General features: G+C 43.3%; 3 protein-coding genes across 6 annotated transcripts; 2 read left to right on the forward strand and 1 right to left on the reverse strand.

The window, feature by feature from the left end:
* Nucleotides 1-1792: 1792 nt before the first annotated feature.
* FKBP6 (FKBP prolyl isomerase family member 6 (inactive)) lies at nt 1793-36611 on the reverse strand. 2 transcript variants are annotated; one of them, XM_073670752.1, is made up of 8 exons: nt 36393-36611; nt 30263-30380; nt 19321-19410; nt 16010-16212; nt 12847-12966; nt 4961-5155; nt 2392-2501; nt 1793-2072 (listed from the first exon to the last, which is right to left on the reverse strand). In XM_073670752.1, the coding sequence occupies exons 1-8, from the start codon at nt 36468-36470 to the stop codon at nt 1988-1990; spliced, it is 999 nt and encodes a 332-aa protein (XP_073526853.1). In that variant the 5' UTR covers nt 36471-36611; the 3' UTR covers nt 1793-1987. The 2 variants fall into 2 exon arrangements, with proteins under 2 accessions (XP_073526853.1, XP_073526854.1); XM_073670753.1 differs by lacking the exons at nt 30263-30380; nt 36393-36611 and adding an exon at nt 20844-21034 and having other exon boundaries at nt 1801-2072.
* Nucleotides 36612-44114: 7503 nt separating this feature from the next.
* TRIM50 (tripartite motif containing 50) lies at nt 44115-82430 on the forward strand. 3 transcript variants are annotated; one of them, XM_073667629.1, is made up of 7 exons: nt 44115-44225; nt 52032-52455; nt 58605-58700; nt 76203-76433; nt 77943-77965; nt 78045-78169; nt 79147-82430. In XM_073667629.1, the coding sequence occupies exons 2-7, from the start codon at nt 52051-52053 to the stop codon at nt 79710-79712; spliced, it is 1446 nt and encodes a 481-aa protein (XP_073523730.1). In that variant the 5' UTR covers nt 44115-44225; nt 52032-52050; the 3' UTR covers nt 79713-82430. The 3 variants fall into 3 exon arrangements, with proteins under 3 accessions (XP_073523730.1, XP_073523731.1, XP_073523732.1); XM_073667630.1 differs by having other exon boundaries at nt 44129-44225; nt 52035-52455; XM_073667631.1 differs by lacking the exon at nt 44115-44225 and adding an exon at nt 44238-44257.
* Nucleotides 82431-83896: 1466 nt separating this feature from the next.
* NSUN5 (NOP2/Sun RNA methyltransferase 5) lies at nt 83897-111765 on the forward strand. The gene is made up of 10 exons (XM_073670754.1): nt 83897-84215; nt 90510-90632; nt 93718-93889; nt 96006-96114; nt 96373-96520; nt 96603-96718; nt 96854-97032; nt 109538-109748; nt 109839-109985; nt 110947-111765. The coding sequence occupies exons 1-10, from the start codon at nt 84123-84125 to the stop codon at nt 111134-111136; spliced, it is 1488 nt and encodes a 495-aa protein (XP_073526855.1). The 5' UTR covers nt 83897-84122; the 3' UTR covers nt 111137-111765.
* The last annotated feature ends 10131 nt before the right edge of the window (nt 111766-121896 follow it).

Below are 121896 nucleotides of genomic sequence, written 5' to 3' on the forward strand. Positions count from 1 at the left end.
CTGACCATGGAGGTTGGCACTCTAAATTGTTGACATTGCGCTCCCTGGGCAGTCGGCAGTCCCTGGAAAGCCCGAATGTCACATGTGCTAGACAATAGATATATATAGGGTACAGATATATACCATCCTACTGGGGGTCTCACATAAAGATATTGGACGTACAAAAATATCAAATGTGTAATGTCATTCAATAACCTGCTCCTACCGCATGTACATGACATATATATTAACTCTAAGGTGCCTAAAAACATTCTCAAGGGTGCACCCTTCCCTGAAAGTCACCCAACATATGTAAAGAAAACCCCCCAGATATTATTTATCTCAAAAAAGATTCTTCATAGTTCGATGTCTAATCCCTTTGTCCCGACACGTTTCTCCCTATCATTCCAGGGGATGCTTGGTAGAGAAGGATCTTAATGGGTCAGAGGGTCAGTAATTCCATGTTTCGTCTTCCCCTAGACACATGGGAACAATATCCGAGCAGAATACCAAGGCGGCTGCCATATTTAACGTGAAGTATAAGTATGTCACCTCCATGTATACCAGAAGTGACGTAAATGGAACGCAATGCCAAATGTTGCTAAACTCGGTCGCGCCCAAGAACACGCCCGCCAGGTATGAGGAGTCCATCCTGATCGCACAATGCATTCCACAGCCTCAGATGGGCAGAGCGCGGCTCCTATCTTAAAGCTGCAGCCACATATTAATAGAAAAGGGGGAATCACCTCATACACTGGGCATTGACAGAAAGCTGCCAATCAGTGGTCAGATGGGGTTATACAGAGAAGTAGACTATGCAGCACCAGACACCTAGTCCTGTAGTGATAATCTCAATAAAAAACTGATTTTATTAAAACGACAACACACAGCCTAGTCATAGACACATCACTGGAATTAGCATCTCTGCCCCTACATCATGCTGCTCTCAGATTGCATAGCAAAAACCTGCTGGCCAATTCCCTCTAATATAATACATGTATCTCCCTTATGGTTCAGCTTGCATCCTATATGTAACTGTCTCTGCAGTATGGGATCAGCAATGGAGAAGTTGGTCATATAGAATCATTGATTGACAGGATAGCACAGGGAATATAGAGGCAAGAGACTGCAATGAGTAGTCACATAAGAAGCAAGATGGCCACGAAGTGACCAATGAAGATTGTATAGTAGGCCACAATAATGATGCATTGTGTAATATGATCCCTGGATAATATAGTAGCATCACAGGAGATGAGATCTGAAGAAAAGTCATGAACAAGATGTGAAAACTTTCTACGCAGAAATTAACCAGCAGTGTTGTTTTGTTTTTTAAATCCACAGCATGTCAATTCCAGTAGTGGATTCATTGAAGATTTGTGGTAGATTTTCTCATTTTTATTGTCAAACACTAGACTCACCTGCCCAGGCCCTGCCACGGAAATACTCTTCTGGTCCTCTGCACACTAACATCACATGGGTGCAGAGATCTGAAGGTGACCAGAGAAGCCAGGAGATGCACGTATATTTCTATTCATTTTGTCTTAGCATTTCCGTGGAAATTTTCTGCAGCAATTTCCCTATGTGTAAATGCATTTGTATGTCTGGATTCCTGCTATGTCTCACTTCTTGAAAAGCTGGAGGTCTCTAGAACATGCAACTCTGGTATATTGTTCGTTGGACATAATAGCACAGTCTACTACCTCAGAAAAGAAATAAATCAAAAAATTTGATTAATCAACCTCTAATATTTAGTTGGTTCTTCCAAAAAAGGACCAGAACTACAATCCTAGAAACCAAACACTGTTCAACAAGAACAGCAGGCTTTATTATTCTCATAAAGCATAAAACTATATTGCATACAGTTTTTCAGTATTAATGCAATAAATAAGACAAACAATCAGTAATACTTTGTTATACAAGAGCAAATAAAAATTCACAAAACATGTTGTCATTCTGGCCACCAACGAGCGGCAAAAGAGAGGGGCAGAAAAATCAACGGCTGTCTCCATTAATGATGCATGGCTGGGGAGGACTGAGGAGCAAACATACGGACACACATCTGCCTCTGATCATCCATGTACTCCTTGTAACAACTGTAAAACAGAACGATAGGTAATATTTATCAGGATTGTCCTCTGCACACCACGCTCCACCACAGATTACTATGTACATAGGTGGTGATGGGCCACAGAGGCCCTGTACACATTCGGTATGTCCGCCACTTAGGGTCTTAGTCTGCAGATCTACTGTATTTAATATTCTTCCTTGAAGTTTCCTGGTCACTTATTGGATCTGCTGTTATTCCAAATCAACTCAAATTTTGCTCTATTTGCACTTCAAAGCCACGTTGAGCCTTGATAAAATTCAATCTCTGCATACAAATTCCTTATATTCTAAAATGATAAGTAATACCTTGACAACCTCTTCAGCTCACTGTTAATTTCCAGATTAAATGGTTCCAACTTTTGAGCCCTCAGAAGGAAGGTCCGTGCCTCCTCATACTCTCTCAACTCAAGACAAGCCTAAGACAGGACGAGATCTAAACATTAGTCCTCAGGTCATCTAAACGTACAGAGCAGAGTTTCTAACTGCAGTAAGAAAAATCGATTTTGTTGTTGGAACTTCCCATTTTAAAGAGCAGCTAAACTTTTGGAGAACTTTTTATATGTTATAGGCCCTTTAAAGGCCCTGTTCTCACGTTCAGTATTTCGTCAGTATTTTACCTCAGTATGTGTAAGCCAAAACCAGGAGTGGAGCAATCAGAGGAAAAGTATAATAGAAAGACGTCACCACTTCTGTATTTATCACCCACTGCTGGTTTTGGCTTACAAATACTGATGTAACATACTGACCGAACACTGAACGTGTGAATGTGGCCAAAGAACAACAAAATTTTCTTTTTTTTTTAATTTTTTTTTTTTTGTATAATATTGTTCAGAATACAAAGCTGTGACACCTTGCAAATCATGCAATTTGCTTTCATTCCTGTAAAAAAAAGAAAAAATAAATAATATTTGTATGCCAAGTTTCTTCCGCACCCTGCTTTTTCCCAAGCTATTTGCCTGCTATGAGCTGCATTGATATCAGAGTATACTCATTTGGAGTACAGATGATGGCAGTGTAAGGTTCAGCACCCGTGTATCACTAACTTTGGGGATACGGTGCTGCAGGAGAGGTGGCCGTGCATGGCTCTTTCACTTGCTCTCTACATCTTCGTTTTTGAGGAGATCGATGCGGGTCCTAGCATTTGTGCCTGCATATATCAGACATTTATAGCATAAACATCCCAGACAGTACAACCCCATTAAAGGGAAACTGTAAACCTGTTGACACCATGGTAGACAGTGGGTGCAGTTAAGGATAACCTGTCACCAGGTCAAATGTTTTTGCCCTTTAATGATTCCCACTGCTCCTGAGTATTCGTTTTGTATTTTTCTTTTTAAAATCCACCATGCGGGTCCAGAGATAAGAACCTTTATATTTAGCGGTAATTTTTATGGTCTTTACAATGAGCCGGTGCTCACGGGATTCTTTTGGGCCGTATCTTTAGGCTGCTCTGTATTATTACCCTGTGAGCCACATCCACTCGCAAAGAACATAAAAATTAGCACTAGGTAAAAAGGCCCATATCTGTGAATAAGTAGTGCAGATGTAAATGTATGGATACTCCAAATCATTCTTTGCCCCTGTCGCAAAGGGTTAATATCCAGAACACCTGCCTGTTCAGAAGCAACTTTCTCCTATCACCATCTGTTAGTTTGTTTTTTAACACTTTCAAAGCAACTGATTTTAATCCCAGCAGATCTCCATAATGATTATGGAAGGGGGCAAAAAAAACAAGAAAGTGCTCCTTTAATATGACAGGTCCCATTTTGAAACACCACAAAAACTATAGCAAAAACACAAAACTAATGGCATCCTGTCATATTATCACTTTCGACATTTCTAACAAATATTTACACGTGTCCATTATTAGCAATTATGAAAATAGCGCCATATAGCTGCTTTCAGACGTCATAATGTAGAAATATTTTAGCCCCCCATAATATTCTCAATATCACTGTGCTGGCTTAAAGCAGCCTTAGTCAGACATCAGGGTTTGGTTTTTTTTGCGAAGAAGAAAAATAATATTGGATCAACTTTAGAGATGAAAAATAATTTTCATCCATTTGTGGTATGTGTGTTAATTTTTACACATTAGTATGGTATCTGTTTTTCTAGTATGCAAAAAAAGATTTCTGTACTTCTTCAACCTAATAAAATAGTAAAAAAAAAAACAGCACTGGAAGACTCTGAGGATACAGTCTGTAACCCTCACATCTGTAAAGACGCAAAGCAGTTAAAAGAAATGACCTGACCATACTTCTGGCGACTTCTGCTTGGAAGTCGCTCACTATTTTACTATTTTATTTTATACATACAAGTTAAAAAATATAAAAATGCAGCAAAAACAGAAAAGATGCATCTGGAAAGAGTCTTCTGCTTCAGAAACTCGACTGGTTCGCCTGAGGTTAAAAGACGCCGTGCGGACATACCCTTTCATGGCATCTGAGCACATGTTTTCTATCTAGCACAGGCTATCTCTGCATGTGTCATAGATGTCTAACAGGCATGACACTTGCAGGCGCGACAACAATGAATGAAACGCCGAGCACGCCAAAATACTTGGCGAGCACCCGAGCGTGCTCGCCAAAAGGGTTAATGAGGCGTACTCGCTCATCACTAGTGGTGACGTGTTTTTAATATTATACTTTTCCTCTGACTGTTCCACTCCTGGTTTTGGCTTACAAATACTGATGTAAAATACTGACCAAATACTGAATGTGTGACCGTGGCCTAAGGCCTTAGGGAGAGCAAGTTCAGCATTTTGTACAGTAGGGGTTAATGATCATTATTCAGGACCTATTTGTAGTATCTTTAATCTACTGTCCAGATAGTGGCGCTGCACACAGGCACCAATGTTTTCTTCACAAATACATACCTGTCCACAGCGAAACAAAGCTTTTACATTTTTATTGTCTATTGCTAAAGCCTTCTCTCCCCATGTCAGAGTCTTAGAAGGATGCTCCAGCTTCAGATATGCAAGTGCCAGGTTCAGGTACACAAGCAGACGAGCGGCATTAAGCTGTGGATTCTGGTCCTCTGAAGTGGCTTCACAAAAAAGACATGAGGAAGCCTGTTGTATGGGAAAATGCAATAGTTTTACATAACAACAGATAATAAAAAGGTTGTCTAGCAAATACAACTCATCAGCGATCTTCAGAAAATTATCAATAAAAAGAGATTTTTGGTAGTCACCATAAAATCTCTTTCTCGTAGCCTTCACTTGAGGACACAGGAGACCATGGGTGTATGCTGCTACCGCTATGAGGTTGACACACAAAAAAAAGAGCTTCTCCTCGAAGGTTACAACTGCTTACTGGAACCAAGACAATCAGTAAGTGAGGAAACAGTAGAAGTAACATAGTAAAGGAAATACAACAGTGGCCCAACAGACGCACAAAGGGAAGGGGGAAGGGTGCTGTCCCCCAATGAAGGCTAGGAGAAAGATTTTCCGCGAGTACCAAAAATCTTCTTTTCTCTCTTGCTTCATTGGGGGACACAGGAGACCATGAGCCGTCCAAAACAAAAGTCCCAAGGGTGGGAAAACAGAGAGAACCAGTAAATGCAAGAAAACAAAAGCAATTGCCTTAGGTCGAAACCCAAGCGACTGCCGCTTGTCGCCCCTTTCTACTCAGACTTGCATGAACTCTGTAAAACTTGGACAAAGGACAAGGTTGCAGCCTTGCAAAACTGCAACACAGAGGCTTGATAACAAATGTCCCAGAAAGCCCCCAATTGCTCGTATGGATCAAGATGGAACTCTGGGGGAGGGCGCTCTGTCCTTTGTCCGATAAATGTCTGTCCTATTCCTGATCTAAGGGTCCTGACTTTTAGCTGAGATGAATCTGTGCTACAGTAAATTTATCACTTAAACATGAACCATGTATGAGGGAGTCAGAGTCGTGGAGTCGGTGGCAAGGAAATTGAGGAGTTGGAGGTTTGGCTTACTGACTCCACAGCCCTGGCTGCCAGTTCTGAAACTCATCTAATGAAAGAGCTTGCCACCAGAAAAGCAACCTTTCAGGAGAGAAGAAGCAGAGAAATATCTGAAATAAGTTGGAAGGGAGAGCCTTGTAAGGTATTCCATACCAGACTGAAGTCCCACGGATCCATGGGGGGGCAATAGGGAGAAACCGAATGGGCCACATCACCTATCACTTGAGAGAACCAAGAGTCTAACCAGATTCAAGGCCTAACTGTAAAAAGGCCAGAAGGGATGGGAGAGAAAATGGAATGGGAGCAGTATGGTTGGACTCACAATACCGGAAAAAAACCTTCCAGGTATGATGGTAGATACTAGTAGATGAGGGCCTTAAAATTGAGAACTGAGAATTCTGGTGGAAGAGGGGACCCTGGGAATGCAGGTCTAGACGATCTGGGAGTTTCCAAGGGGTATCTTCTGAGGAAGTCCGGAGCTATGAATAAAGAAGGGATCGCCTTCCACTTTGATCTCAATCAACCTTGGTAAAAGAGGCAAAGGAAGGGGGGATGGGAGGTGACAGATATGGGAAAACAAATTGGGTCCAGGAGATAGCCAGCGCATCGGAGTTGATCGGTAGTGGATCGCGAGATCTGGATACAAACATAGGTACTTTGTTGTTCAGTCTGGAAGCCATCAGATCGATGTCTGAAGTGCCCCACCATAGACAGATATGGTCAATGGCAGCTGGGTGCAGGGACCACTTTCCCAGTTAGACCTTTGCGGCTTAGGAAATTGGCAGCCTAGTTGTTGACTCTGGGTATACGTACTGCCAGTATTGCTCGGGCCTTGTGTTCCGGAAAAGAAGATGGCTGCCCACTCTGAAAAGATTCCCTGGAGGGAGCGCTCAGTGATGCTGAAGAAAATCTGTTGGATATGGATAATCTGTTGACAGCGTGGTCGACAAGATGGGGCTGGCTTGAAGAAAGGCCTTTTCTTTTCTTGTGGTACAGATAGTTTTTCCTGTTAGGCAGGGCTGTGGAGTTGGTAAGCCAAACTTCCGACTCCCTCATACATGGCTCATGTTTAAGTGATAAATTTACTGTAGCACAAATTCATCTCAGCTAAAAGTCTAGACCCTTAGGTCAGGAATAGGACATTTCATTACTTTCCAAAATTCTATTGAAACAAATATTGCCTACAAACTGCATTGAACTACTGTACCCAATTTATTATATATTTTAGGAGTTGGAGTCGGTCCATTTTATACCGACTCCACCAAAATGGACACCGACTCCGAGTCCACGACTCAGACTCAACAGCCCTGCTGTTAGGGGCCCCACCTGAGGAAAATTGGTGAAAGGAACTAAATTTAAGAGTTCTCTGGCCAGAAAGTGGGCATCTGGGCTTGGGTTGAGGAAGCAAGGTGCTTTTCCCGCCGATGGCATCAGACCTGAGCTAATCTAATTGGGTTCTAAAGAGGCGAGAACCCTGGAAGGGAAGGCCGGTGAGAGATTTTTTGGATGCAGAATCCGCATTCCATGCTTTAAGCCATAGGATCCTACGAATGGCCATGATGTTACTTGAAGCTTGAGCAGAGCAATGGGTGACACCAAGGGAAGCAGAGAGAAGGTACTTTTCAGAGTGAACAATCTGATCTGTAAGGTCGGCTAGTTCTGGGGCGCCAGAGATAAGTGTTGTAAGTGCTTTGCCCAGGCAGTGACGGACTTAAATACCCAGGAAAAGGCAAAGGCTGGGCACAGGGCTGAGCCCGCGACTTTGAAAACTGACTTGGACAGGGACTCAATGTGTCCATCTGTAGGGTCAAAGCGGTGGTCCAATTCCTGAACTGTGTGAGCTTCAGGAGAGGGAGTGCAGGAAGGGGAGCCCATCTTGGAGGAGGCAGGAGAGGAAGGAGACATGGAAGAAGAACTCGTTCAAGGCCAATTTTTGGATCTCTTATGTGATCTGCCATGTTGACGTGGAGTAACTGGTGGGTCTAAGCCACCTTGGGAAGTGGTCAGAGTACCAGGGGCGAAAGAAAGGTTAGGCAGACCCTCTATGACAGAAACTAGTTTCTGTGAAACCTTGTTTAAGTCAGCAACAGACTGGGAGAAAGAAATAGCCCGTTCAGGAGGAGATTTTATTGTGTGCAGTGAGGAACTCCAATGCGGCGTGCAGCGGTGAGTCGTTGCAATGGGAACAGCAGAGAGCTGAAGGTTGACCTCTGGGAAATTTTCACTTGCAGGAAGAACCAGTTAAATGCAAAACTAGAGAGAGCTGAGCAGGTTGGCAAGAGCGATCTTCTCTGGGCTTAGGCATAGTGAAAAAGAAAGGAAGAGAAAGAAGAGTCCCAGGAGCGGAAGCTGCTAAGGAGGAGCAGTGTCATGCCTGATGCAGCAGAGCCTAACCTGTCATGAACATGTGGAAGAGACAAAATGGTGAATGTGGCAGGCCAGAGAGAATATACTGGTGAGGTGTACTCTGCAGGAGAAGATAGTGCCGTCCCGGGAACAAGAGGGCAGAAGAGGAAAGTGGGTTATAAAGGGGTTGGCAGCACAGGTGCAAAATACTGAAGCAAACATCCACTCACAAACCAACCAATTCATAGAGGAGGTGGCTGTGTAGTATTAAAGATGCAAACAGATTAGGCTTGCATAGAACGCTAGTCACACAGATATGTGTGATGCACAGTGTCTAGCTTAAAGCCAATTGATGACGCCCACACTATTAGATCAGACTGGCTGCACAGCACTATATAAGTGCACCCTACAAGACAGATGTCCTAATAGACCCAACCAACAAAGCGAGAGCACAGAGCCGCGGAGCACACCAAAAACTGCCAGAGAGCGCCAGAAAACCCTGGGAGGGGTACAGGAGCCCCTACTGCCCTAGGAAAATCTGGAAAAGTAGATCAATATTGCCTGAAGATGGAGGATTCTGACACTATCTTTGCAGAAATTGGAGATGGTCTTCAGGGGTCACTGGGAACGACTTCGCTGGGGCTGGGTACTGTCGTTCTTCCAAGCGTGTACTTCGCTATGGTGGACGAGCAGGCCAGAGATAAAGGCAAGGACCATCCGCCTAGTCACCCAAATGCTCTTCATTGCATTAGGGGTTAGGTTTTTGACAAGTAGACCAAAGCGGATACAGTGTGTCATTTCCAGCACTGTGCTCTCATTCTCTAGGTGGAGTGACAGAGTGGCATGTCCGCTCTGTTTCCCAGGCAAAAGGGATCCTTTCAGTAAGAAAAAATGGATGACAACAAAAAACCTAAAGAAGAAATGGATATGGAAAACAGACCAGTGTCTGCCTCCTACTGACAATAAACTAAAAATGACTAGCTTAGTCCCAGTTGGCGGGCAGGGCTGGTGTTGGGGAAAGACTCTGGGCAATTGCCCAGAGCCCCCATACACAGTGGGACCCACTGCCTGTGACCTCATAAGATAGTTGGTAACTGTTTGGTGGAAGTCCGACTTCTGGAACCCGCACCAATCGTCAGCACTGGGAATGCCTGACAGCCGATTCATTCATTCTCCAGAAGGCTGCCAGACAAAGCCGAGGACAGAGGTCGGCAGCCCCACAGGAGACTAATGGAGCGCAGGTTGCATATGTGAACTGCCACTTCATTCTAATAGGCATAAAAGTTTCCTGTTCTGCCGTTCGGTGCAGGCCCCAGTGGTCGGACCCCACAAATCAATAACTTATCACCTATTCTGTGGATAGGGAATCATAACGCGTTTAAGTGAATCTTCTGACTTGTCCAGCTCCGCTCATTGTTGCATCGGGAGGTGACATGAGCTAATGAGGTCACATCTAAACAAACACGGTGGGATGCATGATTGTCAGGTATCATTCACATGTCTTATTTCACAGGCTATGGTTGGTGGAAGTACTGGTAATATCCTAATGTGGGTGAAGAATTTGGGGCCCACTTGATCCGAAACCAGCCCTGTAGGTGAGTGCAACATGATAAGTAAAAGCTAACTTTTTCTCTTGGTGTCAGACTCCTATTGGCAGTAGCATACACGAATGGTATCCTGTGTCCCCCAATTAAGTGAGAAAAGAGGGTTCTGAGTCCTGTTTGAATGACGTGGTGTTTGTGATAAGTTATCATTATAGAATACCTCTAAGGGCTGCGTCAGACGTCTGTGAAAAATCAGTCCGAGTAAGGACTGCACGCATGGAATGGCAGCAGGTCTCCTGACCCAAGCGTGACAGATTCATACATGTCTATGAGGCTGTGATGCTCGGGTCAGGAGAGCCACGGCCAGTCTGTGCTCAAACTGATTTACACGTACAACTGAAGCAGCCCTTAGGCTAAGTTCAGAAAGAGCACTAAAAATCTAGTCCATCATGTCCACAAATTGCAGAAGTGCCTGGCTGTGTGCTCGTATGTGTGTCTTTAAATCGGTTCAGACTAGTGAATGCTGTGATTTTTTTTCCCCACACAAACCCGAGTTTTGTGTGGGAAAGTCACCATGTGCACTGGATCAAAGGCTAACATTGGTCCATGTGCTCTGTGTTGAGAACATGGACGGTACACAAGGACCAAAAATACGTTTGTTGAACATATCCTTTGACTGTATTAATTCACTTGAAGAAAATAAACTATAATCCATGTATTGTATGCAAATAGTCTTTAACAAAGAACATTGAAAAAAAAAAAAATAATAATTGAAAGGAGTTGTCCAGGCTTGGGAAAAAAAGTCTGCAGTCACTCTATGTGACTGTAGAATGCTGAATCTTTACAGCATGTGGTGTGCACGCTGTCACCATTCTCAGATATTCCCTGTGCTATTCAGTGGTCACATGCAGACTAGACTTATTCTGATTTTCAATAGAAATTGAGAGAAGCTAGATAAGACTAGTCAGTACGTGATCTCAAAGTATGCATACACAATGTCATGTGACCACTCACAACAGGTATACTGGGGAATGGGGACAGAGTGTGTACTATATGCTGTCACGACTCAGCATCCTACAGTCACGTAGAGTGGCAGCAGACATTTGTCCCAAGCCTGGAAAAGCCCTTTATGTAGCATCATAAAAAAACCTCATTGAACAGACAAATAAAGGTGCACGGAAGGAGTTTATATTGGAGAAACTATGCAAAGGTTGCAAACGAGAATGAATTTACACAGACACACAATTAAGAATGAACTGAATACATCTGTGGGAAAACATTTCTCTGGCCGGGGTCACTGTATGAAAGATCTAAAAGTTTTAATACTAAAAGGTCACTTCAAGGGCAACAGAGAGAGAAAAATTTGGGAATTCAAATTGATAAGGATGTTCAATTCACTGACAACAGGACTAAATATAACACCTGGCTTTATGACTCACTACATGGACACAATTCACACCTCCAGATAATTAAACATTCCCAAGGCCTCTCATTTTGCAACAAAAAAAACTAATTTGCTCTCCCTAACTTATCTGTAGGAGGCATGACAACTTACACCTCATGAACAAATGTCTTGTTGTAACATCTCTCAAATGCTGTGCTTTTTGTCTTATGAATTCATTTGTAATCTTGCCTCAAGAAGGAGCCTCTGTGCTCTGAAAGCTTGCATATATATATATTTTCTGGTTAGCCAATAAAGGTATCACCCCAAGAATACTTTTGTCATACAAGTATTTACATCGATTTTTCTGGCTAACACGGTACCACAATATAACTTTGTATTGTACAACATGTTTGGTGAAGAAGTTTAAGAAAATGTAATTTGCCTGTTGAGCTCTTCATCTCACACACCTACAATACATCTCGCCAAAAGTCAGCCGGCTGCAGAACTTTCCACACTGCTCTGCTTACATCAAACACTATCACCCCACTTTCCACCCCTTTTTTGTGTTTTTTGTGTTTCAGACAAAAATTATAGCGATCTGGAGGTTGCTAAATAGTAAGTGGTGATTCATCAGCTGTCACCACAATCCTGTAGTTAAACCATTTGAAATTTTGTGACTTTAGCATGTTTATGCCAGTCCTGCCAAATTATTGAAAAGTGGGCATCATAATTAAAGGGGTTGTCTACTATTCAGACAGTCCCTTCTTGATCACTATATTTCCCCCCATATAAAATAATAACAGCTATTTTCAATTCCAACGCCATTTCAGCAACATGTCTGCTCGGTCTCCCAGGGCTCCTGTGACGTTCTGTCACCACAGACCTGCAGCCAATCAGTGGCCACTTCACTCTCACCTTCTTTGGACAAAACTGAGATCCCAAGGAAGTCAGAGGGCAGCCGCAGCTCTCAGTTCTTGTTTCCTTCGTTCCGTGCCAAGGAAGTGAGTTAAGCGGCTGCTGAATGTTATGTCACTGCGAGCCCTGCAGCCAATCAGCAGGAGCTTCACTCACTTACTTACTTGGGACGCAACGGAGAAAAGAAAAACAAAGAGCATGGGCTGTTCTCTGACTTCCGGATGTCAGTTTTGTTCGAAGGAGGTGGGAGAGAAGCCAGCACTAATTGGCTGCAGGGCTGTCATGAAATAATGTCACACAAGCCCACAGGAGAGCAGGGCGCGGACGTTGCTGGAACGGCACCGGGGGCAAGTATAGATGTTATTTTACATGGGGAAAATATAGTGATTTCAAAGGGGTTGTCCGAGTGGTGGACACTAGAGTAGCGTAAATTACGACAGGACAATGAACATTTCTTGCGGTGCGCACATCAGCTGAAAGATGTGCCAAGTTAAGTGAGATGCTCAAAACTCTTAATGAATTTGTCACATCTTACTTCAGCACTCTGTTCACCGACACCGGTGTCCAAAACGCCAGTCTTGGAGAATGGCGGACTATGTATCCTTGTAGCCATCCTACTGAAAGGAGAGTTCAGCTTACCCGCTTATACCTATTTTTGGCATCATAAAACCTGTTCCGTTTGAAGAGGTAGTTTCCAAACTGCCTTTCGGTAGTTGCAATTTTCAGGACCTTTTCAAGGGGAAAAGTCGACTGTTGGTGCTGCAAAAAAAAAAAAGAGGCTCTTCTCTTCTTACATAGGCATTAATGAAAGAACATATACACTGTGTTCCAAATTATTATGCAAATAATATTCTCAGATTTTCCCAAATTACCTATATGAATTGCAGTCATTGTAATTTTCCAGTCAAATAACTAGTAGAGTACAATTGAAAGGTTTTTGTACAAACTGCCTATGATAACAGTATATTTTTAGAAAAATAAAAAACTCAAACTGCACTCAAAATGCATGTTCCAAATTATTATGCACAGCAGAGTTTTCAACCTTTTCATTTTAATAAAGAACAAAAAAATGGTCATTTTTGAAATTATAAGCATTAGCAGGTTATTACAAACTGAAATCAAACAGTTTTCAACTCAAAACTTTATTCTAGGTGATGTTACATTTGCACATAGGACCCCTTGTTCGAAAGGAGCTTCTGAACTCTCTCGTCCATTGAATTTGTCAGGTTTTGGATGGTTTCTGCTTCTAATTGTTTTGCATGAGGACAGAATACCCTCCCAGAGCTGTTGCTTAGATGTGAACTGCCTCCCGCCATCATAGACACTCCTTTTGATAATGCTCCATGGTTCTCAATGGGGTTGAGGTCAGGGGAGCATGGGTGCCACACCATAAGTTTGTCCCCTTTTATGCCCATATCAGCCAGAGATGCAGATGTGTTATGTGCAGCATGAGACGGGGCATTATCATGCATGAAAATGATCTTGCTGCAGAATGCACGGTTCTTCTTCTTGAACCATGGAAGGAAGTGCTGTTTGAGAAACTCAACATACATTATGGAGTTCATCTTTACCCCTTCAGGGATCCTAAAAGGGCCGACAATCTCTCTCCCCATGATTCCAGCCCAAAACATTACTCCACCTCCTCCTTGTTGGTGCCGTAGCCGTGTTTGCATGGGGTGTCCATCAACCAGCCATCCTCCACTCCATCCATCTGGACCATCGAGATCATTTCATGCATGATAATGCCAAGTCTCATGCTGCACATAACACATCTGCATCTCTGGCTGCTATGGGCATAAAAGGGGACAAACTTATGGTGTTAGTAGTAAAATCTCGGCACACCAATAGCTGATTATTAGTTAATTTATATTATAGCAGTCCACATCAAACGTTTCGGTCCTTTTACAGACCTTCGTCAGTGTACTGCAGGTAAAGAGAAAAGTATAACAGATTCATTAATATGCATGGGTCAAAATTGGAAATAAAATGCGAAGTATCACATTGGATCAACAGAGTGCCTATGCATGTATGTACATTTAACATGGACAAAGGTTCACAGTATTACAAAGCATATCAGACATGGTATGTAAGCAGTCATGGTATATAGACATAACAAAGGAGGTAGTAACGTACCCTGATGCTATTGAGATTGGGAGAGGAAGGAGGAATGAGGAACGCAGTGTCCTTGGAGGGATGTCCAGTGGATATGATGTACAAGGTGAGTAAGAATAGGGTATTCTAAGGGGTGTGGAAGTTACCTGGTTAATCCTGCATACCTGGTGCACTGTGCAGATGCCTCTCCAGACAGACAAACGCGATATCCACCGCTTGTAAAAGGTCTGCTGGTGAGGAGAGTGGCGTGCAGGAAGATTTAGAAGGGGGGCGGGCTTAAGGACAGGGGAATGGCCAATGCCTGATCGCCCGAGTGCTCGGCAGCGTGTGTCTTCAGGTGACGTCACAGGAAGTGACGTAGCAAACTTCAGGAAGCGAACGTGATTGGCCGGAGCGCGCGCATGCTCAGAACCTTGCGTGTCACAGAGTGTGACGATGCGTTCCACCAGGTGGGAGGCATTTGGTACAGGAATGTGGAAGCGTTTCACCTTGTGTGGGAGAGGAGCTGTGGATTGCATACGAAGTAGAAGGGGAGGAGGCAGGGGAGAGTTGAGCGGAGGCCCTGATGTTGATCTATAATAAAGAACAAATGTTTGTATATAATGCATGCTAAACAGATAATATAACACCAGGAAACCCCAACATAATTCGTGCAACAGCATCCTTATGGTGTCAATTTAGACATAATTATGAGTTCACACTCTCGAGTATGCGAGTTCACATAAATGACAGGAGGGCATAGTCCTTGTTAAGTCCTCTGGGGGCTAAGGACTGTAGTTCATGTATCCAAAAGGCTTCTCGTTGTTTTAATTTTTGGATGCGGTTGCCGCCGCGACGGGGTTGCTGGACGTGCTCAATTATCTGGAACTTCAATTGCGCGACACTGTGTCCTGATGTGTGAAAGTGATGAGGAATGGGTAGTAATAACTGTTTACATCTGATGGTGGATTTGTGTTTCGATATTCTGTCTTTGATGGGTTGTGTCGTCTCGCCTACATATACCAGACCACAAGGGCATTTAATGAGATAGACCACAAAGCTTGTGTCGCATGTAAAGAAACCTTTTATCGGGTATCTCTTGCCCTGGTCTATCTTCAAACTTATGGTGTGGCACCCATGCTCCCCTGACCTCAACCCCATTGAGAACCTCTGGAGCAGCATCAAAAGGAGTGTCTATGATGGCGGGAGGCAGTTCACATCTAAGCAACAGCTGGGAGGGTATTCTGTCCTCATGCAAAACAATTAAAGCAGAAACCATCCAAAACCTGACAAATTCAATGGACGAGAGAGTTCAGAAGCTCCTTTCGAACAAGGGGTCCTATGTGCAAATGTAACATCACCTAGAATAAAGTTTTGAGTTGAAAACTGTTTGATTTCAGTTTGTAATAACTGATTATTTCAAAAATGACCATTTTTTTGTTCTTTATTAAAATGAAAAGGTTGAAAACTCTGCTGTGCATAATAATTTGGAACATGCATTTTGAGTGCAGTTTGAGTTTTTATTTTTTTAAAAATATACTGTTATCATAGGCACTTTGTACAAAAACCTTTCAATTGTACTCTAATAGTTATTTGACTGGAAAATTACAATGACTGCAATTCATATAGGTAATTTGGGAAAATCTGAGAAAATATTATTAGCATAATAATTTGGAACACAGTGTAATGTAGTGATTCTTATCATGCTTACCAAAGGTAAATCACAAAATGCATCCGATTCTGCTGTATCCATAAAGTCCAGCATCTCAATCTCAAAAAGCACAGTAGCAGTGGGAGGTATGAGTGGAGGAAATCCCAATGTCCCATATGCATAGTCAGGAGAATAAAGGAACCGAGACAGTTCTCCACGCTGCATGGTCAGCACACTGACCTCCATACCCAAAAGGGTGACATCTGCAAGAAAAAATAAATAAATAATGACCAACATTACAAATGTTAATTATAAATTACAGTTCACAGAAATTTGTGCCATCTGAAGCGTGTAACACTATATTATGTCCAGTGTTTATGTACTGTGGTCTATGAAGAACAGAATGTACATCACTTATGCTATTGTCATACTAAGACAGAACAGCAAAACTGGTCTATGATCCTGCAATCATACTTTCTTCCATTCCTCACTTGTCCCCACAAATATTAATTTACTATGCAGAACTAGATTTCAATCAGAATCATTTAACAATAAATTGCCCCCCTATCTAAATATTTAGAGGGCAGCATGATGGCTCAGTGGTTAGCACTGCCGTCTTGCGTCTTGAGTTCAAATCCCACCAATGAGTTTGTATGTTCTCCACGGTTGCGTGAGATTCCTCCGGTTTCCTCCCACACTCCAAATAGGGAATTTAGATTTGTGAGTCCCAATGGAGACAGTGATGTTAATGCATGTAAAACGCTGTGGAATAGGATGGCGCTATATATGCAAAGCATAATAAATAGTAGATATTGCTGAAAAAATATCTATACATTTCCATCATTGTTTCTTGGTGGTTTTATTTGTATTTAATTCATGGTGTGGAAAGTCCTATCAAACTTGTAAAATATTTTTTATTCTTTAGTGGTTAAAAAAAAATTCTGAACTTTGTAAAAAAAATAATTTGGTTTTGTCGCCATTTTGTGAGACCCAGAACTTTTTATTCTGCCATCAATGATGTTGTGTGAGGGCTTCTTTTTTTCTGTGTGAAAAGCTGTCGTTTTTATTTATACAATTTTGGGTTACATATAATATTTTAATCGCCTTTTATGTTAGTTCTTGTGCAAAGTGCAAAAACCGAAAAGTGGCAATTTTTTCATTTCTTTTCTAATTGTTTATTACATTTTAATTAGGAAATTGAGCCTGCGATCACTTGATGACCTATTCAATACCCTGCAACACTACAGTATTGCAGTGTATTGTAAAATTGACAGGGGCCTTCTGTAGTCCCCGGTGCCATGGCAATCAATTGCCCCCCCCCAGTTCTTGCGTTGTGGGGGCGTTGATGGCCAGCAGAAGCGACAGCCGCTATATTGCAAAAATTTTCAATGCATCTGTCACACTTGACAGCATCATTTAAGTGTTATATTGTTAGCTCAGATCACATCAGTCACTCTTAGATGGCAGCTATGTAATACAGCGCCTGCGCTTGCTCCATATAGTAATGTATGGTGGCCATTGCCACGGATTTAAAGAAAAATTATGGATTGTTTATGTGATTTAACAAAGTAAAATAACATTTATTTGTGGGACAATTCTGTTAGCAAACAGTGAAAAAATGTCCTAACATATGACTGCAGAATCAGGCTGCACAGTGTTGCTTGTAGCCTGTTCCTATGGAGATGCATGGGTCTGCAGAGTAGCTGTATTCACAAAAAAAGAAATCGGACAGCTTGTAATAGATGCATTTGGGAAAAAAAAAATATATATATTGGTTGCCATGGAAGAAATATCCTTTAGCGGGAAAAGTGGATTCTTAGGCTATGTTCACACTAGGTGTTTTTTTCTGCAGCAAAACCTGATCTCTTGGCAGGAAAGAAGCTGCGTCAAAACCGCAAGACATATGTGAAACCATATTAACCAGAATTACAAATGTAACAGTGGGGGAGGGGAATTGTTCAGGAATAGTTTAACTAAGACACTGGGAGTGCATTAAGTCTGTAGGACACTGTTTATTTTCACACTATGGTCTGCCATTTAGTTGCTCAGGGATTGTTCAATTTCACACCTCCTTGGGCCACAGGTATTGTTCAATCTCACACATAGCTCCGCCAATGTTTACATTTTACACATCATTAATTTAATTAAACTGTCCTAATGCAAACTGCTATCTCAGGTGACTAAAACAAGATGGTAAAATCACACAAATAAATGAGTTTCACATACTGCTGTACTTGCTTTTTTCACTAAAAATGCAGCAAAACCTGATAGCTATGTTCACACTAGGTGTTTTTTCAGCACTGATTACTTTCAATCGGTGAAAAATGCTGAAAAAACGCAGACAAAACGCTGAAAGAAGTGACAAGCTCTATTGTGCAAAAAATCATGCAAAGCACAAAATATTGATGACACAAAAACCAATGTGTGTGCAGGAGATTTCTGAAATTTCAGACTTTGCTGGTACTGTAAAACGCAGCTGAAAATTTGCATAAAAAACACATACAAAAAAATTCTAAAAAAACGCCTAGTGTGAACATGGCCTAACATTGTGTTCCATAGACTGGCCAATCAAATAATACAATGCACTCATTTTTTACGTACTTGTAAATGTGACTTCATACAGCCATTGTAACGCCCAGGAGATGCAGACATAACCAGCTGTGTGTGCAGCTCACAGACGGGTGCAGGACCTGTCTGCTATTTCATGTGTTGTGTAAAACAGACCATAGTGCATACTGCAATTTTTTCCACATGTGCTGAATCTCTCATGTAAACCTGCACTTACATTAAAGGGAATCTTTCAGCAGGTTTTGCTATGGAATCCGAGAGCAGCATAATGTAGGGGCAGAGAGCCCGATTCCAGCGATGTGTCACTTACTGGGCTGCTTGGTGTCGTTTTGATAGAATCCTTGTTTTCTCTTCTGTAGATGTAGTGGTGGTCGGAATGCTGAGATGTGTAGAACCAAGTCCACACACCTGATTGGCTGCTTCCTGTGTACACTGTGCATTGTCAGCAGGCAGCCAATCAGTAGTGGGGGCGGGGTTACACAGATTAGCCTGACTCACCGGCACCTGACAGCTAGTCAGGCAGTGATAATCTCCTGTATTGAATCCACAGCAAGCTGCTGAGCATGTGACACATCCCTGGAATGAGAATCTCTGTTTTTACTTCAAGCTGCTCTCAGATTAAATAGCAAAAACATGCTGACAGTTAGTCATTGTGCTGCCCATTGTGCACACGGGAAACACACTGACCCGTAAAATCAGCTGAATGAAAGAGGCCCATGTCACGTAATACAGACGACATCAAGTGTTACTACATAGCAGGATTTTATACAGATACTCGTGACTACAGTCCATTCTGGACTCACCTTCACCAAGCTTCATTAGCCGAGGATTTCGTTGAAAACAATTAGTTTCAAAGGGTCTGTCCAAATGTTCCAAATATCCAGAAAATTTCACTGCAGAGATAAGAAGGCCTAATCGTGAAAATGGCTTTGCTTTGGGGGGGGGTGAGGCTTAGCTTTGGACATTACAGTGCTCATCATAAATGAGTACACCACCTTTGAAATGTAAGATTTTAATCAGTATGTCACTGAACAGTTTCCAAATATTGAAAAGACTGAGTTTTATGGAACTTTTCTTTTTAACCCATTGACAACCTTTGACGTAAATGTACGTCAAACGTAGTGTCCCTGACTTTGATGAAGGCTCATACACCGAGCCCGCATCTTTCCCGGTAGATGATGGCTGATTTAACCCCTTAACGATGGAGCCAATTTTAACCTTGATTACCAAGCCAAATTTTTTAAATCTGACCAGTGTCACTTTATGTAGTAATAACTCTGGAACACTTCAACGTATCCCTAGTGATTTTGAGACTGTTTTCTAATGACACATTGTACTTTATGTTAGTTGTAAATATAGTTTGATATGTTTTGCGTTTATTTATGAAAATATCGGAATTTTGGCATAAATTTTGAAAAGTTTGCAATTTTTTAACTTTCAATTTTTAGATTCTTAAACCAGTTAATCATGCAGTAAAAAATAATTAATAAATGACTGTTCTCACATGTCTACTTCATATCTGCATCATTTTTCAAAAATTATTTTTTTTTGTTGTTAGGAAGTTAGAAGGATTGAAAAATCAGCAGCAATTTCGAATTATTTCAAAACAATTTACAAAACCTGTTTCTTTAGGGACCTATTCAGATTTAAATGGACTTTGAGGGGCTTATATATTGGAAACTCCCCAAAAGTGATACCATTTTAAAAAACGCAGCCCCCAAATACTTCAAAACTGCGGTCAGGAAATTATTTTAACCAGGGCTGTGGAGTTGGAGTCGAGGAGTCGGTGCTCATTTTGGTGGAGTCGAAGTCGGTATAAAATGGACCGACTCCGACTCCTAAAATATATAATAAATTGGGTGCAATAGATCAATGCAGTTTGTGGGGAATATTTTTTCATAGGAATTTGGGAAAGTTATGAAATGTCCTATAAATGGCTGTTCTATTCCTGATCTAAGGCTACATTCACACACAGCGTTTTTGCTGCGTTTTTTGGGGATACGTTTTTCAACTGCAAAAGCAGATCAGCTTTTTAAAAAACCGCATCACCTGAAAGGTTTTTGAGCTCATAGATAATGTTTTCAATAGCAAAAGCAGATTAGAAAAACGCCAAACAAACTGACATGCTCATTCTTTGTGAGGATCCGTTTTTGAGCCCAAAAACGGATCCTCACAAAACGATGTGTCTGAATGTCATATCTTGAAACCTATTGACTTTGCTGGGATGCCCAGAGTCACTGCATTTTACTGCAAAAAACAGATCCGCAAAAACGGTGTGTGAATCATGGCTGTAGCCAGCGAGGGGCACGCACATATCAAAACTCACTTGTATGCTGCAGTGCTCCCGTCCTGCACTGGCTCCAGGCTGCAGGGGGCAATCTCCCCTCCTCTGTTCTGTCTTCTGCTGTTTTCACCAGAGAGAGGAGGGGGAGGGGTGCCTGCCCTGCACAGGATCCGATTCCTGGGCCCCGAGCTGGAGAAAGTGAAAGTACTACTGCTCATCTCTGTCACAGGAAGCTAACTAATGCTAATATTGTAGGTGATTATTATGTGCTCTCTGTACAATGTGTGTGAACTATATATGCGATATGTGCAATGTACTATTTGCTGTCTGTAGCTGTCACCTATCTATCACACTCTATCCCTCCATCATTATATTCTATCTAAATATCTTGATTATTGTATCATAAAAATGATTAAATGTCTGATGTTCACATTGTACTACAATAAATTTTTCACTTAAATATAAGCAATATACAGTACAGACCAAAAGTTTGGACACACCTTCTCATTTAAAGATTTTTCTGTATTTTCATGACTATGAAAATTGGACATTCACACTGAAGGCATCAAAACTATGAATTAACACATGTGGAATTATATACTTAACAAAAAAGTGTGAAACAACTGAAAATATGTATTATATTCTAGGTTCTTCAAAGTAGCCACCTTTTGCTTTGATGACTGCTTTGCACACTCTTGGCATTTTCTTGATGAGCTTCAAGAGGTAGTCACTGGAAATGGTCTTCCAACAATCTTGAAGGAGTTCCCAGAGATGCTTAGCATTTGTTGTCCCTTTTGCCTTCACTCTGCGGTCCAGCTCACCCCAAACCATCTCGATTGGGTTCAGGTCTGGTGACTGTGGAGGCCAGGTCATCTGGCGTAGCACCCTATCACTCTCCTTCTTGGTCAAATAGTCCTTACACTGCCTGGAGGTGTGTTTGGGGTCATTGTCCTGTTGAAAAATAAATGATGGTCCAACTAAACGCAAACCGTATGGAATAGCATGCTGTGGTAGCCATGCTGGTTCAGTATGCCTTCAATTTTGAATAAATCCCAAACAGTGTCACCAGCAAAGCACCCCCACACCATCACACCTCCTCCTCCATGCTTCACGGTGGGAACCAGGCATGTAGAGTCCATCCGTTCACCTTTTCTGCGTCGCACAAAGACACGGTGGTTGGAACCAAAGATCTCAATTTTGGACTCATGAGACCAAAGTACGGATTTCCACTGGTCTAATGTATATTCCTTGTGTTCTTTAGCCCAAACAAGTCTCTTCTGCTTGTTGCCTGTCCTTAGCACTGGTTTCCTAGCAGCTATTTTACCATGAAGGCCTGCTGCACAAAGTCTCCTCTTAACAGTTGTTGAAGAGATGTGTCTGCTGCTAGAACTCTGTGTGGCATTGACCTGGTCTCTAATCTGAGCTGCTGTTAACCTGCGATTTCTGAGGCTGGTGACTCGTATAAACTTATCCTCAGAAGCAGAGGTGACTCTTGGTTTTCCTTTCCTGGGGCGGTCCTCATGTGAGCCAGTTTCTTTGTAGCACTTAATGGTTTTGGCAACTGCACTTGGGGACACTTTCAAAGTTTTCCCAATTTTTCGCACTGACTGACCTTCATTTCTTAAAGTAATGATGGCCACTCGTTTTTCTTTACTTAGCTGCTTTTTTCTTGCCATAATACAAATTCTAACAGTCTATTCAGTAGGACTATCAGCTGTGTATCCACCTGACTTCTGCACAACACAACTGATGGTCCCAACCCCATTTATAAGGCAAGAAATCCCACTTATTAAACCAGACAGGGCACACCTGTGAAGTGAAAACCATTTCCAGTGACTACCTCTTGAAGCTCATCAAGAGAATGCCAAGAGTGTGCAAAGCAGTCATCAAAGCAAAAGGTGGCTACTTTGAAGAACCTAGAATATAAGACATATTTTCAGTTGTTTCACACTTTTTTGTTAAGTATATAATTCCACATGTGTTAATTCATAGTTTTGATGCCTTCAGTGTGAATGTACAATTTTCATAGTCATGAAAATACAGAAAAATCTTTAAATGAGAAGGTGTGTCCAAACTTCTGGTCTGTACTGTATGTGGGAGTCGGAGTCGTGGAGTCGGTGTAAGGGAAATTGAGGAGCAGGTTTGGCTTACCGACTCCACAGCACTGGTTTTAACCCTTCAGGTGCTGCATAGGATTTAATATAACAGGAAAGAAAAAAAAATAAATTGTAATTTTTCCACTAAAATGTTGCTTTAGCCCCAATTTGTTTCACTTTAACAAGGAATAGCATGAAATAATGGACCCCACAACTTGTTACCCAGTTTCTATTGAGCGTGCCGATACCCCACGTGTGGTCAGAAACCTCTATTTGAACAAATGTCAGGGCTTGGAGGGAAAGGAGAACCATCTGAATTCTGAAACAAAATTTGCCTGAAGTAGACTGCGGACGCCATGTCACATATGTAGGACCCCTAATGCGCCTAAATAGAAGAAACCATAGACAAGTGGTCCCTTTTGGAAACTACACCCCTTAAGGATTTTATCCAGGGGTATAATGAGCATTTTAAACTCACAGGTACTACACAGAATTTGATAAAATTAGGTCATCATATTGAAAATTTTCATTTTTTCATGAAAATGTTGCTTTAGCCCCAAATTTTTCACTTTTACAAAAGGTAACATGAAAAAGTTGGACCCCACAGTTTGTTATCCACTTTTCTCTGAGCGTGGCGATACCCGAAATGTAGTCAAAAAGTTCTGTTTGGTCACTTGGCAGAGCTCAGAAGAGAAGAAGCGACATTTGGTATTTGGAATGTAAATTTGGCTGGAATAGATTGCAGACACCATGTCTTATTTGCAGACCCCTGAGGTACCAAAACATCAGAAACCCCCACAAGTGACCCCATATTGGAAACTAGACCCATCAAGGAATTCATCTAGCGGTGTGTTGTGCATGTTGATCCCATAGGTGCTCCACAGAACTTTTTAAAATGTGGATATGAAAACAAAAATTACGTTTTTTCTGCTAAAATTTTGCTTTAGCTCCAACTTTGCAATTTTCACAATGGATAATAAAAGAAAATGGACGCCATGATTTGTTCCACAATTTCTTCTGAACGGCATGATACAACAATATGTGGCCAAAAACTGCTGTTTGGGCACAGGCAGGGCCCGGAAAGAAAAGAGCGATATTTGATTTTTGACAAGTAAATTTGTCTGGAATAGATTGTGTATGCCATGTCGCATTGCAGAGCCCCTGACATGCCAAAACAGTAGAAACTCCACACAAGTGACCCCATTTTGGAAACTATACCCCTCAAGGAATTCATCTATTGGTGTACTGAGCTTTGTTAACCTACATGTTATTCACTAAATTTTATAACACGTAGATATAAAAAAAATAAATAAAAAATTACATTTTCTTCAATTAAAATACTGTTATAGCACCAAATTTATAATTTGCACAAGGGATAATAGAAGAAAATAGACCCCATATGTGGTTGAACATTACTGTCTGAGCACATGACAGGGATCAGATGGGAAGGAGAGCTGCTTGGATTTTAGAATACAGATTCCATTTGAATAGATTGTGGGCTCCAATAGCTGAGCCTCTCAGGTGCCAGATCAGCAGAAACCCTCCTAGGTGACCCCATATTGGAAGCTTCACTGTCTAAGGAATTCATCTAGGGGTCTAGTGAGTATTTTAAACCCATAGGTGCCTCACTGAATTTTATAACATTGGGACGTTGAAATATAACATTTTAGTGTTAAAAATATAATTTTTTCATTTGATGCAAATTTGTCAGTTACACAAGGGTTAATAGGTGAAACTATACCCCACAATTTATTGTGCAATTTCTCCTGAACGCGGTGATGCCCCATATGTTGTCAGAAATTACTGTTAGGCCACGGCCCCACTGTAAGTATTTGATCAGTATTCGGTCAGTATTTTGTCTCAGGAGTGGGAGCCAAAACCAGGTGAGGAACGATCAGAGAAAAGGTATAATAGAAACAAGTCACCAATTCTGCATTTATCACCCACTCCTGGTTTTGGCTCCCACTCCTGAGAAAAAATACTGACCAAATACTGATAGTGGGGCCATCAGGGCTGAAAAGGAAGGAGCGCTATTTGGCTTTGGGAGCACATATTTTGGTAGAACAGTTTGCGGGTGACATTTGCGGAGCCCCTGAGGTGCCGGAACAGCAGAAAAAAAACCAAAAGTGACCCCATTGTAGAAATTACACCTCTCAATGAATTCATCTATGGCTGCAGCCACTGTTTTGTAACATCCACACCAGGCTTTTTCTCTGGAAAATTACAATTATGCCAGTTTAGTGCCCATACATTGTGGAATGAACAAATAGCAGTACAAGAATAGTTATTTTTATGCAGTTCACCTAGCGGTATAAGTGATTAGATGGATTTTTTCTTCGGGTCGGTGCAATTTCAGCGATACCAGATTTGTATAGTTTTTTTTTTTGTTTTGCTGCTATCACATACTAAAAATTCTTTTTTATAAAAGAATAGTTTTTTCGTTGCCATATTCTGAGAGCTGTAACTTTTTATATTTTTGAAACAGAGCTGTATGGGGGCTTATTTTTTGCGCAAAGAGTTGAGTTGTTTGTAGGGTCAGTATAATTACAGCTAGGGCTGTGGAGTCAGTAAGCCAAACCTCCGACTCCTCAATTTCCACCACTCTGACTCCTTCATACGTGGCTCATGTTTAAGTGATAAATTTACTGTAGCACAGATTCATCTCAGCTAAAAGTCTAGACCAGGGGTCTCAAACACGCGGCCCGCGGGCCGCATGCGGCCCCTGAGGCTGCTTTATGCGGCCCGCAGGCACAGACCCCTTGATGATCCCGACCTTGTCCAGGAGGAGCCGCCGACAGCAGCGCTGAATTGCCGCACAGAGACTGTTTCCCAGCACTGCATTTCCAATGCCAGCCGCCGGCCAATCAGAGGCCAGCAGCTGATATCTGCGTGTCGGCGCAGCGAGTATGACGTCATTGCCATATGCAGATGTCAGCTGCTGGCCTCTGATTGGCCGGCGGCTGACATTGAAAATGCTGTGCTGGGAGACAGTCTCTGTGCGGCAATGCAGCGCTGCTGTCGGCGGCTCCTCCTGGACCAGGTCGGGATCGTCAAGGGGTCTGACTCTGTGGTGCCTGCGGGCCACATCTGCAGGAAGGACGCCGAGGGAACGGAGGACAGGTGAGAATCATCTTTTTTTTTTTTCATGTGTGTGAAGAACAGCACAGGGAAAACATAGCCACAGGATGGGGACCTGGATGGGGCACATAGCCACAAGAGGGGACCTGGATGGGGCACATAGCCACAAGAGGGGACCTGGATGGGGCACATAGCCACAAGAGGGGACCTGGATGGGGTACATAGCCACAAGAGGGGACCTGGATGGGGTACATAGCCACAAGATGGGGACCTGGATGGGGCACATAGCCACAAGATGGGGACCTGGATGGGGCACATAGCCACAAGATGGGGACCTGGATGGGACACATAGCCACAGGATGGGGACCTGGATGGGGCACATAGCCACAAGATGGGGACCTGGATGGGGCACATAGCCACAAGATGGGGATCTGGATGGGGCACATAGCCACAAGATGGGGACCTGGATGGGGCACATAGCCACAAGATGGGGACCTGGATGGGGCACATAGCCACAGGATGGGGACCTGGATGGGGCACATAGCCACAGGATGGGGACCTGGATGGGGCACATAGCCACAGGATGGGGACCTGGATGGGGCACATAGCCACAAGATGGGGACCTGGATGGGGCACATAGCCACAAGATGGGGACCTGGATGGGGCACATAGCCACAGGATGGGGACCTGGATGAGGCACATAGCCACAAGATGGGGACCTGGATGGGGCACATAGCCACAAGATGGGGACCTGGATGGGACACATAGCCACAAGATGGGGACCTGGATGGGGCACATAGCCACAAGATGGGGACCTGGATGGGGCACATAGCCACAAGATGGGGATCTGGATGGGGCACATAGTCACAGGATGGGGACCTGGATGGGGCACATAGCCACAAGATGGGGACCTGGATGAGGCACATAGCCACAGGATGGGGACCTGGATGGGGCACATTAGTACAAGATGGGGACTTGGATGGGGAACATTACTACAAGATGTTTGCCATTATTACTATATGATGCTAATTGTAAGACAATATTACTGAATGTGGCCAATTGGGGGAAACAAAATTGTAAAAATCAAAAAAATAAAAATAAAGCATGAAAAAATATTGGGCGCTAAAAATGCTGTTTTATATGTAAACTAAAGTAAACACAAAAAAGTGCACGTTTATTATCGCCACATCCATAACGACCCAAGCCATAAAAAAATAAACACGGAAAAAATGTTCAAAAGGTGTATACAAAAAAAATGGTATCACTAAAAATGTCACATTGAACAAAGAATGCGGCCCCCCAAATTCAAATTTTTTCCATGTGCGGCCCATATACCCAGCCGAGTTTGAGACCCCTGGTCTAGACCCTTAGATCAGGAATAGGAGAGACATTTAATAAGACATTTCATAACTTTCCCAAATTCTTATGAAAAATATTCCCCACAAACTGCATTGTACTACTGCACCCAATTTATTATATATTTTAGGAGTCGGAGTCGGTCCATTTTATACCGACTCCACAGCCATGATTACAGCGATACCAAATATATTTTTTTATGCTTTGCTACTTTTACATACTAAAAACAATATTTTGAATTTGTTTTTTCATCGCCATATTCTGAGAGCTGTAACATTTTTATTTTTTTGCCAAATGAGCCATATTAGGGCTTATTTTTTGCGGGACGGTTTGACATTTACACCATTTTTTCCACCTTTGACTTTTTGATCACTTTTTATTCATTTTTTTTTGTTTGTCAGTATGATGAAAAAGAGACATTTTTATTGATTGGTCTCACCGCTTTCGGAACGACCCAATTAGCTGTACTTTTTTTTGGCTTATTTTTGTTTTATCACAAAGGCTGTGTTTTCAGTGGCGAAACAGCTTTTAATGACTTGTTTGTGCTTTTTTTTTTACTTCATTACATATTTTATGTAACTTTTTTTTTACTTTTTCACTAAGTCCCACTGTGGGATATATATACAGTGGGGAAAATAAGTATTTGCTCCACTGCAGATTTTGCAAGTTTTCCCACCTACAAAGAATGGAGAGGGCTGTAATTATCGTAGGTACACTTCACGTGTGAGAGACAGAATCTAAAAATAAAAACCAGAAAATCACATTGTATGATTTTTACATAATTAATTAGCATTTTATTGCATGAAATTATTTGATCACCTACCAACCAGCAAGAATTCTGGCTCTCACAGACCTGTTAGTTTTTCTTTAAGAAGCCCTTCTACTCTGCACTCATTACCTGTATTAATTGCACCCTCACACGCTAACCTCTCTTTCCCAATCAAACACCTATGGGAAAATCTGAAGAGACAAGTTGAGAATCACTATGAAAGTTATATCATTATATACGATTAACCTTACTTTCATGTTAGGAATTATACAAATGTGCTATGAAACCCAGTTTTGTCAAAATTTTGTAAATTGTTCATGTGTTCAAAGAGATATTGACAAAATCTTACTTTTCAAAGGGGATGTACTTATTTATGATGAGCGCTGTATTTGTTAGAAGGGTTCCTTGACAATAAGCTGACAACTAAGCGCCTCCTTACTGGAACCCCAAGTGATCAACTGTTATCTGTGGGAAACCTGAAACGCCACCGCAGTGAAAATTCCGGAAAAAAAAAATTGTTAATAAATGCTTGTATTTTATAGTTCAGCCTCGGAGGGAGGGTGCAGTAGTCCAGTAGAGTTAGGACCCCCACCCTACTGCTTGTGGCAAATCACTTATAAATCACTTTTCCGCATCATTAAGGAACTGAGCAGGGCAGCACCTATTTGCCAATGACTACCTGACAAGCAATATCCTCCTCTGCCTTCTTGGATGCCGCACAGATAACAACTCTGCTGTGTCACAATAACCCCCTCTCCATATGCCCCCCACTCACTATTAGTGACGTCAAACTCTGAACTTCTATACACCACCATTTATTTAGAATAAAACCTCTTTAACCTGGTGAACACCATGCCCTATAAATGTACAGATTCCCCTAATTTTTTCGCCTTTAAATAGCATCTACTCTTTAGGAGTGCCATAGCCAGAATGTAGTCAGGCTCTCAAATTATTTTCAGTTCAGGAGCCAAAGAGAGTAAGATTTTATTACCTTTAGGGCTCGTTCACACCGGTGTATAACACGGCCGAGTGTTATCTGATGTTTTATCAGATAGCACTCGGCTGTATGTTATTCTATGGGGCAGTGCACATCTCAGCATGCTGCGTGTGCCTCCGATAATCGGATCGCACTCACCCATTCAAGTCTATGAGTGCGTGTGAAACATTGCACTGCACTCAGATGTCATCCAAGTGCAGTCCAATGTACTTGCACAGAGACATTGGAGAAGATGGAGAAATTAAGTTGTCCGTCTTCTCCGCACCTGAGTTGCGATTCTTTCATGCGAGAGAATCGGATCACACTTAGCTCACACTCTGACAGGTCATAATCGGTCTGATTCTCTCGCATGAGAGAATATACGGTTCTGTGAGCGAGCCCTTAGGCTGGGGTCACATCACATTTTAGCCAGAAGTCAGTAGTTCCATCCAGATTTCCATTTGAAGCCCTGAAAACACGGTTTAAGGGGTAACTATTGACTTTAAAGAGGATGGCCACTACTTTTGCACTGATGCCCCATCCGTAGGATAGGGCAACAATGTCTGATCGGCCGGGGACCTGCACCCGTCACCCCCGCCGATCAGCTGTTATTGGTGCCGGTGGCCGGAAGTGCTTACTTGTGGAGCTAGTTGTAGTGGCTGCCGCGGGGTACTGCACAACCGCCTCTCATTGAATTGAATAGGAGGCGGATGTGCAGTACCCCTCGTCGGCCACTACAGCTAGACGGCCAAGCTCCGCAAGTAAGCACCGGCGGTCGCCGGCACTGATAACAGCTGATCGGCGGGGGTGATGGGTGCGGGACCACGGCTGATCAGACATTGATGTCCTATCCTACGGATGGGGCATCAATGTAAAAGTAGTGGACAACCTCTTTAATAAAGAAGACAATCACTTTGTGCTCTGTCTGACCTCACTTTCGGCAATATCCACCTTTTTCAGGGGAGCACAAAAAAGTAGTTGACAACATGCGGACACTGCTGAAAATGGGGTAAGACAGCACAAAGTGACAGTCTGAATTATTAAGGTCAAAGGCCCCGTCCACGGTCCTTCTGACTCTCGCTTTTCAATGCTTCAGATGGAAATCCCAACGGAGCCACTGATGTGTGGCTAAAACGTGATGTGAACCCGGCCTGAACCTGACGTCAGTAGATACTGCCTCACTTACTAATCACTGTAGCATCAGGAGGAACCTTCTCGCCACTTCCGGCTCGGATCGTCTCTTTCAGAACTCCTCTGTCTCCTGATATATCCTGCATGTTCTGTGCCAGCTTCTCAAATACTGACTAGGAAGACATAGGACAAAGTAGGTGAATATGGGGTGGAATTACTGTATAAGGCCACATTCACACAGTCAGTATTTCACCTCGTCAGAAGTGGTGACGTTTTTCTATGATACTTTTCCTCTGATTGTTCCTCACCTGGTTTTGGCTTACAAATACTGAGGTAAAATACTGACCAAATACTAAGCGTGTGAATGTGGCCTAAGTCAAAGTAAGAGCAGAGGATTCATAGTTCTCTTAAATAGGCCGACTCAGCTCTCCAGACATACGTCAAAGAAATAATGTGTATTTCCCATAAAATGTCAGTTCTGGTATAGTATACGGTAGTTCCTCAGTTATTCATACATTACCAAGAGGAATAGCAAAGTACAAGGTATTGCCATTTCCCAATGAAGAGTTGCATGAAACTTTGGTATTGTCCATTCAACGTGGACAACCTAAATGCCAATTTTCTTTAATAAATTTCCAAGGAGAATAAAATAAAGAGACAGTACAATTATAAGAAAAGGCAATTCAGAACTACAAGCATTTACTAAAGCAGATGGGTGAGGAGAGCCAAGAGGTGCCAGGCCTGAGGGCATCTCCATAGGGGCATTCACAGCAGAGTAATGAAAATACAGATCAAATAGTGAAGAGGGTTTTCATCAAATTATCATTTATTAATCGATAAAGGAACTTCAAATAATGTTTTTGAACTATCGGCCACTATCAGCAATAATTCGATGAACAAACGTGATCTAAGTTGGTCTTTATAGCACGCTCAGCATCCTCCTGATGTGACAGTCCCTCCAGAACTATTGTAATAGGATTGACGGAAACCTTTCTCTTTTTATTACTAATGAAGGTTTGATGCTTTAGAGGGTTTTAATGAAATTTCTTCTGTTTTGGGATCCGTACTGTATCAGTTCGTGTTAACTATTTGCTAAACAGGCTTTTTTTTTGCCTGATAAGCTGACATTTCAATTAAAGGGGTTGTCCAGTCTAAAATGACAAGTCTGCAGTCACTCTGTGTGACCGCAGACTTATGAATCCCCCCAGAGCATGTACTGTACACTGTGAGGATTCACCGATTTCAGATCTGGGAACGGCGGTGATATATGAGTTATACATAGTCCCCGGCAGAACCTGTCTAGTGGGTGCGGCCTCGCTACATACACTTGTATAGAGCAAGGCCACGCCCACTTGACAACCATGTCACTAGACAAGCCCTGGCCGGAATACTGTATAACGCATACATCAGCAAATCCTTGCAACACACAGTGCATGCGCTGGTGGGATTCATAAGTAAGACTTATCGATCTGGACCGGACAACTCCTCTAATACCATTTAAGATGTATATAACATTTTAATCAATTTTTTTTTATTGCATTTTTTGGAAAAAAGATGAGTTGACAAAAAAAACTAAAAACGAAATTCTGGTGTTTCAGTTTTTCATATGGATTAAAGGTGTAGTCCACTACTTGGAAAACCTCTTCTGAATTTCTGTTTCCCCCAGTAAAATAATAACACTTAGGCTATGTGCCCACATTGCAGAAATGAAGCAGAAAATTTCTGCATGTCCTTTCCGGGAAAAACGCTTGCGGAATTTGGCAAGCGTTTTTCGCGCGTTTATGATGCGTTTAGGACATGTGGAATTGCCTTGCGTTTTTTATTGCATTGACAAGGCAATTCCGCTTGCGTAAACGCAAAATTAATGGACATGCTGTGAATTTTTGAGCGCATCAAAAACGCTGCGGAAAAGGGCATTGAAATTGCGGATTCCCCTTGGGGACCATGGGGTGCGGATTACCTAGCGTTTCACAAGCGTTTACGCTGCGGAAATTCCACAGCATATACGCTTGTAAAACGCTACGTGGGCACATACCCTTAGGCCACGTTCAGATCTTCAGTATTTGGTGAGTTTTTTACCTCAGTATTTGTAAGTGAAAACCAGGAGTGGAACAATCAGAGGAAAAGTATAACAGAAACACGTCACCACTTCTGTATTTATCACCCACTCCTGGTTTTGGCTTACAAATACTGAGGTAAAAAACCTCCCCAATACTGAATGTGTGAACGTAGCTTTATACCCACCTCCGGTGCTGGCGCCGTACCAGCGGGGTTGGCACTGGCTCTCCTGATGTCAGGTGACATAGTTATATCACATGATCCAAGCGTCCAATTAGCGCTGACTTCACTCTCACCACCTTCAGACAAATAGACATCCAATGCAAGTGAGAGCAGCCGCAGATTCCTCCGGATGTCAATTATGTCTGTAGGGGAGGAGAGTGAAGCCAGCAGAGCCAGTGCCGGCCACGGAGGGGAGTATAGGTGTTATTATTTTACTGGGGAATTCAGAAACGGTTCTCCGAGTAGTGGACAACCCCTTTAATAACATGTATATATTCATGGATTAAACCTTTACAGACACAGAAATAGCAAATAGGTGTAATTATTATTATTTCTATATTTCTGAACTGGGATCAGAGGGTGATTTAAACTTTTAAATACATTTATCATTCATTTTGACTATTTCTATCTGTTTCTTTAGGTGAGCGCCACTTTAAACTGACACCAACATGACACCCACACATTGGGATCTGATGGTTACAGGTAGGACTATATGGCAGCACAGGAGCCGGCACCGCACATCTTGCTGTAGGTTAAGAGTAGGACTATATGGCAGCACAGGAGTCGGCACCGCCCGCCGTGCTGTAGGGTGCAGGTAGGACTATATGGCACGGCCCGCCGTCCTGTAGGGCGCAGGTAGGACTATATGGCAGCGCAGGAGTCGGCACCGCCCGCTGTGCTGTAGGTCGCAGGCAGGACTATATGGCAGCGTATGAGCCGGACTCACACGCCATGCTGTAAGGCACAGGTAGGACTATATGGCAGCACAGGAGCCGGCACCGCACATCTTGCTGTAGGTTAAGAGTAGGACTATATGGCAGCACAGGAGTCGGCACCGCCCGCCGTGCTGTAGGGTGCAGGTAGGACTATATGGCACGGCCCGCCATCCTGTAGGGCGCAGGTAGGACTATATGGCAGCGCAGGAGTCGGCACCGCCCGCCGTGCTGTAGGTCGCAGGCAGGACTATATGGCAGCGTATGAGCCGGCCTCACACGCCATGCTGTAAGGCACAGGTAGGACTATATGGCAGCACAGGAGCCGGCACCGCACATCTTGCTGTAGGTTAAGAGTAGGACTATATGGCAGCACAGGAGTCGGCACCGCCCGCCGTGCTGTAGGGTGCAGGTAGGACTATATGGCACGGCCCGCCGTCCTGTAGGGCGCAGGTAGGACTATATGGCAGCGCAGGAGTCGGCACCGCCCGCCGTGCTGTAGGTCGCAGGCAGGACTATATGGCAGCGTATGAGCCGGCCTCACACGCCATGCTGTAAGGCACAGGTAGGACTATATGGCAGCACAGAAGCCGGCACCGCACATCTTGCTGTAGGTTAAGAGTAGGACTATATGGCAGCACAGGAGTCGGCACCGCCCGCCGTGCTGTAGGGTGCAGGTAGGACTATATGGCACGGCCCGCCGTCCTGTAGGGCGCAGGTAGGACTATATGGCAGCGCAGGAGTCGGCACCGCCCGCCGTGCTGTAGGTCGCAGGCAGGACTATATGGCAGCGTATGAGCCGGCCTCACACGCCATGCTGTAAGGCACAGGTAGGACTATATGGCAGCGTATGAGCCGGCACCGCCTGCCGTGCTGTAGGGCACAGGTAGGACTATATGGCAGCGCAGGAGACGGCACCGCACGCCATGCTGTAGGGCACAGGTAGGCCTATATGGCAGCACAGGAGCCGGCACCGCCCGCCGTGCTGTAGGGCACAGGTAGGACTATATGGCAGCACAGGAGCCGGCACCGCCCGCTGTGCTGTAGGGAACAGGTAGGACGATATGGCAGCGCCGGAGCTGGCACCGCACGCCATGCTGTAGGGCACAGGTAGGCCTATATGGCAGCACAGGAGCCGGCACCGCCCGCTGTGCTGTAGGTCGCAGGCAGGACTATATGGCAGCGCAGGAGCTGGCACCGCACGCCATGCTGTAGGGCACAGGTAGGACTATATGGCAGTGCAGGAGCTGGCACCGCACGCCATGCTGTAGGGCACAGGTAGGACTATATGGCAGTGCAGGAGCTGGCACCGCATGCCATGCAGTAGGGCACAGGTAGGCCTATATGGCAGCACAGGAGCCGGCACCGCCCGCCGTGCTGTAGGGCACAGGTAGGACTATATGGCAGCGCAGGACCTGGCACCGCACGCCATGCTGTAGGGCACAGGTAGGATTGTATCAACTGGATTTATTTGCAGGGGAGGTACAAAGATGGCGTCATTAATTTTGGACGGGTCACATGTCACTTTATAAAAGAGAACTAATGATACTTTCTAAGGGTATGTGCCCACGATGCGAAATTCCGCACGCGTTTATCGTGCGATTTCCACATGCGGAATTGCCTTGCGTTTTTTATTGCACTGCAAAGGCAATTCCGCTCGCGGAAACGCAAAATTAATGGACATGCTGCGGATTTTTCCACGCATCAAAAACGCTGCGGAAAAATCCGCAGCATGGGCATTGAACTTGCGGAATCCCCTTGGGGACCATGGGGGGCGGATTACCTAGCGTTTCACAAGTGTTTAAGTTGCGGAAATTCCGCAGCATATACACTTTAAAAATGCTACGTGGGCACATACCCTCAATCTATATATCAACCTAGAAATATGACACATAATCCCATGTAGAAAGCATTTATTTAAATAAGAAAAAAAATTACATAGAAACAATAGATCCGACGCGTGTTTCGCCGATGGTTATATCCTGGTTAAAGCCATCGGACGAAACGCGCGTTGGATCTGTGTGGACCCTGAGGGATTGACAGGTAGTTCATTCATTATTACTTGTGACACACCCCTGTGATTTAGAGGTTATACCTCTCCTATAGGTGAATTCATAGCCACTACATGTTGTTCACTTTATGATTATATACCTTTTATATGTACCCACTTGGGTCAATATTCATTGCACTATGCACTTTGAGTAACTATATCATATTATTAATTATATAGGAGTGGTATACTCTGATGTAGGATGTCCTTTGAATGTTTTTACTGTACCTGCCCACCCTCGGATGTCCATTTTTTTGGGCATTTTTTCCTCTGTGTAATATTGTTTCTATGTAATTTATCTTATTTAAATAAATGCTTTCTACATGGGATTATGTGTCATATTTGTAGGTTGATATATAGATTGAAGGACACATAGTCATAAATAATTTTTCAATCTTGGATACATCAAAAACGCTGTGGAAAATTCCACAGCATGGGCATTGCAATTGTGGAATTACATAGGGGACCATGGGGGAAGGCTTAACATGCGTTTCCCAAGCGTTTATACTGCGGAAAATTCCGCAGCAAAAACGCAGGGTATGTGCCCACGATGCGTTTTTCAAGCGTTTTTGCTGCGGAATTTTCCGCAGTGTAAACGCTTGGGAAACGCATGTTAAGCCTTCCCCCATGGTCCCCTATGTAATTCCACAATTGCAATGCCCATGCTGTGGAATTTTCCACAGCGTTTTTGATGTGCGGAAAATTCCGCAGCATGTCCATTATTTGTGCGTTTACGCATACGGAATTGCCATCTACAATGCAGTAGAAAACGCAAGGCAATTCCGCATGTGCAAAATGCGCAAAAAACGCATGTCAAATTCCGCATGCGTTTTTCCGGGCAAGGACAGGCAGAAATGAAGCGGAAATCGTGGGCACATACCCTAAGGGGACATTATTTGTTTTAAGGCGCCATTATTACTAGGTTTTGAGGACCACGGCTTCAGCATCACTGGGCTCACCTGGCCATTATCACCAGGCAGCCATGATGCACTCCATAGTATGTGTAGAAGGTGACCTTTCCCATAGCAACCACATTCCAGTAACGAATGGAAACCGGTTGCTATGAGCAACTCACTACATGATACAAGATCCGCAGTGTGCGGCCACCCCTGCGCTCGGCCACCCCTGCGCGCTGTTCTTACCAATCCAGGACCGGCTTTGTTCCGCGGGCCGCCAGGGTTACCCGGGGTTTCCATGCGACCATTGCCTCCAGCTTCCATTGCGGTTCTTCCCGCCACCACGTGACTTCACCTATCCGGCCTCCACTAGTGATAGATGCTGGGAAGTTGTGCGGCCTGCAGGGGGCGACTCTTCCCCTCCCTCTGTGCTCTCAGCCGGCCATCGACACCAGAGAGAGGGGGAGGGGTGGCCGCTCTGCTACAGCCGGGAAACATTCTGTCAGAGGTCAGCTACTCCCCAGGAAGAAAGTCTATGGGTGAGTATAATGTGCTGTGTGCCATCTATATGTGCCCTGGCCTGTATGGGGAGTAATATATAGATAGGGGTGTTTGTAATGTATGGGTGTCATACGATACATATTATTACACTCTGTACATGACATACACACTATAGATAAATCTAATTATATATACATACACACACACACACGCTGTGTATGCCATGCACATGTTGTAATATTCTATATTCCATTACTCCCATGCATTACAAACACCCCTTCTATATAATATATTACATCCTATAGGGTGCGTGCTCTGCGGCTGTGGATCTCTGAAAAGCAAATGGCTATAAAGTAAGGCCCTGTTCAGACCTCTGTTTTCCTCATACGACTGCTAAATGTGTTTTTCACAGATCGTACTCGTACCTATCTTAATCTCTGGGGCTGATCATACGTCCAATCTTTTTTTTTTTTCCTTGGACCCAGTGATCCATTTAAAAATAGCAGAGACTTGTCCGATTTTGATCCGAGCGTCAGATCAAAATCAGCAATGCAAGTCTATGGGTCCGTAAAAAAATCGGACCGTCATCAGAGTGCTGTCTGATTTTCACAGACTGTCAGAAAGGGGGAGGTGGAGAAATTATTTTTGTCCCTATGAAAAACACTGACACTCTGACCAAACTCTTCTCAGTCTGATCAGAATAATCAGTCTGTTTTTCTCATGTACTAGCCCTAAGGGCTCATGCAGGCGTCTGTGCAAATCGAGCCAAGTACAGGCTAATGTACGGACTGTCTGCGGCACTACCACACACTCAGGTCGGGAGAGCCGCAACCAGTCTGTGCATTGTGATCAGTTTTTGGACCAATTTGCACAGACGTCTGAATGAGCCCTAAGGGTGGGGCAAGGCACCAGCGAGTAAAAGGAAGAGGAACGCTCGATGTGAAACCAGGGACAAGTGAGAGATTTTTTTTTGAATAGTATTAGAGCACTGTTGAAACACAATGAGGGCTATATGGGGGGGCATTAAAGCGTCAAGTGATCATTCACATGCACTTTGCTGACTTGTGGTTGTGTGACGACTGATGTCTCCTCCTGCTTCTCTAAGGCTATGTGCACACTGTGTGTTTTTCATGCGTTTTCTCCACACGGAAATGCACCAAAAACGCTAGGTAATCCTTGTGCCAGCTAATGCAATGACAATCCTGAAGTTCTGTACACATGATCAGGAATTTTCCTGAAAGGATTGTCATTGCATTTAATTCACTGCATATCCATTCTTTTTAGCGTTTCTGCAGCGTTTTCTGCCCATTGAGTTCAGTTGAACCGCAGCAAACCCGCAGGTATAAATATATTTGCGAATTTGCTGCGATTGTTTGCTGCGTATTTGAGAGACTCAAGTCAATGAGTCAAATACGCCGCAAAAACGGTACCCGGGCCGGGGAAGAAGACTACTCCTCCCAACGTCTGACTGCCACTCCCGCTGATAACAGCAGGAGCAGGCGCGGCTGAGGGGAGAAGTAGTCTCATCCGGCGTCTGTGCGTGGTGTTTAAAAAAAAAAAAGTAAAAATCTACATTAAAATAAAAACACCTTTCATTCTCACCTGTCCGGCGTCCTCCCGATGTCCCCTGGTGACCCGATCACCCGGCAGCCGGCGGTACACTGACGAGAGCGTACTCACTCCCAGCAGTGTACATCGCTGCGCTGCTGGGACTGAGTTCACCTGAGTTCATCAGCTAACAGCTCTGGGACCTCACTTTACGGCACCGGTGCTGCATGGGAATGTGCAACACTAATGCCGTAAATGAGGTCACCGAGGCTTTTCAGCTCATCTTCAGCTGATGAACTCAGGTGAACTCAGTCCCAGCAGCAGCGATGTACACTGACAGGAGTGATTACAGCAGTGAGTGATGTAGCTGCTGTAGAAGTGAACCGGATCGCTGTGGGACACTGGGGTTACATCATGACGGCGGGCTGATGAGGGATATGGTTATTTTTTATTTTACGTTTCTTACAGGAGATGAGAAATTCGGGGATTAGGTGTTAGGTGAGTATACGGTGTTTTTTATTTTGAAATAAATTATTAAAACCATGTGTAATTTTTATTTCAATAAAAGACTTTATTCTGGCCGTGTCCGTATTGAAAAAGTGGCGAAAACCTTTACTACGGGGTTAGTAATGGGGGCGTCTTATAGACGCCTCTCCATTACTAAGCTGGGCTTCATGTCAGCCTCCAATACAAGGCTGACGTGAACCCCAACCTTATTACCCCACTCGCCACCGCTACACGGCAGTGGGAAGAGTGGAGGCTAAGCGCCAGATTTGGCGCATCTTATGGATGTGCCATTTCTGGGACTGCTGAGAGCTGATATTATTAGCCGCGGAGGGGGCCAGGATCCATGGCCCCTTCCCTGGCTATTAATATCAGCCCGCAGATATCTGTTTAGCCTTTTCTGGTTAGATTTTATAGGGGGACCCTACGTCAATTTTTTTTCTGGGGCCCCCTGTAATTTAGCCAGTAAAGGCTAAACAAACAGCAGTGGGCTGGCTCCACGACAAGGTGTCAATCAGACCCTTTCATTACTAAACCTAATTAAAGTGTTAAATAAACTCACACACAGAGTAAAACACTTTATTTGAACTACAACAGACACATTCTTTAATCATTTAAATTAACCAATATACTCACCCCAGGTCTGATCATAATTCAAGGGTTAAAGCGATGTCCCACGTTTCTTTTTTCAAATATCTTTATTTAACTCCAAAAAGCATTCATTGATGTACAGAAACGCATCAAAAAACGCGACAAACGCGCCTTTTTTCTGCAGCATTTTTTCTGCCAAGAGATACAGAAACCTTAAGGAATTTTCTGCATTCAAATCCTGAACGTGTGCACATAACCTTACTCTTATAATTTTCAATTGAGAGAAGCAGGAGGAGAAGTTGATGACCACAAGTCTGGAAATTGCATGTAAGCCATCATGTGACGACCGCTCAAATCGGCAAGCAGAGTGAAATCCTAAGGGTGCTTTCACACAGCGTTCTGTGTCCCCTTTAGGGCATACGTCCTAAAATTTCCCGCAAAACGGGGTCTGACAGGCCCACAGACCGCAATGGTGACGGCAGAACGAATGTGCGCTCTGCCGTGCACTTTTTTCGGGAGTGTATGCCTACAGGAGGCGGACACTCAGACGTAGGCTGCTGCCGTCACCATTGCGGTCTATGGCCCTGTCAGAGCATACCTCCAGACCCCTTTTTGCGGGGAATTTTAGGACGTATGCCCCAAAGGGGACACAGAACGCTGTGTGAAAGCTCCCTAACAGAGTGTATGTTACACACCTTTAGGATTCAGCATGCTAATGTGCAGAATAACAAGCATGGGGGGACCTGTCAGTCTAGGGGAGCAGAGCAGGGTGAAGCTGCTGGGGTCCATACTCTTGGGCAAGTCATCATGGTCACATCGTACCTTATCCATTACGTAACGTCTTGCGAGCTTGGCATGAATGTACGAGATCAGAATATCCCTTTAAGAGGGAGTTCAGATGTGATGGATTGTAGATGGATGTGCAGATTCCATTCCACATATTCGGAGGAGCTTATAGTACAATACGTGTGTGTGTGTGGGGGGGGGGGGTTGGGGGGTCATTTCGCACCAGGAAAAAAAACTGTGAAGAAAGCCAAAACTATTTTCATAGGATATAAAAAAAATGGCTTCCTGCCCTCATTCTTGTTCTGCGTAAAAAAAAAAGAGTTGGGGCACCATTCAGGCTAATACCGGCCCTATGCACCACCTTCGCTCCATTCATTCTCTACAGGGCTGCCGGAAAAGCCGAACACCTTCCTGCGGGACATTACATGTGTACTTGTGATATTTTGTGAAAAAAACGGTCCTCTTCTAATTGGCATTAGCTAATGTTATAGCTGATAATCTGTTGGGCTCCTGCCTAACACAATGGTCGCCATTGCTGGCCATGGAGAGCTGGAATGACATGTTTGAGTTCCTGCAGCCACAACGTGCAGGGATTGCCTGTGTTTGTCAGGCAATCCCCGCATGTTTTTTGGCTGTCTAATACCCGCGAAATATGCAGCCACGGGGACTCGAATATGTGACCCGAGCACTTGCGCTCATCACTAATCAGCAGTCATCCCTGCAGCACTGGTGACAATAACACATAGAGCGGTCAGACTGCGTTTATTCTGCGGAAAATTCCATTTATCTCATTAGTTCATCTAGAAAATCTGCAAAATCCAACACTTCATCCCATCCTGACAGAAACAGGACCCAAGTGAGAGAGACGTCCTGATTGGATGAGCGCTACTCTGTCTAAAAAGCTGAGCGCTGATTGGCTGATAGTTCCCACTCGTGCATCTGACCTGAAGCCCCATCTTATAACAGGTAAAGGTTCACCATCGATCATAATAAATGTCCCGATCGGTGCGGCTCCTGGCAGTCGGACCCCCACCAATCAGCAGGTTATCTTCTCTCTGGTTTTCACTGGGCCACTCCTTTAATACTATATTGAAATATCTAACTTATTGTGTCCCTGTTTGGCGACATAAAATCACATGTACAAACAAGATATCTATAAAAAAAAAATCAAATGCAATTTTTCATTCCTTTGTGAAGCAATTACAGTTTTCAGCTCTCATAAACCAATGGCATCTTCAGGATATGGCACTATAAGTGGTGTGGGTTTGACCTCTAGGTCCCCTATTTCAGTGTTCCCCAACTTCAGTCCTCAAGGCCCACCAACAGGCCATGTTTTCAGGATTTCCTTAGTATTGCTCAGGTGATAATTCCATCACTTGTACAGGCAATAATTCCATCACCTGCTAATACTAAGGAAATCCTGAGAACATGACCTGTTTGTGGGTCTTGAGGACTGGAGTTGGGGAACACTGATCTAGGGCACACGTGTCAAACCCTGCCCTGTTGTTCTGATAGTAAAGGAGCATTGTTGAATAGCTGCATCCCTCTTCACCATTTTTCCTCCACAGGGGCCCTGCCCCCCAACAGGCTGTACATGGAACTGCAGTGCTGCCCTATTCAGATGCTGGTACCAACCCTTTATTCTCAGGAACTAGGGGATCCCAAAGGTTGAGCTTCAATTGATCACATGGTAATGGCATATCCTAGAAATACCATCAATTTATACAATGGTAAAAATGTATCACTTTCTGAAGCTATTTCTGAAATAACCTGAAAAAATGAATATTAGCTTAGCAAGCCTCAGTCCGTATCGCAGCAGCCGCATTGAAGCCCTATACTGCCCACTAATACTATGCTAAAACTAGACAAAGCAATTTCGGCCCACTGATCGGATCAGAGTAGGTCATGTCTGATTCCTTCATATAGACCATCGCTGCGAGTAAAAAACGACGTGTACGTATATAGCTTTATAGACTATAATGGTTCAAAAATACACAAACAGGACATGGGACAACATAGAATGTTAGCGTTGGAAGGGACCTCCAGGGTCATCGTGTCCAACCCCTTGCTCAGTGCAGGAGTCACTGAACCATCTCAGGCAGATGTCTGTCCAGCCTCTGAAGACTTTCATTGAAGGAGAACTCACCACCTCTCGTGGCCGCCTGTTCCACTCATTGATCTCCCTCACTGTCAAAAATGTTTTTTATAACATCTAATCTGTATCTTCTCCTTTTCAGTTTCATTCCATTGCTTCTCGTGTTTCCGGCTATGTGCACACGAAGCGATTTTAATGCGTTTTTGCGGCGTATTTTCGCTGCGAAAACGCATTAAAATCGCTTGTAATAGGTTTGCCATTTACTGCAATGCAAATCCGCATGTGCTGTGCACATCATGCAGAAATTTCCGCTGCGAATTCGCATTGCGGTGAAAACCGCAGCAAGACCAATTCTAGTGCAATTTCGCTGCGAAATCGCCGCCATTGACTTGCATTGGACCGCATAAGATCTGCATGAGTACATGTAGTCATGCTTATCTTATGCGATTAATGCGCAGATGGTACCCGGGTCTGGTGAAAAGGAGACTGCTCCAGACCCAGGTACCATAGTGCCTGTAGTTAAAAAATTAAAATAAACATTTACTTACCTTCTGATGGCCCCCTGTCTGCTCCCGGCGGCGCTGCTGGCTCTTTGGCTGCTCGCGGTGGTAAAAGGACCTTCCATGACGTCATTTAGTCATGTGACAGGTCACGCGACCGCTGACGTCGGCCGTCGCGTGACCTGTCACATGACTAAATGACGTCATGGAAGGTCCTTTTACACCACCGCGAGCCACCGGAGAAGGAGTCTGGGGGCCATCAGAAGGGGAGTATAATATTTTTTTATTTTTCACCATTTTATTCTGTTTCTTACTATTGATGCTGCATTTGCAGCATAGTAACTTGGTCACACTATATAAATCCATGCCGGTTGCATGGATTTATATAGTGTGACCAAGTTGTCAAGCACTTTCCAAGTGATGCTAAAATCGCTTGGAAAAGCACTTGACAACCCACATGCGAAATCGCATGTAAAAATGCTTCACAAACGCTTCTACCAGGCAGGAAAAACGCATGTAAAATCCTCATGCGTTTTTTCTGCCAGGGAGATGCAGAAACGCTCCGCAGCATTTCTGCATCGTGGGCACTTAGCCTCCATGTGCAAATGAGAATAGAATGATCCGTCTACACTGTGACATCCCTTCAGATATTTGTAGACAGCTATTAAGTCTCCTCATAGGATTCATTTTTGCAAGCTAAACATTCCCAGATCCTTTAACCGTTCCTCATGGGACATAGTTTGCAGTCCGCTCACCACCCTGACCTCTGCGTGGCGCCTTACGGCATAAGCACACAGTGCACTGAGGAGTCTGGAGGAGGTCCGCTCCAGGAAACGCCTGAAAAAAATCACTCAAAAAAGACTCTTCCTGCTCAGTTCTATTGAAAATCGCCTTGATATACATTCTTTTTATAGTTTTTAATTAGTGCGTTTGAAAACCTGAAATAAAGTGTTTAAAAGAAGTGACCTGACGATTCTTCAGGCGATTTCTGCAATGAAGCTGCTTCATTCCTTACAATAGAAGTCAAGGGCAAGGTTGTAAAACCCCCACACATACGCTTGGGTGTCTTTTTGAGCGTTTTTGTAAGCTTTTTTGAGGTGTTTTTGCCTCGTAAAACACTAGCGTTTTATTAATTGCTTAATGGATATCAAAAAACGTGAGAAACCCCTCACCCCCCTCCCAAAAAAACCCAGATTAAATAAAGATTCACAAAATGTTTACAGGAAACGTTAACAAAACACTAATGAATGCTGCATAGATTGAGGGTTTCATGAAGCAATTTATGCTTCAAGAACTTGTCATTTCCTATTAATGGGGTTGCACAGGATAAGAAAAACATAACCTCTTTCTTCCAAAAACATGCCAGTTTCTTTTCATTTGTCCCGCAAGATAGGGTTAATCTTTTCGCTCCTCGCAGTATCACCCCTCCAATATTAGCTTATGGAACAGCAGCACCCACCTCACATGACTGCTAGATAAGGAGGCAGTGGAGCCATTACACACAGGTACATACATTCCCAAGGACCAGCCGGCTGCTCGCTGACCCAAGAGCAGGTATGCTTTTCAGATTTGGGATAAATTCGGAGGTACTTCATATAAGTACATTTCTTGTTTTTATCATAAATGTGACCAGTTCTTCCTAAACATTTAATCTACTCATCTTATACTGGAAATAATAAAAAAAATGGGCATACCTTATGTATTTGTCTCAGTTAAGTTTATCACTACTGCCTTACAGGTTGATCCCAGGCACACACATATTTTGAACATTTAAAAGATTTCTAAAAGTAACACAATGTGCTTCGGCCCATTAGATAAAGCCAATGGCCCCAATTCATTAGGGGTTTTTTTGCCCAGTTTTGTGTATTTTGTGCCTTTTTTTGTTTGCATCCAATTCATTATTCAATTTGTGCCTTTTGGAAGTCTATTTTATATGTGCTCATCTGGTTTTTGTTCCGCTTTGCGGGCAGAGTCTAGCAATTCCAGATGTTTTCACCGGAGTCATCAATTGTGACTTTTTAAAAAGTTGCAAATTTTGGCACAACTTCACTCCAGTACCCCCCCCACACACACACACGTATTTTTGAGTACACCAAGCTATTGGCGCAATTTATGCAACTTTTGGTGCTGAAAGGCTCAATTTTCTTCTGTGGTTACAACCAAAGCTTTCTATATACTGAGTGGCGGCTGAACCTGCGCCCATGCCACCCATATGACTAAACACCGCCTGGGGGAATAAAGTTCATTCCTTCACGGCAGCAGGGCTCTAAGTGTGAGCGCCGGACAGGTTCACAACGCTATTAACCTGAAGATTAACCCCATATCTGCAGGTTAATAGCATTTTTTTCACATGACCGGTTAGGATTCAATGCTAATTAAACGCAGATTAAGTTCCCACAATGAGTTTTTGACACTGCATGTTTTTATAGAGCCCAAAATTGCAGTATCTACAAAGTGGATGGGATTTATAGAAATGTCATGCCCACTGTGATTTTCTTACACTGCATAAGCTGATCTGTACTGCGTGTCTGAAATCTGCAACACATAATAATAATAATAATAATAATAATAGTTTATTTTTATAGCGCCAACATATTCCGCAGCACTTTACAAATTTTAGGGGGGACTTATACAGACAATACAGAATAAGCATATCTCATATCGAACGGAGTGAGGGCCCTGCTCGCGAGCTTACAGTCTATGAGGAAGTGGGGGAGACACAAAAGGTAAAAAGTACATATATTGTATAATGCAGCCTTGATTTACTGAATAGGATAAATAATAATACATGGACTGGTCGCCAGCCAGTATGTGTGCAGTCCTGACAGAGGCTTTTATGTGCATGGTTGGTTTGAACCCGAAGTTGAAGAAGATTTTAATATGGGGGAAAGCTGGGATGGACAGAGTGTGTTTAGGTGATACGCCAGTCTAAAGAAATGTGTTTTTAGGGTTCGCTTGAAACTGTGGGTATTGGGAATTAATCGAACTGTCCTGGGTAGTGCATTCCAGAGAATTGGCGCAGCACGCGAGAAATCTTGGAGACGGGAGTGGGAAGTTCGGATTATGGAGGATTTTAGTTTCAAGTCATTTGCAGAACGGAGGGCACGTGTAGGGTGGTAGACTGAGACAAGGGAGGAGATGTAGGGGGGTACTGAAGCATGGAGCGCTTTGTGGGTAAGCGTGATAAGTTTAAAACGAACTCTATATTGGATGGGCAACCAATGCAATGACTGGCACAGGGAAGAGGCATCTGAGTAGCGGTTGGCGAGGAATATGATCCTGGCTGCTGCGTTCAGGACGGATTGGAGAGGGGAGAGTTTAGTAAGAGGGAGACCGATTAGTAGAGCGTTGCAATAGTCAAGACGAGAATGAATAAGAGCGAAAGTAAGAGTTTTTGCCGAGTCAAAGGTGAGAAAAGTCCTGATTCTTGAGATGTTTTTGAGGTGTAGATGACATGAACGAGCGAGTGATTTGATGTGAGGAGTGAAAGAAAGATCTGAATCAAAAATGACCCCAAGACAGCGGGCTTGTAGCTGGGGAGTAATGGTTGAGCCACAAACGGAGATGGCAATATCGGGCACAGGTAGATTAATGGAGGGAGGAAAGACGAGTAGTTCAGTTTTTGACAGATTCAGTTTTAGGTAGAGGGAGGACATAGTGTTAGACACAGCAGAAAGACAATCACTGGTCTTTTGTAGTAATGCAGGGGTGATGTCCGGAGCAGAGGTGTATAATTGGGTGTCATCAGCATAGAGATGGTACTGAAAACCGAATCTACTGATTGTTTGTCCAATAGGAGCGGTGTATAAGGAGAAAAGAAGGGGGCCTAGGACTGATCCTTGAGGAACCCCGACAGTAAGAGGAAGTAGGGAGGAGGAGGAGCCGGCAAAAGACACAGAGAAGGAGCGGTCAGAGAGATAAGAGGAGAACCAGGAGAGAACCGTGTCCTTGAGGCCAATAGTGCGGAGCATAGTGAGGAGGAGCTGGTGATCCACAGTGTCAAATGCTGCAGAGAGATCCAGGAGAATCAGCAGGGAGTAGTGACCATTAGATTTAGCTGTTAGTAGATCATTAGAGACTTTAGTGAGGGCAGTTTCAGTAGAATGTAAAGAGCGGAAACCAGATTGTAAAGGGTCAAGAAGAGAGTTGTCTGAGAGATAGCGGATTAGACGGGAGTGGACCAGGCGTTCCAGGAGTTTAGAGATAAAGGGAAGATTGGAAACAGGTCTGTAGTTGGCCTTGCAGTTCTGGTCGAGGGATGGTTTTTTAAGTAATGGTTGTATGCTGGCGTGTTTAAAAGAAGAGGGAAAGATACCAGATGAGAGGGAAAGGTTGAAAATTTTAGTTAGGTGAGAGGTGACAGCTGGAGCAAGGGACTGAAGGAGATGTGAGGGAATAGGGTCGCTGGTGCAGGTGGTAGGGCGAGAAGATGCAAGGAGCCTGATCACTTCATCTTCCGTGACTGGTTCGAAGTCAGAAAATGAGCAAGATACAATGTGGCGGGGGGGAGCATGCATAACATTTGGGGATTGGGAGAAAATTTCCTGTCGGATATGGTCAATTTTTTCTTTGAAATAGTTAGCCAGATCGTCAGCGCTGAGGTCGGTGGTCGGGGCCTGTGCTGTTTGATTGAGGAGAGAATGAAACGTGTCAAAGAGTCGTTTAGGATTATTGGAAAGTGAGATGATGAGGTTGTTAAAGTAGGTTTGTTTGGAGAGGTGAAGGGCAGAGTTATATGTTTTCAGCATAAATTTATAGTGGAGGAAATCTTCGGGCAGATTTGATTTTCTCCACAGCCGTTCAGCGCACCTGGAGTACCTCTGGAGAAGACGTGTTTGAGGCGTGTGCCAGGGTTGTCGCCGTCTATGCCGAATTGTTCTTTGTGTAGGAGGTGCGGCTTCATCCAGGGCGCATAGCATTATTTTGTTATAATGCTTCAATGCAGATTCGGGACATGAGAGGGAGGAGATTGGGGCCAATGATGATTGCAACCTTTTTATAAATTTCTGGGTGTTAATGGCGCGTAAATTTCTATAAGTGTGGACGGTGGGAGTGTCTTGAGTAAAGTCACAGTTCTTGACAGAGAATGAAAGAAGATTATGGTCAGAGAGTGGAAGGGGAGAGTTAGTAAAGTCATGTACTGAGCAAAGCCGGGAGAAGATCAGGTCCAATGTGTTCCCGTCCTCATGTGTAGGAGAATTAGCAAGCTGTGAAAGGCCGAAGGAGGAGGTTAATGATAAAAGATGCGTGGCAGATGGGGAAAGAGGATCGCCAATTGGGATGTTAAAGTCTCCCATGATTATCGTGGGGATGTCGCAGGATAGAAAATTTGTAAGCCAGGCAGCAAAGTGATCCAGGAATTGACGGGGGGGACCTGGGGGGCGATAGACAACCGCCACTCGCAGGGAGAAGGGCCGGTAGAGTCTGACTGTGTGGGCCTCAAAGGACGGGAAGATAAGGGAGGGTACAGGGGGGATAACCTGAAAAGTACATTTTGTTGAAAGAAGCAGACCAACACCTCCACCTGATCTGTTGTCAGGTCGCGGGGTATGAGAGAAATGTAGGCCACCATAGGAGAGAGCTGCAGCGGCGGTGGTGTCCGACTGCTGGATCCAGGTTTCAGTGAGAGCCAGAAGGTTGAGGGAATTAGAGAGGAAAAAGTCATGGATGTAAGAGAGTTTATTACAAGCTGAGCGTGCATTCCAAAGGGCACAGTTGAATGAGACAGAAGATATGCAGGGAATATTAATGAGATTAGCAGGGTTTCTGAATGTAACAGGGAAAGAGTTAGTGTTATTATTACTGGAGGGTCCTGGGTTGGGAGAAATATCACCTGCGACTAATAGAAGGAAGATACAGAGAGTGAGCAGATGATTGAGTGATTTGTGAGAGCGTTTCCTGCGTTGTATGGTGGGAATGAATGGATCTGCGTGGTATAACATTGTGAAGAGAGCATGACAACTGTACATAGGAGAAGAGAGGAGTGAGGGATTAATATGGATGAAGTGTGCCGCATTTGTGGGAGAACGGTGAATGTGGATGATTGTAGCAACCAGAAAATAAATGGCACAGATACAAATGGTGATTACTGTTTGCCAAAAAGATGACCTGGAAGCAAGTTTGTTTAATTGTCTTGCATGTCTTACCTGTCTCCTGCCCTGTCCAACTGCCATTTTCTAACTGCCAGGGCACTTTGCTAAATTATGGCACTTCGATAAAGTATGCATAAATGCTATATGCATAAATGCCCCCGCATAAATGCCTCCCCTTAACTAAGTCTCAAACATCAATATCTTTTGTAGATACACTGAGATTTATGTGCAAATTTTCCCCATAGATTTTAATTAGACGCGAAAAATTCCGCAAGTAAACAACTCATATAAACCACATATGACTGTATTAATAAAGGTTTGTCAAAGCCAAATACCAGGAAATATAAAAAATAAAGCAGCTTTCTGTAAAACATGACATACTAAAATGAGACAAAAACATAAAACGCAATGAAAAAAATGCACACAACCTAGCTAATAAGTGCAGAAAACTCACCAAATTCTCATCGTGGGGATGTAGCCTTAGGGTATGTTTACACAATGTCTTTTTCAGATGGATTTCAGCCTGAAATAGCACTAACTAAAAGCTCAAAAGAATATGAACATATATATATGTTCAGTCTTTTGAGCTTATTTTAACCACTTTAGGTTTCCAAAGGTGCCAAGCAGTTCAAAAGGAGTGCGTAGACCACTTTTCTGGCATTTTCCACTCTCAAGATGCTCTATACTTTACAAAACATGGCACTAGGAAGGCTGAAAGGACGACAAGACATTAACATTTTGTTAACATTTTTGCTTGAAGAACTGCAAGCCCTTCACTTATCATTGAACTGAGTCTAAAAAAAAAGCCAGTCAAAAGAATGATGCAAAAGAGTTGGGAAAACACAAAAAAAAAATTTGTGGCTAAAAGATTCACAAAATGTTCAAAGAACAACAAAAAAAACCTCGCTAAATCACTTCAGGAAAAAAATGTGTTTCTTGAAAGTTTCCATTTTAAAAACTTGAAGGGTATGCCTGCCTGAAAAAGACATTGTGTGTACAGACCCTTTGACTCCGATAAGTGTTCAGCCAACTACGTGTGCAGTTATTTCATCCAATTGTGCTAAATACCTTCATTTTATAAGTATATCTTTTAGAGCCGACTTGAGCTCCATTGGTTGCTGGATGTAAGCAGTGTGCGCAGCTTAACACCAGAGCTCTGTACGCTGTGTAGTGGCAGCTCCCGGGTACTGCAGAACAGTACCTATTCATTTGAATAGGAGATGATCTGTGGTACCAGGAGCAGCCACTAACCAGTCTACGAAGCTGTGGTGTTCCACTCCATACACTGTCCTGACCATTGATCTGATAGTAGTAGAAAATGCACTGAGCTGCTGCCTCTTCAATATCAATTTATCCATCAAATCAATCTATTTCCATGTCAATTTTGTATATATAAATGATTGATTGCGAATCATGGTTCTTATTATACACTGTGTTCAGAATTATTAGGCAAATGAGTATTTTGATCACATGATACTTTTTATACATGTTGTCCTACTCCAAGCTGCATAGGCTTGAGAGCCAACTACCAATTAAGTAAATCTGGTGATGTTCATCTCTATAATGAGGAGGGGTGTTGACTAATGACATCAACAGCCTATATAAGGTGTGCTTAATTATTAGGCAACTTCCTTTCCTTTGGCAAAATGGGTCAAAAGAGAGCTTTGACGGGCTCTGAAAAGTCCAAAATTGTGAGATGTCTTGAAATTTCCAAACTTTTGAAGCGTGATCACCTAACAGTCAAGCGTTTCATGGCAAATAGCCAACGGGGTTGCAAGAAGCGTGTTGGCCAAAAAAGGCGCAAAATAACTGCCCATGAATTGAGGAAAATCAAGCGGGAAGCTGCCAAGATGCCATTCGCCACCAGTTTTGCCATATTTCAGAGCTGCAACGTTACTGGAGTATCAAAAAGCACAAGGTGTGCAATACTCAGGGACATGGCCAAGGTAAGGAGGGCTGAAAAACGACCACCTTTGAGCAAGAAACATAAGATAAAACGTCAAGAATGGGCCAAGAAATATCTTAAGACTGATTTTTCAAAGGTTTGATGGACTGATGAAATGAGAGTGACTCTTGATGGGCCAGAGGCTGGATCAGTAAAGGGCAGAGAGCTCCACTTCGACTCCAGATGCCAGCAAGGTGGAGGTGGGGTCCTGGTATGGGCTGGTATCAAAGATGAACTTGTGGGACCTTTTCGGGTTGAGGATGGAGTGAAGCTCAACTCTCAGACCTACTGCCAGTTTCTGGAAGACAACTTCTTCAAGCAGTGGTACAGGAAGAAGTCGGTATCGTTCAAGAAAAACATGATTTTCATGCAGGACAATGCTCCAACTACTCCACAGCGTGGCTGGCCAGTAAAGGTCTAAAAGAAGAAAAAATAATGACATGGCCCCCTTGTTCACCTGATCTGAACCCCATAGAGAACCTGTGGTCCATCATAAAATATGAGATCTACAGGGAGGGAAAACAGTACACCTCTCGGAACAGTGTCTGGGAGGCTGTGGTGGCTGCTGCACGCAATGTTGATCGAAAACAGATCAAGCAACTGACAGAATCTATGGATGGAAGGCTGTTGAGTGTCATCATAAAGAAAGGTGGCTATATTGATCACTAATTTTTTTGGTTTTTGTTTTGGCAATGTCAGAAATGTTTATTTCTAAATTTTGTGCACTGATATTGGTTTACCTGGTGAAAATAAACAAGTGAGATGGGATTATATTTGGTTTTTATTAAGTTGCCTAATAATTCTGCACAGTAATAGTTACCTGCACAAACAGATATCCTCCTAAGATATCCAAATCTAAAAAAAAAAACACTCCAACTGCCAAAAATATTAAGCTTGGATATTTGAGTCTTTTGGGTTGATTGAGAACATAGTTGTTGATCAGTAATAAAAATAATCCTCTAAAATACAACTTGCCTAATAATTCTGCACACAGTGTATGAGAATATATCATGAATTTACTGATAAGATCTTCAATAGAATTATTCAGTTCAGATCCAATTGACCCTCGTACAAGCAATACCAACAACTTCTGATCATCACCACTGGCGTACGCTGTAGGGTTCATTATCTGATGAGCAGTGACTTATTATTCCGATCAAATCTGATGGCATTTTGCATGGAGGCCCCAAACTGAGGCTTCGAGGCTGATGTATACTGAGAATTATTCAAGGCATTTTGCACCTAGCCCTATATTTGTTTTCATTGTACCATTTCATAAATAGTTTTGGAAACTAAAAATGCCATGTTTGTGATGATCTCCAGCAGGTCTTTATTAAGAAGAATGGCTTGTAATATAAGGCTCCCTGTGCTGGAAAATCAGTTGACATGTCCAATCTGCCTAGAGATATTTAAGGATCCTGTCATGTTACAGTGCGGCCACTCCTACTGCAAAGACTGCCTATGGGGACTGATGAAGGACCCAAACATCCAACTCTTGTGTCCTGTATGTCGGCAAGAAGTGGATTACAGCTCCTCTCCCCCTAATGTTACACTGAAGCATCTTATTGAGACCTTGAAAATACTGAGTGAAGACCAAGCACTAACCGAGACATGTCCCCATCATAACAACCCTCTGTGCTTATACTGTGAACAAGACCATGAAGTCATCTGTGGCCTTTGTGGAACTATTGGGGGCCATCGCAATCACCCAATCAAACCACTTACCAGTGTGTATAGCAGAATGAAGGTAAATGTAACATTTTATGACAATATGCAATAGTCTAAAACAAAACTTCTTACGTACGTGGAGTAATGTACATTTAAAGGGGTTGGCTTGTCATAACAACTTATGACCTATACACAGTCATTGCTGGGGGTTGAATTGCTGGAACTGACAGACACTCAAACAATAAATGGAGCTGTGCACCCGTGGGACCATTGCTTCATTCAAACTGGAATCCAGTGTCCAGTTTTTGGGGTCATAGGATCCCGAGCAATGGCAATGTGATAAAGGTGTTGTCGCACTGTAAAAACTTTTATGGTGTTTTTTTTCTAAAGTTTTAATATTATTGAAATCTCATTAAATTTCGAAAGACTTTATAAGAAGTTGGTAACAGAATCAGTGAGTGGCAACCAAACAAAATCTGCCAAAATAATAGAGAGGTCTGTGTGATTTCCTGCTTGTTAGAGGGATGGACTTTCATAATGCAACTAGCCATACATTGCCTACTTCACCCCGCAGCCCGTTTTCACCGTCCTGACCAGGACAAATTTTAAAATTCTGACCAGTGTCACTTTATGTGATAATAAATCTGGAACACTTCAACGTATTCCAGTAATTCTGAGATATTTTTTTCACGACACATTGTACTTCATGTTAGTGGTAAATTTAGGCCAATATTTTTTGCGTTTATTTGTGAAAATATCAGAATTTTCTAACTTTTAATTGTTGTGCCATTAAACCACATAGTTATCACACAGTGGGGAAAATAAATAGTTGATACACTGCCGATTTTGCAAGTTTTCCAACCTACAAAGAATGGAGAGGTCTGTAATGGTTACCGTAGGTACACTTCACCTGTGAGAGACAGAATCTAAAAAAAAAAAACAGAAAATCACATTGTATGATTTGTACATAATTAATTTGCATTTTATTGCATGAAATTAGTATTTGAGAGTTACAATAGAAAAACAGAACTTAATATTTGGTACAGAAACCTTTGTTTGCAATTACAGTGGTCAGACGTTTCCTGCAGTTCTTGACCAAGTTTGCACACACTGCAGCTGGGATTTTGGCCCACTCCTCCAAACAGATCTTCTCCAGATCTTTCAGGTTTCAGCGTTGTCGCTGGGCAACATTGAGTTTCAACTCCCTCAAAAGATTTTCTATTGGGTTCAGGTCTGGAGACTGGCTAGACCACTCCAGGACCTTGAAATGCTTCTTACTGAGCCACTCCTTATCCTGTATCCCTGGCTGTGTGTTTCGGGTCATTGTCATGCTAGAAGACCCAGCCACGACCCATCTTCAATGCTCTTACTGAGGGAAGGAGGTTGTTGGCCAAAATCTCGCGATACATGACCCATCCATCCTCCTTTCAATACAGTGCAGTCGTCCTGTCCCCTTTGCAGAAAACCACCCCCAGTGTATGATGTTTCCCCCACCATGCTTCACGGTTGGGACTGTGTTCTTGAGGTTCTACTTCATCCTTCTTCCTCCAAACACAGCGAGTGGAGTTGATACCAAAAAGTTCTATTTTGGTCTCATCTGAATACATGACCTTCTTTCATGCCTCCTCTGGATCATCCTGATAGTCATTGACAAACTTCAAATGGGCCTGGACATGTGCTGGCATGAGCACGGGGGCCTTCCGTGCCCTGCATGATTATAATTCATGATGGGGTAGTGTGTTACTAATGGTAATGTTTGAGACTGTGGTCCCAGCTCTCTTCAGGTCATTGACCAGGTCCATCCATGTAGTTCAGGGATGATTCCTGTCCTTTCTCAGAATCATCCGTACCCCATGAGGCAAGATCTTGCATGGAGCCCCAGACCGAGAAGGATTAACAGTCATATTGTGTTTCTTCCATTTTGTAATAATTGTGACAACAGTTGTTGCCCTCTCACCAAACTACTTTCCTATTGTCCTGTAACCCACCCCAGCCTTGTGCAGGTTTACAATTTTGTCCCTGGTAACCTTAGACTGCTCTTTAGTCTTGGCCATGGTGGGGAGGTTGGAGTGTGAGTGTGTGGACAGGTGTCTTTTATACAGATAACGAGTTCAAACAGGTGCAATAAATACAGGTAATGAGTGCAGAGTAGGAGGGCTTCTTAAAGAAAAACTAACAGGTCTGTGAGAGCCAGAATTCTTGCTGGTTGGTAGGTGATCAAATACTTATTTCATGGAATAAAATACAATTTAATTATTTAAAAATACAATGTAATTTTCTGGTTTTTAATTTTAGATTCTGTATCTAATAGTTGAAGTGTACCTACGATAAAAACTACAGACCTCTCCATTCCGTGTAGGTGGGAAAACTTAACTTTTATTATGAATTAAAATAGTGGGGTATTACTAAACATGAAACAGAATCGTTTAGGCAATAGAATAATATATTGTAGAGGCGATTCCGAAAAATATCACTTAGTGACACCCCGGGGTGTCAACGCTATAAGGCAGATAGAACAGTTATTAATGGAGCACATGTGGGGGGACATGTGCTCCATTAATAACTGTTCTATCTGCCTTGTTAGTGAGAGTTCTTGTTGAGTTATCCCAAATTGTAAATAATTGTTATATATAACCCTCCCAAGCCCTTACACTATCAATTTGCAAATTGTGGAGATTTTGTATCAAATACTCATTTTCCCCAGTGTAGTTAATAAATAATATTTACCACATGTCTACTTTACATCTGCATCATTTTTTAAACTTTTTTTTTTTTGTTAGAAAGTTAGAAGGGTTAAAAGTTAATCAGCAATTTCTCAATTTTCCAACAAAGCCAATTTTGTACCCAAATACCCAAAAGTGACCATTTTAAAAACTGCACTCCTCAAAGTGCCCAAAAACCACATTCAATAAGTCTATTAGCCCTTCAGGTGCGTCACAGGAATTAAAGCAATGTGGAAGGAAAAAATGAAAATTTTACTTTTTCCAAGAAAAATGTTGATTTAGCCCCAAATTTTGCATTTTCACAAGGGAAACAGCAGAAAATGGACTGTATAATTTGTTGTGCGATTTCTCCTGAGTACACAGATACCCCATATGTGGAGGAAAACTACTGCTTGGGTGCACGACAGGGCTCAGAAGGGAAGGAGCACCATTTGACTTTTGGAGTGCAAAATTGACTGAAATAGATAGCGGGCGCCATGTCGCGTTTGGAGAGCTCCTGATGTGACTGAACAGTGGATCCACCCACCACAAGTGACTCCATTTTGAAAACTACACCTCTCAGTCATAGTCGCGGCCGACCCGGCTTCAGTCACCTAGTGAGCTGCAGTTGTAACCACGCCCCGGCACTGACTGACAGCCGGCTCAGCACTGATACACTGTACAGGCGGCTGTTAGTCAGCGCTGGGGTGCGGTTACAGCCGCCGTTCACTATGCATTGAGCGGTGACTGAAACCGTGCCTCTTTGACTAAATACCAGAGGCTGCCGGGAGGAATTAAGGTAATTCCTCCCGGCAGCTGGGTTTTCGGTGCAGCTACATGGCATCAGAACCCTATTAACCTGCTGGTTAACCACATATCTACAGGTTAATATCTTTTTTTTTTTCACATGATAGGTTCCATTTAACTTCTAAGTTCAAGCCATGTCATGAATCAATCTATATTGCCTGAAGATGAAAAGGTTTCATATTGGAAAATCTTTTGCTAGACTCTATTCTTCCATGCTCCCCTAAAATAGACCAATGTTTTTGGTCCACCAACACAAATATTTCAGCAACCAAGGATATCTTGTATGCACTTAGATTGATTCAAATACATTTTTCTATAAGTAATTAGTCTACAGCCACCTCAATATTAGCAAACTAAAGTTAGAAGAACCAGATAAAAGATCACCTCATTCTTTACTTAAATAGGAGACGAAAGAGGTGGAAGGAGTCTCCAGCCTCTCGTGGCAATGAAGGTGGTCCATTTTTATTTCTCTTCTCTCTGAAAGCCCTATCATAAAAGCTGGTGCTAACGAAAACAACCACTGATTGGCCACATGTTTGCCAATCGGCAATCATTTAATAGCCTGTCTAAACAGGCCGCCCGTGCTTCCATTGTGCACAGAGTGATTGGTAATAGATTGTTCTGTGCACATAGACTGTCTATGTTTTCAGCCACACATGTCCTGTTTACACAAGCTGGAAAATCACTTTAGCTGATAAATGACCATTTTTGGGAAATGCATGTTCCCGAAATCGTGCAGTGTAAATGCACCTCAAAGATAGCTAAAGGCTGACTACTCATTTTGATGAAAGCCATTCCTCCAGACTCCACCATAAATATGCACACTCAGGCAAGCATGTATTTGTTGGAGAAGAACAACAATTACAACCCCAAATCCAAAAAAGTTGGGACGCTGTGTAAAATGTAAATAAAACAGTAATGCAATAACTTGAAAATTTCTTATAGCCATATTTTATTCACAACAGAACAGAGAACACACTTTAGAAGGTGAAATTAGACAGAATTCCATTCCATTTCAAAAAATTAGCTCATTCAGAAATTGATGGCAGCAACACATTTCAAAAAAGTACAGAGTTAACAAAAGGCTGGAAAAGTAAGTTGAACAAAAACACAGCTGGAGGGTCAATTTTCAACTAAGTCACATGACTGTGCATAAAATGAGCATATTAGAGAGGCAGAGTCTCTCAGAAGCAAAGATGGTCAGAGGTTCACCAATCTTTCAACAACTGCGTCTAAAAATTGTGGAACAATTTCAGAAAAATATTCCTCAAAGTAAATTTTCAAAGACTATATATCTTACCATCTAGAGCACATAATATCATGAAAAGATTCAGAGATTATGGAGAAATCCATGAGCTCAAGGGACGAGGACGCCGGTCAATATTGGATGCTCATGAGCTACAGGCCCTCAGACGACACTACATTAAAAAAGGCAAAATGGAAAACTTTTCTGTGTTCAGATGAATCAAAATGTGAAATTCTTTATGGGAACCATCGCCGCCGTGTCCTGCAGACTCAGGAGGAGAGGGACCATCCAGCTTGTTATCATCGCACAGTTTGAAAGCCTGGATCGCTGATATGTGGTTGCATTAGGGCCTATGGCATGAGAAGCTTACACATTTTAAAAGGCACTATCAATGCTGAGCATTATATAGAGGTTTTAAAACAACTTATGTTTCATATAGACAATGTCTATTTCAGGGAAGGCTATTCTTATTTTTGCAAGACGATGCTAAACCCCATACTGCTTCCATTTTTATTATTAATATTTATTTATATAGCGTCATTGATTCCATGGTGCTGTACATAAGAAGGGGTTACATACCAAATACAGATATCACTTACAGTAAACTAACAATGATAGACTGGTACAGAGGGAGGAGGACCCTGCCCTTGCGGGCTTACATTCTACAGGATGGTGGGGAAGGAGACAGTAGGTGGGAGGTGGCAGCAGCTCCAGTGTTGGTGAGGCGCAGGTCCAGTGTTGGTAAGGCAGCAGCTCCAGTGGTGTTAAAACAGCCTGGCTTCATAGAAGAAGAGTTTGGGTGATGAACTGGCCTCCTTCGGTCCAGACCTTTCACCAAGAAAAACATTTGGCGCATTATGAAACCAAAAATCCAGCAAAAACCCAGGACTGTGAGCAATAAGAATCCTACATTAGACAAGAATAGAACAACATTCCTCTCCCAAAACTCCGGCAATAGGTTTCATCACTTACCAGACATTTATAGATTGTTGTAAAAAGAAGAGGGGACACTACACAATGGTGGACGTGACCCTGTGCCAACTTTTTTGAGACGTGTTGCTGCAATAAATGAGTTAATGTATGAGTTAATTTTTTTCAAATTAAATGGAAAGATGTCCAATGTTCAACTTCTGATCTGTGTTCTATGTTCTGTGACTAATATATGAGACCACAAGAGATTTCCTAATCATTGCATTCTTGTTTTCTTTATATTTTGCACAGCGTCCCAAAGTTTTTGGAATTGGTGTTATAGATGGTTGTTTCATTTGTTTTATCTAATGTGGAAAAAGAAGAGCTGGAATGTATATTTTCTTGTCTTGGAATACCATAACAGTTCATTAGCATTTGTTAGCTTGGACATCATGACATCTGCCCAGAAAATCACTGACTCTTCTTGTACGGTTATGACTGTTTTTGTTTTTTCAGTTCCATTACATGTATTACTCTACATTATTTTGTTGTGATACTTTACAGGAAGAAGTGTCTGCACTGATGACTGAACTACAGAAAGAGAGACAAGGTCTGGAGGAACATATAAGCAAACTTACCAACAACAAGACCCGAATTTTAGTGAGTGTGATGCATTAACTTTGGGTACCTAGGTCAAACCATGCTTTTCACTAACAGAAGTTAAGTCATCCTAATAAAAGAATGAATTGTCTGCTTTGGACAATCCCCTATTGTTCAAATAGTCCGCTAACAATGTGCAGATCACAAAGTGGCCCCCCTGTTTGGGAAAACTTGCTGTAAGTGTTCAATTTCTACTGCAGAATCACCAAAGGGTAAGTTGAGTATTACAAATTTAGGTTCATGGGCTGTCCATGTAATACAGGACAGGACAGATCCTCCAGAACAAAAGATAGGTCCTCTTGGTCACTTCTCTCCACTGTGGCAAAAATGAGGAACAGAAATGGAGTCAGTTGTTGCTGTTGAAATCCAACTTGCCTGAACGTTCATTGCCAACACCTAGCATCGGGGTAGAGCCGGGTCAGATTCGGCAGACATTTATTTAATGTGTATGGCTACCTTAAAAGATGCTACTAGCGATTGACACCTATATGGCACATTTCTTTGGCTCTCCAAGATGTTAATTATTGTGTTGTACTGCAGATACTGTTAATACTTTAAAAGGGTATTCCCATCTCCAAGATCCTATCCCAATATGTAGTAGGTGTAATAATAATATAATACCTCCAATTAGAAATGTAGAATAGTTTTTCTGATTCGCTATCTCTTACCTCATGGGCAGGCATCGCAGGACCTTAGGTATCCATGGTTACGACCACTAGCAACTAGCTAACTAACTGTGACTTTATCAGTGGACGTAACCATGGATACCTAAGGACCTACAATGCCTGCACGTGAGGAAAGAGATAGCGAATCAGAAAAACTATTCTACATTTCTAATTGGAGATATTTGCTAATATTACTATTATTACACCTACTACATATTGGGATAGGATCTTGGAGGTGGGACTACCCCTTTAAGTCTTCTTATTGCATGACACCTGAATGACTGCTAAATTTATAGATTTTTATTGATATATAGAATTTTCAATTAAAATTTTCCATTTCCCAGTTTCTTCTTGTTTACCACAATTCCATGTTTGTGCTAGTACAACATGAGGTCATTGTGTGCTTTATACAATGTACATAATCACACTCCCACATGGTGATTAGGTTACAGTCGCTGTGAATCACGGAGACAAGTGCCCTTGTGGCTTGTCCTTCATAGGTTTTTAGATAAGGCTGCTTTGGTACATTACAGAGGCAGACGTTCCATTGGTGCAACCTGTGCACAGGGGTCCAAGACTTAATGGGGCCCATTTTTACCTGCAAGGTAGGTGGAATTCTGCATTATGGTAAACTGTTGAACGTCAAAGGGCCCATATATTGTTCTTCTATCTGTGTCTGCCAGTGGTACATCAGTAGTGGTCCTAACCAAGACTGACCCTCCCCTTTGTAGATCCAACACTATTGGATAACAAGCAAATCAATCACTCATGCCGTCTACTAGCTGAGCCGATTTAATTCTTCTATTTGTGGATGTAGTTTACATACATTTTTTGTTTCTACAGATGTGTTGGTAATGGCCTACTCCATCCTCCTTAATGAGATAAACATGCAGGCTCAGCTGAGCATGCATGTTAATAGCGAGTGGTAAAAATAGAGATCAACGCTAACAACTATTGCATGTGTATGCGCACCAGGGCTGGGACAAGGTATGATGTCACAACAAGTCCAGGCTGCAGCCAAGGGTTCCACTTCCGGGGGAATAACCCCGCCCACAAGCCAGCAGCCACCGCGGGGACCCCAGCGCTGAGTCACGCCTCACTTGTCGTGACGTCAGCACGGGGTCACGTGATGCCTGTGCATGGCAACCGATAGCGCCGCTCACAGGCATTATTAGCAACACAAGGTATTTACAAATATACTTCTGCCCACATGCTGAATACATTGGGCAATTTAAAAAAAGTACCGGACAACTTCTTTAAGGACATCACTCTGGAACTAGTTTGCGACTTTTAACTTTTGAATGATTTATTCTGAGTTTCTTTACTGATTTACAACAAAGAAGATGCATTTTATCAAGGCATGAGTCCTAGTGCTGGACCTTATCTCTTCAAACACTAGGATCCCCACTAATCGCAAGAAATGCAGACCCTCCTCTGAATGGACTGATTGTCAAACATGCACTCTACTGCCCCAGTCATTGTCTGTGAGACTGCCGGAGATACAATGGCATGTAAAAGTTTGGGCACCCTTGGTCAAAATTACTGTTATTCTGAACAATTAAGCAAGTTGAAGATGAAATGATCTCTAAAAGGTCTAAAGTTAAAGATGACACATTTCCTTTGTATTTTAGGCAAATTTTTTATATATACACTGTGTGACAAATTATTATGCAAATAATATTTTCTCAGATTTTCCCAAATTACCTATATGAATTGAAGTCATTGTAATTTTCCAGTCAAATAACTATTAAGTACAATTGAAAGGTTTTTGTACAAACTGCCTATGATAACAGTATATTTAAAAAAAAATAAAAAACTCAAACTGCACTCAAAATGCATGTTCCAAATTATTATGCACAGCAGAGTTTTCAACCTTTTCATTTTAATAAAGAACAAAAAAATGGTCATTTTTGAAATTATAAGCATTAGCAGGTTATTACAAACTGAAATCAAACAGTTTTCAACTCAAAACTTTATTCTAGGTGATGTTACATTTGCACATAGGACCCCTTGTTCGAAAGGAGCTTCTGAACTCTCTCGTCCATTGAATTTGTCAGGTTTTGGATGGTTTCTGCTTTAATTGTTTTGCATGAGGACAGAATACCCTCCCAGAGCTGTTGCTTAGATGTGAACTGCCTCCCGCCATCATAGACACTCCTTTTGATGATGCTCCAGAGGTTCTCAATGGGTTTGAGGTCAGGGGAGCATGGGTGCCACACCATAAGTTTGTCCCCTTTTATGCCCATAGCAGCCAGAGATGCAGATGTGTTATGTGCAGCATGAGACGGGGCATTATCATGCATGAAATGATCTCGATGGTCCAGATGAATGGAGTGGAGGATGGCTGGTTGATGGACACCCCATGCAAACACGGCTACGGCGCTAACAAGGAGGAGGTGGAGTAATGTTTTGGGCTGGAATCATGGGGAGAGAGATTGTCGGCCCTTTTAGGATCCCTGAAGGGGTAAAGATGAACTCCATAATGTATGTTGAGTTTCTCAAACAGCACTTCCTGCCATGGTTCAAGAAGAAGAACTGTGTATTCCGCAGCAAGATCATTTTCATGCATGATAATGCCCTGTCTCATGCTGCACATAACACATCTGCATCTCTGGCTGCTGTGGGCATAAAAGGGGACAAACTTATGGTGTGGCACCCATGCTCCCCTGACCTCAACCCCATTGAGAACCATGGAGCATCATCAAAAGGAGTGTCTATGATGGAGGGAGGCAGTTCACATCTAAGCAACAGCTCTGGGAGGGTATTCTGTCCTCATGCAAAACAATTAGAAGCAGAAACCATCCAAAACCTGACAAATTCAATGGACGAGAGAGTTCAGAAGCTCCTTTCGAACAAGCGGTCCTATGTGCAAATGTAACATCACCTAGAATAAAGTTTTGAGTTGAAAACTGTTTGATTTCAGTTTGTAATAACCTGCTAATGCTTATAATTTAAAAAAATGACCATTTTTTTGTTCTTTATTAAAATGAAAAGGTTGAAAACTCTGCTGTGCATAATAATTTGGAACATGTATTTTGAGTGCAGTTTGAGTTTTTTTTTTTTTTTTTTTTTTTTTTTTTAAATATACTGTTATAGGCAGTTTCTACAAAAATCTTTCAATTGCACTCTAATAGTTATTTGACTGGAAAATTACAATGACTGCAATTCATATAGGTAATTTGGGAAAATCTGAGAAAATATTATTTGCATAATAATTTGGAACACAGTGTAGTACAGACCAAAAGTTTGGACACACCTCATTTAAAGATTTTTCTGTATTTTCATGACTATGAAAATTGTACATTCACACTGAAGGCATCAAAACTATGAATTAACACATGTGGAATTATATACTTAACAAAAAAGTGTGAAACAATTGAAAATATGCCTTATATTCTAGGTTCTTCAAGGTAGCCACCTTTTGGTTTGATGACTGCTTTGCACACTCTTGGCATTCTCTTGATGAGCTTCAAGAGGTAGTCACCGGAAATGGTTTTCACTTCACAGGTGTGCCCTGTCTGGTTTAATAAGTGGGATTTCTTGCCTTATAAATGGGGTTGGGACCATCAGTTGTGTTGTGCAGAAGTCTGGTGGATACACAGCTGATAGTCCTACTTAATAGACTGTTAGAATTTGTATTATGGCAAGAAAAAAGCAGCTAAGTAAAGAAAGACGAGTGGCCATCATTACTTTAAGAAATGAAGGTCAGTCAGTGCGAAAAATTGGGAAAACTTTGAAAGTGTCCCCAAGTGCAGTTGCAAAAACCATCAAGCGCTACAAAGAAATTGGCTCACATGATGACCGCCCCAGGAAAGAAAGACCAAGAGTCACCTCTGCTTCTGACGATAAGTTTATCCGAGTCAACAGCCTCAGAAATCACAGGTTAACAGCAGCTCAGATTAGAGACCAGGTCAATGCCACACAGAGTTCTAGCAGCAGACACATCTCTTCAACAACTGTTAAGAGGAGACTTTGTGCAGCAGGCCTTCATGGTAAAATAGCTGCTAGGAAACCACTGCTAAGGACAGGCAACAAGCAGAAGAGACTTGTTTGGGCTAAAGAACACAAGGAATGGACATTAGACCAGTGGAAATCTGTGCTTTGGTCTGATGAGTCCAAATTTGAGATCTTTGGTTCCAACCACCGTGTCTTTGTGCGACGCAGAAAAGGTGAACGGATGGCCTCTATATGCCTGGTTCCCACCGTGAAGCATGGAGGAGGAGGTGTGATGGTGTGGGGGTGCTTTGCTGGTGACACTGTTGGGGATTTATTCAAAATTGAAGGCATACTGAACCAGCATGGCTACCACAGTATCTTGCAGCGGCATGCTATTCCATCCGGTTTGCGTTTAGTTGGACCATCATTTATTTTTCAACAGGACAATGACCCCAAACACACCTCCAGGCTGTGTAAGGGCTATTTGACCCAGAAGGAGAGTGATGGGGTGCTACGCCAGATGACCTGGCCTCCACAGTCACCAGACCTGAACCCAATCGAGATGGTTTGGGGTGAGCTGGACCGCAGAGTGAAGGCAAAAGGGCCAACAAGTGCTAAGCATCTCTGGGAACTCCTTCAAGATTGTTGGAAGACCATTTCCGGTGACTACCTCTTGAAGCTCATCAAGAGAATGCCAAGAGTGTGCAAAGCAGTCATCAAAGCAAAAGGTGGCTACTTTGAAGAACCTAGAATATAAGACATATTTTCAGTTGTTTCACACTTTTTTTTGTTAAGTATATAATTCCACATGTGTTAATTCATAGTTTTGATGCCTTCAGTGTGAATGTACAATTTTCATAGTCATGAAAATAGAGAAAAATCTTTAAATGAGAAGGTGTGTCCAAACTTTTGGTCTGTACTGTATATACATACATAAAAAAAAAATATGTATTTATTTATTTTTTCTCATCTTTTACATTTTAAACATTACAAAAAGGAAACCTGCAAAAGTTTAGGTACCCTGCACTGTTAGTACCTAGTAGCACCCCTTTTTGAAAGTATCACAGCTAGTTAACACTTTTTGTAGCCAGCCAAGGGTCTTTCAATTCTTGTTTGAGGGATTTTCATCCATTCTTCCTTGGAAAATTAGAATCATAGAATCATAGAATGGTAGAGTTGGAAGGGACCTCCTGGGTCATCTGGTCCAACCCCCTGCTCAAAGCAGGATTCACTAGATCATCTCAGACAGATGTCTGTCCAGCCTCTGTTTGAAGACGTCCATTGAAGGGGAACTCACCACCTCTCGTGGCAGCCTGTTCCACTCATTAATCACCCTAACTGTCAAAAAGTTTTTTGTAATATCTAATCTGTGTCTCCTCCCATTTAGTTTCATCCCATTGCTTCTAGTCTTTCCTTGTGCAAATGAGAATAAAGATGATCCTTCTACAATGTGACAGCCCTTGACATATTTGTAGACAGCTATTAAGTCTCCTCTCAGTCTTCTTTTTTGCAAGCTAAACATTCCCAAATCCTGCAACCGTTCCTCATAGGACATGGTTTGCAGACCAGTCACCATTCTGGTCGCTCTTCTCTGAACTTGCTCCAGTTTGTCTATGTCTTTTTTAAAATGTGGTGCCCAAAACTGTACACAGTATTCCAGATGAGGTCTGACCAAAGAGGAGTAAAGACCGATAATGACTTCACGTGATCTAGACTGTATGCTTCTGTTAATACATCCCAGAATTGTATTTGCCTTTTTTGCTGCTGCATCACACTGTTGACTCATGTTCAGTCTATGATCTATTAGTATACCTAAGTCTTTTTCACATGTACTGTTGCTTAGCTCTATTCCTCCCATTCTGTATATGCTTTTTTCATTTTTATTGCCCAGATGTAGTACTTTGCATTTTTCCCTGTTAAAAACCATTCTGTTGGTTGCTGCCCACTGCTCCAGTTTATTTAGGTCTTTTTGAATCCTCTCTCTCTCTTCTCTAGTATTAGCTATCCCTCCTAGCTTTGTGTCATCAGCAAATTTAATCAGTGTACCCTCAATTCCTTCATCTAAATCATTGATAAAGATGTCGAACAATACAGGTCCCAGGACGGAGCCCTGTGGTACCCCACTTGAGACATTCATCCAGCTGGATGTGAAGCCATTTACAACCACCCTTTGAGTCCGATCACTAAGCCAGTTATGAATCCACCTAACAGTTGCCTGGTCCATTGCATACTTGGTCATTTTTTCAATAAGGATGGTGTGAGATACTTTGTCAAATGCTTTGCTGAAGTCAAGATATACTATATCTACAGCATTTCCCTGATCCACCCAGTCAGTGATTCTGTCATAGAAGGAAATTAAGTTAGTCTGACATGACTTGTTAGTTACAAACCCATGCTGACTCTGGTTAATCACTTCATTCTTATCCATGTACTTACATACATGTTGTTTAATAATTTGTTCAAAGATCTTTCCTGGTATAGAAGTCAGACTCACCGGCCTATAGTTCCCTGGGTCCACCTTCTTCCCCTTTTTGAAGATAGGAACAACATTTGCTCTTCTCCAGTCTTCTGGGACTTCTCCTGTTCTCCAAGAATTTTCAAAGATTATGGAGAGTGGTTCTAAAATTTCATCTACAATCTCCTTCAGTACTCTGGGGTGTAATTCATCTGGACCTGGAGACTTGAACTCATTTATGTTAGCTAAATATTCCCTCACAATCTTTCTGTTTACTGATAACTTGGATTCCTCTATTCCTTTAAAAGGACAGTGAACATCAGTTGATGTTACATTTTCTTTCTGAGAGAAAACAGATGCAAAATAGGAATTAAAAAGTTCGGCCTTCTCAACATCCTCTCTTACCATTTCTCCATTTTCATCCTGTAAAAATCCTATAGCATCTTTGACTTTTCTTTTACTTTTGACATACCACCAAAATCCTTTTTTATTGCTTTTGACATCTCTTCCAGTTCTGTGAGATTTCTGGGTCGTCTTGCATACACTGCTATTTTGAGGTCTAGCCACAGATTTTTAATGATGTTCAGACTGTGAGGACCATTGTAAAACCTTCAGCTTGCGCCTTTTGAGGTACTTATTGTGGATTTTGACGTGTGTTTAGGATCATTATCCATTTGTAGACGTCATCCTCTTTTCAACTTCAGCTTTTTTACAGATAGTGTTATGTTTGCATAAACAATTTGTTGAAATGTCATTCAATCCATTCTTCCCTCTACCCGTGAAATGTTCCCCGTGCCATTGGCTGCAACACAACACCAACGAATGACTGATCCACCTCCATGCTTAATGGTTGGCGAGATGTTATTTTCCTGAAATTCTGTGCCCTTTTTTCTCCACACATACATTTGATCATTGTGGCCAAAGAGTTCTATTTTAACTTCATCGGTCCACAGGACTTGCTTCCAAAATGCATCAGGCTTGTTTAGATGTTCTTTTGCATACTTCTGACCCTGGATTTTATGGTGAGGACGCAGGAGAGGTTTTCTGACTCTACCTTGAAGGCCATATTTGTGCAGATGTCTCTGAACAGTAGAGCAATGTACCTCCAGAGTCGGCAAAATCTTTATGGTCTTTTGCAGTCAAACGAGGGTTCTGATTTGCCTCTCTAGCAATTCTACCAGCAGCTCTCACTGAAATTTTGCTTGGTCTTCCAGATCTTATCTTGACCTCTGCTGTTCCTGTTACCTGCCATTTCTTAATAACATTTCGAATGGAGGAAAGGGTAACTTGAAAATGCTTTGATATCTTATTGCCTTCTCCTGCTTTGTGGGCCTACACCATTTTCATTTTGAGAGTGCTAGGCAGCTACTTAGAAGAACCCATGGCTGCTGTTTTTGGCACAAGGTTAGACGAGGCTGGGTTTTTATAAAGCTGAGAAATTTGTATCACCTGGCCTTTCCTAACGATGACCGTGAACAAGCCATAATCCTAACAGGCTAATTAAGGTCTGAAACCTTGGTCAAAGTTGTCTGAGCAAACAAATCTCCAAGGGTGCCCAAACTTTTGCATCAGGCCATTTTAATTTTTAAAATGTTAAATATGACAATACATATATATTTTTTGCCTAAAATACAAAAGGAAATGAGTCATCTTAAAGATGGGGTTGTCCGGTCAAAAGTGAGAAGTTTCCAGTTACTCTGTGTGACTGCAGACTTATGAATCCCCCCAGCACAGGCATTGTGCGCTGCGGGGATTCGCTGGTATGAGACCCGGTAATGGAGAGTATGTATGTGTTATACATACCCTCGGCCAGTGGGCGTGGCCTTGCTCCATATAAGTGAATGGAGTGAGGCAGCCCTAATTGGCCGGGGGTATGTATAACATATACATAGCCTCTGGTCCCGGGTCTTATACTGGCGAATCCCCGCAGCGCACAATGCCTGTGCTGGGGGGATTCATAAGTCTGCAGTCACACAGAGTGACTGCAGACTTATCACTTTTGACCGGACGACCTCTTTAACTTTTGGGCCTTTTAGAGATCATTTCATCTTCAACTTGCTTAACTGTTCACAATAACAGTAATTTTGACCAGGGGTGCCCAAACTTTTACGTGTCACTGTGCATATATTGAATTATGAGTGATTTTTTTTTTTTAAATCACAAACAAATAGCTTCGTCATGTCCCCACAATTTTGGCTGATGCTGTATGACGAGGGCGGCATTCATCCTTTCCCCCACAGTTTATTTTCCGAGCGAACAACTTTCCACCCAACAGCAATGTGAGAGAGAGTAAGTCACCAGCCAGAGATGGGCACATTGGTACAACTCTAGGGGTGAGGTAACGCACCTGCAAATGACGCTGATTATTTACATAGAAACTTATTTGCAATAATAACTCACTTAGAATAATCTAGGCCAGATGACTTTCACATTTTACATGGCTGGCAACTCTCCTTAATTTCCATTGACATTTCAAGGTTACATCGACTTATTTTTCCTGAAATTATTTTCCCTGTTTTAAACTAAGCAGTTCTCTGACACTCTCTCATCCTGTATATTAATATATAGGAATTACTATAATGGCCTGTGATTGTATTATACACATCTGTAACATAACATGTCTATAAAATAAGACATAGTAACATCCTCTGGCTGGCATGATGTAATACAACATTATAATAGTAAAGATTAATCAGGCATTAAAGGGCTTGTCCGTTCTTCTGTAAAAGTCTGCAGTCACTCTATGTTCTAATTCTGACAACATGTGGTGCACACGCTGTCGGGATTCACCGGTATTTGCCGGTGAGATCGTCCAGCCACGTGACTGCAAGTATGCAATTTGGATACTGTCAGCCACATTCTGACTACACGTGCCTGGCTTCTCTCAATATGAGTGAATTGAGCGAGGCAAAGCACGTCTAGTTGGAATGTGGCCTGAAGTATGCAAATCACATACTTGCAGTCACGTGACCGCCCGCTCTCACTGGCAGTACCAGTGAATCCTGACAGCATGTGCACTGCACGCTGTCTGGATTCAGAAGCTTACAGTTAAAGAGAGTGACTGCGGACTTTAATCAGAAGACTGGACAACCCCTTTAAAGGCCAACTCTTCAACTACATTTATGGAAGAGTCCTTGACAGCCTGTAATGCTATTGAAGGAGATTTGACAAAATTGTAAGGCTGTGTGCCCACGATGGATTTTTTAAGCGTTTCCGCAGCGGCAAAAACGCTGCAGAAACGCTTAAAAAACGCATGGTAGAAGGCGCCTGCCATGTTCCCTAATGATAATCTGCATGTGCTGTGCACATGCTGTGGAAATTTACGCTGCTGATTATCATTGCGGAAAAAACCGCAGCACTACCAATTATATTGCGGAAGTGCTGTGTTTTCGCCGCCATTGACTTGCATTGAAACGCATGGATTACGCATCACTGCATCTGTAGATGTTCATTCCATGCATTTCAATGTGCGGATGGTACCCGGGTGTAGAGGACAGGAAACTCTCCTCTGGACCCTGGTACCATAGAACCTGTAAAAAAAAAATAAAATAAATGTTATATTTACCTTCTGATGGCCTCCGGTCTCCTTGTCTTCGCTTGCCGGCACATCGCGGTGGACTGAAGGGCGTGTGCTGACGTCATAGTCATGTGACGGCAGGTCCTTCAGTGTAGTGTACCGCGATCTGCCGGCAGCCAGGACAGAGCGTAGCAAGACTGCGGGGGCCATCGGAAGGCAAGTATAGATTTATTTTTTTATTTTTGACCATTCTTTACGGTCACACTATATAAATCCATGCTGTTTGCATGGATTTATATAGTGTGACCAAGTTGTCAAGCACTTTCCAAGTGATGCTAAAATCGCTTGGAAAGCGCTTGTCAACCCGCATGTGGAAATGCAAGTGAAGAACGCTTCACATCCGCATGTCCCTGGCAGGAAAACCATATGTACAATCCGCATGTACAATCCGCATGCGTTTTTTTCTGCCAGGGAGATGCAGAAACTCTCAGGAAAAATCCAGAGCATTTCTGCATCGTGGGCACATAGCCTCAGTCATCTGCTATACAAAAATAACTTGCTGGTTGCTCGGACTTCAACCACTGGAACCCCCAACAATCCCAAGAATGAGACTCTATAGAGGCCCATCTTGAATGAAGTAGAGGTATGGAAGCCCAACCTCTGCTCCACTCATTGTCTATGGGACTGACCGAAATAGCTGAGCAATGTAGTGTTTTTCCGAACAATCCCATAGACCATGAATGGAGCTGAGATCGAGCACCTCCGCTCTGTTAAAGGTGGAGCTCAATTGCTGGTATCCAACCGCTAGGACCCCCAATGATCCACAAAAAAAGACTCTGCAAAGCCCCGTCTTTAATGGAATGGAGGTGTGCATGCTCAGCGCCATTCATTGTCTATGGGACTGCCAGAGAAAGCTGAATACATCGCTCGGCTATTCCCGACAGTCCCATTGACAGTGAATGAAGCAAAAGCCAAGCATGCATACCTCCAATCCATTCATGACTGGTCTCCAGATATCAGCAAGCTGTCCCTTATCCCACAGATAGGTGATTACGGTACCTAAAATTATTGAAGTTAACGCCTTGCATAACATTGGCAGTGTAGCAAATTACTAGAGAGAATCAGAGAGATTTTTGCAGTTTCTGATTACATGCTTAGCGCAGAGAGAATTGCCTAGACTGAATATCATTGCACTTCTCAGCTGAAGTGCAATGATATTACGTTTTGATCTTTAGGTTTTATTATTCTCTGACTGCAACTAAAATCTGAAATATGAAAAGTATATCACAAAATTATTGTATAGCTTCTGTAAGGCAGCGCTACTTATTATCCTGGGGGATACTCGCTTCGCTGCGTCAATCAATGCACACCAGCAACTACTTTGCCATGTTTCACAGTCCACAGTTTATTACACTTCATAAACCGTAGTTCACACACATAAAGTCCACGAGCCCAAGTGGCAGACCGGCCCACTTGGCTCTAATTACAGCCTTCCGCAAGGTAATAATAACACAATGTCCAGGTAAGTGTCCATAACATAAGAGTATTACCTGCACCGGCTTCAGCTGTAACAGTCCTGTTCATACGCCACCACTGTGGCTCTACGGCTTCCCACACGTGGTCTCCAGCCGTCACTCCCTTTAAGGTTTACTGGCGTATTACACATCTCATACCCAGGCTTCACCTTCCAGGACGCTTGTGTGGCACTCCGAGACTTACTGGCATCCCCCACACTCTCACACAGGGATCCAGGCTTTACCTCCACCGGAGTCCACCAGGCCTCTTGTGTGGCACGCCGAGGCTTACTGGCATCCCCCACACTCTCACAGAGGGATCCAGGCTTCACCTCCACTGGAGTCCACCAGGCCTCACCAGGCCTCACACGAGCGGTTTTCCCCCCACACACACACAGGGAACAGCCTCGTGCCTCGCACACGGTACCCACACAGGAGCTCCCAACACACATGAACTCCTACACACCGGAACACACCCACACAGGAACACACAGGGTTTATATATACTGCAGCACACACACACAGCCACAGATAGGACCTTAACTGTGTGCATAAGGACCTGTGTGATGTCACGGTCATGTGACCAGTCAGTTAAAGGGGAAGGTACATGGTCCTTCAAACACACTGAACCATTAAAGGGATGTCTGCTACATCACACTTCATTTATACAATAATTAAGCATTGGTAACCTAAAAATAGAAATCTAATCTACATACGTTGGCTTGCGAAAGTATTCGGCCCCCCTGTGGCATTTTTCGTGTTTTGCTACCTCACAACCTAGAATTTAACCGTTGTGTTTTTTTGGGGGGTTTGTATCAGTTCATGTAAAGAACATGCCTACAACTGTAATTGTGCTGCAAACAACAAATAGGACAAAATAATTGAAAACTTAAGTGAGCATAATTATTCACCCCCCTAAAGTCAGTACTTTGAAGAGCCTCCTTTTGCAGCAATTACAGCTGCAAGTTGCTTTGGATAAGTCTCTATGAGCTTTCCACATCTTGCCACTGGGGTTTTTGCCCATTCCTCAAGGCAAAACTGCTCTAGCTCCTTCAAGTTAGATGGTTTCCTCGGGTGAACAGCAATCTTCAAGTATGACGGCAGATTCTCAATTGGATTAAGGTCTGGGCTTTGACTAAACCACTCCAAAACATTTACACGTTTCCCCTTAAACCACTGGAATGTTTCTTTAGCAGTATGTTTTGGGTCATTGTCTTTTTGGAAGGTGAACCTCCGTCCTAGTCTCAAATCACTGATAGACTGAAACAACAGGTTTTGCTTAAGAATATCCCTGTACTTCGCACCATCCATCTTCCTCTCTACTTGGACCATTTTCCTGTCCCTGCTGCCGAAAAACATCCCACAGCTTGATGCTGCCACCACCATGTTTCACTGTGGGGATGGTGTTCTTGGGGTGATGAGCTGTGTTGGTTTGGCGCCAGACCTAGTTTACTTTGGTGTCAAAAAAAGTTCAATTTTGGTCTCCTCTGACCACCGCACCTTCCTCCATACATTTGGGGAGTCTTCTACATGTCTTTTGGCAAACTCAGAAAGAGCCAATTTTTGCGTATAAATAAAGGCTTTTTTCTGCCCACTCTTCCTTAAAGGCCACAGCTTATTGTGGTTGTATGGACAGATACTCCAGTCTCTGCTTGGGAACTCTACAGCTCTATCAGGGTTACCTTTGGTCTCTGTGCTATCTCTCTGATTAATGCCTTCCTTGCCCAGGCTGAGAGTTTTCGTGGACGGCCCTCTCTTAACAGGTTTGTTTTGGTACCATGTTCTTTCCATTTGATGATGATAGATTGTATGGTGCTCCAGGGGATCATCAGAGATTGGAATATTTTTTTTTTATATAACCCAACCCTGACTTGTACTTCTCATCAACTTTGTCCCTGACTTCTTTGGAGATCTCCTTGGTCTTCATGGTGATGTTTGGTTAGTGGTGCCTCTTGCTTAATGGTGTTGCAGCCTCTGTGGCCTTTCAGAAAAGGTGTGTGTATATACTGACAGATCATGTGACACTTAGATTGCACACAGGTGGACTTCCTGTCACTAAGCATGGGACTTATGAAGGAAATTGCTTGCACCAGAAATTTTTAGGGGCTTCATAGCAAAAGGGATCAATACATATGCACATGCCAATTATTAGTTATTTGATCCCACAAATTAAATTTATGCCTATATTTTTCTCATTTCACTTCACCAACTTAGACTATTTAGTGCTGAGGCATCACACAAATCAGATTACAAAAATATTTAAACAGGTTGTAATGTAACAAAATAGGTAAAAAACCAAGGGGGTGAATACTTTCGCAAGCCACTGTACATAAAATTGGGCCATTGCTTATACAGATTGTCTCTTCAGTCCTGTGATAAGACTTTTAAATACATGAAATCAACTATTGATCAAAAAAGTGTAAAAGCCATCCAACCACACCAAGGTGTAATTTATTTTGGATGGTTTCTAACTCTAATGACTTATCTCTCCATGTGCCCACACTGACCCAAACTAAGGAAGACATGGGATTTAGGCTTAGCTCTTAATTAAAACCTTTCACGGAAAAATGGCTGGATACAGGTGCACAGCCCAGGAGGGATCTGGATCCCATCTCTTCCTCAGTTCATATGAGGTCTGTTTGGACACATGGAGAGAAAGTCATTAGCATTAGGGACCATCCAGTATAAAGGTAAACCTTGTCGTGGTTAGATGGCTTTTACACTTTTTGATTAAAAAACGTTATTTAAGTAGCTCACTTTTTAAGTGTAAAGCATTAATGGAATTCATGTATTAATTAAGCCCACAGTGTCTTTGTATCACGGTCTGAGTACGCACCATGAAGCACAGACTAGCCACTGGTCTCCTACAGCCTCATATGCTCATACAGTACTGTGCCAAAGTTTTAGCCAGTGTGAAAAAAATGGCGTAAAATAAGATTGCTTTAAAAAATACAAGTTTATTCTAATCAGTTAATAAAATGTAAAATGAATGAACAAAAGATAAATCTAAATCATATCAATATTTGGTGTGACCTCCCTTTGCCTTCCAAATGGCATCCATTCTTCTAGGTACTTGTACACAGTTCTTGAAGTAACTCGACAGGGAGGTTGTCCCAAACATCTTGGAGAACTAACACAAATCTGTGGATATAGACTTGCTCAAATCCTTCTGTCTTTTCATAATACCAGACAGACTTAATGATGTGAGATCTTGACTCCGTAGAGCCAAATCCTCATTTTCAGGACTCCTTGCTCTTCTTTACACTGAACGTAGTTCTTAATGACATTAGCTGTATGTTTGGGGTCGTTCAGATGCATCCCTGGTGTTAATGCATGATGGATAAGTTTATGCCTGTATTTCGCAGCATTGAGGACACAAAGAAATCGGCAACATTAAGAGCCATAGATGAAATGGTTGGCCAAGGAAACTTAGTGCAGGAGATAAATTTACTTCCCATTTAAATTTGGAAGACGTCTAGCAGTGCCATCAGCTCAGAACGGGCAGCAACCAGTGGGACACAGCTATATGAAGAAGTCGGTGGTCTTCATTGAAGAACTTTGGACAAAAAACATACCTTCCACATAGAAACAAGGCCAAGCGACTCAATGCACGAAAACATAGGAACTGGGGTGTAGAAAATGGCAACAGGTCCTCTGGACTAAAGAGTCAAAATGTGAAATATTTGGTTCTAAAAGAAGGCAGTTTGTTTGCGCAAAACCGTGCAAAACAGATGTCCGAATTCAGCCTAATGTTTTTTTTTTTTTTTTTACTTCATTACATTGCCTACTATACGGATAGCTTTTTAATATCCTTGACATCCCCTTTAACCCTAGAACGCATACCTGGGGCCTCGCAGGCCCGCCCTGTTAAGTGTTTTCTATTTTCTGCAAGATTACTTTAGTTAGAATTTTGAAACTCTAGGTATTCCTCAAGTATATAGTTGCTTGTTATTTTTGTTTGAGTTATTCCATGTTATTTGCACATGGGCCTAAAAGGCCCCAGGTATGTGAAAAAGTAGATTTTTATGGTCATGCGTTCTAGGGTTAATGGATGTGATGCATTGCTCTATTTATTAAAAGGCAAAACATACAGGTTACAGTGCCGGCGTTCTAAGTGAGATTTTACAAAATCCCATTCACATGCTGCAGAGACAATCTCTGGGCCTCTTAAGCAGGATATACAGGTGCATTTCACTAAATTAGAATATCATTAAAAAGTTAATTTATTTCAGTTCTTCAATACAAAAAGTGAAACTCATATATTATATAGAGTCATTACAAACAGAGTGATCTATTTCAAGTGTTTATTTCTGTTCATGTTGATGATTATGGCTTACAGCCAATGGAAACACAAAAGTCATTATCTCAGTAAATTAATATAATTAACAAAAAACACCTGCAAAGGCTTCCTAAGTGTTTAAAAAGGTCCCTTAGTCTGTTTCAGTAGGCTCCACATTCATGGGGAAGACTGTTGACTTGACAGATGTCCAGAAGGCAGTCATTGACACACTCCACAAAGTCACAGAGTTCCAATTTTCATTTGTAAATCAAGGTCCCAGAGTCTGGAGGAAGAGTGGAGAGGCCACAATCCAAGCTGCTTGAGGTCTAGTGTGAAATTTCCACAATCATTGATAGTTTGGGGAGCCATGTCATCTGCTGGTGTAGGTCCACTGTGTTTTATCAAGACCAAAGTCAGCGCAGCCGTCTGCCAGGAAACTTTAGAGCACTTCATGTTTCCCTCTGCCGACAAGCTTTTTGGAGATGGAAATGTCATTCTCCAACAGGACTTGGCACCTGTCCACACTGCCAAAAGTACCAATACCTGGTTTACAAACAACAGTATCACTGTGCTTGATTGGCCAGCAAACTCGCCTGACCTTAACCCCATAGAGAATCTATGGGGTATTGTCAAGAGGAAGATGAGAGACACCAGACCCAGCAATGTAGACGAGCTGAAGGCTGCTATCAAAGCAACCTGGGCTTCCATAACATCTCAGCAGTGCCACAGGCTGATCGCCTCCATGCCACGCCGCATTGATGCAGTAATTGATGCAAAAGGAGCCTCGACCAAGTATTGAGTGCATTTACTGAACATACATTTCAGTAGGACAACATTTTGGATTTTAAAAACATTTTTCAAGCTGTTATAAAGTATTCTAATTTACTGAGATAATGACTTTTGTATGTTCATTGGCTGTAAGCCATAATCATCAACATTAACAGAAATAAACACTTGAAATAGATCACTCTGTTTGTAATGACTCTGTATAATATACGAGTTTCACTTTTTGTATTGAAGAACTGAAATAAATTAACTTTTTGATGATTTTCTAATTTAGTGAGATGCATCTATAGCATATGTGGTGATCCTAAACATTGCCTCCACAGTAATGAGCTGTCTCTCTTGCTTTCCAGAATGAATCCGATGTGTTTCAGCGTTTAATCTGCAAGGAATTCCGTGATCTCCAGCGATACATCGCTGAAGAAGAGTCTCATTTCCTGAAGCTAGTATCCACAAAAGCGACAGAACGCATCAACTCCATCGAGATTCAGTTACAGCAGAGAAATGAGATTCTGAGCATTGTACGAGACAAAGAGCGGCAACTGGAGAACCTGGGAAATGAGAGCCATTTGCACTTTATCCAGGTGAGACATTTCTCTGCATGTCCATGTCCAATATAAGGGTGCATTCATACAAGGTAGAAAGCTGCGAGAAAGTCCAGCACCGCCAGGTTTCCTATAGAAGCAGTCCTAGAAACAAGGAGGTTGTCCGATCCTAAGCTACAAGTCTGCAGTCACTATATGTGACTGCAGACTTGTGAATCCTCACATTGCGCACACTGCATGCTGTGAGGATTCTCCGGTGTCGAGAGCAGGCAGTCATGTGACTGCAAGTATGCGATATTCATACTCCCGGCCACATTCCAACCAGATGGTCCCAGCCTCAAGGCAAGTGTATTGAGCGAGGCTGGAAACAGTCTAGTTGGGAGATATAGCAGTATTGTTGTGCCTGCCAGTGCCTGGGCCAACCGGAGGATCCTCTGGTGTCAGACTGACACTGTGTAAAGATAACTGTCAGTGGCTGATACTGTATAAAGAAATCTGCACAGCTCCTATGGCTCTATAACAATGCTGCTTGCAGATTAGACTGAATCTTCAATGTGACAGATTCGCTTTAACAAAAATTATCACTGTACTCACAGCATCACCTAATGTATTAACTTGCATTTTAGTCAGAGTTTTTAGGCTTCTTTTTGTTGCATGTGTGAATCAAACCAAAATGCAAAGTCTAAACCTGGCGATACTGTGCTTTATTATGCAGTAATATTACTCACAGGGCTATTCACAACGCTGAACACTGCTCTCCACTACCCCCTAATGGCCACTTATAATAATGCAATAATGGAGAAATATGGGAAAACAAAAAAAAATAAATATATATATATATATATATATATATATATATATATATATATAATTTATTTTTTTTTATTGTACCGTGTTAGCCAGTAGATAGAAAAATATTTCAATTTGGGAGTCCTCAGTGGTTGATAACTTTTAGTGGCTAACTGAAAAGATGGTAACAGATGGCAAGCTTTCCAGACTACTCGGGTCTCTTCATCAGTCTAGTATAACCCAAAATCTGAAGAGTCACATATTTATGCACAATAGGGCGCAGAAATAATGCCATAGATTAGACAGGTGATGAAAAGCAGAGCTGTCTGAAAACTTGCGAATTGATGATGTTGCTTTTATAAATATACAATAGATGCTTAATATTGTCCTATAAATGTATTACTGAACATATTACAAATATTGCAACCAAAGCTACAGCTCTCTCTTAAAAATCAATCAGCGTCCCGCTGCTGCCAGTTGGAAGAGACAGCAGCGATAATTGTGTGATCAGCTCTGATCTTTATCTGGTTTACAGTCATGATTCTGAGCAAGTAAAGACAGAGAAGCATAAAAAAAGAACTCAAAGTCACCATATCTGCACTGGTTGTAGTGCTTTTAATATTTTCTCATTAATTCACAATCTGGTTGCAGAACCAACCCTTCCCCCTCCCCTTCCCCCCAAAAAAGAGCTAATTAATTTCAGAAAACCGCTGTATTAAACCTCCCTTAACTCTTTTTCCATTTTGTTTCTGGTGACAGAACTATGCTGCCGTGACCTCCAGGTGAGCGATACGCACATATGTATCATTATCTCATGATCCAGGTTAATATTTAAAGTAAAGTTACATTTTTTTCTCGCAGTTGTCAGCCTCCGCTCCCTCGCTGTGCCGACTCCTCTTACAGCGCCATCTTCTATAAGCCAGGATTCAGACAAGATGACATAAAACTAACGGTCTGGAAGCGCCTGCACCGCCGAGTTCTGCCCTGTGAGGATCTCCAAGTGCATTCAATAATATACAAGAAATGAATGCTAAATTACTTATAGGGGTATTACCATAAAAAACATACCAGCTCGCTGGGGATCTGACCAACGAGATCCCACACTTATTTCATGAGTGGATATGTAGATAGATCGTAGCACATGTGTCGTCACATTCCATTAACATCAATGGTTGTATTTTTTAAGTCTTTTATGGGAAAACTGCTTTATGGGTATGAGAACTTTTGCAACAACTTAAATAATATATATAAAAAATAATAGTCTGCAAGTCCAGGTGGGAAATCTGGAGTGTATGGGCTCTATATTAACATACACTTAAAGTGAATTTTCCTATAATAATAATAATCTTTTTATTTATATAGCGCCAACATATTCCGCATCGCTTTACAATTCTGGCAATGTACAGATATTATCGGCACTGTCCCCATTGGGGCTCACAATCTGCATTCCCTATCAGTATGTCTTTGGAGTTTTCCCTATTTTTAATACCACATAGTTTTTAGATCTGATTAATTTCATAATTTACCTTTAAAGCCAATTAAGCTTTTGTTTTTTCCCTGTAGAGATAGAATAAAATGATTCAATTCTGAGCATTCAGTCACCACTAGAGGGAGCACAGGAGTTTACTTTGTTTCAATGCATCAGTAGGATACAGTATTCTCCATTGGTCCTCCTAGTGGTGGCTGCAGGTAGCACAAAGCTTTTTTTATCATGCAACGTCTATGTTTTGATATTCTGTATCAGGAAAATGGAGCTCTGGCTGCTATAAATATATGACAAGATATAGATCAGCATAAAATGTTACACATATTTATATTTGCTTTAAGACTTTTAATGCCCTAAGTCTTTCCAGGTGACTGGCTTCCTTCAAGTGAGAAGAAAAAGACTTAGATCCGGGAAAATATTTCTTATTTCATTATTGTGCCCTCTATTTTACAATGTTATCTTCTGTGATTTCTTTAGCTCCAGAGGTTCTGAAGCTGGACCCTCTCACAGCCCATCCACTTTTACAGTTGTCCAGGGGAGACACTGTGGTACAATGCAAGTCGCCAGCCAGCCGTCGTGGCAGCAACCCTGAGGGCTTTGAAAACAGCAGCTGCGTGCTGGCAACACGAGGATTTTCTACAGGAAAACATTACTGGGAAGTTATTGTTGGTACCAAACAGAAGTGGAGAATCGGCGTGGTGAAGGGCACAGTGAGCCGAAAGGGCAAGATGATCCGTACACCAGAGGCAGGAGCGTGGCTCATTGGCCTGAAAGAAGGACGCTACTATGAAGCCTTCACATCTCCCAGCGTCTGTCTGCCCATCCAGACCCGCCCACAGCGCATTGGGGTCTTCCTAAATTATGAGAAAGGGGAGCTGATGTTTTATAACGCAGACAACCCTGACGAACTGATACATCTCTATACATTTCATGCAGAGTTCCAAGGAAAGCTTTACCCAGTTCTGGATGTGTGCTGGCAAGAGAGGGGAACCAACCCCCAACCTCTTATATTGCCAGCGTCAGGAGCCATCAAAGCTCTGTGATTGTTTAAAAAAATCACCTTCTAAATTGCACTAATTTTCAGCCCAGAAATCACTTTAAGTAATATTAGAGTTTATACAGTCCGAAGTGGGATGAAAAACCGACTATATAGATAAAGGCACAGTGTGATGTAGCCTGGGAGAAGCTTTGAAAAATCATTGTGGGGCTTGATTAATACTTTTCACGGTGTAAATTAAATAATTCAAATGGATCCATAAGTGCATATGACAGAGCAGGAGACATTGAAGTTGGGGATATACAGTGTTCTAGGATTTCAGTCAGTATTTTCAGGCTAAAAAGCTGTTTAAATGTTTGAGGACTCGGAGAGAAAGCCTGTGAGTCCAGCTTCTCCCCGACCACACAGAGATTGAGAGCGGTCAATCAGAAGAGTGTGGGCAGCGGGGAGCGAATAGTCAGTCAATTCCATAGAAAACGACTTATTCCCGAACTCAGCATGCCGATTGCATGGATTTATATAGTGTGACCAAGTTGACAAGCACTTTCCAAGTGATGCTAAAATGGCTTGGAAAGCGCTTGATAACCCACATGCGGAAATGCATGTGAAGAACGCTTGACAAACGCTTCTACCTGGCAGGAAAAACGCATGTACAATCCGCATGGACAATCCGCATGGACAATCCGCATGGACAATCCGCATGGACAATCCGCATGGACAATCCGCATGGACAATCCACATGTACAATCCACATGTACAATCCACATGCGTTTTTTTCTGCCAGAGAGATGCAGAAACGCTCAGGAAAAAAATCCTGAGCATTTCTGCATCGTGGGCACATAGCCTTAGAAGTCCTTAACTTTTGTATTGTTCATAGACACATTTATACAGTATGGTCCCCAAGATCTTGGTTCCAGAGGTTCAGCACTTTGCATTATAAGCAAAGAGAATAAGTGTCGGGTACTATGTGACTGATGGTGTGTGCTGCCTAAAAGCAACCCTGTTATGGATAATTTAGGTACAAGTTAGTGATCAGGTTCATATAGAAGAAGAAAACCATAGAAGTAGAGATGGGTGAATCTATTCAAAGGACCCTAGTCCAGAGGCCACGTTAGTAGTCCTTGCGAACCGCCTTCTACCGGACAGAATTCCTGACGCCTCTTATTTGTAGGCCCTCTGAGATGTCACACATGCGTCACACCGCTACGATGATGTCGCACCCGGCCTGCAAATCAGAAGAGGTGCTGGGGATTCCACCAGGTAGGAGGCGGTTCACAAGGCTTTCACCCGGCAGCCCCGGACTACTGACGTGGCCAGTGGAACAGGTTCCTGTGAATCAATTCACTCGTTTCTAAATATTAATGCTTGTTCAGACAAGTGTATTTTCGGTCCATATGTTGTCTGCGTGAGAGACAGCACATGGACCAATGCAAGTGAATATGGTAGTTCTGATGGATATTTAGAGCAATAGTCCATGTGTAAAAAAGAAAATTAAAAAAATAAATTGTGGCCTACACTACTCAAATCCATTTTTTGTATTAAACAGACATAAAAAAAAACAAAAAAACAACAGATGCCATAACGACACCATCCATGTGACAAACGTTTTTAACAGATTAATTGAAATTATTATCTAAGGAAACTGGACTTGGCCTTGTATCATTTTTTAATTATTGATATATAAAAACTGATGTCCTATGGATATCAAAAGTCATGTGAACAATAATGTAAATGTGTTTCAATATATATGATCAATGCTTTTAAAAAGTTAAAAAAGTTTGCCCAGCAGCCAAAGCAACACAGTTTTTAATATTTATTGTTAAAAAATAAAACTTACTAATAAATTTTATTAATACAATCTGAGCAGATTTAATCATCAGACACATGCAGTGTTGGTGATGTGGTGAACAGGGTTGGCCATCACTCTATTAACAATCAATACATTAATTTATTTTATAATTCTTAAATAATTATTTTTTTTCTGAGGGATCTTCCCTTTAACAACCAGGCTCTGCTGTAACTGATAAATAGACCAAAGCAATATCTCCAGCAAATACTAAATATCTGCAAAGTGCAAACATATGAGAAGAGACACTAATATGAATGCAATTCCTACTACTTGTCTTACCCTCATAAAAAGTGAAGTAAATATGTATCATTAGGTAATGAAATATGATTATTTTCTTATTCTGCAGTATTGAAGCTACAGCAACAAGAGCAAGAAAAAACAACAAGAATGTATTACAATTCTCTGATCATGCCATAATATAGACAATTGTTAATAAATCAACCTATCTAGACTTTTTCCAAAATTCTTTTTATTAGGGGATTTTTACAGTATAGGGGACAAGGGGTCAGGAAAGGGATGCAGGGAAAGGAAAGGCAACCAAATAAAGGAAAAGAGAAAATGGGGTAGGGAGGGAAAAAAAAAAGGAAATGAAGATCATCTTAACATAACTTTGTGGTGTAACTAACACCGAGACTTTTTCAACACGACATGTTGCTCGTGCTAATGTGACCAGTCGCGGTGGCCTAAACGTGCTACTGCTGTGTCTCTGAAATTGTCTCCCAACTAACACATCTGAGAATGAAGTGGTCTGTTATTGTAGAGGGAGCTGTCAGCAGTGGATCTTGATGATTTGCCCAAGTGTATTCAGTGCGGTAGAACATTCCTCAGACATCCATTAATAACCGCCTTGTGTAAGTGTGGAGATTTCTGCATGTGCCGCTCATACTTGATACTGAATAAACAGATGTTTTGAAATCTTGTTTCATTTTTTTTTATTATTTGCATATCATTAAAATTTCAATAATTCCACAACTTTTTCTTCCTGGTGTTGCAATTTCAATGTTGGGGAGTGATAGGTTGAACTCAATAGATTTGGGTTCTTTCAACCTAACACTATGAATTCTCCCCCCTCACCATTCCCATTCCAACGCTTACTGGTCACGGCTGCTCTCTGCTTCATAGGTTTGTCTCAACACAGCCCTTTAAAAAGCATTTTTTTTTATTCCCTAGAGTACCCTAATAAGATGTTTGTACCATTAATGGAATACTAATGCTGGAAGGGCATGTTCATCCACAATGTGTAAGATCCAATGTCTTTGAATGGAGCTCTTCTTCAGTGTTACCAACCAATGTATCCCGCATGCCACTTATAAAGCGTTCATATGTTATACCCCAGTCACTGTTTCCCAAATCCACTCTCTGAACAACCAAACCTACACATATTTATGGCAAAATAATAAAACTTATGGCACTATTAACACCAGTATTGCTATAACAAAGAGGGGAGCATGACGCGACTATGAGCTGGGGTTCGCCTGCGCCTCTATTTATCCTAGGCCGGCCATGCTGCCTTCCATGCTACACATTTCGCCGTCCCAGGTGGCCGCTGGATTTTCATCTGACTTCCGTGACTGCCCAGGCCCCACATCTAGGGAACTGCCATTAGCTAGTCCATCCCTGCCATAAGCTGCGGGCAGAGATGAGTGAACCTGAACTGTAAAGTTTGGGATTTGTACCAGACACCTGGTGTCCGGTGCTGAACTCTGAACATGGACTTCTCCTGGATGTCCGTTCGTGTTTGGTGTTCCGGGAGGAGAGAGAGATTACTACGACCATTTTACAGCAACAAAGTTCAAGTCCCCATTGACTTCTATGGGGTTGGGGTAGAGTTCTGGTACCCAAACTGCTCATGCCTATCTGCGGGGGTCTCACCACGGTCCACCATTGAAAACTGCCCTTACCAGGACTGCAATGTCACAATGCGGTCTTCTGGAATGGCGAGTGCTACCTATAAACTCCTAACCTTGTTTTTCCACCATTCCTCCCCTTTTACACATGAAACAAAACAGAAGGCTATCTGCCCACCCAGCTAGACCCCTGCACCCACTACTACCCAGCGCCATCTTATCCCCTCACCATAAGGCGATCAATGATCATTACGCCTAACACTAAACCCTGCCGTGAACTCTGGTCACAGACGGGGGTCCTTAGATTTCTTTGGGGCCAGTAACAGGCCCTGGCAGTGGTCTCTAATTTCCCTGCACTTTTTCCATTTGTGCAGCTGAAATCTGCAGATATTTTACACATATTTTTGTGCAGATCCAATCACAGAAACAAAGCTGTTACTATGGCAACCTTCCCAGTCTGTTACTGGCCTGCACTGCCTGGCACTGGTGTGTGCAATGACATCGTGGAGACCATTAGCAGACACCTATGGGCTCAGACAGGCACATGGGGGGGGCATGTGTGTGTCCTGGTGGGCGGTATGTCACATTATCTATTTCTACTCCGAGATACTGTGTCCATTTACAGAATACTGCCGGCTCTCTGCACAGCACTCAGCCACTGCAGCCGTCAGGCGAGCGCTCTGTGCTGGAGTCGTAAAGCGTAGACGCTGTACGGCAGCAGGCAGAGGAGACACGTGTGCCGGCGGTGAGCGGAGCGGTCATGGCTCTGTACCAAACTGCGGCCGGGATCCTGGAGAAGCTGCAGCGTAAAGAGGGCGCAGTGAAGACCCTGGTGTATGACAGTGGTTACAAGGTACAGGCGGTGTATGGAGGCCGGGAGCTGCTATGTGACCCGTATGTGCGGGCTATACACGTGACTGGTGCCAGGGGGGATATCAGGACAAGTGCAGTGTGCTTAAAGGGGAATTCCATTTATAGCCCGGTATAGGTAATAACCACTAGATCATGGGGGGCTGAGATCCTCCCGGACGTGCTCTTCTAATCGGGGGAGGTACATAGCATGGAAATGATGGCGATACTTTTTTCACAGGGTCGTCCCTGGTTGTTCATATAATACATTGCTGGACAAGCTTCAGCTTCTTATTTAAAGGGGTTTTCCGGGATGATACAAAATTCGCCCTGGGGGATGTCATAAGATGGAGAAATACCTATGATTGCCCCTTCCTGCACCGCCGCTGTGATGGTCACCACTGCTCCAGGAAATGATGGTATACTAGCCTTTAGTCACCTGACCACTGCAGCCAATCACTGGCCTCAGCAGGGATATTTATTACATGTACAGCGCATGACTGCCAAGGCATAAACTTGTGATGGGCAGTTCGCTTTTATTGATTCTAAATGGACCCCTACATCAGTGTGCACACAGCGGACAACACGATAGTCATGTGACCGCACCCAGTCCTGACGCTCACCTTCACGTGGTAATAGCTCAGTAATGCTTCCACTTGTGCCAGTGATTGAGATTTTTTTTTTCCGCTACACTTTGTACTTTGTTAAATTTATGTCTAAATGTTTTTCATTTATTTGTGAAAATATATGAATATTGGTGAAAAATTCGCAATTTTCAAACTTTCATTTTTTTTAACCCTTAAACCAGTTAGTCATGCTGTATAAAATAATTACCATATTTTTCGGACTATAAGACGCACTTTTTTCCTCAAATTTTGGAGGAAAGTGGAGGGTGTGTCTTATAGTCCAATATACATAAATACTGTGGCTGTGAGTGGTGGGGGATGTGGAGGAAGCGACAGTGGCGGAGTAGCGGTGCACAGGAGGCAGTAGCCGCCTGCTGCAGCCTACAGGGTGCCCGATACTAAAGAAAATGAATATTCGCCCATGGGTGTGGGGAGCAGTGAATATTAATTTTCCTTAATAACCAGCACACTGTGCCCACAGCGCAGCTCCCGGTAAGTATGGCCCCCCTTATCCTTCATCCCTGTATGTCTGGCTCCCTGTCACGCAGCACAGAAGAAAAAAAAAAAAAAAACTTTCATACTCACCTCCTCTCTCCTCCAGCTCTGTGCGGGAATAGTCACTGCTCCCCACACGGGGACTGCATGCGTGGGGAGCAGTGACCATTCATTCTCCCTAATAGCGCGCACACTGTAGCCGCAGGCGGCTCCTGCTGTCCTCGGCGGTCAGCGTGCCAGCTATTAAAGGCCATGAATATTCACCACACCCATGGGTCCCTGTGACGTGTGCTTTTTTCCCCTCACCTCCCGGCGCATGCGCTAAGCGTGGCTCACAGAGAGTGCGCTTTGTTTCCTCCCAGTCCCATTTGGCTGCGCGCAGTGCTCTAATGCGCAGGCATCGGGGAGTCCACAGTGAAGAACCGGGGACCTGTGACGTGCGGAGAGGGGGGGGATATGATAAATGTGTACTTAGGTGGGGAATTGGTGAAATAATAAGCAGATGGGGGGGGGGATAGCTTGGTGTCCGGGGGATGCCAAGCCTGTGAAACACCCAGGAGATAAAACTACATTTCTCTGCATTCAGACTTCTACTATGGGCCATACAGGTATGTATAGATTTACTTTTCTATACCCTGTATGCCCATAGTAGAGGTCTGATAACTCCAAAGTGGTGACAGATTCTCTTTAAATGAACTTTCAGGGGCCTTTATATTAGAAGTGATACCATCTTAAAAACCACACCCCACAAATACTTCAAAGCTGCTGTCAAGAATTTTTTTAACCCTTCAGGTGTTACAGAGGAATGAATGCAAATTGTCCCCATTTTGGAAACTAGACCCATCAAGTAATTTATCTATGGGTTTATTGAGCATTTTGAACCTGTAGGTGCTTCACAGAACTTTTAAAAATGTAGATATGAAAGCAAAAATTACGTTTTTCCGCTAAAATGTTGTATTGGCGCCAAATTAGTAATTTCACAATGCATAATAGGGGAAAATGGACCCCATAACTTGTTGCACAATTTCTCCCGAGTGCGATGATATTCCATATGTGGTTGTACACTACTGTTTGAACACATGGCAGGGCTCGGAAAGGAAAGAGTGCAATTTGATTTTTGGAGCGTAAATTTGTTTGTAATAGATTGCGGACGCCATGTTGCTTTTGCAGCGGCCCTGACATGCCAAAACAGCATAAACTGCCCACAGGTGACCCTATTTAGGAAACTATGCCCCAGGTGTACTGAGCATTTTTAACCTACAGGTTTAGAACATTTAGATGTAAAAACGAAAAATTTAATTTTTTTTTCCCACTAAAATGCTGTTTTAGCACCAAATTTATAATTTACGCAAGGGGTAACTGGAGAAAATAGACCCCATAATTTATTATGCAATTTTTATTGAACGTGGCAGCCCCCCATATGTGGTTGTACACTACTGTTTGAACACACAGCAGGGATCGAATGGGAAGGAGCGCTACTTGGTTTTTGGTACACAGATTCCATTTGAATAGATTGTAGGCTCCATTAGCCGAGCCCCTAAGGTGCCAGATCAGCAGAATCCCCTCCCCCCAGGTGACCCCATATTGGAAACTTCACTGCCTAAGTAATTCATCTATGGGTGTAGTGAGTATTTTGCACCCACATGTGCCTCACAGAATTTCATAACATTGGGATGTGGAAATATAACATTTTAGTGGTAAAAATGTAATTTTTTTTATTTGCCGCAATTTTTTTTTAGGTACACAAGGGTTAATATGTGAAACTGGACCCCATAATTTATTGCACAATTTCTCCCGAATGCGGTGACTCCTCATATATCGTCAGAAATTACTGTTAGGCTACACATCAGAGCTGAGAAGGAAGGAAGGAATAGTTTGTGGGCGACATTAGCGGAGCCCCTAAGGTGTCAGGGCAGCAGAAAAACCTCAAAAATGACCCCATTGTAGAAATTACACATCTCAATGAATTAGTCTATAGCTGCAGTGACTATTTTGCAACATCCACGCCAGGCTTTATTCTGGAGATTTGCAAATCTACCAGTTTAGTGCCCATTCATTGTGCCCCCATACAGTGTAGCACCCCCACACATTGTGCCCAGCTTGTGCTTCTGGAGACACGCACCCCGTAAATTAAGTGCTCTCTCCCCACTACAATAATGCCAAACGTGGCCGCTTACTGCGGTTTAGGCACAGTGGACTCCGAAGGATTTGGGAGCGCAGAATTCACTGGATTTTATTTGAGGGGGCGGGAGCCGTCGCTTTTCCATAGTCTTTGTTCTTCCAGTAACGTGGGACTCCCTATAGTTCCAGTGACAGATGATGGACCTGAGTGGGAGCTGGTTTTGGGTGGGATAAATTAGGGTTTTATTGGTAACAGTTTGGGGTACATAACGTTTATTGATCGCTTCCAGGATAAGGCTGGGAACACATTCTTGTGTTCTACGCTGAGCACGGATTTCCATGTCAATCCCACAAAATGTGATTCAGACAAAACCCACGGAACCACCCACCATAATGAGGCAGATGGAGACACTTTGGACTCTAGCGTCTGTTCCCGATGGTATCCATCTTTTTAGGAGTACACAGATCTGTGGTCGCCCACACTTGTGCGCTAAAAAAGATGCCTAAAGTAAGCGCTGGAACAGACCAGAGTCAAAAGTGACTCCATTTGTCTCATTATAGTGAGTGGTTCCGTCTGGGGTTTCATCTGAGTTTCATTTTTGGGAATTTACATGGAAACTCCGAGGTAAGCGCTCAGAGGAGAGCGCAGGATAAATGTGTGTTGAGTCTTATTCACATTTTTTGGAGGTAGAATGAACAAATAACAGTACAAGAATATTTCTTATTTTTGTGCGGTTCACCTTGCGATATAAGTGATTAGACGACTTTATTCTTTGGGTTGGTGCTATACCAGATTTATATCTTTTTTTTATATATTTTCCTGCTATCACAGTAAAAATGCTTTTTTATATAAAATTGTTAGAATATGGTGACAAAATAAGAGCTGTAAGTTTTTTATTTTTTTGCAGAATGAGCCATATTTGGCTCAATGAATGAGGCTTATTTTGCTGGATGGTTTGGTGTTTTCATTTGTACCATTGGTTTTTTTTTTTTTTTTACTTTTTAACTTAGTCCCACTGTGGGACAAGAATGTTTTACTTTCATTGCTGGACTCCTACACTGCAGTACTCGTGTGCCTGAGATCTGTCAGTGACAGCCTGTGAGACAGAGCTTATAGCAGGACCTAACAGGCCACCGTTACACTGGGGTCATACGAAGAGCTCAAGGAACCATGGCAATGATTGGCACCCGCGATTACGATTGCGGGTAGGTGATCCTGTCAAAGGGGGTCTTTTAACCCCCTTTTAACCACTTAGGTCCAGCCGTCATGATTGACAGCAGTATTTAAGGGGTTAATTGGCCCCGATCGGTTCTAAAACCAGCCGGGGCCGATGCTGCAGGGTGTCAGACGTCATGTACAGCTCTCACCCGAGGGAATTTTGGGAGTGGTGGGGTACGATTTACCTATTCCCAATTGTCGTTTTAAAACGGTGACGAGGGAATAAGGCCCCTTAACGACCGCTGTTTTTATGCATATCAGCGGTCGTCAAGGACAGGACTGTGGAGTCTATAAGCCAAACCTCCAACGCCTCAATTTCCCTGTCTTCCAACTCCACAGCAGTGCCTCACTACTGAGAGAGTACATAAAGTGCAGCACAGATTCATCTCAACTAAAAGCCGAGATCCTTAGATCAGGAACAGAACAGACATTTATAGGACATTTCATAACTTTCCCAAATTCTTATGAAACAATTTACAGCACTTCCTGCATTGCGCTACTGTACCCAATTTATTACCATATTTTTCGGACTATAAGACGCAGCGGACCATAAGACGCACTTAGGTTTTAGAGGAGGAAAATAGAAAAAAAAATGTAAGCAAAAAAATGTAAGCAAAAAAATGTGGTCATGATGCCCTGTTAAGGAGGAGGGGGTCTGCTGCTGATACTGTTATAGGGGTAATTTCCCCCAATTCTGTTAATATAACCTATCCTGGTATTTATTGGCACCCCTCATCCCTCAATCCTGGTATGCATTGGCACCCCTCATCCCTCAATCCTGGTATGCATGGCACTCCTCATCCCTCAATCCTGGTATGCATGGCACTCCTCATCCCTCAATCCTGTAATTATACTCGTCTTTCTTCCCTCTTCTCCAGCGCTGCGTCCCGCTCTGCTGCCAGCAGTCATCTCGGTGTGAGCCCGTCACGCTGTGAGATGGTCTGCCGGAATAGTCACTGCTCCCCACGCCGGGACTACAGCCGTGGGGAGTAGTGACTATTCACTCTCGTTGATAGCACTCATACTGTAGCCGCAGCGCGGCTCCTGCTGTGGCTCAGCGTTCGTGTGTGCCCGCTATTAAAGAGCATGACTATTCACAAATCCCCATGCCCATGGGAGTGGGTTGTAGTGAATATTCATGGTCTTTAATAGCGGGCACACGTGGCCACCAAGCAGCTGCCGGAGCCGCGCTGCGGTACAGTGTGCGCGTTATTAAGGAAAATGTTAATTTTTTTTTTTTAGCAGTGGGCACAGTGTAGGCTGCAGCTTGCGGCTCCTACCTCCTGTGCCCCACTTCTCAGCTGCTGCTGCACACCCCAAACTAGCCACTGTGTGTGTGTGTGTGTGTGTATATACAGTACATACCAAAAGTTTGGATACACCTTCTCATTCCGGTGACTACCTCTTGAAGCTCATCAAGAGTGTGTAAAGCAGTCATCAAAGCAAAAGGTGGCTACTTTGAAGAACCTAGAATATAAGACATATTTTCAGTTGTGTGTGTGTGTGTGTGTATATGTATATAAATTATATTCAGACTATAAGACGTACCCCCCCCCCCCCCACTTTCCTCCAAAATTTTGGAGGCAAAAAGTGTGTCTTATAGTCCGAAAAATACGGTATATATTTTAGGAGTCAGAATTGGTCCATTTTGTACTATTTCCGACTCCACCGCCCTTGTTAAGAGGTTAAGAATAAAAAATAAATGATACTCTTTAATTCTTCCAAAAGACTCCAGTGATTCTCCGATGCATTGCTCCATGTGATATGCATACAGTCCACACGTCTGTCGTCTCCTGTGATCGCCTCCTCGGCCATAATGTTCCCTCATTCCCCCTAGAACGTGCGGCAGCTGTATGCCCTGCTCTGTGAGACACTGCGCTACTCCTCCGTGATTGAAGAGATCATCAGAAGTTCAGAGCTGCTTCGTGGACCAAAGAAATTGCCAATGAACTTGGCTACAGTAAGTAAAATATAACTCCAGTCTTGGGCTGCGGAGCGACCAAAGGTCTTGTGAAGTCAAAGTCACAATCGGACTGTCCCTATGTGGGAGTGGTATGTGCCACCATGACAGAAACTTTAGGATTAGTGTAAGTTGTTGTGAGACTTATTTTTATTTGTAGGGCCTAATACAACCCCTGGCAAAAATTATGGAATCACCGGGCTCGGAGGATGTTCATTCAGTTGTTTAATGTTGTTGAAAAAAAGCAGATCACAGACATGGCACAAAACTAAAGTCATTTCAAATGGCAACTGTAGGGCTTTAAGAAACACTAAAAGAAATCCAGATTAAAAATGTGATACTCAGTAAGGGTAATTTTTTTTCAGACCAAGCAGAGGGAAAAAATTATGGAATCACTCAATTCTGAGGAAAAAATTATGGAATCACCCTGTAAATTTTCATTTTCAAAACTAACACCTGCATCAAATTAGATCTGCTCGTTAGTCTGCATCTAAAAAGGAGTGATCACACCTTGGAGAGCTGTTGCACCAAGTGGACTGACATGAATCATGGCTCCAACATGAGAGATGTCTATAGAAACAAAGGAGAGGATTGTCAAACTCTTTTAAAGAAGGTAAATCATCACGCAATGTTGCAAAAGATGTTGGTTGTTCACAGTCAGCTGTGTCTAAAATCTAGACCAAATACAAACATGGGAAGGTTGTTAAAGGCAAACATACTGGTAAACCAAGGAAGACATCAAAGCGTCAAGACCGGAAACTTAAAGCAATATGTCTCCAAAACAGGAAATGCACAACAAAATAACTGAGGAACGAATGGGAGGAAACTGGAATCAATGTCTGTGACCGAACTGTAAGGCTATGTGCGCATGATGCAGAAATGCTGCATATTTTTTCCGCTTCTCCCTGGCAGGAAAAACGCATGCGGTTTTTACATGCGTTTTTCCCACCAGGTAGAAGCGTTTGTCAAGCGTTCTTCACATGCATTTCTGCATGCGGGTTATCAAGCGCTTTTCCAAGCGATTTTAGCATCACTTGGAAAGTGCTTGACAACTTGGTCACACAATATAAATCCATGCAACCGGCATGGATTTATAATAGTGTGACCAAGTTAGTTAAAAAAAAAAAAAGAATAAGAATGTTAAAAAATAAATATTATACTCCCCTTCTGATGTCCTCCCGGTGTTTTCTCCTCTGCGTCCGGTGTGAAGGACCTGCGGTGACGTCATTGGGTCATGTGACATGTCAATGACGTCATGGCAGGTCCTTCACAACACCGCGACCCATACAGCAGACCAGACGGAGGGGAGAAAACACCGGGAGGACATCGGAAGGCAAGTATAAATTTTTTTTTTTTTTTTTTAGTTTTAAATTCTTTTTTTAACAGGTTCTATGGTACCCAGGTCTGGATGAAAGTCTCCTCTTCTCCAGACCTGGATACCATCCGCACATTGAACCGTGTGATATCCGCATGTACAGATGCAGTGATGCGGATGTCACGCGGTCCAATGTAAGTCAATGGCGGCGATTACGCTGCGTATCCGCAAAATTAATGGACATGCTGCATATTTTTCCGCAATGATAATCCACAGCATGTGCACAGCACATGCGGATTATCATTGGGGACCATGGGGCACGTATTACCAAGCGTTTTTTAGCGTTTTCGCTGCGGAAATTCCGGGGCAAAAACGCTTGAAAAACGCATAGTGGGCACGCAGCCTAAGAAACCGCCTAAAGGAAATCGGATTTACATACAGAAAAGCTAAACATAAGCCGTCATTAACGCCTAAACAGAAAAAAACAAGGTTACAATGGGCTAAGGAAAAGCAATCGTGGACTGTGGATGACTGGATGAAAGTCATATTCAGTGATGGATCGCGAATCTGCATTGGGCAAGGTGATGATGCTGGAACTTTTGTTTGGTGCCGTTCCAATGAGATTTATAAAGATGACTGCATGAAGAGAACATGCAAAGTTCCACAGTCATTGATGATATGGGTCAGCATGTCAGGTAAAGGCACTGGGGAGATGGCTGTCATTACATCTTCAATAAATGCCCAAGTTTACATTGATATTTTGGACAGTTTTCTTATCCCATCAATTGAAAGGATATTTGGGGATGATGACATCATTTTTCAAGATGATAATGCATCCTGCCATAGAGCAAAAACGGTGAAAACATTCCTTGAAAGAAGCCACATAAGGTCAATGTCATGGCCTGCAAATAGTCCGGATCTCAATCCAATTGAAAATCTTTGGTGGAAGTTGAAGAAAATGGTCCATGACAAGGCTCCAACCTGCAAAGCTGATCTGGCAACAGCAATCAGAGAAAGTTGGAGCCAGATTGATGAGTACTGTTTGTCACTCATTAAGTCCATGCCTCAGAGACTGCAAGCTGTTATTAAAGCCAGAGGTGGTGCAACAAAATACTAGTGATGTATTGGAGTGTTCTTTTGTGTGTTTTTTTTTCAGGATTCCATAATTTTTTCCCTCTGCTTGGTCTGAAAAAAAATTACCCTTACTGAGTACCACATTTTTTTTCTTGATTTTTTTTTTTTTAGTGTTTCTTAAAGCCATAAAGTTGCCATTTGAAATGACTTTAGTTTTGTGCCATGTCTGTGATCTGCTTTTTTTTCAACAACATTAAACAACTGAATGAACATCCTCAGAGCCCGGTGATTCCATAATTTTTGCCAGGGGTTGTAGAAGCTGAATTACAACCATGACTTTCAGCATTCTGTCACCTAAACCCTTTTTACTTTATTGGACGCATGAAGGAAAACTGAGGTGGTGCTTGGTGACCAGCTATTTACTATGGGCTCGGGACACTAAAACCACTAACAGCTGTCTTCACCGAGCAACCGCAGCATGAATGGGGTTTTATATATCGACCATTGAAATAAATGGGCCGCCAACCATGAACCATGCAGAGGGTTCTATAGTTGCAGCTGCTCTTTATAGACACTGTCTACTATGACCAATGGGGACCCCTGCTCTATGAGGAATACATGTGCAAATAGATCGGGGCTCACACTTGATGTATATGGAATCACATGTTGTCAATGGATTTTGTCTTTCCATCTTAGGTGCTGGTTTATGACTTGCTTTTTGGGAAAGGACTTCAGTGTGGAGGGCGATGGAAATCAACAATCCTAGCACAACGAGCACGACTACATGCCGAGCTTGCAAAACTAAAAGTCAAGAGAAAGGTCAGCAGCAACCAGGACTTGGTGACATCGATGGGTGGCTCATCTGATGGTATGTAGAGAAACCTTCAACCCGCAGGAGCCATTAAAGAGGTTGTCCGATCTTTTGATACAAGAGTGACTGCAGGCTTGTGATTCCTTGCAGAATGCAAACCACACGTGGTCAGGATTCTCCGGTGTTGGCGGTCATGTGACCGCAAGTATTGTCATACTTCCAGCCACATTCCAACTAGACATACTCGGCCTTGCTCAATTTACTTGTATTGAACAAGGCTCAGCAGGTCTAGTTGGCACGTGATTGCATGTACACTCCCTGACAGAAGTTATGTCACTTATCCATGTTATGTAAATAAAAGCTTATAACCTGATGTTAAATTCATCCATTGGTTTTATAAATTACTCTTTTGAAAGCTGAAACCCTCCCAAATTTGGTTTAGGTTAAGAAAATAAATTGGCATCAATGCTGAAATATTGATCATTTAATGAACACAGAATGGTCAGATTTTGGCAAGACAAAAGTTTTGTCGCCCACAGAAAGTAATGTGATATTCAAAGAAATAATTATCTTAAAATACAAATATATGTTGCATAACATTGGTGAATGAAGTTGTGGTGCTATTAGAGTCATATTTAATATTTTGTGTGACTTCCATGAGCTTGAAGGACAGCATCCATGCTGTTCAACAATGATTCATACATTTTATTAATGAAGTCATTAGGAATAGCAGAGAATGCAGTCTTACATGCCTCTCAGAGTTAATCTAGATTCTTTGGTTTTGTCTTCCAAGCTTCCTCTTTCATCCTACCCCAAACATGCTGAATGATGTTCATGTCTGGTGACTGGGCCGGCCAGTCCTTGAGCACCTTGATCTTTTTTGCCTGGAGGAACTTTGTTGTAGAGATGGATGTATGAGATGGAGCACTATCCTGCTGCAGAATTTGACCCCTTTTATGATTTGGAATGTAAGAGGTAGCTAATACTTCTTGATATTTTAGGCTATTGATATTGCCTTCCACCTTACAAATTTTTCGCACACCCCCATACTGAATGTAACCCCAGACCATGATCTTTCCACCACCAAATTTAACTTTTTTCTGGGTTTATTTTGGATCCATACGGGCTCCAGTAGGTCTCCTGCAGTATTTTCGGCGGCTGTGGTGTAATTCTACTGAAGATTCATCAGAGAAATCCACCTTCTGCCACTTTTCCAGCGTCCATCTGATTAGCAGGCTGTGGGACTTTGCAAATGCCACACGTTTTTTTTTTTTATTTGCCTTTTTGTTTAGTGCTGGCTTCTGGGCTCTGATATGACCATGGAGGCCATTTCGAGACAGAACCCTACAAACTGTTCTAGTTGACACAGGGACTTGAGGTGACCAGGCCTGTTGGAGCTCTGCTGCAGTGGAAGAGGGGCTTGCTTTGGATTTTCTAACCAACAAACGTTCCTCCTGAGCAGTTGTCTTGTGGGGTCTGCTGGACATGGGCTTGTCAAACACATCTCCAGTCTCTTGAGATCTTTTTTTAATTTTTTGTACTTGACGCTGAACCACCTCTGCAGTGGATCTGGTCTTCAGCCTCTTGATAATCAAGGCTTTGGTCGCAGGGTGGATTTTTGGCATGTTGTCAGAGCAAGTTGCTGTTCAAGTGAAGGTCTGGGGTGCTGGGTTTCTTTTTATACACACCCACTAATTAACCGATCATTTACTGAGCACTGGTGAGGATGTAAACTAGGATTGGGTGCATTATATGACCAGGCGACAACTTTTGTCTTGCCAAAATCTGACCATTCTGTGTTCATTAAATGATCAATATTTCAGCATTGATGCCAATTTATTTTCTTACCCTAAACCAAATTTGGGAGGGTTTCGGCTTTCAAAAGAGTAATTTATAAAACCATTGGATGAATTTAACATCAGGTTATAAGCTTTTATTTACATAACATAGATAAGCGACATACACTCCCTGACAGAAGTTATGCAAATCACATACATGTGGTCACATTACTGTCTTCTCTTGCTGGCAACACTGGAGAATCCAGACAGCTGCGGTGCTCACTATAAGGATTCGGAAGTCTGCAGTCACATAAAGTGACTGAAGACTTTTATGAGAAGGCCGGACAACCACTTTAATATGTCTATGATTTGCTATCTAAGCATTTCTCTCGTAGGTCCTGTTTTGCCACGATATGTGCGTGTCAACACACTGAAGACCTCCATGGATGATGTCATGACTTACTTCAAGCGCCAAGGTTATACCTACCTTGGTAAAGCTCGCAGGTAAGCAGCCAACATGGTATTGATAATAACAGTGATTATCTACGATTACTCCTCAAAATGTTACGTTTTGGAGTACGTGGCCTGTCTGTAACTCCATGTAAAAACTGAAAATGCAGCTTCCAACTTGGGGCTATGGAGCTCCTCTCCCTAAAATGTCAACGAGCACTTGCCCTGATACAGGGACCTTCTGTCCTCTGGTAGACCACCTCTATTGAAATTTATGATGATCTGGTTATAGATTGATATTTTCCTCTGTAGTATCCAGGAACTGATAGATTTTGGACAGAAATCTGGGAAGTTGTTCCTCCAGGATCTCCACATCCCAAACCTGCTAGTTTTTCCACCCAGTACAGATTTTCATAAGGACTCCTTGTACACAGCTGGACTTATTATATTGCAGGATAAGGTGAGCATACCCCTGTTACATTCACATAAAAAGAACTTGTCATCCACTCCAGGCACGTTACTAATAACTCTTGTTTCCCCAGGCTAGTTGTCTCCCAGCATTACTCCTGGATCCACCTGTGGGGGCCTGTGTCATTGATGCTTGTGCTGCCCCTGGAAATAAAACAAGCCAGCTGGCGGCCATAGTACAGAACAAGGGGTAAGCGATTAAATTAAATGAAGGAGTGTGCAGTGTGCTGGACCCCTTCAGTCTACTGCAGTAGACCGTTGATGAGTAGTTTAATGCATGATCTCGCTACCATTGGTGCGCTTTAAAAACTTTTAATAATTCCAGAAAAGTTTTCGCCTTTGACCTGGATACCAAACGTTTGGCAACTATGAGTACACTGCTGCTGCGTGCTGGTGTCACATGTCAAGAACTGGCCAACGTGGACTTCCTAACAGTCAATCCGAGCGAACCAAAATATCACAAAGTCAGCCACATCTTGGTGGATCCATCATGTAGCGGATCAGGTAATTAGTGACTTTTGTACAAATGTGAGGCATCAGAGTCGCCTTGTAACTATGTTTTTAGGTTCTCAGTGGGGTTGTCCTGGATTTTTAAGAGGTTACCTATTACTGCATAGCCCTGCTAAAGTTCCACAAATAAAATTAAAAAAAAACATCTCTTCACCTCTCGGACTACCGCCATTTCTGTGATGTCAGTGTTAAGTCTTCCAGCGGTTACGTGACAGTAAGTCATGTGACAACTTCAGCCAATCAGCAGCCGCTGTACAGTGTACTGATTTACAGATCGGTGTAAACAATAGAGACCACAGTGTTCAATGGAAGACAGCAGCCCCTTTAAGTAACTGATTAATGAGGGAAAGGGTCGGATCCCATCAGTCTAATATTGAGGGCCAATTCTGAGTAGAGGTCAGTAACATTATAAGGGTTCGCTCACACCTGTGTATAAAATCAGCGAGTGCAATGTGAAAAAAATCTCATTGCACTCTCAACAATGTTATTCAATTAGGCAGTGTTCATCTGCGAGTTTTTCCTCACCTGGATTTGGGGTGAGGAAAAAATCTCAGCATGCTGTGTATGGCCGCGTAAAACTAAATGACCGAGACTCATCAATGGGTGCGAGAAAAAAAATTGCATGGCACACAGACCATGCATGTGCCATGCAATTATTTATTTTTTAAGCTGCCCTTTTGGGTAATATGGTAATTGCTATATGTTATCCCTATAGGGGTGTGAACACCTCTTGTTAGTATATTCCCAGCGTGAACCATCAGAATAGAATAGATATATAGATAGAAAGATGTCATTGAGATATATAATTAGTGCAGTGTGTGTAGCTTACTGTATATGTATTTAGCTAATAAATAAAAAAAAAAGGTGTGGGGTCCCCCTTAATTTTATTAACCAACTGAGGGAAAGCTGAGAGCTGGTCTCAATAGTCTGGGGAGGGGGCAATAAACATGGGGCTTACCAGGCTATTAATATCAGCTAACAGCTATCTACTTAGCCTTTACTTGTTAAAAAAAAAGTAGTGGGGTCCTCCTTATTTTTAATAACCAGCAAAGGCTAAGCAGACAGGTGCAGGTTGATATTAATAGGCTGGGAAGGGACCATGGATACTGACCTCCTCCCAGACCAATAACACCAGCCCTCAGCTCCATTTCTGGAGCTTAGCCTTTACTCTTAACGCATGCCCTGGTGCATTGGCAAGCACCCAGGTTTTGGGGTTGATGTCAGCTTTGTATTGTCAGCTGACATCAAGGCCAGGGGTTAGTAATGGAGAGGCGTCTATAAGACACCCCCATTTCTAACCCCGTAAGTTTAAAGCCAGCCGGAACACGCTGACAGTAGCTTGTGAATCCGGCTGCTGCTACGAGCACTGACGTCACTAAGGTTAACATAGTTCATAGCTGATGAACTGCGTTAACCTTACTGAAATCTCCGCATGCAGCGTGATGCTTGGGTGTATATGCCCAAAAAAGGAAGCACGTTCTCTTTGCCGGCACCATTATAGTCTATTGCCCCGTCGGCAAATACGCCCGAATCCCGTTTTGCGGTGGGGTTCGGACATATGCCCGAAGGGACCCACAAACGTGAAGAAAAGCACAATGTGAAAGCACCCTTAGGCCCATAGTAAAAAAATAAAATAGCCCTGGATAATCCCTTAAATATCACACAAATCCCTAAAAAATCCTGCTTTTGAAGATTATGGATGCATTTTTTTATTAGGTGTACACAGTTTGTAGAAACTTCTAAAAATTGAGGTTTTCAAGCAGAAATTCCTTCAGGAAACTTTTTTCTTTTTTTTTCGGAACAGCTTCAGGAAACTTCAGGGAAAGAGTTTTCTGAAACTGTTTTGGAAAAAAAAGACGAGTTACTTACCGGTAACGGGATTTCTCAGAGCCCATGACGGCACCACGGAGAGAGGGGATCCGCCCTTCAAGGACAGGAAACCTACAGATAAAAGGGCGGTGCCTCTCTCCCGCATCAGTTGTTTACAGAGCATGAGAGGACCACCAGGTTAGTAACAAAAAAATTTACAATTTAAGACCTCGTCAGACACACCACGTGGCTACAATAATTAACTAACGAGTGTGCGCACCCACACGTGAAGGGAGGGAATGTACGGGTGCCGTCATGGGCTCTGAGAAATCCCGTTACCGGTATGTAACTCGTCTTTCTCCTTCCCCCATGACGGCACCACGGAGAGAATTACAGAGAAGTGACTCATTAGGGGGGGGGACCACAGCTTCCAGAACCCTTCTCCAGAAAGAAAGGTCCGAAAAAGAGGTTAAGTCTAGCCGGTAGTGATTAAAGAAGGTAGAGGGGGAAGAACAGGTTTCCGCTCTACATATCTGCTCTATCGTAGCACCGGCCTACTCCGCCCAGGAGGCTTCTTATTGTTCTGCCATGGATTCCCCGGATTAGCACAGAAAGTAGGGTGCACCATTTCCTGACTTCTATGAAAATTGGAAGCTATCTTCAGAAGATAAAGTAGCTCCGGAACCGACCCATCTTCTAGGATCTGTATAGACAAAGGATTAACCGAAAAAGCTTGGATGTCATAAACTTACCATGCTGAAGTCAGGGCCACCGGGATAATAGTCTTTATTGTGAAGACCCTGAATCCATGGGTTCAAGCAAAGGCATGTTACAGCCGTAAGCACTGGATTCACATCCCAGGGTGCCATCTTTGGACTGAAAATGGGCCTATATCCAAACTCACTTTCACATTCCTTGCTTATTCAATGAAGGTTGGATACTGTTCCAGTAGTCCACGGCTAAAAAGGTCCACTTGCAATTCTCTTCCTCTTTATATGAGGTGCTGTTAAAGATAAAAGGTGAGACTTCGCCATCTGAACTGATTAGACATAAGTGTCATTAGGGATCTTGGCAGAGTTCCTCCATAATGGATTATGTAAGATAAAGCTACTCTGTTGTATGACAAAACCTTTACATGGAGACCATGTATAGATGAATGGAGCTTTCTTATATACTGCCTAAAGCTTCTTCAGGTTAGAGGAACCGGGTCTTTAGTGGCAGCCCATGGGTGTGTACCCGTGACCATACTACTACTGGAATGTAGGAGATTACTTATTAACAGCAATATTGCCTTGTTCAGAGTTGTGGCCAGACTGCTTTTAATTTTGACATATAGCAGGACTCCTTATCCTACCTTGGGAGAGTACGGCTCTTACTCACTACCCAGTGAGTTTTGCAGCACTCGATGGTCTGCAGATAATCCTGAAATAGTTGAGGTAAACTATTGTCAATGCCTCTTCCTTTGATATGAGAGTTGTTTTAACTACTATAATCCTCCATAAAGCCTTAAGGCTCATTAACATCTGAATGGAAGGACACAAACTGAAAGCCTTAAACCCTCATTTTATGCCAAGAACTATTCTCAGGAATTTGATGTTTCATGTGAATTGGAACCTGATTGTATACCTCCTTAAACGCCTATACTACTATATTCCAATCTGGAACTGCAGATTTACTAGCAGTTCTTCTAGAGTCCATTTCCAATGATCTGACTCTCAGGAATCTCAGCAGCCCCTTCGGGTTGTAGCAAACCCAGGTAGGACTGGGTTAAATAATAGCTTTACAGGTCTTGATTAGGGCCCCTGGAGCTAAGCACTAGAGCAGGCTAGGCATTCACCTTAGTCAGACTGCTGGAGAGCAGAGCAGATGGTATGTGTCTTGGAGCTAATCAGAGACACAGGCCAGGCTCCACCAGAATTAGTGGTTACCTTGGATAAATATTGTTTTGTTTGATCAAGCTAGGTTAGCTGAACTGTATATGAGTAGTCAGGGTCTGTCCTATTTAGTCAGTACTTGGACAAGACCAGAAATATTAATGTTTACGACTTCTGTGCAACATATAAAAAGTAAGAAAACTGCGCTCAATTGGACCAAACCCCAATGGCTGTATGAGCACTACATGATGCCTCCCACCTTTAAGGGTGAAAACGTACAAGGTTTATATTATTAGCTTGCAAAACTAAGGAAGCGCTCTCATTGTTACCCGCCTCCAATCGGCATTTCACCGAGCCAGCTGAGCACCAGCCAGGAATACTGCTACCCTCAGTCTCAAAATAGAGGCTATGATATTTTTCCCCCTGAATTCGGTAAGCTTGCCATGCACAGTTTACAGTCTCTGAACCTGGTTTTGTCAGACAAACTTAGTTGTGGAACCAGTACCTTTACAAAGAGGGACTATGAGGCACAGACACCCTATAAAAGCACTACAAGGCACAGGGGCACCCTGAAGCACTGAGAGACACTATGAGGTCCCATTAGGTACTAAAAGGCACTGTGAAGTGCTATGAGCTACTAACAGGCGCTATACGGCACTATGAATACATCATAAGGCACTATGATATGCTATGAGTCACTATGGTATGTTATGCTATGAAGAGCCATAAGGCGCTATGAAGTGCTATGAGGCACTACGCCATGAGGCACTGTAAGATGCTATACGGCACTACAATGTGCTTTGAGACACTACAATGTACCATGAGGCACTGTGAAGCGCTATGAGGCACTATAATGTGCCTAGAGCCACTATAATGTGCCATGAGGCACTGTGATGTGCTATGAGGCATTATGCCATGTGCCACGAGGCACTATTAGGTGACATGAAGCGCTGTGCCCTGAGGCGCCGCGCTATGATGTGCCCTGAGGCGCCGCGCTATGATGTGCCCTGAGGCGCCGCGCTATGATGTGCCAGGAGGCGCCACGCTATGATGTGCCAGGAGGCGCCATGCTATGCCATAACCACGCTATGATGTGCCATGAGGCACCACGCTATGACGAGCTATGCTATGATGCGCCATCTATGAGGCATTAAGATTTGGCATCTGTGAGGCACTATGATGTAATATAAAGTGCTATGATGTGCTCTTTGTGAAGCGCAAAGAGGCTTTATAAGGCACTGTGAGGCACTGCGCTCAGATTTTTATTTAAAAGAGCAATCCCTGTGAATGAAGGATAAACCTTTCCTTTGGGTGGTAAATCTCAATTGTCAGACTAGCCCCACCCGAAGGAGCCAACTGATGAGATGCAGCTGGACACAGACATTCACGGACCAAGTGCTGTATTAACACAGACAGGGCAACAGTAAAAACCTCAGTGTTAGTTTAACATTTACTGAGCAGATTGAGGCTCATTTTTGTGGTAAATTCTGAATCCTAATCATGAGGCTCTGTGCGGCCCCGATATGTGGCTAACTTTAGCCTAGAGGTCTAAGGTCCAGCAACTTTTTAAAGCACGATGCCCTTAGCCCAGATGGGTTCTTACAGAGCGCATCCACTTTTGCGTTTTGCACTAACATCCTTCAGCCTTTCCTAGTACCATAACAAGGAAAGGGCCCCATAACAAGGTAAACATTCACGAAGATCACTCACCACCAGCTGTACGGAATCGGAGGCTGGAACGAGTCACAGGCCTGTTCCTCACCCTCTGTCCATGCCTGAGTAATACTGGGGTGGTCCCAGGCAGGGGCGCCTTTAATAGTGCGCCGATCAAAGCTGGAGCTGCTACCCCCGGGCAGGGGCGCAGCTCAACAGGTGCTCCCATTGATGTGCAGAGCTGGAGCTGCTGATCCCAGACGGCGCAGTCCCACAGAAGCTTCTCCACTGATGCACGGAGCTGGAGCTGCCGACCCCAGACAGGGGCGCAGGTTCACAGCTGCTCTCTCACTGACGTGCAGAGCTGGAGATGCTGATCCCAGACAGGGGCGCAGTTACCACAGCAGCTTCTCCATTGATGCACGGAACTGGAGCTGCCGACCTCAGACAGGGGTGCAGGTCCACAGCTGCTCTCTCACTGACGTGCAGAGCTGGATCTGCCGACCCCAGACAGGGGCGCAGCTCCACGGCAGCCTCTTCCAGAGAACCGGCCATCAGGAGAGTTCATAGCTCTAAGGTGAGGTCATGATCCACTCCTCTCTGGACCTCCCTTCGCACACCCTAAAGGTCCACTGACCTTAGCGGTGGCGCCTCAGGACACCGCACCAGCCGAGGCAGGGGACTCCCGCTGCCTGGATCGGACTGGCCGGGCCTGGCATCCCACGACTTCCACTTATGTCTTCTGGCACCCCGCAGGTTTGCCGGACTGTAGGATCCCATCAAGGACAGGAAACCAACTGATGCGGGAGAGAGGCACCGCCCTTTTATCTGTAGGTTTCCTGTCCTTGAAGGGCGGATCCCCTCTCTCCGTGGTGCCGTCATGGGGGAAGGAGAAAACACGTATATTACTTACCGGTAATGTGTTTTTTCGGAACCCATGACGGCACAACGAGAGAGGGGATCCGTCCTTCAAGATAAAAAGAGCGGCGCCTCAGTGGATTACAGAGAATGAGAGGACACTCCAGTTAGAGTACATTAATCTTATTAACTATATACAAATTTCACCCATGTGAATACTTCAATACCCACCAACCGGAAGGTGATCACCATAGTAACAGGGAGGGAATGCAAAGGTGCCGTCATGGGTTCCGAAAAAACACATTACCGCTAAGTAATATACTTGTTTTTCTGTCACCCATGACGGCACAACGAGCGAATTACAGAGAACTAGGTATGTAAGGGAGGGACCACAGCCTGCAGAACCCTTCTCCCAAACGTGAGATCAGAGGAGGCGGAAAGGTCAAGCCTATAGTGATTATAGAAAGTGGACGGAGATGACCATGTGGCCGCCTTACATATTTGCTCAATGGGCACGTCCGCTCTTTCTGCCCAGGAAGTTGCCATGGCCCTTGTAGACTGGGCCTTCAGATTGTCAGGAGGATCTCTGCCTGACCCCGTATAGGCCATCCTGATAGCTTCCCTGATCCACCTTGATAGAGTGCCTTTTGAGACCTTCGTCCCTTTCCGGGAGCCCTGAAAGGAGACAAATAGAGCCCTATCCATCCTCCATGAGCTTGTGGATGCTAAATAATGTATAAAGCATCTCCTGACATCCAAGGTATGACATTTTTCCTCCTTGCTATTTTTTGGTTCAGGACAGAAGGATGGTAGGGCTGTCTCCTGAGACATGTGAAACTTGGATACAATTTTAGGTAGGAAAGCAGGGTCTGGTCTCAAAACTACTCTATCGTCTAGAATTAAGGTAAAAGGTGGATCTGCAGATAGAGCCTGTAACTCACTAACCCTCCATGCTGATGTCAAGGCCACAAGAAGTATTGTTTTTAGGGTAAGTAACTTTATAGACCCTGAGCTAAGGGGCTCAAAGGGAGAATTTTTCAATGCGTTTAGCACTAAGCTCAAATCCCAAGAAGGGCCCCTTATTATAGGGGCTGGTTTGGCTCTACTGCATGTCCTTACAAACCTGGAAATCCATTTGTTACCGGCCAGATTATGATTATACAAGGCCCCTAAGGCAGAGATTTGGACCTTTTAGGGTGCTAACCTCTAGGCCTTTTTCCAGCCCTTTCTGAAGAAATTCCATAATGGGATTTCCGGAGACCCCCCCCTCACACTACCCCCACACACCCCAGGGAGAATCCCTCAGATGACAAGAATTTCATCCAGGTTCTACCGTAAATCCTAGTAGTGATCGGTTTCCTACTACCTAGAAGAGTAGTAACTAGATTAGATGAGAATCCCCGACCTTCTAGCAATGGCCTCTCAAGTTCCAGGCCGCTAAGTGCAATCCTTTCACCTGAGGATGGAATATAGGACCTTGAGCAAGAAGGTCAGGAATCTCTGGAAGAATCCAGGGGTTTGTGATTGACTTGCTTCTCAGCCAAAAGAACCATGGTCTCTTGGGCCAGAAGGGGGCTATAAGGACCACTCGTGCCTGATCCTCCCGGATCTTCCTCAACACTGCTGGAGTTAGGCACGTTGGGGGAAAGGCATAGGCCAGACTGAAATCCCATGTGCACTGGAAGGCGTCTACTACTAGAAGATTTTCTGTGGGATCTAGTGAACAGAACTTTTTTTTAATTTGCTGTTCTGACAGGTCGCAAATAGGTCGACCTCTGGAGACCCCCACATGGCAACTATCTGACGGAAGACTAAATGATTTAGGGTCCATTCTCCCTGCAATAGTGGCCTGTGACTTAGAAAGTCTGCCTTCGTGTTGTCCTCTCCTCTGATATGAAGGGCATTTAACGAGAGAACTTTCCCTTCCACTAGAGAAAATATCCTCCCCGCATAAGAGATTTTGAGCGAGTTCCCCCTTGGTGATTCACATATGCTACAGTGACCTGGTTGTCGGACAGAATTTTTATGTGATGTCCTTGTAGAAGGGGTAAGAAGCGGATTAGTGCATTCTCTACTGCTCGTAGTTCCCACATGTTTGAAGACTCCTGACTCTCCCCCTCTGACCAAGTCCACTGTATCGGGTGGTTGTCTAGATGCGCCCCCACCCCCTGGAGCTGGCGTCTGTGGTAATTACTCTGGTGAAAAGGGGAACCCAGAGGATGCCTGTCTGGAACATGTCCGTCCTTGACCACCAGTGCGGTGACTGAATTACATTGTGAGGGAGTATCATTCTGCCCTCCAGATGCCCCCGGAGGATGACCTCGTTTTTTAGGACGTCCCACTGTAACTCTCGAGTGAAATTGGGCCCAGCATACTGCTGGAATGCAGAAGGTGAGGAACTCCAGCAGAGACATGGCCCCCCTGGGAGTCATTACTAGGTTTGCTATGGCCGCCGAAACCAAGTTCTTTATTTTTTATTTTTTCTGTTCGGTCAGGCGGCATTCCTGTCGAAATGAATCCAGAGTAAGGCCTAAAAAGATCTAAGTTGTTTACGGGATCAGTTTTGATTTTTCCAGGTTTAAACACCATCCTAAGTTTTTCTTAAGATTGTGCACACCTGATCCACTTGGGCTAGGCAATAATCGTGAGTTTTTCCCACTGTTAGGAAGTCGTCCAGGTACGGAATGATCAATCGGTCTTCTTCCCTGAGATGAGCCGTAACCTCCGCTGTAAGCTTTGTGACTATTCGGGGCGCCACTGCTAGGCCGAAGAGAAGAGCTCTGTACTGGAAGTGCTTGACGACTTCCTGTACAGTTACTTCCACTCTGAGGTATCTCTGAAAGTCGTGATGGATTGGCACATGATAATACGCATCTCTTAGGTCCAGCACTGCCATGTAGCAGCCGGGAAATAATAAGCTCATCGTTGATTTTATTGTTTCCATCTTGAATGACGGAATGTTCAGGAATTTGTTCAGGCCTTTCAAGTTGATGATCACTCTGTATGAGTTGTCCGGCTTCTTCACAAGAAATAAGGGGGAATAGAACCCTCTTCTTTCCTCTTGTGGTGATGCCTCCCGTGAGACATTCTTTCGAAGGAGGCCTGAAATCTCTTCCTCCAATGCCTGCTGTTCCGGTAGAGAGGATCTTAAGGCAGTCAGGATAAATCTCTCTGGCGGGTTCCTCAGAAATTCCAGCTTTAACCCTGATTTTATCAAACTGAGGATCCATCTGTTGGAAGAGATCCTTTCCCAGGCTGGAAGGAAGAGACAGAGCCTCCCTCCCACCTGGGATAAAGAGTCATTTTGGGGGTTTACGACTATCTTGGGAGGGCCGGCCGAATAAAAACCCTTTCCCTCTCCTGGAACGATCCTCCCATCTAGGTTGTTTCGTGGATGTTCTTCTGCGAGTAAATTTCTTCCTCCGAAAGGACTGTTTGAAAGCAGAGAAAGATGATTTGGGAAATACGTTCTTGTTGTCCCCTGCTTTTTTAAGAATTGTGTCAAGAGAGGTACCGAAAAGAAAATCTCCTTCACATGGAAGAGAACATAATTTCCCTTTTGTCTGTATATCCCCTGGGCAACATTTCAGCCAGACTGCTCTACGGCCGGCATTAGACAGGGCTGCAGATCTAGCCGCTAATCTGGAGGAATCTGCAGAGGCATCAGATAAGAAGGCCGCAGCTCCTTTCAATACTGGAAGAGAAGCCAGAATAGAGTCCTGTGACTCGTTGTTTTTAATCTGGTCTTCTAACCTGTCTAACCAAACCATGAGGGATCTTGCCGTACAGGTTGCGGCTATAGCTGGTTTCAATGCCCCTGCTGATGATTCCCTGATACCCTTAAGGAAGGTATCTACCTTCAGGTCCAGTGGGTCCTTAAGCATCCCTGTATCTTCAAAAGGGAGAGAAGATTTTTTAGAAGCCTTGGACACCGCAACATCCAGCTTCGGGGCTTTAGTCCAGGATGCGGTATCTTCCTCATCAAAAGGATATTTTCTTTTGAAGGAGGATGGAAGGGGACCCTTTTTCTCCGGCTTTCCCACTCCTTCTTGATAAGCCCCTGCACCTTATCGTTAATCGGGAAAACTCTGTTTCTTCCGATCCAGGGTACCAAACATTATATCTGGGACTGATTTATTTATTTATTTTATTTTTTTTTTTTGCCTTCTGGTCAATTAACCCCATTGTGGACCTGACTGCTTTAACTATGCTATCAACACTCTCCAGGGGAAAACAGTAACCTGTGCCTGTGTCGCTATCCGAAGACAAAGAATCAGAGTCATCCAGCATTCCCTCATCGGATTCTGAATCTGAAAGGGTGGGAGGGGTTTTTGCTCTATGGGTCTGGGATGCTTCTTTTGCTTGAGAAAACGATTTTGGCGATCTTTCCACCTCAGACCTAATAAGGGTTTTTAAATTTGAAGCAAAGTTCGGAGTTCCCTCCGAAATTGTTTCCTCAATACACGGCTGGCATAACTTTTAAGGCCAGTCCTTAGTCAGACCCCTTTCACACAGGGCACACACCCTGTATTTGGATTTCCCTGTACACTTTTTAGGGACATCCTGACCAGAGGAAAAGGAGGAAGGAGAGGGAGAGCGAGACAAAACAGAAAAAAGTCTACATTAATACGTCGACTTTCATGTAGCTCACTCACCACCCAGTAGATAAAAACAGGGTACCGGAACGGGAGGCAGGACGGTATTCGACATTTCTCCTCGGGAGACCGTGGAATCCTCAATCCTGCTTGAGCTATGCCGGCTGGATCTTGAATCCTTGGTACTGCGTGTCTCAGAACGCCCACCGCTCCTACTCTGCAGTGGACGCTGCTCCTGGGTGCGCTTCTGGTGCCGAGGCTGTACACGCTGCGGCTTCTCCGTCTCCTCATGCTGCTGCAGCATGGTCTGCTGCTCTTGCTGCTGATGCGGTGGGGAGGGCTGCTGTGAGGCCATTATGGCGCACTGCGCCCCTGCCTAGCCGGTGATCTACCCTTAAGTATCATTGTGCCAGGGAGATCACCGGCCGGCATCCCCGCAGCTTCCGGTACCTCTCCCGAAAATTACATTCGGGGGTCAGAGGTCCCGGTGCTCGTCATCCGGTTTTGTCACTTCCGGTCGCTCCCCGTGACGTCACATCCGGGACCCGGGGTTGCCGGGCCACCATATTGTGTAGGTGCCGCAAACCCCCGCCCGCACGCGAGGAGACCAGTGTCGGCACCCTCCGCGGCACTTCCAGCATACACAGGACCGGCCGCTGCAGAGACTGTGCCCTGTCACAACCGACCGGCCCTGGTCTGGGTAAGTTGATCTTCCTGCTGTCGCCGCCGACGAGTCAGAAGGTCCCCCATCAAGGACAGGAAAACACTGAGGTGGAGAGAAGAGCCGCCCTTTTTATCTGGAATGTTTCCTGTCCTTGAAGGGCGGATCCCCTCTCTCGTTGTGCCGTCATGGGTGACAGAAAAATATCTATTGAGGTGATTTTTGCAGTCTTGGACAATAACTACCTAGTTTGGAGAGGTTTCTTAGCAGGATGAAAGAAATTATATGCACATTGTTTTTCCACCAGGTGCTTTTAAAAACCTCTTTGGGAAAATATAAAGCTCCTCATTGATTTTTTTTTTCTATATAAAATGAACTGAAAGAGTTCTCCAAAAGTTTTTGAACAAGATTTTTGGAAAAATCTACTCCACAATACTCCATGTGCACATAGAATGTCCAAGAATGAGACATGTAATGCTTTCTTGGGTAACATTGTTAAGGCCAACACACACAGAAGGGCACGATTGATCAAGATGGGCATTGTTCACGCCAGTCTTGATGGGGAGATTTTCTGGAGTCAGACATTCCTGACTCATTCATTCCTGCACACTTTTTAATAAATCCAGCTCGTCTGAAGAAAGACGCACACCTCTGTGCAGATCACCACAAATCCTACTCCAGTCCCTGCTGGAGTAAGATTTGTAGTGTTGCGAACACTGCCGCTCATCATGGATTTGACAAGTGGCGTTCGCCATAGCTCCATCCTGCTCCAGCTCTGACCAATTTGTAATAATGCGAAAAGTTGCTAAATTTTAGCACAGCCTCTAGTTACGCCAAAATTGTGACTTTTCAAAGCTTTTTATGCTGACTTAAAGGCTTTACTGAATCGAGGCCCAGGTCTTTTTGCTAAGTTTTCAGAGCTGAAGCTGAGTAAAAACTCAGTTTTTCAGGAGTTATGAAATCTGGAGGAGGAGTTTGTGAGTTTCACCTCCAAAAACTCCCAAGAAAAACTGTGTGCCTATCCTAACAGAGAATCTTACATTTCTCAGGTATGCCAGATCGGATGAGAGTCCTCACAGATGAGGAAGGGTCTGAAAAGGAAGAGAGGCTGCGGGCCCTGTCCGCTTTCCAGAGGCGAGCATTGTCCCATGCTCTGCAGTTCCCTTCTGCGCAGTACGTGGTCTACTCTACCTGCTCAGTACACCAGCAGGAAAATGAAGATGTGGTACAGGATATTCTAGAGCAGCACCCAGACTTCAGGTACCTTATATGTGTATGGTCTCGGCTGCTGATGTACGGAGAATATAATGCTGCTTAGATCTTGCGGTATCACATCCTTGTCTTTTCCAGGTTGGTTAATGTTCTCCCCTCGTGGCCGGTGCGTGGACTGAACACGTTCCCGGGATCAGAGTGCTGTCTGCGGGCCTCTTTGTCTGATACGCTGACTAATGGATTTTTTGTAGCGCTATTTCAGCGCAGGAGCCCTGAAGAAAAAAGGTAGAAGAAAATAATGTGTTGTGACATTTGCTATCAATGCTCATCTCTTTTAATAGTGATATTTATTCTATTTGTAACCTTGGATCAGAGCAAGAGTTTTGGTGCTACAAAGTGAATGCACAGTAGCCTTCAGTGCTGCCTTCTGCCAGCTCATCAGGTCTATCATGGTGATCTTAGAATAAGCTTGTGTTTGTATATGAAGAATAACAATTATGTAAAAACACACATGTAGCTATACTGATATATATGGCAGAAGATAGAATCTGTCTTATAGGAAGTATGTAGGACCATACAGTGTACAGAAAGTGTATTCTAAACAGATAAGCTTCATGATGTGCCAAATATCTGTGCTGGAGGCCCAGCAGAGCTGTGTTACACATTCATTAGTCAGCCAACTTCCCATAGCACACAGGAGTGGGAGTGTGGGTCCTGTAGCACTGAGGAGAAGCAAATGCTGCTGGGAAATGTAGTTTTATTAGCTGAATGGACATTTCTCTTCTTACACTATATGAAGTTGGATGCACAGATGGACAGGTAGAGTTTAAAAAAGAAAAAAAAAACACAAAAGAATATAGGCAGCACAGTGGCTCAGTGGTTAGCACTGCAGCCTTGTAGCGCTGGGATCCTGGGTTCAAATCCACCCAAGTACAACATCTGCAAGGAGTTTGTATGTTCTCCCCGTGTTTGCGTGCGTTTCCTCTGGGTTCTCCGGTTTCCCTCCAAGACATACTGATAGGGAATGTAGATTGTGAATACCAACGGGGACAGTGCCCATAATGTCTGTAAAGCGCTATGGAATTAATAGCGGTATATAAGTGAGTAAAATAAAAAAAAAAAAATCTTATTGTTCATATACAGTTGAAGCCCAACATAAGTATTCATTTTAGTGGTCTTTGTGAAAGCAATGCAATTGTAGATATAACCCTTTTTAGTATTTTTTTTTTTTATTTTATATTTGCAGAATTTCCTGCATCTCTAAAGAGCTGAAGCCAGCAGGTGTACAAGTAAATGCCTCCGATGCAGAGAATGAGAGTAATGAGATGGTCCAGTCCAAAAGGAAAAGGAAATCTGAATGTATCAGTCAGGATTCAGTGATCAGCGCAAAGAAAATTCGTAAGAAGAAGAAGAAACGTAAAACGGACCAGTCCTAATGTTTTTATATACTAATGTACGAGTATATATGATTTAGAGACTGTTATAAAAGAAGAAAAAAAACCTTAAAAACATTGTTGTGCTTAAATACTTCTAAGGGAGCATTATAAAAAGAATCCACGGCTCACTCCTCCATCCACCACTCACTCGGTCTTGTGGGCCCGGGTGTTAGAATTCCAGTTTCTTGCTGTTGATCTGCAGTCTGCTTCTTAATACCTCAGTAGCTGAACCTGTGGGTGCTGGCTGTATTCAGTCCGGGCCAGACGGGAGAAAGCCTTGCCAAATCGCTGTGGACCAATGGCCATACAATTGTGAAAAATTATCATGTGCCAATTGGACATAGCGATGGTTGAAGTTTCAGCCATGTGCTACAAAAAACTGACCAACACCTCCAAACAGAATAAAGCCCCCGTCTCACATAGCGATATCGCTGCTGTGTCACGGTTTTGGTGACTCACCAGCAACCTCACCAGCGATGTCGCTGTGTGTGACACTTTGCAACGATCAGGCCCCTGCTGTGAGGTCGCTGATCGTTGCAAAGTGTCCTGGACCATTTTTTGGTCGTTGGCCTCCCGCTGGCCAGCACACATCGCTGTGTGTGACCAGCGGGACCAACGATCTGGCTGGTAACTATGGTAAACATCGGGTTACTAGGGGCACGCGCGCACTTAGTAACCCGCTGTTTACCATGGATTCCACTCTGCTACGGTGCGCGGAGGCTCCCGCGCACCGTAGCAGAGTGGTATCCATGGTAAACAGCGGGTTACTAGGGGCACACGCGCACTTAGTAACCCGATGTTTACCATAGTTACCAGCCTGCTCCTGCTTAAGCAGCAGGCTGGTAACAGGAGCAGGACATCGTGGAACGATTCTTTCCACGATATCGCTGCTCCCCTGATCGCTGGTGAGCCTGCTTGTTTGACAGCTCACCAGCGATGTATTAGCGATGCAGCAACGATCCCTGACAGGTCGTATCATTGTCGGGATCGCTGCTGCATCGCTTAGTGTGACGGGGCCCTAAGACAAGTGTGAACAGGTGAAAGCCTTCACGACTATTCAATATAACCAAGAAAATACTGCTGCGCTCTGAAATGGTTGTGTGAACCTACCTTTATCGTCAGTACTAGCTTGGGGTTCAGCTCATGGGGGCGAAACGTCCGAGTGGGCCCCTAACCAGGTAACTATGTTCACAACCAGGGCCGTGACAAGGAATTTTGGTGGTCTAGGCATATGAAGTCGGTGGTGCCCCTCCTCTATCCCCCTGATGAACCTTCAGCCCCCAAGCAAAGGAATGGGTCAGAGATTAAGATAACAGGACCCCTTCCGTGTGCACCCCCCTTCCCCCGGTCCTCCGATGGGTCACGTAACAAGATCTGTCAACCACTTCCACTAGAATTGCTGTTTTTTTTGGTTAAAAAAGTAACAAAAGTAAAAAAGTGTTGCAGGTTAGGGGTGAGGCTCAGCAGGGAGTGCAATTTCAAGATGGATATGGAATCATTCATTGTTTGTGGACCATTTACACAATACAAGGTACAAATAGTGATATTCATCCCTGACATCTTATATTTTACACGTCAGACCCAAGGACGGTCATGGAAACTAATGACTTAACTATAATGTGGGCTGTTTCGTTTCAATAAAGGTGTCCAGTATTTGGAAGATACCCTAATGGGAACTAAACAGACGCCACCATAGATAAAGGGACACATATGATGGTTTTTACATCCATAATGCGACAAATACAGTTTGAAGTGGAAAAAGAGATGGCAGTAACAATCCAAGCAGAAAGCCAGCACTTGCTTCTTCAATAAAAATGATTCTTTATTAATCCATAAGATTCGTTAAAACCAACAATGGTGAAACAGCAGCACAAAATGCAAATGGGGGTATACGAGCAAGCTCAAGGCAACGCGTTTCTGACCTACATGGTCCTTAACTAACAATTAAAGTAGCACACTGTAGAGCTATAGTATGCCAACATGAAATATTACATTTGAATTGCATTACTGCTCTAGAAAATAGGAATAATTGAGAATACTTAGCGCATAAATTGGCCAAAGTATTCTCAATTATTCCTATTTTCTAGAGCCGTAACGCAGTTCAAATTTCATTAATTCCATACTATAGCGCTACAGAGTGCTGCTTTATTTGTTAGTTATAGATGGAGATGGCTACTCTTAGCACCTGTAAACTCCAGTTTTCTGTTTTGGAAGTGATGGTCAGTCTTTTGATATTTGTCTACATGGTCCTTAGTCTGAGAACAAAAGGAGAAAACGGAGGTAAATATTGGTATAAAAGTCGCAAAAGTTTATTAAACATAATTACAGTTAGTAAACCAGACAGAGGAAAAGATCCACCAAAAGCCAACAATCCCATATGCAGTAATATGACAGATAAATTGCATGTGCAAGTAGTAATAGTGAGGTCAGAAACATCCTGGTAAAACCCCATATACAATATATTGCAACGTGCCCAGATGGTCAAATGATCACAGCAAGTGCTGTGGCAAGTAAAGCAAGAGGATTAGATTAGTGGGGAAGGACCGTACAAATGTGGACTTGTAGGCTGAGGCAGACCTGCAAGAGGTGATCGGATAAAAATGCCCGACGCGCGTTTCCCGTGTATACAGTCACTCTTTCTCAAGGGCGTTGTACATACGGGGTTTTCACTGGTTTAATAAACTTTTGCAACTTTTATACCAACATTTACTCAGTTTTCTCCTTTTGTTCTAATGTTCTTTTTCGGAGTTTGTGAATAAGGTGATCCACGACTACCCATTGGTGGACTGTTCCACTATTTGCTTCAATTATGCGATTGGCAATTCTCGTATTTATAACATGATCCTTAATCTGAGCCCGAGTGAAACATGGGAAATGGAAAAAGATATACAACCCTGGCTATATTAATTAAGGAACAAGTGAGTGTTTAAATAATAAAGAAACAGAATCACATATGGAAAAGCACACAAATGACATTATGGAATACCACAAAAAAAGCTAATAAAACATCAAATCGGACCTCTTGTTAAAACCTGCAGGATGTGAAGTTTTAAGCATTAGTATCCAATATGCTTCCCTGTTTAGCAAGGCTGTCCTCCTCCGGTTGGTCTGTTATCCGGCTCTCCTCCTCCGGTTGGTCTGTTATCCCTTTCAATGGCATGAAAGGAAAAATGAGTGAGATCGCCTGAATGAATTTGCTTAAAATGTCTTGCAACATTACATGGAATAGGCGCATCAGAATCCACCGACTCTCTGTGTTCCCGCATTCGCTGTATAAGTTTTCTAGTGGTACATCCCCACGTAAGAGAAATTACAATTACCACAATACATTACGTAAGGAGAATTGCAGTTGATAAATTGTTTTAATTTATAAACGCTACAGCCACAGAATTACGAATTTCTGTACTTTTTACCAGATACTTACAACATGAACATTTTTGTGCCCCACATTTGTAAAAACCTGAACAGTTACGCCATGTGTTGCTACATTTTTTATTCTTAGCCAGGCTAGAACGGAATGCTGCCTAATGTAGGAGCTTTTTTTAAAAACTGCAGCCATTGCGAACAATGGCATAGACCTTTTCATCATGAGAGAGGATAGGAAAATATTTGATAATTTTTTTAATTGAAGAAATTTCCTTGCTAAAAGATAAGAAATATAGGTTTATTATTGCAGTATAATAAACGCTCTTCTACTCGTACTAAGTCTCTCTTGTTTTTGTTTATTATATTTTTAGCCTTGATAAGGAACCACCCTGGATATTGTCTCTTAGTCCTGCTCAAATGCGCTGTTCTTTTTTATTATATGAATGATCACTAGTACAATTTTTGCAGGTGCGAATTACCTCACCAATGGAGACACCCATGATGGTATTCCTAGAATGACAAGAACTTGCATAGAGAATTGCATTGCCTGCAATTGGTTTACAATAAGTGCATGTGTCATTTTTATTAGATGTTAAATTTGATGACAAAAGTTTAATCCAGAAAAGGAATAGAATCCCGTTGCCAATTGTGAATAAATCTAAGACCATACTGGTTACTGTTTTATATAATCCATAAAATGGGGTATGGCCGCTTCACTCCACGACCAAACAAGGATACAATCATCAATATAACGGCCATACCATTTTGAAAAAATGGATTAGACATAGAAAAATATATTCTTCCCAAATGGCAAGAATAAGATTTCTTATTGACTCACAATTACTTTGTTTGAAGGGGATTATTATCTACAGCTAGTTGGTGCCTCCATGGGAGCTAAACAATTTTTTGTTGCCATTTGTTGTCTCTCCTTTCGTGTCAATCGTGTTGTCCAGATGCCATGATGACCTTTGACAACTATACCTTGTCTCTGCAAACTTCCCTCTTCTCCGTTCTCTTAAAAATAAGAGTGTTATTAAAATGCTCTCTGCATAAAAATATCTGTCCATACTATGACCCAAATAAGCCTTTTATGGTATTAAGCCTCGACACTGTCTGCCCTTATGAGCTACACCCATCATCACTGTCCCGCCTTAATGAGCTATAACCACCCACTGCCATTATCAGCTACAGTAGTGCTCAAAATAATAGCAGTGTGTTTAAAAACATGAGTTAAAGGGAAACTGTCACGTCCTAGCTGCCCTCTACACTGCCCCCATAGCGTTGTTAGTGATACAATGTGCATCACTAACGAGCTTTTTTTCATTAAAATTGGTGCAGCTATAATGATTTTATAACCTTTAATATACTTGGATCCTACCTGCTCGTTCAGTTATAGGGGTGTGATTCTCATATTCAGTCATGGGCGGCGCTGCATTCAGTCACTGCTGGCGCCGACCATGTATTTGAATATTGCTCCCGGCAAGTGCTGATATTGTGGGGCGCATGTGCATTTGTACATGCCCGGCCGCCTGCGCAGTGAGGCTGTGTGATTACCAACTTCACTGCGCACGTGCTCTATGAGAATCACACCCCTATGACTGAACGAGCAGGTAGGATACAAGTATATTAACTCCTTTACGACCTTGTCAGTAATAGTACGTAGCTGCGCCCTGGGCCTATAGGGCCAGCTACGTACTATTACGCGTGCTGCGATCGCGCCAGCACACAAGCGGTGCGGGGCGATCGCCGACGGGTGTCAGCTGTGACAATGTGCCAGGAGCGGTCCCGCACTGCTGCTGGCACATTAACCCCCGCAATGCTGCGATCAAAGTCGATTGCAGGGGCAAGGGGTGGTGATTGCTATACTCACCTCTCCTGCCGGCGTCCCGCGGTGTCTGCGGCAACTTCCGGATGTTGTCATGACGACCGGATGTCGTCATGACAACATCCGGGTCACCAGACATCAGGAAGTTACTTTTGTCATGCGCAGTGCATGACCAAAGTAACTTCTCCCTGTGCAGCGCTGACAGGCTGCATAGCTCAGGGATGGTGCTGCATTCCTGTGCTATACAGCCGATCAGGCTGCAAAACTGTCCCATAGTGGGACCGTTTTGCAGCCTGATGGGACAAAGTGAAAGGCTATGTGCCCACGATGCAGAAATGCATTTTTTCCTGAGCGTTTCTGCATCTCCCTGGCAGAAAAAAAAACGCATGCGGATTGTACATGCGTTTTCCTGCCAGGGACATGGATGTGAAGCGTTCTTCACATGCATTTCCGCATGCGGGTTGACAAGCGCTTTCCAAGCGATTTTAGCATCACTTGGAAAGTGCTTGTCAACTTGGTCACACTATATAAATCCATGCAAATGGCATAGATTTATATACTGTGACTCGAGAGAATGTCAAAAAATAAATATATACTTACCCTCCGATGGCCCCCGCAGTCTTGCTTCACCGTCCCGGCTGCCGGCAGCGGTACACTGAAGGACCTGCCGACGTCAGCGTCGCGTGACCCGTCACATGACTGACGTCCGCGCAGGTCCTTCATTCCATCGCGAACTGCTGCCAAGCAAGGAGGAGCGCAGCGGGGGCCGCCAGAAGGTAAGTATATATTTATTTTTTATTTTATTCTTTTTTTTTTTTTACAGTTTTCAATGGTACCCAGGTCCGGAGGAGAGTCTCCTCTTCTCTAGACCTGGGTACCATCCGCACATTGGAACGCGTGGAATGCGCATCTTCTTATGCAGTAATGCGTAATCCATGCGATCCAATGCAAGTCAATGGCGGCGAAAACGCAGCGCTTCCGCAAAATAATTGGTAGTGCTGCGTTTTTTTACGCAATGATGATCCGCAGCGGAAATTTCCGCAGCATGTGCACAGCACATGCGGATTATCATTGGGGAACATGGCAGACCTTCTACCATGCGTTTTTTAAGCGTTTCTGCAGCGTTTTTGCCGCTGCGGAAATGCTTAAAAAACGCATCGTGGGCACACAGCCTAAAAGTAAAAAAAAGTCCCAGAAAGTGGGAAGAAAAAAAAATTGTAAAAAGATAGTTCGATAGATATAGATATAGAGAGAAAAAAAATAATCCCCAAAAAATAAAAATATATTGTACCCATAATATTTAATATTTATTTATTATGAAAAAAGATAAAACAAAAGTACACATATTTGGTATTGCTGCGTCCAGAACAACCTGACCTATAAAACTGTCCCACTAGTTAACCCCTTTAGTGAACACTGTAAAAAAATAAAAAACAAAGCCAAAAACAATGCTTAATCATCATACCGCCAGACAAAAAATGGAATAAAACGCGATCAAAAAGGTGAATGCAAATAAAAATGGTACCGCTGAAAACGTCATCTTGTCCCGCAGCTGTCAGCTGAAAAATAAAGTTATAGCTCTCAGAATAAAGCAAAAACAATTGTTTTTTCTATAAAATAGTTTTTATTGTGTTAAAGCGCCAAAACATAAAAGATATAAATGTGGTACCGCTGTAAACGTACTGACCCGAAGAATAAAGCTGCCTTATCAATCTTACCACACGCGGAACGGCATAAAAAAAAAAAAAAAATTCCGGAATTGTTGGTTTCTCAATTTCTCTTTAGGTCAGCTGATGTGTTCTTTGGCAAACTGTATCTACTTCAGTACGTTTTTTTTTTTTTTTCAACATTGGGAATTTGCGGGGACTTCTTGCCAAGAGTTTAGCTTCACACAGGCATCTTCTAACTGTCACAGTACTCACAGGTAACTTGATACTGTCTTTGATCATCCTGGAGCTGATCATTGGCTGAGCCTTTGCCATTCTGGCTATTCTTTGTTCCCTTCGAATGGTAGTCTTCCTTTTTCTTCCACATCTCTCTGGTTTTGCTTTCCATTTTTAAGCATTGGAGATCATTTTAGCTGAACAGCCTGTCATTGTCTGCACTTCTTTATAAGTTTTGCACTCTCCAATCAACTTTTTAACCAAAGTACGCTGTTCTTCTGTACAATGTCCATATTTCTCAGGCTTTCAAGGAGAAATGCATGTACAACATGTGCTGGCTTCATCGTTAAATAAGGGCCACCTGATTCACACCTGTTTCTTCACAGAATGATTGATCTCACTAATTGAACTCCACACTGCTATTATTTTGAACACACCCCTTTCAATTATTCAAATAAACAGACTCAAAAACATGCAGATTTATGAATGCGGAGTCTGTTGGTTTTCTTAGAATCTACTTCACCAACTGGTAAGTTGTTTGACATGTGGTTATATAATTTATAACCAAAAACAGTGGTTAATCTGGTTAGTCATATTGGACTGCTATTATTTTGAACACTACTGTATAACCACGACACCGTCCACCCTTATGAACCATAGCCTATACCATTGCTGTCCCCTCTCTACTGTTTTCCCTTACACTATCTATTTCCACACAGTCCTTCCTCCATGCTAACCTCGCATACTGTGCCCTCATTTTACACTGCCTCCTCTCCATCTTCATACTGTGCCTTCATACTGTCCACCACACTGTCCTCTCTAAACTGTACCCCCTCCTCACACTGTCCCCCTACACAGTATGATGGTCACCACAGCAGTCCGTACAGTATATCCACAAAAGTCCCCTAATATATACTATGTCCAACACAGCCCTCCACTAAGTAGTATCGTCACCATCACAGCCCCCCATATATAGTATGATGTCCACCACAGCCCACCATATACAGCATGATATCCCCACAGCTCCCCATACAGTATTATGCCCCCCCCAGTCACAGATACAGTATAATGTCCCACACAGTATGATATCCACCACGGCCCAATATACAGTATGATGTTCACCAGAGCGCCCTATACAGTATGGTTATCACAGACCGCAGTATGTCCCCTACAGCCACGTTTACAGTATGATGTTCCCCAGAGCCCCCTATATAGTATTATGTTCGTACAGCCCAGGTATAATGCCCCCCACAGGTCCCCATATAATGTGATGTTCCCCATAGGACACCATATAATGTGATGGCCCCTATTCAGTTGCAAAAAAATAAAAGAAATAAAAAGCTTATACTCACCTAATCCAGGCTCCCTGTCCAATGCAGCCCCCCTCTCTTGTTCAATCTGGCACAGCAGACGGTGCAATGATGTCCGATGTCCCCTGTGTGTGCCATCTTCAACAGAACGCCAGCCTGAAGTAGCCTGCATTCTGATGGAGTTCCCAGCGGAACAGGGTGCTGATTACCGCTCCTCTGCTCCTGTCCCAGGCGGCTCTCACATCAATTGTATTCATGTCTGATAGACACGAGTACAATCGAATGTGGGGAGGGAGCACAGGTGGCACGCACAATAAGCGGTGCTAGTGACTCACTGCCACTGCTCACCTGTGTGCCTGCACCCCAGCTGTCAGTGTGCTGAATGCCTTCAGCTGGAGAAAGGCGTCGGGCATCCACAGGAATTCAGCAATGTTAGTTTTTTTCTCAAAGTGTGCCCCGCTGAGGGGGGGCAAGAGGTAGCACCCTAGGCGGGGGCCTACCCTTCCTACCCCTCATTGAGGTCCTGTTTACGATGGCGCACCCTAATAGTGGGTATAGGAGAATCGCAGCCAATGACTATTCTGTTGCTGAAAATAAATCCCTATACACAGGGCCGGCGTCAGCACCGGGTGCACCCAGGCAAGTGCCGGGGCCCTGAGCAGGTGTGGGGGGGGCCACTCACCGTCAGGCACCCATCCGCGCTATGGGACCCATGAGCGGAGGAGAGCGGTGTCAGCTCTCCCCCCCCCCCCCCCGCTTACTCAGGGCCCCGGCAGCTGGCAAAACAATACTTACCTCTCCTCATGCCTCTGCAGCAGCTCAGGTCTATTCCGCGTCCTCTGACTGTGACGTCTCAGGTTAGAGGGCGTGGTGACGTCTTTCCACCGCGCTCTCTCCTAAGCCGTCACAGCGCAGAGAGGGAAGAAGCCTGCAACGCTGGAGTCCAGAGCTAAGCAGTGGCAGCGGCAGCAGGGGAGAAGTGAGGTGAGTATTTGATTTTTTGATTTTTTTTTTAATGTATGAAGGCATGGGGCATTATGTGGGGGGAACAGCTTGCGTGGAGCATTATGTGGGGGCACAGCCTGCATGGAGCATTATATGGGGGCCAGTATTCTGTATGGAGCGTTATATGGGGGCCAGTATCCTGTATGAAGCGTTATATGGAGGCCAGTATCCTGTATGGAGCGTTATATGGAGGCCAGTATCCTGTATGGAGCATTTTATGGGGGCCAGTATACTGTGTGGAGCGATTCGCCGGTTTCTGAACTATTGTGGAATTTACAATAGATGTCGGTCATGTAATGTAAGAAGTGAAATCTTTGGCATTGTACTATATATATATATATATATATATATATATATATATATATATATATATATATATATATATATATATATATATATATATATATATATATATATATATATACACACACACACACACATCTATCTATATTTCTCTGCGGTATATGTGCATTATGAATCGTGTTATGTGTTAAAGGGGCCCACTGACACTCTTTCGCCCAGGGCCCACAAAAACCTGGAGCCGGCCCTGACTATACAAACCCCAACACTGATATTACCAGCACTCAGTGACCTTATAGTGGTCACCAGAGCTGCTGCTGCCATATGTTTCCATATTATTGCACCTCCTGCGTGGTACAAAAGCAAAGCTCCTCTTACTGCCCCACATTAGGATGCCCACCATTGTGCCCGTTACAAAGTAAAACACTTCATTTATGTTCTCTAGATGGTAAAATGGAACCCTAGAATATATTAATGCCCTATGAAACTGTTCTAGAAATTCCTGTCCACATTTTGCCCCCTAGAAAGTAATAATGCCCCTTGTATGCACCAATAACAATAAGTGCCCACTTAACATTTAATAATGTCCCCTGACTACCCCCACAACTCACCTATACACAGTATAATGTCACCATAGCTCCCCTATACAGTGTAATGCTCACACAGCTCTTTATACACAGTATAATTTGCCCTTCAGCTCCCCTATACACAGTATGTTGTGTCCACAGCTCCCCTCGATACAGTATGATATCCCCACAGCTCCCTTCTTCACAGTATGATCGGCCCGCAGCTCCCCTATATACAGTATGATATATCCACAGCTCCCCTCTATACAGTATGATGCCCGCATAGTTCTGGTATACACAGTATAATGCCCCCCAGACTGTGTGATGCCCCGAAAGTAGTATGATGAGCCCCATAGTAGCACCCACAATGTATGATAGCCCTACAGTAGCCCCCACATTGTATAATGATCTCTTAACAGCCCCCACACTATTGATAGCCCTCGCACTGTGTGATAGCTCCCACACTGTACGATGGCTCCAAATTCACCCACACACTGTATGATGG

This window comes from Phyllobates terribilis, unplaced genomic scaffold, assembly GCF_046119375.1.
Source record: "Phyllobates terribilis strain yellow unplaced genomic scaffold, ASM4611937v1 Scaffold_2__4_contigs__length_985480577, whole genome shotgun sequence".
NCBI classification, from domain to species: domain Eukaryota; kingdom Metazoa; phylum Chordata; class Amphibia; order Anura; family Dendrobatidae; genus Phyllobates; species Phyllobates terribilis.

Coding starts and splice junctions, on each gene's coding strand:
- FKBP6 (XM_073670752.1), bottom strand. CDS start 36,470: ATGGAAGCTGGAGGCAATGGTCGCATGGAAACCCCGGGTAACCCTGGC. Junction 2,502..4,960: donor CTTTGTTTCGCTGTGGACAG/GTATGTATTTGT, acceptor GTCCTGTCTTAG/GCTTGTCTTGAGTTGAGAGA. Junction 2,073..2,391: donor GAGCTGAAGAGGTTGTCAAG/GTATTACTTATC, acceptor TCTGTTTTACAG/TTGTTACAAGGAGTACATGG.
- NSUN5 (XM_073670754.1), top strand. CDS start 84,123: ATGGCTCTGTACCAAACTGCGGCCGGGATCCTGGAGAAGCTGCAGCGT. Junction 96,719..96,853: donor GCCATAGTACAGAACAAGGG/GTAAGCGATTAA, acceptor TAATAATTCCAG/AAAAGTTTTCGCCTTTGACC. Junction 97,033..109,537: donor TCCATCATGTAGCGGATCAG/GTAATTAGTGAC, acceptor TACATTTCTCAG/GTATGCCAGATCGGATGAGA.
- TRIM50 (XM_073667629.1), top strand. CDS start 52,051: ATGGCTTGTAATATAAGGCTCCCTGTGCTGGAAAATCAGTTGACATGT. Junction 58,701..76,202: donor ACAACAAGACCCGAATTTTA/GTGAGTGTGATG, acceptor CTTGCTTTCCAG/AATGAATCCGATGTGTTTCA. Junction 78,170..79,146: donor GCACCGCCGAGTTCTGCCCT/GTGAGGATCTCC, acceptor TGATTTCTTTAG/CTCCAGAGGTTCTGAAGCTG.